General features: G+C 43.6%; 1 protein-coding gene across 2 annotated transcripts; it reads right to left on the bottom strand.

Annotated features, from left to right (window-relative positions):
- Positions 1-31,936: 31,936 nt before the first annotated feature.
- ZCCHC10 (zinc finger CCHC-type containing 10) lies at positions 31,937-118,943 on the bottom strand. Of its 2 annotated transcripts, none has more exons than XM_069244723.1 (4): positions 118,840-118,943; positions 76,060-76,221; positions 57,711-57,749; positions 31,937-36,693 (listed from the first exon to the last, which is right to left on the bottom strand). In XM_069244723.1, exons 1-4 carry the CDS (start codon positions 118,878-118,880, stop codon positions 36,423-36,425), a joined length of 513 nt encoding a protein of 170 aa, XP_069100824.1. In that variant the 5' UTR covers positions 118,881-118,943; the 3' UTR covers positions 31,937-36,422. The 2 variants fall into 2 exon arrangements, with proteins under 2 accessions (XP_069100824.1, XP_069100825.1); XM_069244724.1 differs by having other exon boundaries at positions 118,727-118,898.
- Positions 118,944-144,179: the final 25,236 nt, after the last annotated feature.

The raw sequence follows: 144,179 nt of genomic DNA, 5'->3' as shown, positions 1-144,179 counted from the left end.
GTGATACTTAAAGACACCCTGTCGACTGTCATCTGACACCAGTTTCTATTGTGTTCCTGGCCCCGGCAGCTCATCCTGCCCGTACCTGCTCTGGATACGTACAGCAAGTGGGCTGGGGCTCATCGTGGTGGCTACTAAGTGGTCACCTGCTCGAAGCTGGACACTTGATTGACTGCTCTGTGGGTCCGCCTGTCCGATAGGACTGGGGGGGACTGTGGGCATCTCCACAGGAGGCAAAGTACAGTGGGACTAATCTCTTGTCAGGAGACTACACATTAAATCAAACTTCCACAGGAGCAGATGCCTTTTACCCAACTCTCTCCAACAGATGCGTGCTCAGACTTTACTGATTATCTGAACACTGCATCCGCTTGGGGGAAAAGGTAATGGGAATAGAAAAAGAGAGACCACCTCCAAATCCAGTTCCAGCCTGTGTTTCCCACTTGAAGATAGGATATTCAGTTTGTGCTTCTGGAACCTGCACCTTTCTTCTTATTGGGATTTCTTTAAAGGAAGGACCTGCAGTCTGGTGATAAGAGCATAGAAAAGTACATTCCTACTGCACATTCAACTGTTCAGCCATTCACATTCACCCAATTCTATTGTTCTCCTAACCTGGATCTTTTGAGAGACTAGCCTCTCTCTAAGTTACATTAATATCTTCTTTTCTCCAGGAGTCAGAGGTATCCAACGTTCTTTGGAGAACAGTTCAAAGGTTCACAAATATACAATCTACTAATGTATATTACAGGAAACAAAAACTCCTTCTCAAGGTTCAGTTTTCTCAATCACAGTCTCTAGGAATCAGTCTGAGCACTGAGGTTTGTCTCCAAGACTGGCAAGTCTGCACAGTGAAAAGTTTTTGAATATATTTGTACATATATTTATTGGCAAGTCTGGAAATCATTCAAAAGGATCCCTTAATGCAGTTGCTTGAAGTTCTGCTAAGCCAAAACTAATTCTCCTCAGAAAGCCGATGGGCAGTTGTTGGAAGAAGGAGGAAATTCAGCTTCTCCAGAAGGGAAAAAGTAGCTGGTGCACACACCGTAACAAGTAAAATAATTAATTACTCAAAACTGGAAGAGCTCTCCGTGAAACGAAGCACCTCAGGAACACTGCTCATTCTCATCAGGATGACAGTTGAAGTGCACAGCTCCCAGAGAGAAACGCTGTAGGGAAGCTTCAGCACAAGACTAGGGTAGAAATACTAGAGGGCTGACCTCACAAAGATTTGCAGCCACCATCTTGAGTGGCAGTTAAGCCTGAAGAAGCTAGTTCTAAGAACAGCCTCCACAAGAGCCACCGGGAGTGAGGACGCCGCTGCAACCAACGTGGGTACAAGGAAAAGGGGAATCGTTTTGCTGAGGGAAGAACTTAACAACACTGGCAATTGTTTTCCTGACATCTCTGAAGTGAGCTGAGGGCCTCACCATTCAAAGGGCAATATGAGGCACAACGAACCTAACTCCTAACAGACAAGATGGATAAGTTCACAGCCCGGGTGACAGACACAGAAGGGTTGAGATGTGTGTGTGTGGGGGGGGCTCGCTCCAGAGCATTCGGGATGTTTGTGACACCTCTGCCATTCTGCAAGCTATTCGGGCCTCTAAGATGGCTCTGGAAACCAAGATTGGAGAGGTAGCCATCAACGCTGCATTCCTCCGTCAAGATCGCCTAAATATGTTCAATAGAGTCTCTAAGGCAGAAGGACACATCTCTGAACTTGAAGATACTGTTCGGTAACTCAAGTCCATAGTGTCACACCTCGTAGCAAATGTCCAGGGTGCTGGAGAAATTCACAGAGGATGCAGAGAGTTGGATGAGGAGAAGCAACCTCATACTGTTCAGTAGCACAAGACCACAGTGTCACGCCTCTCCGCAATGTCCACAGTGCTGGAGAAATGCGCAGAGTATGCAGAGAATTGGATAAGGTGAATCAATCTCCACTTTATGGGCTTTCCCGGGGATGTAGAAAGGTCCAGTCCTAAGAATGTCTTAGAGAAATGGACATCAATGTGGATGCACTCAAAGAAGCTCTCCACAAGTTTTATGATTGAAAGAGCCAACAGATTGTTGATGTGGAGGCCTCCCATGATCACTAAGATATTAAATTACAGAAATACAATCATCATGGGTGCATAGAACATATACATTCTCTCTTTCTAATCCACACACATCATGATTTTCCAGACTATTAGCACCAGGCCCAGCTGCAGCTCAAATCCTGTAAATACTCCTATATCTTCCAAACTCACAGTTATCTACAATTCCAGGGTCATATTCTTTGATGCCCTGGAGGCTGCTTGGGACTGGGCAACAGAGCAGAAATCTTTAAGACGCAATCCAGTCCCCCTCATGGGGTTCGATTGGCCCACAAGGTTGTGGTGGGGCAGAGCGACCTGTAACAGATCTCAATGACAAAAACAGTCACAAAAGCAACATGGATCAGCTTGCGGGTTGTCAAATTCCTCAGAGACAGAAAGAGAGCATCCAGAATCTGAACCACATCCCAGCCACAGTCCTAGAGGGAGATCACCGTCACCATGCACCCTGTGGCAATGGGAGGGCCCATTGTGATGACTACCTGAACATTAATTTCTGCTAAGTACTCAATTTCCTTGTATGCCACCAACAGCATATCCTTACTCAACACTATCACCAAGGCTGACAGGGTGGCTTTCAATGCTCCATATTTAGTTTTACTGTTTAATAGTTGGTGCAGGGGTGACAGATGCTTCTAGAGTGGCAGTGTGGTGAGGGGAGAAGGTTGGGGGAAGGAAGTATTACCAGTTGTTTTTTGACAGGTTGGTATATGACTCTTGTTTATATTTTGTGCTTACTATGTTTAGTTGCAATACTTCTCCAGGACCGACATGCATCATCTACATGTATTGTACGCACACATACCTGGCTTCACTTACTGAGAACTGGTTCTGGGCCCCGGTGCCTCTTGCGCACTGGCACATTCATATTAACTGCCACCATTTATGAGTTTATATCATGGAATGCTAACGGTCTAAATGACCATATGAAGGGGGGTGGTCCTTAGAATTACAAAACCCATACCCTATCTATTTTAATGGTACAAGAGGCCCACTTCTTGGGCGCCAAGTGTTCTTTCTTCACAGACTTGGATACAACAGGGTGAATCACTCTAGAGGGGCTGCAATCCTTCTACATAAAGACCTTTCACGTATAGGTCTAGCTGAGACCCACTTGAGAGGTAGGCCATCATTGAAGTATCCCTTGAGGGTTGCCATTACAACTTATTGAGTGTGTATATTCCACCCCAGCTTGCTAGGTTGACCCTCAAGGTGCTCAGAAAACTAATTCTTGCCCTAATTCTTGGCCTAACAAAGGGTCTTAGAATCATAGGGGGGGGGGGGGGTTAAAAACACAATTGTGCCCACCATGGACTCAACAGATCCCGAGGGATGGCTCATGGGGGGGTTAGTGGACTGGTGAACTGGGTTAATGGGCTGTTGCCTTGTGATGCCTTGCAAACATGGCACTCTGGGCCCCTGAGTACTCACACGTCAGTGGCCCACAAAATGCTGTCTCACACCGACCTTCTGTTGCTACCAGCTGCAAATATCCTGCAAACAACACCAGCTCAAATACTAGACTGCGTATCTTCAACCATTCCCTGATTACGCTTTGCTTTGGGTGCCCAAGTGGAGGCTGTCAACCAATATGGTGCCTCAATGCCTGGAGCCTGGAGCCTGGTAGACAAGAAATGCACGTTTCCTAGGGCAGGAATTGAAGGCTTATCTAGAATTAACCAAATAAACTGAAGATTCACCTGGCACAGTATGGATGGCTTAAAAGGTGGTCATGTAGGGAACTGGCAAGGCATATCTGAAGGGCAGGGAGCGTGAAACACAACAGATAGAATTTGTGCAGTGTTGCCTCGAGATTGACAGGGCCTGTCGTCAGCAACTCTATCTGAAGGGGGTGCACCACATTTTGCTGTCTTTCACAAGAATAGTTTATAAATGGGGAGAGGTCTGATAGCTGCTTTAATGGCTAGCCACTAAAGACTTGCCATCCAGACTCGTTCCCCAACTCAGAGACGGCTGGCTATTAGAAGCAGATGTCCACTGCCTTGAAAATTGCATCTGTCTTTACAGAGTACAACTGCAAGCTTTATGTGGCACGTGACCAGCCAGCCTGTGAGTGATCCGGAGGCCAGCTGTGTATGATAGGTTGGAGCTTGACCAGCCTCTCAGGCAGAGACAGAAAATACAACGAAGGAGATGAGTCCTGGCAAAACGCCGGGGACCAATGGCTACCCCACTGAATGCTACTTAAAGTTCAAATCAATTCTCCTACCTCTCCTTCTGGACGTGTAGCTGGAGGTGGTTAAGCCAGATCATTTTTCTGCCCCTTCTGGGTATTGTGACCATCAATTGTAGTTATTCAGAAACAAGGGTGCCAACCGGACTATTGTGCCTTCTATTGGACGATCCATCTTATAAATGCAGAGGTCAGACTTCATTCTAAGGTCCTTGTGAATAGGCTGATCCTGGTCCTGATGCATTTTGTTCATCAGGCTCATTGTGATTTTATTCCTCCTAGCAGCATGCGGCACTGCATATACATATCATGTTCATAGACTTTGAGAAGCCATTTGACTCCCTAAATTTGGGTTTCTTGGAGATGTGTAGCTGCAAATTAGTTTTGGACAGCAGTGCATGTCTTACATCCAGGTCCTAGAAGTGCATCCGTGGCCCAGGTTCGAGGGAATGGCATTCTTTGTGCCTCGTTCCCAATCTTCCAAGGCACCAAACAAGGATGCCCACTGCCCTCCTCTTATTTTCCCTAGCAATTAAACCATTTGCAGTGAGGACTAGATGCAGTGCCCAGGTGTGCGGATTTGACTGGGGTGCCAGGATGGAAGACAGAATCGCACTATACCCAGGTGATGTCCTCTAGCTCCATTCAAAGCCACCTGTCACACAGCCTCATCTGTTTCAAATGCTGGACCTGTATGGGGAGGCCTCTGGTCCCAAGGTTTAATTGGTCCAAGTCTATCTTGGTCCCACTGAAGGGAGACAGCGAAGATGTGAGCTGGCAATCATGCTTGCTGATCCGCAGGCTTAGTTTCCAGTAATCCTGGAACCCACCCTCACCTGGAGTCTCAATCTCAAGCCCCTAATGCTTCAAATGAAGACCGCTCTTTCCAGATTGTCCAAACTCCCACATAAAGTGCTGTGAAAGGTAGCCCTTTTCAAGATGATGGTTTTACCACAGTTCTCATACGTGTTCGAGAACTTCTCACTTATCTCCCAGTCATGGTTTTGGGTACTGCTTGCTAGCGTCCGCTCCTTTATTTGGGCCAACAAACCACCATGCATAGCTTTAGGTAAGTGTAATTAATCGACCTTTGATGGCAGGATGGCATTGGCAGATCTTCATCTCTACTCTTGTGCCTTGCAGTTGCTGGTGCTAAACCACTGGCTGTGTTAGGGGTAGCATGATCCTACCTTCTGAGTCGAGGTTGCCCTGATAGGAAAAGACAATATCTTGCTGATTTTATATGGTTCTACTCTACCAGACACCCTCCCTGAGATATCCAGAGTAGTATTGCTGGCATGTAGGTTGGTCCCATTTGGTCCATCTCAGGGCTAAAGAGTCACACTGGAAGCACCTCTATGGTGGAGTCACTGGCTTGAGAACAGTGCCCGACTTCTGGGTTTTGGTAATTGGGACCTAATTGGGATCTCAAATGTGGGAGACGTCTGGCAGGGTACTCATACAAAGTCTTTTCAGTACCTCTAAACTTAATTTAAGTTGCATCACACCCTTGAATATCATTGTCTCCTTCTCCGATGTACTTGAACACAGCCCACTGGAAACAAAGATCCTCATCAGTTCCTTAGGAAAGGCAGGATATCCTGGAATTATAAATCACAGACCTCTTTCTGGTACAGAAAGCAAAATGGGAGGAGTTCTGGGTCCCCTGAATGACAGTGACTGAAGGGATGCTTGCATTGCCCCACGGCTGCTTTCTATCTCACTGTGACTCTCTCACACAACTTAAATATTTACATTTACCCCGCACCTACATGCTTTCCTGCTTGACGGGAAAGGGATTTCTTCTATATCGTGTGGACATGCTCTATTATTGCAACATACTGGACAAGGATCTTTACTAACCTATCAGTAATACTGGATAGGCTGTTGGAACCCTTGCCCAGGGTGGAGCTGTGGGTATCATGGAGGATTTGGGAGGTGCGAAGGAAGATTGTACCCAAGTGGAAATTGTAACTATAATTACGAGAAGGGATGTTGGGAAACTCTGGAAATCTGCAATGCCTCCTCCCCTTGTGAAATGCCAGTCAGTCATGGATTGGTGCGCAAAACATTAGGACCCCATACGATCAATCAATCAGGATTTAAAAAGTGTGGCTAATCATCTGAGAGGGTATCCAGGTGCTTGCAGATCCTGGTGGCTTACTTGAACAACCGGGTCTTGAGGGCCATTTGGAATTCTGGAAGTGAGATGATGGTCCGGAGGTGTGTGGGGAGGCTGTTCCAGGTTTTTGCTTGGATGTGAAAGAAGGAGCGTCCTCCACGTCTGCTTCAGTAGATGCATGGAGTATGGGCAAGTGAAAGGGAGGCAGAGCATAGTCTTCTTGAATGTTGGTGGAAGTTCAGGCGGTGGTTAATGTACGCAGACCCTTGGTTGTGTTGAGCCTTGTGTGTGTGGGTCAGCAGCTTGAATTGGCATCTCTTCAGTATGGGGGGGCCAATGGATTTCCCTAAGGTGGGATGTGATGTGGGTTCGTTGGGGAAGGTCGAGGATGAGGACCCTATACATGTCACATGAAGCTGCCTCCAAAAGCATTGAAAAATGTGAGGGAAATGGTGGGATTATTTTTGAACTAGTAAAATCAATGTACACAGTTTGCTGTACTTTAACTGTTGAGTTCGTTACACTTAATGAAAAACCAATAGAATTAGTTTTTATTAATTAAAAAATATATATATCTGACATTTAATTTTTGTTATCTCTCCTGGGATAACTCTGTCCATAGCTATTTTCTACACAGAGGATTATGTGTGTTAAAGTACTGCTGGCTATATCTGGTGCAGGATGGTTTCTGTTAGGAAAATGATCACACTTATTTTGTTTTTCATGATCGTGGGTGGCAGATCTCCCTTACATACAGCTGGCTTTGCAATATAGTGATTTCTTTTGGGGCAAATGGGCATCAATTATATTTTTACATGGAAGACTGCTAACTGGCCGCTGACCCTATGTGCTTCACTAGTTCCTATTACAAAATGTGATATTTTTTTACATGGGATCATGGGTGTTAAATAGCCTTTAAAAATAAGTTGGCTTATTTAACCAATGTATTTTAGGAAAATGAGCACAGATATTTTCTACATGAAAGGTTATTAGTTAAGTAGCCCATGAAAATGTATTGCCGCCTTTTCTGCTGACTTCCATTACGAGTAGGAGCATGGCTATTATCTATGTTTAGGCGTGTTAAATGACCATTGAACATATCTGGCTTGTTTTTCACTGACGTGTTGAGAATATGCTCTTTTCTACACTGGGAATTATGAGAGTTAAGTGGCTATGTTTTCACCTGGAACTGCACTTCAGACATTTCCATTAAGAGAAAAAGAATGGGCCTATCTATTTTCCACTTAAGGGATTATTGTCTTTAAATAGCCATTGAGCATATTTGCCACTGTAATTTTCTCGTTTATGGTAGGGATTAGGTATAACTTTTCTAAATATAGACTATGAATTTTGACGGGCTGTCACGTACGCAGGGCACTACTTTTTTTGGTGTTAGAAAAATGTTTTTATTTATGTAAAGCGCTGCATGTCGCCTTTCGCTTACTTCAGATAGAAGTAAACAAATCTATCTTAATCACAGGACATTTAGAGACCAATCACACAGGCTAAGTGACCGTTTCTGACAGTCTTCAATCCAGACATCTGGATTAGTTACATTTGAGTTGTTCACGTTTTAGACGTTTCCTTGTAGTTAGATTCAGACTTAGGGTTCGGGCATTCCAGAGTCCAAATTCTTGTACACTCTGTGATCTCCCTCTTCGTTTAATCCTACTGAAGGATCGCAGGTTAATCAGATGGACAGACAACTAGCAAAAGTTTCTGGTCGGGGCAAAGGGATGTGGCAGTTTCGGGAGGTATGCATAAAATCTGAAATGTAATCCTAGAATCAACGGAAAGCCAATATATAGGTTTCGCACATTTTGGCTGCCAGATTCTGAAGTGTTTGGAGTCTGGCAAAGGGTGTATTGGGGTGATCAGAGTAGATCACACCACAGTAGTTGAGGCGCGTCAGAAAAACATTTCAAATCAGCTGATCTCGGTTCAGGGTGGCAAAGCAGGAGTTCTTTGAAACAAAATAAATCTGCCTGTTGACACTATTAAGCACACCATTGGCTTGGAGAGTAAAGGAGAGATCAGTGTCCTACTGGTGAATTCCTTACTTGGAAGCTGAAGAAGGGCTCCCAAAGTCTGTGGGCCCATCAAAAAAGCATTAATTTGTGCTCAGTATCGATTCTTTTGTACTGTTATTTTTGTCTTTACCACACTCATCCACCGGTTTCTTTCCATCATCCAGTAGAATACATGTTCAAGCATAAAGTGGTGGTGGGTTGCTCAGCAGGACCATTTTCAAAGCAGAAGTGGATTTGTTCGCCATCAGCATACATCTGTAAGTTTACTTGCTGCTGCTGCTCAAGTATATATCATTTTTATTTGAGTGTTATGTGGCTTCCAGCTATACCCTGCACTGCATTTCAGTGTTGTTTTCTTGGGAAAACGGACAGCTATTTTCTTTTCTTAAAAATTATTAAGGATCTTAAACATAAAATCACAGTACATAAGAATACAATTATACAGTTCACTGGTCAGTATCTCTCTTACAACAGGTTGTCATTATCAAGCACTCTCAAAAAATAGAAACAGAACCACGTCAACCGAAGTGGTGGAGGTTGTGGTTTTACAAAGAGCATAAGGGTATTTGATTGCAACTCTCCTAAGGAACATTCAAGTATACAAACAAGCACGTTGCAGCAAACCCATCAGAATAAATGCATACAATATGACAAAGGAAATGAATCAACATTACTCTACAATCAGTCAGTCTACAGACCCTCCAGCCAGTTCGAGGGAAATTGGATAAAAAGAACGAGTTACTTACCTTCGGTAACGACTTTTCTGGTGGATACATTAGCTACCTGTGGATTCCTCACCTAATGAATACTCCCATGGCACCAGCATTCGACGGAAATTTTGTTCCTAGTCTCTGCACGTCGACGAGGACGTCACTCTAGCCCACGCGACGCCGTCTGACGTCATACAGGCAATAAGAGGTCCTCGCCGACGTGCTGACGTCAGTACCAACATTTTTTACATGCATGAGAATAACAACCCAATGCAATGAAAGAGCAAGGCAACATCCCATAACATTGTAAAATACACAATATTGCAATAAAATGGCTGTAGATTTAATATAACTTTTTTTTTTTTTTTTAAACAAACAAATATATGCAAATCATGTATATACATAAAGATATATACATATAAATATATACAAGTATCCATATATACAACATCTATTGCAACCTTGAAGACCAAGAGGAGCGCACTCAAGGATCACTTTGTAAGACCAGAAAGGCAACGGGGAGGAGGGTGGGACCGTGAGGAATCCACAGGTAGCTAATGTATCCACCAGAAAAGTCGTTACCGAAGGTAAGTAACTCGTTCTTCTGATGGATACAACTACCTGTGGATTCCTCACCTAATGAATAGAGTCCCAAAGCAGTACCACTCCCGGTGGTGGGTGCCGAAATGATCAAACCAAGAAATCCTGCAGCACTGACCGTGCAAAATGGACGTCCCTTCTGACCTCAGAGTCCAAACAGTAATGTTTCGCAAAAGTGTGAAGGGACGACCAAGTTGCGGCCTTGCAGATGTCGACCACAGGAACACCCCTGGCCAAGGCCGAAGTGGCCGACTTAGCTCTGGTGGAATGAGCTCTAATGCCATCAGGAGGATCCTTCTTTGCCAAAGAGTAACAGATTTTAGTGCAAAGAACAACCCACCTGGAGAGTGTTCTCTTGTGGACTGCCTTTCCTCTCCTCTTGCCCACGTATCCGATGAACAGCTGATCCTCCAGCCTGAAGTCCTTGGTTCTATCAATGAAGAAGCTTAACGCCCTCTTTGGGTCCAAGCGATGTAGTCGCTCTTCCTCCTTTGAAGGATGAGGCGGAGGATAGAACGTGGACAAAGTAATCGTCTGGGCCAAATGGAAGGGTGAAACAACCTTCGGGAGGAAAGCAGCCTTGGTCCTCAACACCACCTTATCCCCATAAAAAGTTGTATAAGGGGGTTTTACCGATAAGGCTTGCAACTCACTCACTCTCCTTGCAGATGTTATAGCCACCAGGAAGACTGTTTTAATAACCAAATACCTTAAGGGGCAAGAATGCATAGGCTCAAAAGGGGACCCCATAAGGAAAGTGAGGACCAAGGACAAATCCCATTGAGGCATAACAAATGGTTAAGGAGGATATTTATTTAGAAGACCTTTCAAGAATCTGAGAACAATAGGGGATTTAAATAACGATGGTTGGTCTGGAAGACAAATGAAGGCTGACAAAGCCGACAAATAACCCTTAATGGTAGCCACTGCACAACCTTTCTGTGCTAGAGACAGAGCAAAACACAAAATGTCCGACAGATGAGCATGTAAGGGGTCAATCTGTCTCTCTCCACACCACATAACAAATTTAGACCACCTATTAGCGTAGATAGATTTAGTGGAGTGTCGCCTGGCCGCTAATATAACATCCACTACATCAGGCGGGAGAGAGAAGGAACTCAGGTTGCCCCGTTCAATCTCCAGGCATGTAGGTGTAGACTCTGGAGGTTGGGGTGTAAAACCTGCCCCTGCGACTGCGAGAGGAGGTCTGCCCTGAGAGGGAGACGGAGCGGAGGGCACAGCGAGAGTTGGAGAAGGTCGGAGTACCACACCCTCCTTGGCCAATCTGGAGCTATTAAGATGACTTGGGCCCGGTCTTGGCGAATCTTCCTCAACACTCGAGGAATCAAGGGTATGGGGGGAAACGCGTAAAGCAACTGGTCGCACCAGGTTATCAGAAACGCATCCCCCAATGCTCCCCGCACCGGATACTGGAGGCTGCAGAATAACGGACAATGTGCGTTCTCCTGAGTGGCAAACAGATCTACCCGAGGAAACCCCCACATCTGGAAGATTAAACGGACTTGATCTGGATGGAGACGCCACTCGTGGTCGGCCGAGAATTGGCGACTGAGACTGTCCGCACGTACATTCAAGACCCCGGCCAAATGATTTGCTACCAAGCAAATCTGATGGTCCTTTGCCCAGGACCATAGTCGAAGAGCTTCTCTGCAGAGAAGGTACGACCCTACTCCTCCCTGTTTGTTTATGTACCACATCGTGGTAGTATTGTCCGTCAGGACCTGTACCGACTGACCACGAAGGGAAGGGAGGAAGGCCTTGAGAGCCAGACGTACAGCCCGTAACTCTAACAGATTGATATGAAACATCTGTTCCTCTGGAGACCAAAGTCCTTTGATCGCCAGATCCCCCAGATGAGCTCCCCACCCTAGAGTGGAAGCATCCGTTATAACTGTGGCCACTGGTGGCGACTGCGCGAACGGCTTTCCTTGTGAAAGATTGTTGCTCGCAATCCACCACTTCAAGTCCACAGCAGCATCTCTGGAGATCTTGACCACACCTTCTAGATCTCCCTTGTGTTGAGACCACTGCCTTCGGAGGCACCACTGAAGAGCCCTCATGTGCCAGCGAGCATGCGTGACCAACAGTATGCAGGAGGCAAACAGACCGAGCAGACGAAGGACCTTGAGGACTGGAACTACCGCTCCATTTCGAAACATTGGAACCAATTCCTGAATATCTTGAACCCGCTGAGGCGGAGGAAAGGCTCGATTCAATGTTGTATCCAGTACTGCCCCTATGAACAGGAGGCGTTGAGAGGGCTCCAGGTGAGATTTGGGCACGTTCACCGAAAAGCCCATGTCGAACAACAACTGGGTTGTTGACTGCAGATGATACGACACAAGCTCCGGGGACTTGGCTTTGATCAACCAGTCGTCCAAGTAAGGGAATACTGCTATCCCCTTCCTTCTGAGCTCTGCCGCAACCACTGACATCACCTTCGTGAAGACTCGAGGTGCTGAAGTAAGACCAAACGGAAGGACCGCAAACTGATAGTGCTGCGACCCTACCACAAACCGGAGATACTTCCTGTGTGACTTGAGTATCGGAATATGAAAATAAGCATCCTGCAAGTCGACAGACACCATCCAATCTTCTTTGTTCAACGCCAAAAGCACCTGTGCTAGGGTCAGCATCTTGAACTTTTCCTGATTGAGGAACCAATTCAAGATCCTCAGATCCAGGATCGGTCTCAACCGACCATCCTTCTTGGGAATCAGGAAGTACCTTGAGTAACAACCTCGACCCCTTTCCTGCTCTGGGACCAACTCCACCGCACCCTTTGAAAGGAGGACTTGAACCTCCTGTTCTAGCAACAGGAGGTGTTCTTCTGAACAATAAGATGGGCGGGGCGGGATGGGGGGCGGAAACTCCCGAAAGGGAAGGGTGTAGCCTTTTTCCACAATACTGATAACCCAAGTGTCCGTTGTAATAGTCTCCCACTTGTGGAGAAAATGCCGTAATCTTTCCCCTACAGGAGAGGAGTGAGTGGGAAATGGTGGAAGCCTAAGGCTGCTTTCCCTGCTGCACCCCTCCAGAGGACGAGGCAGAGTGCTGTTGAGAGGCTCCTCTGGTGCGGGCCCTACCTCTCCCTCTAAATGATCTATAGGGGTGGTAAGAGGCGGGTTGCTGGAACCTCCCCCGAAAGGAAGAGGAGGAAGAGCCACGCCCAAATCCACAAAACCTCCTGAAAAACCTGGAAGAGGCAGAGGAAGAAGGAGCTTGCAGCCCTAACGATTTGGCTGTGGCCCTGCTCTCTTTAAATCGCTCAAAGGCCGAATCTGCCTTTGCCCCAAACAGTTTGTCCCCATCAAACGGGAGGTCTAATAGGGTCGACTGCACGTCCGCAGAAAACCCTGAATTACGGAGCCAGGCCTGTCTCCTCGCCACCACAGCCGTGCCCATCGCCCTAGCCACCGAGTCGGTTGTGTCCAGCCCAGACTGGATAATCTGGGTTGCGGCAGCCTGGGCGTCCTAGACAACATCCAAGAGTCCCTGGGGAAGCTCCGTAAACGAAGATGAAATATCATCCATAAGAGCATGGATATATCTCCCCAGAATGCAAGTTGCGTTGGTGGCCTTCAACGCCAAACTGCAAGACGAAAATATTTTCTTGGATTGAGCATCCAGTTTTTTGGAGTCCCTGTCTCCAGGTACCGTCGGGAAAGATCCAGGCGCTGATTTCTATGAACAGGAGGCTTGCACCACCAAGCTCTCCGGCGTAGGGTGTCTTGAAAGAAAGCCAGGGTCAGATGGTGCAGCCCGATATCTTCTGGCCACAGCCCTATGAACCGCCGAGGAAGATACAGGCTTCTTCCACACCTCTAACACCGGATCAAGCAAAGCCTCATTAAATGGCAAGAGAGGCTCCATTGCAGCAGAGGCCGGATGCAGCACCCCCGTCAATAAATTCTGCTTCGCCTCTGCCACCGGCAAAGGCAGGTCCAAAAAGTTAGCTGCCTTCCTCACCACCGCGTGAAAGGTAGCAGCCTCCTCCGTATACTCCCATGGAGATGAAAGGTCCCACTCAGGGGAAGTATCCAGCCCACTGGCCGTATCCAGACCATGCAGTCCATCACCAGAGTCCTCAACCTCTCCTTCCTCCAGGACTCGTTGGTACTCCTTCTCTTCCAAAAGACGGAGAGCACGCCTCCTCGAATGTAGTCTCTGCTCAATACGCGGAGTCGACATGGCCTCTGCCGAAGTCGAAGATCGGCGCCGATCTCCAGAAGCATCCGACGCCGCATCCGGCGCCACAGGCAGCTTCGGCGCCGATGAAGGAGCAGGACGAAGAGATCTTGGAGCCGATGGACCCACCGAAGTCACAGGACGAAATCCCGAAGTCGACGGGATGGAAACTTCCGGAGCCAATCCCTCTGAAGCCACCGGAGCGGCCACCGGAGCGGCCACCGGCGCCGAGCCCACATTCCCAAAAGGGAGAAAGGGCATAAAGGGTGCCGGCCGAAGAGGCGCAGGATCACCCAATGAAAAGGCCAAAGGCCCCGAAGGACCAGCCGGAGCACCTCCTGGAGCCATCTGCTGAAAGATAGTATACATCGCATTCAGAAATGCGGTACTATCGGCTCCAGGGGCGGGAAAAGCCGGATACTGAGGTGCCTGGATCGAAGGCGACCCCGACGCCGGAGACATCACAAGAGGCTGCCTCACCTCAACCACAGACGCTTGTCCAGGCGAAGTCAGTGACGCCGGAGAGGGCAACGGCGTCGATGGAAGCTGAGCCGAAGGCGACCTCGAACGAGTCTCCTTGCTGGAATGACGCCGTGAATCTCTACGGCGCCGGGAGTCTCGATGACGCCGATGAGACCTTGGCGAAGAAGACTTTTTGTGATGTTTTTCATTTCTCTTCAACTTCGCCAGGAATAGTTTAGCCTCACGTTCTTTGAGGGCCTTCGGATTCATGTGCTGACATGAATCGCAAGTCACGACGTCGTGGTCGGAGCTCAAACACCAGAGACAGTGCGAGTGAGGATCTGTAACGGACATCTTGCCCCACACTCTCGACAGGGCTTGAAACCCGACTTTCTCTGAGACATTCTTACCGCAGAGAAGAACTACGCAGCAGAAAATACACTGTAACTACTAAAGTAACAGTAGCTCCCTCGAAGATAACCGTTTCGAATGCACGGAAAAAGGGAACTGACGTCGGCACGTCGGCGAGGACCTCTTATTGCTTGTATGACGTCAGACGGCGTCGCATGGGCTAGAGTGACGTCCTTGTCGACGTGCAGAGACTAGGAAGAAGATTTCCGTCGAATGCTGGCACCATGGGAGTATTCATTAGGTGAGGAATCCACAGGTAGTTGTATCCATCAGAAGAGATGGTTACTTTATGATCAAAAACTGGTGGTTCCCTGATGCAGTGAAAAATATGGAGCTTGCTTTGCAGGTTGTAGAGAAATCTCACTTAAGAAGTCGTTTGCATATTTTACGTTAACCCATCTTTATGTAGTAGGGATTCTGCCATTTTCAATTTCACAAGGATGCAAACCTTTGCCACTGCTAAGGAAGTTTCAATCTATCTCCTGCAGTGGCCACTTAAAATGCTGCACCATGGCAGATCATACAGCAAAGCAAACAAAGAGACTAGCCGGAACATAAACACTAGTTAATACCATGGTGGCTCTATTGCTGATCAATAAATTCCAACTTGGGACAGATCCAGAGAACATGGTCAGAACTGCAGTCCAGGAGGTGGCATCTCCAGGGTAGTGATTCATGACTATGTCTGACCGAAAATAGGTGAGAGTGCATGCATTAGTCTTATAACACTTTAAGAAAGAGAATTTCAATCTTGTCTTCTATAGCCAGTTGTTATGCCTTATAAATCAATCTGTCCAGTCTTTTTCATCATAGGATTTGGATGATGCAGCCTGCCAGTGGAGGAGTAGAGCATCCTCAGTCAGCTTCAAGAACCACTCTGCCGTAAGTCCAATAGAGGCCAGATATCATGCCGCTGTGTTGTCCTAAATTTGCCCGATTAGAGAGGAAACCCAAACTGTATGTCATTTGAATAGATCACAAGTGTTTTCTTACCTGAATTGAAAATCATATTGCAGGTTTTGAAGGATTAGGTTACTTACACTGTAAGCATCTGTTTATTGCATGTAGGGCTGTAGAATTGCATGCTTTGCATACTCCTGCCATCTCGTGTTTGGCTCAGACGATTGCAACTTTCTTCTATCTTCAAAGAAGTCTTTCAAGTCAGACGGTCTCAGTGACTTCTACCTAAGTCTTCAAGGCGCATCGGCACTGACTCCATTGTTAGATTGTTTTTTGCCAACAGGCAGAAGGTAGGAATGAAGCATTGAGCTGAAAGGAATAGTGTTTATGAGAGAAAAAAGTATTAAGTGAAGAAAATCTTTAACACATACTAGCTTCACGGGGCACAACGGGAATGTGAATCTACACCACAACATGCAATGAACAGATGCTTACTGGGTAAGTAACAATCTGCTGGTATCATGTGTAGCTGTAGATACTCTTGCTCTGCGTAGCAAATAACACAGCACTCCTATCAGTGGTGGCTAGCCAGTCGACGGTGCAGAGGTCTGAAACAGATTCCTAAGGTCAGTCTGACCAACTTTAACTTGCTGATTAGTAAGAATATCCACACATTGTGTCTTGTAAAAGCGTGTGGAGTGGACCATGTGCTAGCATTACAAATGTCTTCTACAGGGATATATTTCCTAGTGAAGCCATAGTAGCATCTGGTTTGTGAGTGGAGCGTGTAATCGGGGGAAGGTAGTGTTCTTCAGGCTTTTGTGTAACAGGTTTGGATACACTTGACAATCCACCTGCCAATCCCGGACTTTGAAAAGCATGACCTCTGTGAGGTTCCTGCAAGGGCCACAAACAATTGTTGAGTTTTACGAAAAGATTTGGCGCTATCAATGTAATACCTAAGAGCACACACAAAATCAAGTCCGTAAAGTGCCCTTTCAGCTACCAGGTCCGGGTGCGGAAAGACGACTGGGGCCACAATGGTTTGGTGATGGTGAAACAGGAAGATCGCCTTGGGCAAGAATTTTGGATTGACTCTAAGATCCACACTGTCTAATGTACTTGAAAGAAAGGTCGCTGTAACATGAGAGCCTGTAGATCACGAATAGGACTGAGAGAAGTTTTGGCTACTAGAAAAACAACCTTTCAAAAGAGTAAAAGCAAAGGGCATGAATGCAGTGGCTCAAAGGGGGGCCCCTTACGTCTGGTGAGGACATTATTAAGATACCAGACTGGAGCTGGGGAACCCTTGGTGGAATGACATTTTTGAAAAGGGAGGAGTGTTTTCTGGCTTGCAAGTATGCAGCAATGGTGGCTAAATGTAGCCGAATTGATGTTTAAGTTAACCTCTGACTTTTGTAAATGTAAGAGGTAGCAAACAATGTGGGCGTAAGAACGTTATGTGGATTGGAGTGTAGTAATGATCAAAGCATTTCCACTTACTAGCATGGCAGATGCATGTAGTAGACCTAGGAGCTTCACAGAGTATGTCCATGCACTCTTGGGATAAATTAGGGAAACCAAACTCTAAGACCTCAGGATCTAAATTGCAAGGTTAAGCTGTCTGTGGTCCTGATGTCTGACTTTGCTGTGGTTTTGTGTTAGAAGGTCCTGTCTGTTGGGGAGCTTCTTGTGTGAGGCAATGGACATTCCCAGAAGGGTTAAGAACTATGGTTGACTGGCCCACATTGGAGCCACCAGAGTAAGAGTGGGAGAGGTTTGCTTGAGCTACTGGACCATGTAAGGAATCAGTGAGAGAGGAAGCAAAGATCCTTGACCAAACTTCACAGTGAAATTTGGGCATTTTGCATTTTTGAATGTGATGAACAGTTCAAAACTTGGGGTGCCCAATCTTTGGAAGTGAGGTAGTAAGAGTTGAGAGTGGAATTTCCACTCATGGACATTTTGGTGCATCCTGCTGAGCAGATCTGCAAAGAAGGAATCACTCCTGGAAGATACTCCGTCAGGAGATGAACATGGTGACGGATGGGCACCTCTGTACTCCTCCCACCACGGGATGTACTGCCCAAGAAGTCCTACCAAGTACAACTGCCATTTTAGTTCTTCGGCACAGTTGAGTGGCGTGGTGGGATTGTGCAGTGCCTGTCCATCACTGCTTCCAGCTGTGGTAGTGTTTTGTGTTTAACAGCCAAGAGTGAGCATGCATGGAGATCTCATTGTCGCCCACTCGCTTTCAGAAATCTAGATAAAGCAGCACAGTCAGACAGCGCAGCCGAGGGAGTAAAGAAAATCAGATTCATTATAATTGGCATCGCCCTGTCAGCGCAGAGACAGCAATAGTCCCTCCCATAGCTGAGGTTGCGAGATCTCGAAAGCTTTGGCCACCTCAGGTACAGTGGCATGAATTCGTCATTGCTGCATGTCAAGAATCCTGCAGATCTCTGTCATTTTACCATCAAAGGCCCGGCTTTATGGCAGGAAGTATCATTTGACATGATAGACATGGTTCTAACTGCATGGAGGCAGTAGACTTGCGGAAGAAAGGACCAGATCCTCTCTGCGTACTTTTTAAACTTGTTATAGTGGATGGATAACGTGCCATGAGGAAGGTACCTGACTGGCTGGTCACGTTGCACCGAAAAGGGCATCGGCACGCTCTCTGGCTGGACAAATTATCTGTTGTTTCTCTCTTTGGATCCTTCATAACATGTATTAAACAAGCCATCGGACTGAGTGGATTTATAGAGGGATGAAATTAGCACATCATAAAACAATCTTAGAAAGGCAATAAAAATCTGAATTAGTAGAATTGAAAACAGTTTAATGTAGAATATTACTTTTGTGCAATATTTATATCAATCGATGCTATTGTTTTCTTTTCAGGTGGGGGATCTTTGTTAGGCTTTGTAGTTTTTTTTATAGCTTTTAGCTAGTGAGTAGGATGGATGAATGCCGGTATGAGTGGTTTTCTTAGGGAGTATATATGCAGGTCCTATTTTCTATGAAAACGATGTATGATGAAATTGAATATATTTTTAAATATGTATAAACATTATATCTTTTACTCTTCCATATGTAACAGATGCTTGACACCTTAATAATCATTTGAGGGATTCCACTGTTGGAACCATGTTTGGAGGTGGGTTGTTTTCTTTTCTAAGCATGGTGATGGACGTCTCAAAGCCATATTCTCTTCGCTAGGGGCAATAGTGGACAGGAGTGAATGCCTCCTTACTTTTGTAGGTAGAACATGGAGGTCATGTCTTTCCGCATACGGACCACCTTCCTTGCCTTGAATCTATTGACGAAAAGCTTTGAGAGCTAGATGAATGGCTAACAGTTCCAAGTGGTTGATTTGGAGACCTCTTTCATGAGATGGCCAAAGACCTCAGGCTATCACGTCGTTGAGGTGGGCTCCCCAGCTAGAGATGCATCCATGGCAATACTCACTTGCAGGACTGGGTCTGCAAAGGGCCTTTCTTCCAACCGATTGTTGTTGTTCCACCATTGAAGATAGTGATGGATGCTGGCCCTTAGCAACACTAGATTGAGTGTCCGCTTGAGTGACATGCCTGAAGTGGAGGCATATACAGTCTGGCATGGGGCACTAGGGCAAGAATGAAGTCATCATTCCTAGGAGGCACATGATAATGCACGAAGTGGCTGAAAAAGAGGGAGAAGCTGCTGGAATGCTTGTACTCTTTGAGGGCTGGGAAAGGCTTTGCCTACTATAGAGTTGAGTACTGACTCTAGAAATGGTTGCATCTGAAGAGACTCCAAGTGTGGCTTGGTGGCATTGATGGTGAACCCTAGGTTGTACAACAGGAAGATTGGAGTCTAGGTGCGGGTTAAGCACTCTGTCTGCCTGAGCTCTTGATCAGCCAATTGTCAAGGTAGTGAGTTCCTCTGCTTCTGAGGGCAGCAGCTGCCGCTGCTAAACTTCAGGTAAAGACCCATGGCAATGTGGTGACTCAAATGGCACTACCTTGAACTGATAGTGCTGACCACTAACCATGAAGAAGAGGAATGATCGATAAGCTGGATGGATTGGGATGTGGAAGTAGGTGTTCTTTAGGTCTACTGTGGTCATGAAGTTGCCCTGCTGCAGAAAGGGGATGACATCCCGTAAGGTGCCCTTGTCAAAGTGTTTTACAGGATGTATCTGTTGAGAGGCCAGAGGCGGATGATGAATCCGGGGGGTCCATCCTTCTTGGGAATGAGGAAGCATAGTACGAAACGTCTTTTTCCTGGCATGGATGGGGCACTGGCTTTATGGCTTGAGTAGGAGCACATGCACTGCCTCTTGTAGCAGTGTAAGATGTTCTCCCGAGTGTGTGGGTGCAGGGTGGAATGCTAAGTGAGGCCGAAATTAGCTCTAAGAGTAGTTGTGCTCAATGATTGATATGACCCACAAATCTATGGCGAACTCTTCCCAGTGGGAAAGGATCATTGAAGTAATCCCACAACAAGTGTTTTGGTATGGGGGGTGGGGGGATGCAGGCTAAGCCAGTTTGTAGGTGGAGGCTCCCTTACTGAGGTGCCTTGCTCCTGCCCTTAGAGTTATTTCCTCTGAAGGAGCCCCATGTGTAACCTTCCTGCCCATGCTAGTACGTTGTGGGTGGATTTGGGGAGGTGGCTTTTTAGCCTCCTTTTGGCAGTCACCTCCTAAGGGAGTCCCTACCAGAGGAAACCTATAATGAGACCATCGTCTTAACTGTCTCTCTGTCTTTCTGATTCTTCTCATGAATGGTGTCAACCTGTGGTCTGAAGAGATTTTCTCCAGTGATACTCTGAGCCCAGAGTGGAGCCATAGAATGTCCAAAATGTTGACTTCCCCGACCGCTGTATCTAAAGCACACCTAATGGTCACATTAGAAATTAATTTACCTTCTTCCACAAGCCCCACCCCCCTTGTGATATTAACATGGGAGCTGCTGCTTGAGCTCCTCTATCTCCATCTATTGGGCTCTATCATATTTGTGAGGTCTACAGAGTTGGCGATGCACCAGTGTGCCAGAGTGGCCACTGTCTTCCCTGTGGGATCCAATTGCTTGATCTTATCAGGAGGCGAAGTGTTCCCAGTGGTATGGGCTTCTGCTCTCTTTGTAGCTGTAGTGACTATTAAAGAGGCTAGTGGGACATGACCCATAATGAATAGTGGGTCAGAGGGCACCAGTTTTTATTTTTTCTCAATGCTTAGTGTGACCACACAAGATTTAAGCAGGTCTTAAAATATTTCAGAGGAGGTTTGAACCATACTCTTGAGCATGGAGTGATATTAGACAGAGTGCTTAGTCTTCAAGAGCGTCTCTACTAAAAAGTAATTCTCCTCAGGGGGTAGCGTACATCTCAAACCTATGGTAGGCAGCCACGCGTTGGATGACACTGCAGTACACCTTGGGGTCATCTGGGAGGAAGGCCCTGACAGGGATACACTCTAGGACTAGTCCTGCCTGAGCTTTAACGTTGTAATACTCCCAGAGATCTTCATAGATCCTAGTGCAGACTGGGGCAAAGTCCTTTGCTTCGCTGGAATATAAGAGCTGCAGGTATCAGAGAAGGTCTGTGGGGACACCTAAGAAGAATGCATAAGTGGTAAACGTTGTGGTGTAAGAGGAGGAGTCATGTCTCTTGAGAGGTGAGATGGCCACAGCAGTGTCTGGTGGTCAGACTTCCTCTAAGACAAGCCTGCTTTTTGTGGGTAGTATACTCTGAGGCCATGATTCCTCCTGTGCAGGGGTGGATAATGATCCTCTTCTGCCAATCTTCCAGCTCCTGGTATAGCCTCTGAAGGATTGGATGTTCCTCTGTGCCAACAGCCAGGGATCTTAGGGGCCAGTGATGGTTTCGGCACAGACAGTGGTCGCTTCGGAGACTGTGATGGTTTTAACGACAGGGCCAACTTTGATAGCTTGATGCCAACCAAGGCCTTTTGGCTCAGGGGGTCTGTCCAGGGTCCAAACTCCTAGACGAGTCTTTACCTCATCTCTGAAGCCTTTGTTCGGTATCAACCAGTGGTCAGAGGCTGTGGTGCACTCAAGGGTGCCATCAGGGATAGCACAGGGCTCAATGCCCGTCACCCGGAGGAGCAATGCTCAGCTCCAGTGTGCAGCCATTTTAGAGGTTTTTGGAGGGTCTGAGGCATCAACAGTACTGTTACTAGGTGTGGTGCTGAAGCATGACCAGATTCGACCAAAGTGGATGGAGCATACTCGGGCAATAATTTTTCCTTCAAGATCTCCTTGCTGAACAACAGTTGTAGTGGCTCTTTTTGTCCTTTGGTGACAAGAAAAGATTTTAGATGGCTTGGAGGGTGGCACAGGGGTATTTGGACTGACATTGGGGGCATCTCTTGAAAGATGTCCATTCCATTACCTTGAATGAGTCTTCGTTCTCCGAAAGTTAGCTGGGAACATCTGGTGGTCCTCAGAGCCCAAAGGGCAGATAGGCCTGATCGGCCGAGAATGGCAGACCAGAGAAACTGAATCAACACAAATAGCAGACACACATGGAAGATGTTCTCACTACAGATGGAAGTCAACAGACTAAGGCCATGAGGGAATCGACAAACGTGTCAAGACTAGGAGCATTCGGAATCTTGCCCCAACTTGATGGTAGAGCAATCTTGTACAAATCCTAATATTTTGAGATCCCTATACACAACATTTGAATCCTTAATATAGACCCACTCACCAACAATTTATTTCCTCTGCAATGCACCTTTTTTGTCATCATACCACGGCTTAATACGCTAACCCCTTTCTAGCAAACTCTTCACAATGCAAATCTGTGTCTGGTTTCACACTGGACACATAACAGATTGTCTGAATTGTGTAATTAGTCCTCTCAAAACTCCACACACTGAGACATATGTAACGCTTTTTGGTGTGTTACAATGTACCGAATTGTTTCGCTCAAAGCTTTTTCAGGGCATTACTTGCTTTTATGGCATTCTGAGCAAACTACTTAACATGTTTTTGTCATACCTTCACCCAAACCGTTGGCTTGTCTTATGATGTACAAATGACATACTCTTCAGAAATGTATGCATTTAATTTGAGACTAACTGAACCCCACTGTCTGTGATTAAAACCTCAATCACCCCTTCACAGGCAAAAAATGTATTTCAGAAACTCTACCACAATTCTCATGTTTCCCTCCCATACTTTTGGTGGCCACACAGTTCAATGTCTGATCAAATAAAAGAAAAACATACTACTCTGAAACTAAGCTAAACAGTTAAAAGGGATGTAGGACTTTATGCACCTTAGTGGCACAATCTGCACAAGAATCTGATGAAAGGCAATTCCTCAAGGTAAAAGTTAAAATTTTGCACCACCCAAATACAAGCCAGGGTATTTTGCTATATGACTAAATAATGTCCCTCAACAAATGAGATGCTAATGTCACAACTCTTTCCTCTCCTCCCCCAACTTAGTGCCTGCCCTAAAGCTTTGAGAGTTGCATCTCATGTCAATATAGTTTTTTTTTTTTCTCATATCAAAAACTCCAAAACGTGAGCTTTTTACTGATCCCTGAAACTGGTCCTCTTATTTAACTAACGTCTTATTGGTTGAGTAAGAGCAGCATAATTTCTAATACATTTGGAATAGTACTCTGGCAAACCCTTAAACAGCCTAACCTAATCTTTGTGGTAATCTGTGCCTCAACTAATGTTTTTCCCAAATGCATCTTGAAACTAGTGCCGTAGCTGGAGATACTGTGGACCAAATAAACTATCTCTACATGAAATTTACATTCCGTTTCCAAAGTGTCAGATCACAGCACTTCAACCAATTCAATACCATCTTCAGTGTCTTGTCATGTTCCAACTTGCCCTTTGGTAAATCATACCGCTCTGGAAACCATGACTTGCTGACCACTCTACAAAACATTTAGCATAACTCTCTGAAAGTCTGCCAGATCTGACACCAGTCCAAACAACTTCCTCCTGAAACAATATGTCCCTAAAAGGATTACAAATGACCTTAGATGTTTGGATCTTTCACTCAGCAAAATGTTTTGATTCGCTGATGAGATTCATCACGCTGAAAAGCTGAGCAGTAGATAAAGTGGCCACAGCTTCAGCGATGTTAGGTAATGGCTGACTATCAAAATGCTCAGATTAAGGTCCCTCAATCGAACACATACAAATCTAGGTACCACCCTCCTTGGCCACCAAACCGCAGGAAATACCCATTCTGAAGTGTCAAGCTCGTCAATCATTCCCTGCATTAATATTCTAACCCACTCTTCCTTGAGTGGGGTTATTATGAGATTCAACACATTCCTGAAATTATGGACAGAAGGTTTACATTATTAGTAATTCCAAAGTATCACTAAAAATGTCTGGACTCTTTATCGATATGTCCATGTGGTGGACACCTATGGAGTTACACCTTATACTGGGTCCAGGCAACCCTTGTTAGATAGTGGTACAGTGTATGGATAGCCAAGTCCCTTCCCTCTAGTGGTAGCTGTGGTGAGCAGCCAAGATTTATCCAGGAGTGTGAAGCACTGGCAATATCATAGCAGTTACATGTTAACTTATCACACATGAAAGGAACCACACAGAGGTGCAAAAATAAAGGTACTTTATTATAGGCACACCAAACTAGATTACTACAGGTAAACCCCCTTTTGGAGGCAAGTACACACAGGTAAGTATTGGGGAATAGCATAAAATAGCAAGGGCCCTACTGGGGGTGGGGGCATAAGCTAAAAAAGTGGAATGTGAGAATGGGCCCCCACCAGAGGATATTGAAAAGTTAGCCAAGGGCTGGGAGAGAGTGGAACTCTAAGAGGTAAGTATAAAGAGGAGAGGTAAGTTACCTGGTAGTCCCACAGGCAAACACAGGCACTTGTAAATGAAATATTGCAAAAGCAGGACCAGGCTGGTGGCACTAAACAGTGGATTGCGAAAGAGGAAGACCTGCAAAAGAAGGGGACAGAGTCCAGTCCACGCAGGAGTGTCCAGGTGGGGCAGGAGGCAATGCCCACCCATCTGTGGGTGAAAATCTGGGTCGACGGTGGAGAATGAAGTCCAGCTGTAGTGCCCAATAGCTGCAGAGGAGTCCATGACGTCACCTAGAAGCTTTCCCTCATCGGTTGCCGGATTCCAGACAGGTCAGTGGTCAGGAGAACTACCAGCAAATGCAACTGGAGCTGTTGGAGATTTGCAGAGCTGAAGAGGACCAGCAAGGTCCCCTCCTATTGGTATGGTTAAGCCCCCCCCCCACACACTTTTTGCCTGATGTCAGTGTGCTTAGACTGTTTTCACTGGGATCCTGCTAACCAGGAACCCAGGGATTATGCTCTCTCCAATTTTAGTTGCTTTGGTACTGCTTACACTCCATAACTGGAATACTGATGTACCCGTTAGTCCCTGGTATATGCTACCTAGGTACCCAGGGCACTGGTACACCAGGGGACCTCCATTGGCTGCAGCATGTATTATGCAACCTGTGGAAGCCCATGCAAACGTTGTCTGCAGACCTACCATTTCCAGCCTGTGTGAAATGGTGCATGCACCCTTTCACTGCTGGTCACTTCCCCAGGTCACTGTAAGTCACCCTTATGGTAGACCCTTTCAGTCCAAAGGGCAAGAGCAGAGGTGCCCTATGAACTCCAGTTCGAATTCCCTGGACTTCATAAGTGCAGGAAAGCCATTTTAGTTATGTACTGGGCACATTGCTGGGTGAATTATTTGCAAATAGGTAATTACTGAATAGAGAAACTTGGGCTGAGCAGTACCACCTGGATCGATTAGATAACCGCATAGTGAAGTACCGGCATTGGGCAAATTCAGGACACATTCTGGAGTCAGCAAACCTAGCGAACACCACTCTTGAACCAACTGTGTTTTACAATAGCAAAGAAAGGGATTTCAGGATTATACAACCACATTAACAATCCACAAATCAGCCACAACACAGCTACATGGTTTTCTGGCAAATACATTTGAACCTTACAAATTGATGATGTTTGGTCTAAAAATCTTGGTGTGGGATGCCTAAACACCTGTTTGCATGCATTATAAAATATTGACTATGTGGTACTTTACTTCATTCTGTTTAAAAACAATGTTTGGCAGGTCAGATACATGTTGGAGTGGACATGGTAAGTAGGGTATCATGGTTCATATCTGGTGGGCCTGACCCATATTCAGTTGTACTGGACAGAAACTCTATCTCGCTTTGATTCTATCACAGAAGTGGACCTCCAGCTTGACCCTACAACTTTATTATATGGGGACCCTGCAGAGGATATAATTTACTCCTCATGACTAGTTGAATTAACTACACCCTTGCAGCTAAACTTTCTTTAGCACTTTAGGAAAAAGCCATTAAGTCCACACCTACTTATGTGGTGGGTACAAATATAGAACCTTTTTTGCAATGGAGAAGGTGTCAGCCATAGCTACTGGCAAATGTCATAAGTGTGAAAAGACTTGGTTATTATTTTAAATGTATATGAAACGGGCATTTTTTAAATATGAGTGCAAAGACTTGTATGCCTGATGTTGGCCATCCCACCACCTCATGCGATAGACTCTCCTCAATTAAAAGCTTCCTAGATCCTAAAGTTATATGAGGACATTAAGTTCAAGGTTTCTTTGCCTTTTTGCCTTCTTTGCAGACTGGACCAGTAATTGCTAAATAGTACACAAACAATATTTTTGTACAATGACTTACAATGTTACTGCCAGCTTACATTTCAACCAAACTTGTAAAGCAAAAAATGGTGGCTTGACTATGATTAAAAATGTAAATAAAGGTGTTTTAAAAAGTGCCCATTATTACCTTGTGTCCTTGGCAGCAGCATTACTCAAAGAACCTTTATATTCTTACAAACGACTAAAGTCACTGCTAGTTTAATTTATTTCGATAAAAACTACAACATTATAAAACATGTATGGGTCACTCAAAATTTCTCTACCCTTCCTTTGTAGTACCCAATGGTGTCAAAAGGCTCACCAACACTGAAAAAAAGAACATTACTGATTGGCTAGTGAAAAAATCTACTCTTAATATTACTTTTAAAGAGGGAATTTCTCAGACGAGAATCAGCTGGGATTCTCACGGGCAAAACCGAAATACTACAACTATTAGATGGTAGATTTCAATTACAACTACCTATTCATCTTTATGGCATAGTAAAATTAAAGTTGTCGATAATAATATGAATTGACATACTAGATGAATGCTGGTAAACTTGCTGGTGTGATGGCATAGTAAAATTAAAGTTGTCGATAATAATATGAATTGACATACTAGATGAATTCTGGTAAACTTGCTGGTGTGAGATCTTTCAGATGCACAGAAATGCACTGTGACCGGTAAGTAAAATAAATCAAGATAATTGTTAGGGTCTTGTAACAATTTCTTTATTTGTCTTATGTTTCTTAGGAGGTTCCTTATTCTTTACAATCCTTCAAGGTTCTTTCTGTACTTCTTCCTCCAGATAGAGATGATTCCGGGCTCCTGAATGACGTCCAGATCGGAAGAGAGAAGAAAAAAAAGGTAATGAGGCCTTTAGTAGGTAAGTATGGGGTATTCCTATTTCTTTCTCCATTCTGATTCTGTCCCTTTAAGGAAGTCTTTCTCTTTCTTTCTTTCTTTCTTTAATCCTTTCCCTTTATTTAAGTGTGCATAGATTAGTTCCTCTCTAGTGTCGTCCAAACAGTAACTCAAATGGACTATGTCCAGTGGACGATTGGATATGTGTTCGTATAGCATACAACACCAAAGGCAAATTCTTATCCCAGTCCCTCCCAGTTTCATTGATGGCTTTCCATAACAAATTTTTGATTATTTTATTGTAGCGTTCTACAAGACCATCAAGTTGTGGATGATAAACTGAGGTTTGTATTTGCTGGATGCCTAGGGTTTTACAGATTTCAGTCTTTAAACGTGACATAAAAGAGTACCCTGATCTGTCAGAATTTCTTTGGAAAACCAACACGGGAGAAATATTCAATCATTGCTTGAGCTACACTTCTGGTTGTCATGCTATTCAGAGGTATGGCTTCAGGATATCGGGTGGCGTAATCGGCCACGACTAAAATATATCAGTGTCCTTTGGATGATGCTAACAGAGGGCCCTCCAAATCCATTCCCACTCGTGAGAATGGGGTCTCTATGATAGGTAAAGGGAGGAGAGGAACCTTGCGTTCTGTTGAAGGGTTTAAGAGTTGACATTTAGAACATTGTTGACAATGTTTTCGGATGCCCCCGTATACTCCGGGCCAATAAAATGGTCTCAATATATATTCCTCCATCTTTTCTCGACCTAGGTGTCCTTCCCCAGTCTCCCCATGTGCTAAATGTAAAACCTGAGTGTGGAAGTCCTTGAGAACTAACAATTGTGTTTTTTTTCTCATTTCCTTGTTGGGTGACAACTTGATACAACTCATTTTTTATCAGTAAATAAGGACCTACTGTATGTCTAGTTTCCGTGAGGGCAGTGTGCCATGCCTGTTTAATGGTAGGGTCATCTCACTGGCACTGTCTGAATTCTCCTGCCACAGAGAATACAGTCTGGATAGGGGAAGTTATCTTCCCTTCTGTATCCTCACGTCTTGTGATATATCTCTTTCTGTACTGGCTTCTGGGACTTGGTTAATTACTTCTTAGATGAAGTTCCTTTGATTGCTTCATTAGAGAATGGGGCTTCAGTCCACCAGGCCTCTACATTGTTGATAGGTTTAAAGCCGTCTAGAAGATCCTGAAATGCCACATAATCAGTCCCTAGAATAAGTTCCTCTACTAAGTCAGGGATTAGCCATACAACAACTTGCTCTTCTTCTCCCCTCTACTTCACCTGTAGGACTGCCACTGGATAGGTCTTTCTATCTTCTTGTACATGTGATTACGACATTCTCCCTTCAAACACTGTTCTGGACGTACATATTTTTGGATTATTACACTTTGACTACAGCCAGAGTGCACCAAGTTTCGTCTTATTTGTTGATTCACCATTAGGTTTGTGGTATACCTGGTAGTAGTATGTCCCAACCATAACACCCGTCCCTTGGCCATCCCGATCTCCATTGGTTCTCCCTGGTTCCGTTTCTGTGAGCAATATGTCCCCCACTCCACACAGTGATAACATTGTGGTGAGGTCATGGGCTCCTTTATCGGAGCTCGGAAAGGATAACCTTTGTTCATACTAGAACCTGGCGGATGTTTTCCAGCGGATGGTTGAGGAGGGGGTTTAGGAGTTTGTGGGAGTGTATGAGTTGTATTACCCCTGAATTAAGGAACCCTTTGATAAGCACTAGCCGATCGGTTATGCACATTGGGATGTTGTCGAACCCAATTGCGTGCGGACATTGGTAGGGCTTCTAAATATTGTTCCAATACTGTGGCCTGGAACAACTCATCTTTGGTAGCTTCGGTACGAGTCAACCATCTACATGCTTCATGTTGAACCCGCTAATAGAGAGTCCTTGGGTTCTCAGCACTTATCGACTTAGTGCGTCGAAACCGTACTCTATAGCTTTCCTGATCTATCCCTATCCGTTCCAAGATAGCCTTTTTAATGTCCAAATAAGGGGTGATCCCACCCAGGTTTACTGCTTGATAAGCTGCCTGTAAGGGACCAGTAAATAGGGGGAGGCAACATACTGACCCCAACGTTCTTGGGGCCAATTAGCCAAACTGGCCACCCCCCTCAAAATCTGTAAAGAACGCATCCGGGTCCTCACCTTCCTGATATTTCTGTAACAGGGTACTAGGGACTATAGGGTGTACTCTAGTAGTCGCTATTGTATCTGTGAGCTTTCCTATAGCGGATTCATGTACAAGTTGATTGTTAGCTATAATTGTGGCCTGGCTTTTTAATGCAGTCTGTAATGCATCCCGATCTTCTTTTAGCTGTTCTTCCCAGCCTAGTTGTAGGTGTCTCTGGCCCTCTACAAGTTGGGCTATCATGTCCAACAGACTAGGTTGTTCCTCCATTTTACTTTCCTGTCTTCTTTTTCTATTATCCCACTTCTGACACCACTGTGACAGGTAAGTAAAATACATCAGGATAATTGTTATGGTCTTGTAACAATTTCTTTATTTGTCTTGTGTTTCTTAGGAGGTTCCTTATCCTTTACAATCCTTCAAGGTTCTTTCTGTGCTTCGTCTTCCAGATAGAGATGATTCCGGGTTCCTGAATGACATCCAGATCAGGGGAGGGGAGGGAGAGATAATGAGGCCTTTAGTAGGTAGGTATGGGGGATTTCTATTTCTTTCTCTATTCGAATCCTGTCCCTTTAAGCAAGACTCTCTTTCTTTCTTTAATCCTTTTCCTTTCTTTCAAGTGTGCATAGATTAGTTCCTCTCTTTCTTTTTCCTAATATTATGGTGCAGCGTGTATTAATTCTTTCACTGTATTTCCTTCACCCCGAGCTCTCGGGCTTATGTTGGTGCTCCGTTCACTTTTCTTTTCAAGGACTGATTTGTGCCCATTACATCTCTGCCCCTTCCCCTCCCCCTCCCCCTCCCCCTCCCAGGTCTCCTTCCCATTGATACACAAAGTCTCCTTCCCCTGCCGGTCCCCATACCTGGTTGAGCCACGCTCCTCCTGGAACATGGCTGGCCTTCTCATCTGTATCTCTCCCTCTTGGATTCCTTTCGCCAACGTGTCCTCTGCCTCAGCTCCGGTTGTATACGGCAGTTTCTCCTCCGTCTCCACTTGAACGCACGTCTTCTTCGCTCACCCTTTTTCTTTGTTACTTCCTGCGTCTCTATTCCTAATACGTCACTCCCATCAGGCTGTGTGGGCTGGAAATTGTTTCCAGCCACATGAGAAGTGCCCCCGGGGTACTTCGCACTCGTCTCCGGCTTTGGTGCTCCGTCACATACACCCAAATACAATTACCATCATTAAAAAAAAAAAACATTGAGATTTCTCAACAGCACCACTGATTAGCTTTTCTTAATAAGATAGCAGATAAAATCACTGTCCTAAGGAAAGTGCCTATGAAAGAACGTCACTTCTTAAAATCTAAATTGATCTGAAGAGGCCAGACGTAAACCTCTTAAAAGACTAAAAAGGACTAGCTTAAGAAGTTAACCACCATTGCTCACAAATGTGTTGTGATTACTTTTTATACCTAAAAATCATTCACAAGTCTGCACTGATGCTTTCTTGTTGTGTTTACATATTATTTATCACAAAAGGACATAGTTATTGTCATAATTTTGCCGGTAGCAGATCAATTATTTTTTTCAGTTGATCAAATTATTGTTTTTTGGAGGACAAATTATGAACCTTTATTGTTGTTTCAATACTTTTTGTGCAAAGCGGCCCATTTGCCCCACCAACATTGTAGGGATATCCATGGTTTCAAATGTAATAACTATTTAAAAACAGCAGAAGGTTTTGAAGCAGTGGAGTGTGGAAAGAAACAAAGTATGTATTCACCTCAGGACTTTAGGTTAGCAAATAGAAGCTAATATTTCAAAAAGACAATTTTAAACTGCTGGTTTTGCAATGAGTTTGGTGTATCTCACCAGGAGACAGAAGGCCAGCCAGTGGACTGAAACAACTGAATGCCTTTCTATTCTAAAACATGTATAAATGAGGACTCAAACCACAGGTCTAGTAATTCATTATACCCCTTGACCCCTCTAGAAGAATGTAAATCCTATCTGATACCTGCTGGAATACACATCATTCACAAATAAATTGTGAAAACAGACCCCTCTGGAAAAAGTTCAGTCCTGAACTAAATGGTGTTTTCAAAATGAAGAGGTATTTGAAACTGGACTAGTCAAACCTTTTTTTTTTTGGAATGGAAATAAGGCAAGGCTGTCACTGTGCAATGACAATCTATTCACGCTTCACCTGCTGACGACGGCCTTCTAGACTAAATAGAGCCTTTTAACATGACCCAGTGGATATTCGGTATGTTACACATGCAGATGCAACAATTTAATGATGACCAACTCTAGAAGCAAGAATTCAAATGGGAACCAATTGGTGAAGAAGCTCAACTTATTTCTCAAAACAATCAAATTGCAGCAAACCTCAATTATATGGCTATAAATACTGTGGTGACAGATTAATATTGTGCACCAACGATCACGATGGAATGATGTAGATAATAAACACCACCTGCTTGAATACCAAAAGTATCCTGAAATTATTTAAGTGCATTCTCAATTAGTTAAGCATAGCAGTCAGTGTTTAATAATTTATTAAGGTTTTTTTTTTTGGGGGGGGGGGATGGTACATTCTTTAGCACTAGTTAAAGCAATTCTTTATTTACAATCTTGCAAAGGTTTAACATAGAAATGAATAGATAAATACTTAAATGCAGACTCACAACATATATACACTTCAATGTGTGTGTATGTATATACATATTTATCAAACACTGTTGAGAGTGCGCATTCAGTTTGGAAGTTCTTCTACAAGTTACTCTTCTTTAATACAAAATATGAAAAATAGCTCCATATGAACAGTTTTGAAATCAATACTAAATTCATTTTAAAGCAAGGTGTTTACTTATTATTAAAACTCAACTCAAGTCTTTCTAATTCTCTCCATCAAGCACTAAAGCCAAGGGGGAGAATGGTATACAAAAGACTTGAGGGAAATTCTTGTAAAGAACTCATTATGAGAGCAATGTATCTAATTTCTAAACATATCAAAATAATGTTTTTCTACTCATCTTAAAAAACGGGTCTTCAAGAATCTGCTATACAATACAGACCTATTTTTCAATACATATGCTGAGCACCACTAAAATACCCAAATATGCCTCAGCGTTCTGTGGAGAATAACGTATGCACCAATTTCTGTGTGCACAGGCTCTTTACAATTCTTAATAAATCAATCTAAAAATATGTTAAAAATAATTATTTTTTGACCACCTTTGTTCAAGATAAAAAATGATTCTGTGTAAGCTTCTTCCTCTATATACATGTTGTGTTCAACACAGGTGAATCGTATTCCCAAAACATAAGCATGTGGCAAATATTTTATATTTCCTCAAAGAAGCTCAAGCAAAGCCCCAGTTCAAAGTAAAAACAAATCACTCACTATTTAAGTGAAAAAGCTGAATTGGAACGTAAAATATGGAAATATCTACTAGATGTGAATTTGCAACATAGAAAAATGAAAATGTGATAAACTCCTTCAGTACAATGTCCATGATGTTGGAAGCATCATAAGGGGTCAAAACAACAAAGATTCACAAAACCCTATGAGAAACATTGCAGGAAATACTACTTAAATCATTAATGAAACGAAAAAGCCACAAAATGGGAAAAAAGTATAATGTTATTAGCAAGGAGTGAACTGTAAGTCTGTGAAAGAGAATTAATATCAAATGAAGAATTCTAAACAGTTATTCATACAAGAATGAAAAATGGATCCCCAACCAAAATACTGTATAGCTTAGTATTGCCCAAAATAAAATAGGACAAATCTAAACTATTTCACCCTTAACAAAAACAAATAAACAATTGTACTGTAGCCCTGGTACAACTTACAAACAGCCAGTGATTGTAGACATGTCTTTTGAGACATTTTATATCTGAATACAGCCTCTAAGAATGTATAGGCAATTAGATGGAATTACTATAATTTTGTGTGAAGAAAAAAGTAGTGGCAGCAAATTAGACATCTATTAGCAAGTGTGATGAGAAAAATACTGGCCAGGTGTCTCCGATACAAGGTCCAAGAGTGAAAATATTAATTCAGGATACCAAGCTTGCTAAGGAAACATATCTATTCAGATCAAATGGTATATTCCTCAACTTGTTAAATATATAAAGCCCAAAACAATTGTAGGTATGTTATATTCATACAGCCTCTCTATTTCATAAGCATGCTATTCAAGGAAAAATATTCTCAGTTTACAAAGGATATGGGAAGTCTTTGATAACACCCGGGCTACAGTCAAACTGATATGAATGTTAATATTTGTAAATCAATATGCTTGAAGAAAAAGCTTTTTCAACATTTACACTTTAGAATCGTTTACAGCTTTACAAAGTATAAATTCATAAAGGATTAGACAGGAAAGATTTGAAATTTTACTAAAATAAACAGCAACTGGAAACGGATCTGTAGATTTGGTTACCAAACAAAATAACTATCTTGAAATGACAGAGGGGATTTGTGTGTGTTTGTTTATATGAGTTCTTTTTTTTTTTTTTTATTTAAACAAACTAACTATTTAGAATGATCAATTTAGAAGAATGAGACTTTAGGAAAACCTTGACCCAACTTGGAGCCCACTTGGAGCTCTACTAGGAAACACAAGGGGTTTACTGATTTTAGATGTCAAAGGCTCCACAAGGTTAATGTAAACACTAATAAAAAATAAAACTGAAATGGACTATTGACCATAGCTGCACTCAATAATCTGACATCATAAAACAGACCTGGACCAAAATGTAATGTGTTGAACTATAGACATTCTGTATATTTTAAACACCAGCGTGAGTAAACTAAAAGCCAGCACTTCTGTATGAACTTTTAAAGGACGTAAGAAGTAACATTCATTTGCTTGTCTTATAAACCTACATACAAAGAACACAGGGCCTCATCATGAGTTTGGCGGTACCACCACAGGACTGCTAAATGCAGAGAGAGGATGTCACCATAGCAGTGATGCCCCTCAAGCATATTACAATGTATCTGCCGAGCTGACTGGTGGGAGCATTATAATATGAGGCCCAGCAGAAACAGTGCTACGATTTCGGCTCCCTTAAGGGAGCCAAGGCAAATATTATTGTACTCCAGCAGCCTCAGAATCCACACTGTTTGCAAAGCAGACAGTGTGCATTTCTAAGGTGCTAGGCAGGGGAGCCCCATGGTGGAGTCTCCACCATGGAAAGGCTGGCAGAATGCGGAGTTGTAATCAGCCAGGGCGGTGTGGAGTTCAGCGCTGCTCTGGCTGAGTACAACTCAGGCCACCATCACTACATCGGGAACCATGTTCCTGGCAGGTCCATCAGCCAGGGTTGTAATGTGGAGGTCAGACTGCCTGGAGTGTGGTTGTCAGACTGTCACTGCAAGTGTGGCGGGCCTCGGACCGCCATACTCTTAATGAGGGCCATAGTTTGGTTTAAAAAAAAAAAAAACATATATATATATATATATATATATATATATATATATATAGATAGATATATATATATAAAATTTAAAAATGCTTTCTACAAATATGAGTTAATAACTGAAGATCTTCAAAATGTTCAGTATTTTACAGCACCAGAGAACGGGATTTATGAATTGATGTTATTGATAATGTGAAACTGAATAGGAATATTGACTATCAAAAGTCCACAAATTCATTTTAGTACTTCAGACAGACCTCTTTTAAATAGTATTTCCATATTGTTTTTGAACATTTACACAATATAAATACAAAGCATATACTGAGTTCATCAAAAACATAGTTTTTGAAGCACTCGATTTCACAAGAAATCGCAAAAACTCGTAACCTTGACAATTTGCTTTATAAACAAAGCAAGTGAGATTTAAAAGATACGTACACAAAAATATGCTCTCCCTGGCTAAATAAATCTAATACAAGGAACAATGGCTCCTACATGTTTCTATATCATTTGTAAAGCAAGAAACAACAGTGGCTTGTCACTTAGGTGGTGTAGTTAGAACAGAAATATCTGCATGAAAAAACTGCCAATCTCAATCATACATAATATGAATGAAATTCATGACCTGTTACAAATATGAAGGCTTGTAAGTGCTGGGCTACAAAAGGGACAAACATCAACAAGGCTTATATGTTACATAAATACATGCACCCACAATGAGGGCAATAACCAATTTGGTGACAGAGCCTGTCAGTTTTGAGTATCAGGTGACCGATATGCTAGCCAAGGTCTTTAAGATACTTTATCAATAAATGGACATCTGCAATGTAACCTACCTGTCATATGTACTTGTGTTGCCATACTGTTGAGGATTATGTCAAAACACATCATTCATAGTATCCACGTTGGCAGCGCCATTTGTTAGTATGTTTGAAGTTTTGAAAAGGCATAGAATTGGAACTTACTTTTACAGGCAGAAGATGTTTACCTTTGTGACAGGAACACATTCTCAATGTATGTTCTACAAGAGGCTGGCACAGAGAGCAAAGCACATCCACAAGATGAACCTTGTCACTCTGCAAAGAGTACAAATACCATATTTACACTGAAGAATTTTCAATCAAATACATTATATTGTGTTTCAAAATATCAAAACACCTTGATGAAAAGAATTATCACTCACAGACCATGTATGCAGCTCTGACATTTAAATGCCTTTGGGACAAAGGCACGTTAGAGTGTAAACCGCATAAAGGATTCTGACTGGCAGCCAAGAATATAAACTACTAATCTCAATGAGTTAAGAGGATTACCAAGACAGAAAATAAGGTTGATGTCTAAAGCTTGTAGCAACATTTGAAGAGTAGGAAACTTAAGTACCAACAAGATCACTGAGCCTCATCTTGTAATCACAAACCTCGAAAAATTAAGTACAATTCTGAAGTGGTGTTCCTTTTAATCAGACTAACAAACATAGTAACCCAGTAGAGTTTGCCACTGTGTTCTTATTATTGTCCTTTACAAATCATTCCCAAGTTCGCCATATCAGATATCAGTTCTTCTAAAAATAAAAAAAGTGTTAGATGTCAAATATTTATTTTTTCTTCTTTCTTGGCGGCTCTTCATCTGAACTACTGTCACTGCTAGTGCTTGTGCTACTGCTGGAGGAGCTTGAATCTGTCTCAGAATCAGAGGAAGAGGTGGAGCTGCTCGAGGATGGTGATGAGGAAGAGCTTGAAGAGTCCTCATCACTGTCACTGTCTTCAGAAGATGTGGAGCTTGAAGAATCTTCGCTCTCTGATGAGCAATCGCTACCTGTGCTGGCAGTGATACTGCTGCTGCTCGAACTGGTGACACTCTTCGACCTTTTAAGAAATGACAAAGATTGATAAAAAAAAATGCTGTGCTTTTCATCTGTAAGTCATTTGCTTGCTTACACCGCTTTGAAAACTGATTTATAGCATAACCCATCAAATATAATTAATTTATAACAATTGTATTGTATAAACAGAAGTCTGTTATATTAACTGGTGTGTGTACACTGTGCAATCACATACCACCCATCTCCCCCTCCTCCAGCCTCTCTTCCTACAATCCCCTTCTTGCCCCTTATTTCCCCAATCTCACTCCTTTTCTGTTGCAAAGACACAATATCTTTAAGAAAACAAACAGTAAAGGAACGCATCAATAAAAGGCTGCAGGATACCAACAAAAAGGTTGCCCTTGCCCGTCAAAGGTACCAAGAGAAAAGCAGTTAAACAAGTTTAAGCAATAATACCGAAGATGGGTGAATATTTCCAGGTAGGTACTGACCGGGGCCCAAAGAAAAGCCTTCTACACTGGATAATATTGTGGTTTGCTATTTGATTATGAGATCTAAGAATTTATTACCAACAAATTCTCATAAAAATCGAAAGTGCCAATATTCTGTATCAATGTCACAAAAAAGTGAATTATCATTGGGTACCACATAGTGGGAGTTGAGAGTTGTCGAAATTACAGTATTTCTCAAACAGCAGATTACAACAAATGACAAAATATAGGTTCAAACTGACTTCTTAGATCTGGCTTGATAACAGCTATCTGTTGGACCAGTTACCAACTCTTCAAATAGACATGGTGTGTGTTTGGGTGTATTTACAGGAGTACTAACCTTTCATCTCATGCGACTGACTGTTTGGTGCATCGTTTCACCTCCTACGGAGGTCTTGCTTTGCAGTGTATTAGAAGCCATTTTAAATGACAAAAGTGCACTGAATCACCACTCAAATTCTATATAGAAAGCAATCATTGTTTTTTTTTTTTTTCATTGCAGTAGGCATTTTTAACTATTACAATCGAAACACAAAACATACAACATTTGTTATTTCTTACAGCATATTTGAATCTTAGTGTTTCAAAACTAAGGACGGTTGTTTTTTTGTTTCTGAAGCTACAAGTAGCTAAATTAATTAATGAAAAATGTCCCCACCAATGCCAAACAACACCTTTCCACAGACACATTATCTGCTGTGTTGCTTCACACTGTCTACATTATAGGAATATTTTGGAAGGAAGAGAAGACCTTTTTCTAGTAGTACATTCTGGGAAGGATAGAATATTATTTGAAGATAGACTTCAGATTTGTAATTATTAGATTTGTGCCAGGTGTCTCAATAGAGGAGGCATTTTGGAAAGATTGAATTTCTTCTAAATACATACTCTATTCCATTTTAGTCACTGTGCTTGGTTTAAGTTACGAAACTACAATATTAATTGAATACAAAGAGTATTTCGTAAAACACAAACTTTGATCATTTTGCAAAAGGCTTTGCTTGCATGGCTGCCTCATAGAAATAACAATTTGTTATTTGAAAACACAATCCCGCACTCATCAAAAATGATTTATTTTCTTTGTAAGCCAAAAGAAAAAAGCTCACTTTCTTCTCCAAATCCAATTTCTTAGTAAATTGCACCAGCCACAGTGCTTTTTGCATCGTTATTTTGTATTTTAAAGTATGGTGTTGAGTTTGGGTTCAACTAAATAAAGCAATTAATGAATCATCACTTGATCATTTTGCAGCATCTACATATCAGTAATTTATCCGGGCTGATGATGGTGGAAAAGAAAAGTGTTTTAATTTTCCCAATTTGTAGTATATTAAGAACATAAAATGGAGATACTGCTTAAAAAATAAAATAATCTGAAAACATAACTTCCTCCAATAAGTGCTTATTTTACCAAAAACCAGACACTGACTAAATGAGCATCTGGGATTATCAGTATTCAGTGAATGACCTACATGGTAGGTTTTCAAAAACAAGCATTTGCAATGCAATGGGCCTCGCATTCGCTCAAGTTAAAGCTATTAGGGTTGTAAACTCCTAACAGGACTTTTCTTGCCACATTAATTGAAAATGACAAGTAAAACAGTTTCACATAAGCGAGCCGACGGCCGCTATGAGAATGAGCGGGAAGGAGACACACAAAAGGAAATAGAAGTTTGCTTACATTCAAGAATGCAATTATCCAAGTAAAAGGGTTGATGTTCAAGGCAGTAATCAAACTGCCCCAAGGAGGGACAAACAAAGCATTTACCAACAATAACAAAGGATTTTTGAAGGGCAATCCCAAGAATGGGCAATAGTGATGGGCATGAGGTTGGCGTGGTTAAAAGCCAAAATATATAACAACACATCGGAAATGTAGCGCTTGCACGCTGCTATGCTCAACCGAACAAGGACAACACTAAAGCATTTCCCAGTTTCAAATGTTTCTACAGATGCAACTGGTGGCAGTATGAACAAAAATGATTTCATTTTACAATCCACTTGACACCAAAGGATTTTAAAAATGGTTTTACAGAAAAATGGGTTCATGTGTTGTACTTAGTCTGTGAGCTAGGTCAGTATATTAGTTCTACGTTAGAATTCTGGGATCTTCAAAGACAGATTCTATGCATAGCCATTAGTGGGCTATGTCTGTAGGGAGTCGCTCGTTTCTGAGCTACTGGAAATGAGGCACACTGGTATACATTGGATGATTAGCAGACAATCAAAATACAGCATTTAAGTAATGTATGGCTGGCTGCTTTACAATTTTTAGAACCTGCCGTGAAATGGCCAAATGTGATCCATTTGCTTTCAGACTGTCACAAGATAAAGGATAACCAGTTCATTTGAAACCTTTTACTCTCCTGATGAACCATGGAAGCCTAAAATAAGTGGTTAACACAATGGCTCATAATAATCCATTTGAGCAGCCAAAAATATACAGTAGGCGTCTTTGTTAGCTTTGCCATAACATTATAAGTGTGAAAACACTACAAATAATTGAACTGGTTTAATAAACTTGTATAGCAACCTGATGGAAGCCGTGGCACCTAGCTATTTCAAATCCTGTGCTAAGTTGGGACATACAAGAGGATGTGTCTCAGATAAATAATCGGCTTCTTTCTACTATCAACCAAATAGCTCTGGTCAGATCGAAAGCATCCTTTAGGTCTTGTCCTTCAATCCCTTGGTTTTCTGTTGACTTGCTGCCAGAAACAAAATAAATCTAAGAGGCTGGTGCCTAGAGACCCTCACGGGTGAGGGTCTGATTTCAGTAGGCCATCAGAAAGAGTCCCAAGCAAAGGATTTCCGTCAGAGGATCACTACTTCAGTTTTGTTTATGTTCAGTTTAAGGCAGTTGGTTTTCATCCATGTGGCTACCACGGTTAAGTAGGATGCCTAAAAGGGAGAGTAACATTCTGTGTTGCCTGCCTAGGGCAGTACGCTGATGTTGTAGGATCTGATGTGGTCTGCTCACGTGGATTTTTAATAGATTAGGACTAAGGGAATAACCTTGTGGGACTCCACATGAAGTTCTTTGCTTTTAATGCAGTGTCGGGTTGAGTTTTTGCATTCTGCTTGTGAGGAGCTAATCCAGTTGAGGGCTGGTTCCTGTATGCCGGACTGGTGCAGTCTTCTAATCATGGAAGACCAATTTGAAAGCCGTGGAGAGGTGAAGTAGTATAAGGGCCGCTGTATCTCCACGATCTATGAAATTCCTGTTGTCATCTGTTGCTGCGATAAGGAGTCTTGGTGCTTTGATTTGCTCAGAAACCTGATTGCGTGTTGTCTAGGATGCCTTGAGATAGTAAGAGATTGCTTGCTTATGGCTTTTTCCATCACTTTGACTGATATAGTAGAAGGGAGATCTGGCGGTAGTTTGCTTAATATGTGGGGTCTGCTAAAGGTTTCTTTAGCAGTGTGTTGACCATCAGGTGTTTTAAGGTATTAAGGAACATCTCTGAAGTGATGGAAGTGTTCATGATGCAGGTGAGGACTTCACAGATAGGGGCGGCTCCCATATTTTAGATGTGGTATGTGGCAGAAGGCAGGAGGTACCCTGGAGAGGATGGTTCTCATGATGCTGGCTGCTTCCTCTGTGGTGGAAGTTTCCAAATCGGTCAGAGGAGTTCCTTGGGTGTTAGTGAGTAGGCTGAAGGCAAGAGAGTAATGGCTCCATTGGGGGTCAAAGGTGTTTATATGGCTATGATTTTGATGCTGAATAATTCTGAGAGGCTGTTGTATAGTTTCTGCAATGGGGTGATGCAGTTGGTGGTAGCAGCTGAAGAAGTTAAGTCCTTAAAGGTCTCAAAGATTTATTTTCTGCTTCTTGAGCAGTTGTCTCTGAACTCTGTTAGGCCTTTATTTGAGTTGTTGCTAGTAGTGTCTGAGGGTTGTTTTACATGTTATTTTCTTCTTTTCTAGGTGGTTTGTTCTCCACTTGCTTGCTGTGTTTTGATGTGTGGAGTTCCTCCGTGTACCAGCTGGCCTGCTTCCAGTTTCTTCTCTGTGCGCTGAGTTTCTGGGGTGCCAGGGAGTCTGCACTTTATGATCCAGTCATCTAGGAGCTTGATGTTGCTGTTGAGGGCGTTGATGAAGGCTGATTGATTGAGGCATAGTCCTGGATGCTGTTTGTAGGAAGTTGGCTCTGTATATACTATCTCAAAGTGAGAGATAGTGTGCACAGAGTCCAAGGGTTCCCCTTAGAGGTTGATAGTGGCAAAATTAGATAATACTAATGCTCTATTTTGTGGTAGTGCAGTAGGCTTATCAGAGGGTAGTGTTAAGCATTTGTTGTACACACAGAGGCAATAAATGAGGAACACACACTCAAAGACTTCCTCCAGGCCAATAGTTTTTATATAGAAAAATATATTTTCTTACTTTTACAACCATTCAAGATTTGCGGTAAATACATAAAATGCAAGTTACTTCACACAGGTAAGTATAAAACTTTGATTTAAAACAGTACTACAAAGTTTTGGTCGACTCAGGGTGTCCACGTTGTTAGAGTCCCCTGGAAGTCCCCTCTGCGGTGTTGGTTGTCCTGGGCTCCAGCTGGGGGCGTCAGGTGCAGTGTGTGAAGACTCACACTTCTGGCAGGAAGTGGAATCTCTTTAAAAGTTGCTTTAAAGTAGCAAAGTTGTTGCACTTTCTGAACAGTGCCGCTGTTCTCGGGAGTTTCTTGGTCCTTTAGGTGCAGGGCAGTCCTCTGAGTCCTCAGAGGTCACTGGTCCCGTCGGATGTGTCACTATGCAGGTTGAGTCTGGAGGCAGGCCGGTAGGGCTTGGGCCAAGTCGGCTGGTGTGTCGTCTCTGCAGGGCTTTCAGGTCAGCAGTCTTTCTTTCTTCAGGTTGCAGGAATCTGATTTCCTGGGTTCAGGGTCACCCCTAAATATTAAATGTAGGGGTTTATTTAGGTCAATGGGGCAGTAGCCAAGAAATAAAAATTGCCTTTGTATCTACAGAAACACTGCACCAACTCTAAACATTCAGTGGCCTCTTACCGCTTTGGTGATGGTCAAATTGCCAACTTCAAACTTCAGGGGCATGCTGTCAGTAGGAAGTCATGGTGGTTAGCATGTAGAAACGTGAGGCAACAACTGTTCAGTCTCCAGGCATGACAAACTTCTCAGATTGGAAAGTATCACACTCAATTTTCAGCATAATACAATGTTCTCGGTGGACAACAATAAGGCCTCACTAGTATGTTCATAGGCAAGGAACATATAGGTATACATCCTCATTTCGGGGGAGGTGGAGGTCTTAGGGACAGATTTGAGTCAGGTTCCGCAGTTTAGTACTTGTCAACAGCTTGTGTTGGTCACTTAATTCTTGCTTTTATGCATTTGGCCTTTCTCTTACTTCGGCACCTCTTGTCATATTTTTGCCTCATTTTCCTCTGTGGAATACTTTTCAAGGTTTTTATTTTTTCTTTGGACTGGTTTCTCTTCTCTGTAAAACAGTTATTGATTCTTGCTGGGATTTAATAGGAGACTGTCTCTTTTGGCTCCTTGTCACTGTGCATACTAGGTGAGGTGAGTGTACCACTGTTTCTTTAATTCATACTCAATACTGCAATTCAAGGTATTTGTAGACGTAACTGTAAATATTCCATTTTGGAAACCTTATTTACATATATAACGTACTTTATGTGCCACATGTTCTAATCGAATTGTGAGAAGTCAATAGAAATGTTATGATTTGGGAATGGGAATTAACAGAGAGGAATGAAAGACAGGATAACAGATCGACCTGTGAAAGATGTAGTTCAGAATTGTCCTACATGATTCAGAGATAGGCAGAAATTCAATGAGCAGGAATTTTGCAAGTTGCAGGATGATGTCTAAATAAATCTGTTTGCCGGGGGATTGTGGAAGGGAGAATACCATATGCACAGATGTAATACCCACATGGCAAGGAAAACGGAACGCAGTATCACACTGCCCCAGTGTGACTAAAGACTGCCTTTTCGTTCCTCACCAGCCTTAGTCTTGACAATGTGTGGGCTCATAGGAGATGTTCCACATGCTTGGGCTGAAGTGTACTTTCCATGGGACACAACTAAACTACATTCCAAACTGTACTTTTGCCATCTCATAAGGTTAGAGACTTTGGGGGTACAGGTCTTTTTGACAGTCCCTTTAATCTGGATTTCAGTGAGCCTCTATGCACTAGCAAAGAGACTATTGCCACCTAAAGGACTCTCATATAGCGCAGTCTCCCTGCACCCACTGCTAGGCCAGGAGAAGCTGTGTGGCTGCGCCATACTCTAAAAGAGGAGGTTGTACTAACCAGTGTGAGGAGGGAAGCAGTGTTCCGATCAAGAAGGCAAAAAGCAATGCCTAGTTTGTTTCCAAAATGTCTATTATAATTAAGGAAGCAAGTCATGAAACCAAAGCTTAACCTAAACTGAATATAGGGGTTAGCACTTTCTCTTGTTCAGAGACAAGTAATTTTGTTCAATAAATTCAATGTCCAATGAGAGTTCAAATGTTACCAACCCAATAATCCACAGTTACACAGTAAAATAGTTCACTAGAGTGCAGAAAACCTCGGGCTCTTTTCCAAGTAGTATCCTAGTGCTTTATTTTTTGAGGACATGTGGGGAGATCTTTATTTTGAAGATAGCTGGAATACAGTTTGGTTAGTGCAGAAGTCTGAAACAATAACAGAGAAGTTGGATATATCCTTGGCATCACCTCAGGAAAACTACTTTCTAAGAAAGATTCTGGAATAGCTTTATGCATTGGTTGCACGAAGGAGCAGTCAGCTTGGACAAAAAAATAATTATCATGGAGGCAATGTCCTTCTAAGAAAGAGAAGAAAATCTTTTTGAGGTCTTCTAAAATCATTAATAAATGGGATAAATGGGATCAAGAAGAAAGAAGATTGCTAATGCTGTTATAAAGTGTTGTGATATGGCAGAATAAATATGCTGTACAGAACTTCAAACCACCTGTGAAATCCTGATGTAATAATGTTGACGTGGAAGACTTCAGGCTGCAAACTTTTGAAATGTTGAACATTTCTGGGCATAAAATGCGTGTTTGGCAAAAAACAAACCATTGCCTTGACACTAAAAAATATTTCTATGCGACGTATCCTTTTTTTTGTTTTACACAGAGAAAGAAAATGTGGTGACTGTAGCAGGGAGGAACCTCTGTGGATGGGCCCTCATCTTACATTAAGTGCCAGTCAATCAGCAATCCCTGTTCTAAATCGGGTGGGTGGGTGGTGAGGGAGAAGAGTATGGCATTACAGAAGAACCACATATCCACAGCGCTTCTGTAGTTCTGCCCAAATATAAATGACCACCATAGTGTGTTCTTGTATCTGATTAGAGAAAGTCATCAGGACGTTCCTGCAGGTAACTCATTTTTACACACTAAAGAAAGCCCTACTGGCTAAACAATGGCGTGTGTAGATCTTCTTACACACTGTATCGAAAAAAGTGGCTATTTAGGTGGCCACTGGGAACCTTGTATGGTCTAACCATGCATGAAAGGACCCCAATGAGGTATCTCTACAGGAGTACAGTCAGTTGAACAGAGAGAAGCCTTGCATTCTGAATTTGCAGATGCCAAAATGTAAAGACCTCACTTTAGCCCAGAGGAAGTCAAACCCCATATCAGGATAGATTATAGAATTGGTGGGACTGGCCATGCTGAACAAAGGACAGTGCAAGCAGCATCCACGTGAATGCATATACACTTTCTATATGGTGCACCATAATTTCCATTCTAGAACAGAATATATTTTTGTTAGTCCGGATAGTTATGGGAGGTACACTAAAGCCACATACCTTGCCAGACTCTATATGGCATTTTTTTATGTCAGTGTATGCATGGTCATAACCCCAGTATATCACTGGAGACTTCAAAAGGAGGGCCTGTAATACCAAGGTTTTCAGGCATGTTTGCACAAAAAAAAAAAAAACATTTTCACTGCTAATTGAAGGATGAAAACATACTCCCAAATAAAAGGGAAGGTATACATGTGATAAGGGTTTGGTTTAAGAACATGTATGAGGTCAAGCATGAGTTGGGAAAGAACTGTGCGGAAACTAGGGTTAAAATAAAAAAACCTTGACAGGGAAGATCAACACGACTAGAACAACTGGAGGAAATGGTAAGCGATAAGAGGAGAGAGGGTAAGAGTTAGGACTCCATGGATAAATTGTCAACGCATAGTTAAGATCCTGGGGAAGGTTATATGGGATACTCTGATTGCTTTTGAAGAAAGAATTTTTCCAGATGACAATGCTGTGTATTATGAATGACCAAAGACCGAACAACTATACACAAGTGGGCCTTTCGAGGAATTCTGCAAGAACCCTGGGCATCTGCTCATTCAACATCATCAGACACAGGACATCCAGACAAATCTAAGTGCCAAGCATGTCCCTAAACCAACTTTGTATTACAGAGGGGTGTTTCAGGCTCCACTCAAGTTAGTTTACACTCTATTAGTGTCCCAAATCCAACTGCTTGTGGTTTGTAAACAAGATGCTTCAACTGTTCTTCACTTGGCTGGCAAATGTGGATTTTTGGAGGAAGCAACGTTCTGTTAAACTGATGATGATGATGCTCTGTTCAGAATTATGTAGGAGGGAGCAAGCCTTAGATCTTTTGGACAGACGATAACCTGATCACTGAATTTATATTGACGATAAATGTTTACTCCAAAAGGAGTAATGTTTACAATTGCTAGACGGACAATAGTAACACTATAACCATCTCATCCCTCCTTTCTTTCTTGAATCACCTCAAATATGTGTTGAAAAGTGCCTCAAGGAGTATCAAGTCATAACAAGGGGGATTCAGCCAAAGTGCATTAGGCAATTGTTGGTTTCTATTTTGGGAATATTTGGGACATATTTATTCTTACCTCTGGCCACATGGGCAATGCAAGAGGCAGGCTTTGTTTTCACATGCTTTTGTGTTTGCTTGCTCAGGGGGCTATGGCCTCTAAGGTATTAACGGTTGGATGTTACCAGGAGGATATTATGAAATCAGCACTACAGAATTCACCTTCAGGACATTCTATTTTAAACAGGTGGTGGAAATGGTCTAGGTGTTTGTCAGCACGTTTTGGAATTTCTATAACTCTTGAAATGGATACAAAACAGAATGTAACATTAACTGTATGGAATAACAGAATCATAAGATTAATTTAAGGACACAGATGCAAAGATTTTCCCAACCATGTCTAGCAGAAGCCCAGTAGAAGCCCACAGATGAGCTAGCGATGTATTCTTTGGTAGGGATGGAATACTGTTTTCACAAGAGATGTTTGAACGTTTATCTTTGTATGTATAAACCCCTTCGCTGCCAGGCCTTTTCCCCTCTGGTGCCAGGCCTTTTTTTGGCTATTTGGGGCAGTTCGCACTTAGGCCCTCATAACTTTTTGTCCACATAAGCTACCCTCTCCAATATTGCGTCCTTTTTTCCAACATCCTAGGGATTCTAGAGGTACCCAAAGTTTGTGGATTCCCCTGAAGGAGACCAAGAAACAAAAAATACAGCTAAAATTTAGTTTATAAAAAAAAAATGGGAAAAAAAGACTGCAGAAGGCGGCTTGTGTTTTTTTTCCTTTGAAAATGGCATCAACAAAGGACTTGCGGTGCTAAAATCACCATCTTTCCAGCTTTCAGGAACAGGCAGACTTGAATCAGAAAACCCAATTTTTCAACACAATTACGGCATTTTACTGGGACATACCACATTTTTACTATTTTTTGTGCCTTCGGCCTCCTTCCAGTTAGGGACAGTAATGGGTTTGAAACCAATTCTGATCCCCGAATACTAAACAGTTCAGAAAAGTAGACAAAATTCTGAATTCAGCAAGGGGTAATTTGTGTAGATCTTACAAGGGTTTCCTACAGAAAATAACAGCTGAAATAAAGAAATATTGAAATTGAGGTGAAAAAAAAACAGCAATTTTTCTCCACTTTTTACTCTGTAACTTTGTCTTGCGATGTCAGATTTTTTAAAGCAATATACCGTTACGCCTGCTGGACTCTTCTGGTTGCGGGGATATATAGGGCTTGTAGGTTCATCAAGAACCCTAGGTAACCAGAGCCAAAAAATGAGCTGCTCCCTGCAATGGGTTTTCATTCTATACTGGGTATTCAACAATTTATTTGGTGACATATAAAGACTGGAAAATAGGTATGAAGAAAACCTTTGTAATTCCAAAATGGGAAGGCGTCGAGAATCAGTGGTTATTTGCACCTCTCTGAATTCCGGGGTGCCCATACTAGCATGTGAATTACAGGGCATTTCTACACACTGTCTTACATTTGGAAGGAAAAAATGTAGAGAAAGACAAGGGTCATTAACATTTGTTTTGCTATTCTGTGTTCCCCCAAGTCTCCCGATAAAAATGGTACCTCACTTGCGTGGGTAGGCCTAATGCTCGCAACAGGAAACGCAACATGGACATCACATTTTTACATTGAAATCTGACGTGTTTTTTGTAAAGTGCCTAGCTGTAGATTTTGGCCTCTAGTCAGGTGGCACCTAGGGAAAACTACCAAACCTGTGCATTTTTTAAAACTAGACCCCTAGGGGAATCAAGGATGGGGTTATTTGTGGGGCTTTCACCAGGTTCTGTCACCCAGAATCCTTTGTAAACCTCAAAAGTTGGCCAAAAAACCACTTTATCCTAACGTTTTGGTGACAGAAAGTTCTGGCAGGTGAGGAGCCACAAATTTCCTTCCACCCAGCGTTCCCCCAAGTCTCCAGATAAAAATGGTACCTCACTTGTGTGAGTAGGCCTAGTGCTCGCAACAGGAAATGCTCCAAAATACAACATAGACACATCACATTTTTACAAAGAAAACAGAGCTGTTTTTTGCTAAGTGCCAAGCTGTGGATTTTGGCCTCTAGCTCAGAGAAACCTGCCAAAACTGTGCATTTTTGAAAACTAGACACATAGGGGAATCCAAGATGGTGACTTGTGGGGCTCTCACCAGGTTATGTTACCCAGAATCCTTTGCAAACCTCAAAATTTGGCCAAAAATACACTTTTTCCTCACATTTCGGTGACAGAAAGTTCTGGAATCTGAGAGGAGCACAAATTTCCTTCCACCCAGCCTTCCCCCTAGTCTCCCGATAAAAAGTCTACCTCATTTGTGTGGGTAGCCCAAGTGCCCGCGAAAGGAAATGCCCCAAAATACTATGTGGGCACATCAAAATTATCAAAGTTGGAGGTTTGCAGGGCATTGTGGGTAAGGAAATGGTGCAGGTGCATGTGAAGAACACCACCCTGGACCTTTTCAGATGGGTCTAGGTCAGATCGGCCTAATAAAAATAAATGAAAGGGGTCACTCCCCACATATATACATGGAAAATGTCACTTACCCAGTGTACATCTGTTCGTGGCATTAGTCGCTGCAGATTCACATGCTGTGCACATCCCGCCATCTGGTGTTGGGCTCGGAGTGTTACAAGTTGTTTTTCTTTGAAGAAGTCTTTTCGAGTCACGAGACCGAGGGACTCCTCCCATTTCGACTCCATTGCGCATGGGTGTCGACTCCATCTTAGATTGTTTTCCCCGCAGAGGGTGAGGTAGGAGTTGTGTATGCTAGTAATAGTGCCCATGCAATGGAGTGAATGTGTATGTACATAATGAAGTTTAAAGTAATATATTTACAAATGTTTAAGATCTACTTCTAAACGGCTACAGGCTCCCGGGGAGGCGGGTGGGCGCATGTGAATCTGCAGCGACTAATGCCACGAACAGATGTACACTGGGTAAGTGACATTTTCCGTTCAATGGCATGTGTAGCTGCAGATACACATGCTGTGCATAGACTAGTAAGCAGTTATCTCCCCAAAAGCGGTGGTTCAGCCTGTAGGAGTTGAAGTAGTTTGAAATAATGTTCTTAGTACAGCTTGACCTACTGTTGCTTGTTGTGCAGTTAACACATCTACACAGTAGTGCTTGGTAAATGTATGAGGCGTAGACCATGTTGCTGCCTTACATATTTTGTTCATTGGAATATTAACTAGAAAGGCCATGGTAGCACCTTTCTTTCTGGTTGAGTGTGCCTTTGGTGTAATAGGCAGTTGTCTTTTAGCTTTAAGATAGCAGGTTTGAATGCACTTAACTATCCATCTAGCAATGCCTTGTTTTGAAATTGGATTTCCTGTATGAGGTTTTTGAAAGGCAATAAATAGTTGTTTTGTCTTTCGAATTAGTTTTGTTCTGTCAATGTAGTACATTAGTGCTCTTTTGACGTCTAATGTATGTAGTGCTCTTTCAGCTACAGAATCTGGCTGTGGGAAGAACACTGGTAATTCTACCGTTTGATTCAAGTGGAACGGTGAGATTACTTTTGGTAAAAATTTAGGATTTGTCCGTAGAACCACTTTATTTTTGTGTATTTGAATAAATGGTTCTTGAATGGTAAATGCTTGAATTTCACTCACTCTTCTTAGAGATGTGATGGCAATTAAATATGCAACTTTCCACGTTAAGTATTGCATTTCACAGGAGTGCATGGGCTCAAAAGGTGGACCCATGAGTCGTGTTAAGACAATGTTGAGGTTCCATGAAGGAACTGGTGGTATTCTTGGTGGTATAATTCTCTTTAGGCCTTCCATAAACGCTTTTATGACTGGTATCCTAAATAATGAAGTTGAGTGCGTAATTTGCAGATAAGCTGAAATTGCAGTAAGATGTATTTTAATGGAAGAGAAAGCTAGTTTTGATTTTTGCAAATGTAGTAAGTATCCTACTATATCTTTTGCAGATGCGTGTAAAGGTTGAATTTGATTATTATGGCAGTAATAAACAAATCTTTTCCACTTATTTGCATAGCAGTGTCTAGTGGTAGGTTTCCTAGCTTGTCTTATGACCTCCATACATTCTTGTCTGAGGTTTAAGTGTCCGAATTCTAGGATTTCAGGAGCCAAATTGCTAGATTCAGCGATGCTGGGTTTGGATGTCTGATCTGTTGTTTGTGTTGTGTTAACAGATCTGGTCTGTTTGGTAGTTTGACATGAGGTACTACTGAGAGGTCTAGTAGTGTTGTGTACCAAGGTTGTCTTGCCCATGTTGGTGCTATTAGTATGAGTTTGAGTTTGTTTTGACTCAATTTGTTTGCCAGATATGGAAGGAGTGGGAGAGGGGGAAAAGTGTAAGCAAATATCCCTGACCAGCTCATCCATAACGCATTGCCCTGAGACTGATCTTGTGGGTACCTGGATGCGAAGTTTTGGCATTTTGAGTTTTCTTTTGTTGCAAATAGATCTATTTGTGGTGTTCCCCACATTTGGAATTAAGTGTTTAGTATTTGGGGGTGAATCTCCCATTCGTGGATCTGTTGGTGATCCCGAGAGAGATTGTCTGCTAACTGGTTCTGAATTCCTGGAATAAATTGTGCTATTAGGTGAATGTGGTTGTGAATCGCCCAATGCCATATTTTCTGTGTTAGGAGACACAACTGTGTCGAGTGTGTGCCTCCCTGTTTGTTTAGGTAATACATTGTTGTCATGTTGTCTGTTTTGACAAGAATGCGTTTGTGTCTTATTATGGGTTGAAATGCTTTGAGCGCTAGAAATACCGCTAACAGTTCTAGGTGATTTATGTGAAACTGTTTTTGCTGTATGTCCCATTGTCCTTGGATGCTGTGTTGATTGAGGTGTGCTCCCCACCCTATCATGGATGCATCTGTTATTACGTATTGTGGCACTGGGTCTTGGAAAGGCCGCCCTTGGTTTAAATTTATACTGTTCCACCATTGAAGCGAGATGTATGTTTGGCGGTCTATCAACACCAGATCTAGAAGCTGACCCTGTGCTTGTGACCATTGTGATGCTAGGCACTGTTGTAAGGGCCGCATGTGCAACCTTGCGTTCGGGACAATGGCTATGCATGAAGACATCATGCCTAGTAGTTTCATCACCAGTTTGACTTGTATCTTTTGATTTGGATACATGGTCTGTATCACATTGTGAAATGTGTGAACTCTTTGTGGACTTGGAGTGGCAATCCCTTTTGCTGTGTTGATTGTTGCTCCTAAGTATTGCTGTGTTTGATACGGCAGAAGGTGTGACTTTGTGTAATTGATTGAGAAACCTAGTTTGTGGAGGATTTCTATGACATATTTTGTGTGTTGTGAACACTGTCTTAGCGTGTTGGTTTTGATTAACCAATCGTCTAGGTACGGGAACACATGTATTTGCTGACTTCTGATATGTGCAGCAACTACTGCTAGGCATTTTGTAAAAACTCTTGGTGCAGTTGTTATTCCGAATGGCAACACTTTGAATTGGTAATGTATCCCTTGGAATACAAACCTTAGGTACTTTCTGTGTGAAGGATGTATTGGTATATGGAAATATGCATCCTTTAGGTCTAGTGTTGTCATGTAGTATTGTTGTTTGAGCAGTGGGATTACGTCTTGTAATGTAACCACGTGAAAGTGATCTGATTTGATGTAGGTATTTCATATTCTGAGATCTAGTATAGGTCTCAGACTTTTGTCTTTTTTGGGTATTAGAAAGTACAGGGAGTAAACTCCTGTGTTTTTTTGTTGTTTTAGTACTAACTCTATTGCTTCTTATTGTAGCAATGCCTGAACTTCTAGTCCTAGAAGATCTATATGTTGTTTTGACATATTGTGTGTTTTCGGTGGGATGTTTGGAGGGAATTTGAGAAATTCTATGCAATAACCATGCTGGATAATTGCTAAGACCCAAGTGTCTGTTGTTATTTCCTCCCAATGTTTGTAAAACTTGGTTAGTCTCCCCCCCACAGGTGTTATGTGTTGGGGATTTGTGACCCTGAAGTCACTGCTTGTTTGGAGGAGTTTTGGGACTTTGGAACTTTCCTCTACTCCTTTGAAATTGTCCCCCTCTATATTGTCCTAAAACCTCCCGCTGATACTGGCTCTGGTAAGTGGGCTTTGTTTGTGAGGTTGTGGCTTCTGTGGTTTGCCCTTGAACCCCCATCGAAATTGTGTCTTTCGAAATGTGCCTCTGCTCTGTGGGGAGTAGAGTGCGCCCATGGCTTTGGCCGTGTCAGTGTCTTTCTTAAGTTTTTCGATTGCCGTGTCCACCTCCGGCCCAAACAACTGCTGTCCGTTGAATGGCATATTCAGCACAGCTTGCTGTATCTCTGGTTTAAATCCTGATGTACGCAGCCATGCATGTCTCCTTATTGTTACAGCTGTGTTGGACAGTTCTAGCAGCTGTGTCTGCAGCATCCATTGCTGACCGTATCTGATTATTGGAGATACCCTGTCCTTCTTCTACTACTTGCTGCGCTCTTTTTTGGAACTCCTTGGGTAAATGTTCAATAAGGTGTTGCATCTCATCCCAATGGGCCCTATCATATCTGGCTAGCAAAGCTTGGGAATTTGCAATACGCCACTGGTTTGCCGCCTGTGCCGCCACCCTTTTGCCTGCAGCATCGAATTTTCGACTTTCTTTATCTGGAGGTGGTGCATCTCCTGAAGTATGAGAGTTGGCTCTTTTGCGCGCTGCTCCCACTACAACAGAGTCTGGGTTTAGCTGTTGTGTAATGTACACTGGGTCTGTTGGTGGTGGTCTATATTTTTTATCTACTCTTGGAGTAATGGCTCTCCCTTTAACAGGCTCCTCAAACACTTGTTTGGAGTGTTTTAGCATTCCGGGTAGCATAGGAAGACTCTGATATTGGCTGTGTGTGGACGACAGTGTATTAAAAAGAAAGTCGTCTTCAATGGGCTCTGAATGAAGGCTGACATTATGAAATGCAGCTGCTCTTGACACCACCTGTGCGTAGCCCGTACTATCCTCTGGTGGCGATGGTTTAGCTGGATAGCAGTCTGGACTATTATCTGACACTGGTGCGTCATAAAGGTCCCATGCGTCAGGGTCATCTTGACTCATTCCTGTATGAGTTGGTGATTGCATCATTGGTGGAGTGGCTACCGGTGATGGTTGCGGAGAGTGATGTGGGGATGGTGGCGGTGTTACTTGTTTAGCCACCTTTGCGTGTGGCTGTTTGTCCTTGTCTTGGAAGGCAAGCTTGTGTTTCATTTTGACTGGAGGAAGAGTGCTGATCTTCCCTGTATCTTTTTGAATAAAGAGCCGTCTTTGTGTGTGATCTGGCTCTATTGCCTGTAATTCCTGTCCAAATCTATGTGTCTTCATTTGTGTGGACAGTCCTTGTTCCTCAGTGTAGGAACTTGTTTTCGGTTCCGAGGCTGCATATTTCGGTACCGAAACCTTTTCAGCTGCTTTTTTCGGCTCCGACAAAACCTTTTTTACTTTCGGCGTCGTGCTCTCTCGGTGCCAACCCGTTTCGGTGCCGAATCTTCTCAGAGCCACTATCTCGGGCCCGAGATTGCTGTGTGCCGGTATCTCGACCGGAGTCGGATGACTTCGACACCAGCTCGCCCTTTTTCGGTGCCGATGAACGGTCACCTACTTTTCGGGTTAAGCCATGGCCTGTTGGCAGTGGCGTCCCCTGGGCTTTAGCGCTTTTCTCGTGAGTTCTTGGTTTCAGTGTCTTACTCACGGTTTTCGGCGTTTCCTCGGGATCGATCTCTTCAGAGTCTGACTCCGGTGTGGAGAATGTTTCTTCCTCCTCCTCGAAACGCTCTTGTCCTGTCGGCGCCGACGCCATTTGCAGTCTTCTTGCTCTTCGGTCCCTGAGTGTCTTCCTGGACCGAAACGCTTGACAGGCCTCACAAGTATCCTCCTTGTGTTCTGGTAACAAACACAAGTTACAGACCAGATGTTGATCTGTATATGGATACTTGTTATGGCATTTTGGACAGAAGCGGAATGGGGTCCGTTCCATCAGCCTTGAAGAGACACGTGGCCGGGCCGACTAGGCCCCGACGGGGATGGAAGAAAACCCCGAAGGGCCACCGGAGGTCTTCTAAATTCGGTGTCGATCTGTTGTAACTAACCCGATACCGAACGCAAACAATACCGACGTTTTTTCCGAGATTCTAACTAACTTTCCGACCCGAAACACGGAGCGAAAAGGAACACGTCCGAACCCGATGGCGGAAAAAAAACAATCTAAGATGGAGTCGACGCCCATGCGCAATGGAGTCGAAATGGGAGGAGTCCCTCGGTCTCGTGACTCGAAAAGACTTCTTTGAAGAAAAACAACTTGTAACACTCCGAGCCCAACACCAGATGGCGGGATGTGCACAGCATGTGTATCTGCAGCTACACATGCCATCGAACACATATATATATATATATATATATATATATATATATATATATATATATATATATATATATATGTATGTATAAAAAATAATAAAAATACAAGAAATGCTGAGAAAGAGATCACAGGAAAGGCCTTTCCTTTCCTTTGATGCCTTTCTCAGCCCCTCCATGTGATCGGAGGAGAAATGCAAAAGCATTTCTCCTCCGATCGGCGCTGGAAGCTGAGCTTCCAGTGCAGTGGGGCAGGCCTCTGATGAGGTCAGCACGTCATCAGACGTCACGGGGATAATGGGGGGGGGGAGGGGTGCAAGGGGAAGAGATTCCCCTTCCATCCCTGCCCAGAGGCGGGGGTGACATGGAAGATTTCACACAGTGTGGCTCTTTCGGGCAGAACCAGAATAACAGTGGGATGTGGCGACAGAAGAATCTCTACATAAAACGTTGTGCAAGGAAATAAAGAATTGTGTTTATCTTGTGTGTTGGTCTGTTTGAATTAGGTCATGTGACATTACTTCTGCTGCTCATGGGAAATTTAGTTTGCTGTTGGTCATTTTATACGGAACATGCCATAAAAATACATGAAATAGAAATAAAATAAGTACATAAGCATTGCTTGTGTATCCTTAATAGAATCCTAATTTCCAGCACGAGCTAGGACTTTCATGCCTTTCTACCATATCCCTCTCACTAAATCTTCTTTCTGTACCCCTCCTCTATGTTTCTCTGAACCTTTTAAGCCTTTCAAGTTGGCTTACCAATAATTTTCTACCTTATCTCACCACCTCGTCTCTTTTAAGCAGACTCCTCTACCTTACCTCTGCCACACTCATTTCTTGCTACCTCTCTTTTAAAAAAAAAAAAATTGAACATTACTTGCTGTCTGATACCTCTTTTTCTCTAGTTCAAACTGGGCTCTTGTTCTGTCTTTATGCATCTCCTTACCTCACCTGTCCCTAAATTCAACTCCTACCTCTCCACTCCATCACATCGTTTTACCTATCCCGCTCTTGTTACCTCTGTATCAACTTCACCTTTTTCTCTGCCTCACTTCTTTTCTTTCTACACCTCATATTTCCACACTCCACTCCCCTCTACTATTGTCTCAGCCTTGCAGCTCTATTTACCAGACAATACCCTGTATACATAATGTATCACTTTGCCCTCTCTCTACCTCACCCCTCACTCTAATGGGCACCTTTTCATACTTCTTTCACTACCTCACTTCTCTACCGGTCTGCCTCACTTCTTAACTTACCTCTTTCTTTAGCCCTCTCCAGTGTAGCTGCCCTCTGATCTACTTAGCCTTCTATCGCTTGCTCCCTGTCCTTCATTCTAAACCCTTACTTATTGCTATGCCTCTTTCTATGCCACCTCTTCCTCTTTTTTGCACGCCCTACGTTTCATTATTGCAACTGCACCACTCTCTTAACCTTACATCTCCTCCAACATCATCAATATAACTATCTTCTTTCTCACTCTACTTCACATTTCTACCATTACTAATCGGTTAGCCTTTCTGTGCCTTTCTTTCCTACCACATCATGTGTATATTATTCAGAAGAAAAGATCACTTTAAAGCCAGAGAGTTATACACATAAAATGGGAAGAGGAAGAACAAGCCTGGGAAGAGAAATGAGAAAATTACCAGATTTTTCTTGATGGAATGGTGAAAATTCAGGAAGTAGTAGTTTGGTATTTCCTGTTACTGCAAGCATGCTAGATATGAAAGGGGAACTAATTGCGGATTACAAATATCCACCAATTAAATTTACAATCACAGAGCTCAACGGGAGTGTATCATTCATTTTATGCGCTAGTCACTAAACAACAATCAAGTCATTCTTACTCTTTTTTTTTACAATGGAAGGTGCAGGCTTAATAGATAATAAGCTTCACAGATTATTTCTGTAATGCAGACTCAATATTTTAAGTTAAAGGACTCAAAGAAATAGCTTTAACAATGTTCTTTCAAATATTTGATTTGCTACTATTGTGCTAGAAAATGTTCGAGAGATTGGGCGTTTAGCTGTTTTTACATGTTCCAGTTTCCGAAAGTTTAACATATAATTGAGTATTGTTTGGCACAATGAGGGTTTGAGTTAGCTGAAAATGGGTAATTAATTTAAAGTGGTTTTGAACACAGGGCCCCAAAATATGTTTTCGCTTGGGGCCAAAAAATATCAAATAAAAAAATTACTTTAGATGGCACTGCCAGAGATACACTTTGTAGCATTCATAACGGATTACAACATCCATCCTAGCATGCAACTAGTAGGAAACAGAATGGCTTGTCTCTTTGTTAATGAGTCGGGCATTTTATCCAAATTGGAGGATTCCAAATGCACCCTAACCCATGCTTTTGTATATGCCCTGCACAATAGATTTCTGTGTCTATGGTTCTCTTCGTAGAACCAAATGAAGAATTGCTTCAGAAAGAAGAGTGAAGTCCCCGGAATGAAGATGGCGCAGACGTATAACAAAACAGAAAATACATTTTGCAATCCACCATCTGTTACCTTGGGCTCATATTTTCTTCATGCATTTTGGAAAATATTTTGTCCTTGTTCAATGTACTGGTGATAAATTGAACCACCTCTAATTTGTGCCGCTTGTACTCTTGACAATACAGTGATAATGCCCTTAAGCTGGATAACTCAAACTATCCTTTCGCCCAGTCAAACTAAAAGTTCAAGTTCGATTTGCTATGCACCAGAAAACCGCCACAAAGCAAGGACACCATCTGACAAAAGTACTCTCAAAATCAAGAGGCAAGCCCCCACCCCTATTTTCCAAAAATGACTTCAGGTCTGGAACACCCTCTGATCCCTTTGTACTGCACTCAATTACATACCTACTACACACACAGGATTCAACTCTCCCACGCAACCAATGGACAACTGAAAAACACTCACTCCTGTTGACATGCAATTGTTTTCACTTCAACTTGCAACAGAATCTGTCCTGGTGTCTTAATTGATAGAACATGATATGAATGGCCTTTAACTGCATTTAAAATGGAATAAATCATACTTGCAAATAGGGCAAGTACGGAACATCTTTTTAAACTGTGCCAACATCTATCATTAATTCACAATTCAAAAGCACAGATACTAAGTAAGGAAGTAAGTAAAAAAAAATATACCACTGATTGACAACAGAAAATATCATACGGACGATACATGAAGCCACCGTAAAGAAGAGAAGTGTGTCTAATATCTGTGGTGGGACACAGAAGACCGTTTGGAAGGTGAGTACCAGCTTTTCTTTATGCATGACCTGTAAAAAGGAATTGAGGCTTGTGTCTATTTTATAGTCTCTAACCTAAAATAACTAATGTTAAAAACTAAAGCAGAGATAAATGCCCTACTTTCCTTTTTACCATACCTTTTTTTCTGTTTTTTTTCCGTCGTGTTCTCTCCAATGCTGGTGAGGGAAAAAATAAACAAAAATGATAAATGGCATGAAAAACCTGTTGCAAATTGCTCAGAGTACCACAATTTCAAATCAATTGAGAAACTAGATGTGTATAATGAGACATTTTTCACCCTAAATTGTATTGTACAATCAGAAACGTAAAACAAACGCTTTGCAAACACACTTATAACATTGGATGTTTTGATACATACAAAATCCAAGCCCTGGTGGGATGGCGTTTGCTTCCAAAAGTGACGGGCTGAATTATCACTAATTCTACAAACAAGAAGCTAAATCATCAGCAAATGCTTTCCATAATGTCATTATGATCCATTATTCATTTAGATAGTGAATTCATAAAGCCTTCGGAGTAGCTCCAACTTGCTATATACTACAAATAATTATTCCAAAATAATCGGGGAGAAAGGGCTGACAAGAAGATTAAATAAGGAAATTACAGTTTAAAAAAATACGTTTATGGTAGTTTGGCTCGGCTGTCAATGAGAGTGTACAAGTCCGTCACACAGACCTTTAAAGAATGCATGGTTGGCTTCATGCATCGGCGTAGAAAGCTAGCTATTTATATAGTGTACCTATGTAGGAGTACACTATGCATATAGCACAGGCAACACTTATTGGTTGATAGAGGCTTAAAGTAATAATCGTAAATGCTCTCTTGTGGTAAAGTTGGACGAGCGGTTTAGCCTTATCAGAGGGCAGTACTAAGCATTTGTTTAACACACAGAATTAAAACACGAGAAACACACTCAAGAAGAAACTCAAGCTCAACTCTAGAGAAAACACTAGAAATCTTCAAAATAAGATAATTACTGTTGCAGTACTGTTGTAGAGTTTTGTTCCCAGTGAAGTAAGAAAAACACTCCAATGTGCTTTTATGTGGTAATGACTTTCAAATGGATAAAGTACATTTATTGCATAAGTGTATTTGCAGAAGTATCTTGGGAGCCTCTAAGTTGTAGGGTGCTTAGGGGGAAAGGTCACAAGAAACACCAGCAGTTCAGTTTTACCAGTCTTGGGGAGTCTGGGGGCAGAGGTGCTGGACGGGTTGGGTGCCTCGTGCTCTTAACGGTTGGCGAAGGGATGCAGGGGTGGTCACAATGCTTGGATAGACCTGCAGAGGAGGAAGAAAAACAGACTGTTGTGCCACTCTCGTGGACAGCCTAGTCCATTCCGTTGTCTATTGGGTGCAGGTCCTTGTTTTGCGGCAGTGGTGTCTAGCTCAGACACAAACAAGTCTTGATGCTTGCAACTGCTCTGTTACCTCGGGTATTGGAGCAGGGTGGCTTCTGGTGGGCTTTGTGTCTCCAAACTTCCTAAGGAGATGGATCTGTCCTCCCGGAGGACGGTGACCTCCTTCTGCGTTGGTAGACTTGGTGGATTGGTGGAACGGACGTCACGGTTGGTGCCTGCAGGTTGGAAAGAAGTGGCTCCTCCACTCCAAGGGAAAGGCTGGCTGGTTTACAAAGTACTGGCATCCCTCTGAGGCTTTTGGGAGATGCACTGCTGCAGGACGAGTTGGTTCGGGCGATTGTCGGGACAGCAGCAGGTAGACAGGGTTTAGCACCAAAAGTCCAGACTGGTCCTCAGTTCTTGCGCTAGGAGGCTCTTCTTTCACCTGCTTCTTCACTCAAATCTCTGATCCTGGTTTCAGGGGCCCATCTACTTACTGTATTTAGGGGTGTGGCAACTCCCAGATTCAGGAAAGCCAGGGTCGCATATCACAGGCAGGAAGGACTTTGAAGTTCCTGGCCTTGGTATGCAGATTCAGCAACCCTTTTGCTAGAGGAAGTGATAACACCTTCCTCCGGAGCAGGCATAGTTTCTGGCTTCGAAGAGCACGGACTCTCACCTCCACGGGGTCAGAAACCTCTCTGTGGTGGCAGGCTGGTTGATACTAGTCAGCCAGCACTCTAAGGATCGGTTAGGTTTCAGGTGGGACCTCTAAGGTACCCTCTGGGTGCATGTCATAATAAACCCAAATACTGGCATCAGAAAGGTGTTTGATATCAAACACCACAGGTTTAAATGAAGCCATCATGTAGCTGGAGAACTCGTAGTGATGAGTGTCCAGTACATACCTTAATATGGCTTCCCTGTTCACTTGTAACATCTAGTAAACATGCTCATGCAGATATATACTCACATCAAATATAATGCACCCTGCCTGAGGGCTCTAATGCCTGCTATAGGGGTGACTTACATGTATTAGATGCAGTGATTTGGGATATGGCACACAATGATTGAGCCAGGTTGTATTTTCACTCATGGCTTACACCAAGACATGCAATCTGCAATGGCAAGCTGTGTGCAGTTTGTAAGAGGGTCCCTTAGGGTAGCACAATACATGCTGCAGCTCATAGGGACCCTCTCTAGCATCTAGACCCTGGGAACCAGTTATACAATTTACTAGGGACTTAAGAACGGTACTAAAGTGTCTGCAAACTGTAAACAATTAAACCTTTTTTACACTGGCACTGGGGACCTAGATAGCAGGAATGTAGTGCATCTTCAGTCGAAAATTCTTGTTACCAGTGGCAAAAAGATGGGGTGGCCATGTTAAAAGGGGCACTTTCCTACAGTCAGAATGTGCTTTCAAACCATTTTCCTGGCAGGCACCCCATTATGTCAAAAGTGACAGAAGTTCTGAGCCAGAAGGTTAAGCTAACAATTATTTCACTGTTTGGTGCCTACTAGTCATAAACCAAGCTACCGCTCTGTAAAGAAAAGGGTTTTCTCCAGCACTGGTATTTTTTCCATTTGAATGCTGATTAGGTATTTCCAATGTGATGCTGGGACTCTCCCAATAGAAGAATATGAAACAGGTTAGATGTTCAAATAAAAGCACAAAGCTGCATTTTCCTACAGTTCATTGAGCTCACTTATAGCCAGTACTCACTGTTCCACAGTGACCCCAAGCTCTAGTATGCGTTCAGATTCAAATTCTGTCCATGTTCAATGCAACCTTGTAGCACCAAAATAGAAATAAACAACTTTGCGGCCGTCAGGAGGAACAAGGGTACATTTCTAATAGCTACCAATATTGGAGAACCAGCTGTAAAGATTGTTAACATATTCTTCTACAGCGTGTTATCTTGTATAGATTTACAGGCTATTTAAATAGAATAGCAAGGAACCTGGAAAGCACGCTTAGAGTTTCACCATGAGAGAAAATGGTTCTTCTGTAATACATGTCCCTTTGTGACAGAAACCACATAGCCGGGCCTATTCTTGTAGCGAGATACTGCCACCTCATGCAATATTATAGATTTAGTCCTGAATTGTTCTGCCCCCGAGGGTAAAACAAACTGCTTACGTGGTTCATTTAGCATCAGCTGTATGCCATTATGTGAGTATCAGGTGCAGAACCAATTCCATTTCAGATCACACACAGTGTTGGTAGATCCATCCCATCCCTGCACAAATCAAAATGTCTAAGGTCTAGGTTTGCAAGCCAAAGGTTGAGAAGGATAAGTTACTTACCTGTAAATCCTAGTTCTCTTCCAGGGGTATCCTCATCAAAGTCATAAACATTGAATATTCCCGCCCTTGTGCGGGGACCCCGGAGCATATATAAAATATACACATATTATACATGTGTAACAAACAGTCATGCAGGCTATCATGTTAAAAACAGGCTAAAATGCTTTATTTCTATGAAGTTTTTTTTTTTTTTTTTTTTTTATATTCAAGACTACAATAGAGCATAAATATGTACCCAAGCTCCTAAAACTAGGCTTAGGGAAGTAAGCAGTAGCAAACTCTAGAGAAAAAATAGAAAAAACTGCATTGAAAAACAATGAGGCATTCTTAGCCAATAGGCTGCATGCAGGTTAACACAGGAGAACCATAAAAACGTTGGCACCGTGCCTTTAAGACCCTGAGCACCTCCAGTATCCCACCATGCCTCAGGGGTGAAGGAAAGGTGACAGTTGGTTCACAGTTAGGTCAGTTCTTTTTACGGTGACAATTTGTATAACTGATTGAAAACACAGTCTGTCCTGCACTTCTAGGAGACGTGCGTCCGGGGAGGATGGTGGGTTGTTTATGACTTTGATGAGGATACCCCTGAAAGAGAACTAGGATTTACAGGTAAGTAACTTATCCTTCTCTTCCAGGGGATCCTCATCAATAGTCATAAACATTGAATAGATTAGCAAGCCCATCCCTAAACTCAGCGGACTGTCCGATAGAAGTGCAGGAATAGATATGTCTTACGCAAACAGATTTCTTAGAGAGGCCTGCCCCACTTGGGCATCCGCTCTTGCATCTGAGTCTAAACAGTAATGTCTTGTAAACGTATGGACAGACTTCCATGTAGCAGCCTTACAAATCTCAGATATCGGAACATTGTTAAGGAGAGCAGCAGTAGCCGCTTTTCCCCTTGTGGAATGCGCTCTAGGCCGCGCTAGTAATTGTTTATTAGCTAGCTGGTAAGTATTAACAATACAAGAAACTATCCATCTTGATATTGCTCGCTTAGATGCTGCCTCTCCTGTCCTTAAATGACCATAGTTTACAAACAAGCGGTTAGAGTGTCTAATCGATTTTGTCTTGTCCAGATAAAATTTCAGCACTCTTTTCAAGTCTAATGAGTGCAATGCTTTCTCTGCCGGAGTCTCCGGATTGGGAAAGAACGTCGGTAAAGATATGGTCTGATTGATGTGGAATTCTGACACCACCTTCGGAAGGAAAGATGGGTGAGTTCGTAGAACCACTCTATTGTCATGAAAAACCGTGTACGGTTCTTTTGAAGACAAGGCCTGGATTTCACTGACCCTCCTCGCTGAAGTAATGGCCACTAGAAAAGCCGTCTTCCACGTAAGGTGTTGTAAAGAGGCCTTATGTATAGGCTCGAAAGGAGGGCCCATAAGTTTTGCCAGGACTATGTTCAGTTCCCATGGAGGAGAAGGTCTCCGAATTGGCGGAAAAACTTTCTTCAAACCTTCTAAGAAATCCTTGACTACAGGTTTTGCAAGAAGGATTCTTGAGAAGGCAACTTGCGATAGGCTGTAATAGCAGACAAATGTACCTTAATAGATGATACCTGCAGACCGGACTTCGCTAGATGAAGCAAATAGGACAGTATGACATCCTCCTGCGCCCGTATGGGATTATGACCTTGCTGACAGCACCATATGTAGAATCTCTTCCACTTAAAAGCGTAAGAACGCCGCATGGAAGGCCGTTTGGACTCTTTCAAGATGTTCATGCACTCCTGCGAGAGCCCTAGGTGCCCATACTGCAGGAATTCAGGAGCCATGCTGTTAAGCTCAGAGAGGGTAGGTTGGGATGTAGAATCCTGCCCTCCATTCTGCTCAGAAGATCCGGTCTGCACGGCAGCCTCCTGTGAGGTTTTTCCGACAGGTTGAGGAGATCCGTGTACCAGAATTGTCGGGTCCATTGTGGCGCTATAAGAATCATTCTGGTCCTGGATCTGTAAAGTTTGCTGATCACTGCCGGAATGAGGGGAATCGGCGGAAAAGCGTAGAGAAATATCCCTGACCAGTCGATCAACAGGGCATTCCCTCGAGATCCCAGACGGTAGAACCTGGATGCGAAGTCTGGGCATTTCTTGTTTACTTCGTCTGCGAAGAGATCCAGTTGAGGCCGACCCCATTGCGCGAAGATGTATTCTGCGACTTCGCCGCGTAGGACCCAATCGTGAACATCCTCCAGGTGTCGGCTCAGAAAGTCTGCTTCCACGTTTTGCTGACCTGGCAGGTGAACTGCTGTAATTGACATTCCTCTGGCCAGGAGCCAATGCCATATCGCTTGGGAATCTCGCGATAGGGGTAGGGACCTCGTTCCCCCTTGTTTGTTCAAGTAATACATTGTGGTTGTATTGTCCGTCTGTATCAAGAGAGTTTTCCCCTGAATTAGCGGTATGAAAGACTTGAGAGCCAGATGGACCGCTCTGAGTTCTAGCAGATTGATGTGGTACTGCTTTTCCTTGTCTGACCACAGACCCTGCGCTTGAAAAGGACCCAGATGAGCCCCCCATCCCTGAAGAGACGCATCCGTTACTAGGGTGTCGGATGGAAGCACCTGGTGAAACGGAGCACCCACTGACAGGTGAGGTCTGTGCATCCACCATCTCAATGACTGAAGTGCTACCGCCGGTAGCTGCACCGTGTCCTCCCAGCGACCTGTTCTTTGGCTCCAGTTGGTCTCCAATGCCTCTTGGAGGGGTCTCATGTGGAGTCTGGCATTTGGGACAATAAAAATGCACGATGCCATGGAGCCCAGCAGCGATGTCACCTGACGTGCCGTAGGTGCGTTGGCTCTCAACAGGTCCTGGCACTTCCTGTCTATTGAGAATAGTCGTTCCTCCGAAGGATACACTTTTTGGAGTTCTGTGTTTATGATAGCTCCTAGGTAGTGAAGATTCTGTGTTGGAATCAAGGTTGACTTCTGGTAATTGACCTGAAGACCTAGAGCTTCGCAAACTCCTAGTACAATGTCTCGATGGCTTCTCGCCTGCTCCGGAGAAGAAGCCTTCAGTAGCCAGTCGTCTAGGTATGGATATATGTATATCCTTTGTCTTCGAAGATGCGCCGCCACCACTGCCATACATTTCGAGAAAACTCTTGGGGCAGATTTCAGGCCAAAGGGTAGAACTCTGAACTGGTAATGCTGTAACGCTACTCGGAAGCGCAGGAATTTGATGTTTGGGAGCTATTGGGATGTGAAAGTACGCATCCTGCAGGTCGATGGAGCACATCCAGTCTCCCTGATGCAGTTGAGGGAAAATCTGGTGAAGCGCTAGCATTCTGAACTTCTGCTTCCTTATGTATTTGTTCAGCAGCCGTAGGTCCAGAATTGGCCTGAAAACGCCCTCTCGACCCTTCTTCGCCACCAGAAAGTAACGGGAGTAGACCCCCTGTCCTCTGTGTGCAGGCGGAACCTTTTCTATGGCATTCTTTTTTAGGAGGGCGAGAGCCTCCTTGCGTAGCAAGCTGAGATGAGATGGATTGTCTTTGGTTGGTGGCAAGCGTGGTGGAGGCTGTTTGAAAAGAAGAGAATAGCCATGTTCGACAATCTTGAGCACCCATTTGTCTCTTGTGATAGAGCGCCACTCGTGAAGATAAGCCGTAATACTTCCCCCCCACCGGAGTGGTGTACAGTGTCGAGGGAAGCGAGATTTCATTGCTTGGTGGGTGCTTTCGGAGCGGACTGTTGAGGTCTACTTGACCCTCGCTCCCTTGTGTTTCTCCGTTGAAAAAGAGGGCGACCCTGTCGTTGCTGTGACCTTTGCGACCAATGAGGGGTTTGAACCCTCTGCTGGAAAGGGCGCCTGTCATACGGCCTGTACCTCCGCCTGAAATCTTTCTTTCTTTCGAGGCCCACCGCCCTCATGGTATCCACCTCGGTCTTCATGCGGGCCATCTCTTCGTCTGCATGGGCACCGAATAGAGAGTTCCCGGCAAATGGGAGATTCAGGATGCGTTGTTGTGCTTCCTGTTTCAAACCAGTGAGCCTCAGCCAGGAAGATCTCCTTGCACAGATACCATGCGCGTACCCATGAGCAGCCAAATCCGCCCCATCTGCTGCCGCGCTGATAATCTGGTTGGATACCAGGCATCCTTCTTGTAGTATCTCCTGGAAATCTTGTCTGTCCTCTCTGGGCAATTTTTCTGTAAATCTACTGAGGGAGTCCCACAGAGAACGATCATACCTGCCCAGGAGCGCAGACGCACTGGAGACCTTCATAGCCGAAGCCGCCGTCCCGCATATCTTTCTCCCCAGAGAGTCTAGATGCCTGCTCTCTTTATCCGGGGGTACCGTGGATGAAGATGCCACCGAGTGGGTCTTTCGGGCGGCAGCTATTATAACCGAGTCCGGTGGCGGATCCTTCCTGAGGAACAAAGGGTCCTGTTCTGGAGCCTTGTATTTATTGAGAATCCTAGCCGGGGCAGACTTAAGCGAGGCTGGGGCCAGAAAAGTGTCCATGGTTGGCTGCAACAAACCAGGCACTAGAGGCAGCAACTTTTTCGACGCTGATCTCTGTTGTAGAGTCTCAAAGATGACCGATGAGGAGGTAGATGGTTCTGGAACCTCTATGTTGAGTTTTTGCGCTCCTCTTAGCAGCACCTCATTGAATGTGGTAATGTCATCCACCGGTGAGACTCTAGCAGGTGGTGAATCTGTTAGGGTGGGTGAGTAACGCCCCACAGATGAACCTGATGAAGACCAAGAGGGTGATCTTCTTCTTGACCGAGACCTGGATCTTCGTTGAGAGCGAGACCTGCTGCGAGACGCTGTAGCAGAGCGTCTAGGCCTTGCAGTCGGTTGGCGAGGAGCAGAACGAGCCCGTTCTGCCCTGGCTGTTGGTGATGGCGTTCTTGGCAGGGAGGCAGTAGGTGAATACATTCGCGAATATTGCGAATCTGGGGAGGCCGCTGGTCTGTTGAGGCTCTCCAGCCATCTCGGAGATAGATTGATGGGCGAGACATGCCCAGATGATGCCGCTCTTGACCGAGAAGAGTCGCTCGGTATGGAGACCACTGGAGATGGCACCTTGTCTGGCGTGGGGCGATGTTCTGCTCCCTGTGGGGCCGGTAAAACCTGAGTCGACGTCGATGGTTGTTTCGACGTCGAAGGGAGCCCAGCCGGCTGCTATTGCCTCAACGTTGAGTGCCTCGACGCAGAGTGCCTCGACGCAGAGTGCCTCGACGTCGAACGGCGACCCTTGGACCTCGACCTGCTCGCCGTCGTGTGCCTCGACGTGGAGCGATGGGAGGTCGACGGTGGATGTCTCTCGTGCCGTCGTGGTGATTTCGACGTCGTGTGTCCTGACGCCGGGGGCGCACAGCCTTTGGCGGCGACCGGACACGCCGGCGATGGCTCGACGTCGATCGGCAGGCTGCCGTCGACGGAGACCTGCCCCTGCGCTGATGTTCCCTCGATGCCGTTTCCTTCGACGTCTGGTGTGTCGCCGTCGACCTATACCGGTGAGACAGTGGTAGCGACGACGTCGACGGTGAACAAACAGGTACTTTCCTACCTGCTGACGTCGACCGGGCCATTCTCTCCTGAGAATGGCCTTCTGGCTGCATGGGAAGTGAGGAGGACGATGTTCTTTGCCTCTCCTGAAGCCCATGTAGCCGGATCTTCTCTCTGTCTTTCAGAGTCCTCCTAGACATGTTCTTGCAGTACTTACAAGTGTCAGGGCAGTGACTCTGAGGCAGGCACACTATGCACAGAGAGTGGGGATCTGACTGGGCCTTCTTCTTCCCACAAGCAGGGCATTTGACAAAAAGTGAAGGCATTTTTCTGTCAGAAAAAACCTGCCTAGCTCAGACAAAGATGTTATTTGTCGAGTGAAAAGTGAAAAAACGCTTTTTTAAAGAATTTTTCTGAGAAAAACTCAGAAAAACTGAGAGCTCAATGCTCCAGGATCCTCTCAGAAGAAGCCGGAAAAAAGAACTGACCTAACTGTGAACCAACTGTCACCTTTCCTTCACCCCTGAGGCATGGTGGGATACTGGAGGTGCTCAGGGTCTTAAAGGCACGGTGCCAAAGTTTTTATGTTTCTCCTGTGTTAACCTGCATGCAGCCTATTGGCTAAGAATGCTTCATTGTTTTTCAATGCAGTTTTTTCTATTTTTTCTCTAGAGTTTGCTACTGCTTACTTCCCTAAGCCTAGTTTTAGGAGCTTGGGTACATATTTATGCTCTATTGTAGTCTTTAATATAAAAAAATAAACAAAAATAAAAAAAAACTTCATAGAAATAAAGCATTTTTGACTGTTTTTAACATGATAGCCTGCATGACTGTTTGTTACACATGTATAATATGTGTATATTTTATATATGCTCCGGGGTCCCCGCACAAGGGCGGGAATATTCAATGTTTATGACTATTGATGAGGATCCCCTGGAAGAGAAGCTTGGTCATGATGCAAAATCCCATCCACATCCCTGTTCGGGTGACAAGCAGTCAATGGCGTTGAGGGCACTCTAATATGTAGTGCAGTTTGAGTAATCAGGCTTGCTTCACCCAATTCGGGGCCGCCGGTATCATTTGCCAACTGCACTCCAACAGTCTTCGCACCAACCACTGGAGCAGAGGAACTGGCAGGCATGCATAGATGAAACCCCTTTTCCAATCCACAGAGGATACACCCTGAAACTGTTTCGCCTTGCGGGAAGTACCTGAGATGCCCTGAAAGCTGAACAGGTCATCCGTTACCCTTTGGTCCAGCTCTCTGATTCAGACCCCTATCTGCTGTATCAGTCTTTACTGTTTTTTTTTTATGCCTGGCAGATGTCTTGGCATCAGGTAATACTGAGTTTGGCAGATCAAGCCCAGATGTCATGCACTTCCTTGCACAAGGTCAGTAAGCAGGTACTGCTTTGTTTTAGGATGTAAATCATTTTAGTTAGTTTGTCATAATTGGCGTTGCCTTTCCTGTGAGACACACCTGAAATACACTCAGGGTATATTTGACTGCCTCACCTTGATGTGCAGCTTTTTTTTTTTTTCCAAGTCCAGAACCTAAAACCCTTGTCAAGAGGGAGCTAAGGTGCGCTCCCCATACTTCCAAGAAGGCATCCGTGCCCTCTTTGATCACTGGATGTGGAGGATGTAAAAGAAAGTGTTCTTCGGACTATGGCGACTGATCCACCAGTCTAGGATGCCTTCATTCTGTTAGTAGCCTGCATTCTGGTCTTGCCAGTTCCCGGTCACCTGCAGCTACTGCAGGTCGAGCACTTAATCAAAGGTCCTCATTCTAACCCTGCACAACACTAACATGATGATGCAGGATGCTCCAAGACCCCAAATGGCCATGAACATTCTGGCAGTCACTGCAGTAGACTACCCCAAGGATAGAAGAGGGTGCAGTTTGAGAGCTTTCTATTTTTCACCAATGGCATCCTGGAGCAAAGCTTCAGACACCTCTGTACTACCTCTTATCTTTGTCAGCGATAGTACTTTTAAGAGTCTACAAACCAGGTTTCCAGGTAAGTGAAGATACCCATTTAGATGAGCCACTACGATTCCAGGCACAAGGTCAAGACTTTAAGGTCAGGCTTCAGTTCGGAAGGCAAAACCTTGTAGTGGCAGTGCCCTATAGTCACTAGGACCCTGAGGAAACTCTGGTGCATTTTTTGGCTGATGGATATTAAAGTAGGTTTCCTCTAGGTCAAACAATGTCATCTGCATCAGAGCGAAGCAACTAGGGATCAGCTCTGCTAGCATTCCATTATGGACAACTGCTCTCAGAGGATCCGGTTTACTAAATGCAGGTTTATGAAGAACCGTAGACCTAAGTTCTTCTTCTGTACCAAAAAGTACTTGGAGTAGTTCCTCTAATGTCCGGTACTGGTTCAATAACATATGTGGTGAGGAGTCTCTGACATTTCCTTTCCTGCTGAACAGGCAGTCTCCTCAAATCTTTGTGTTACTCATGGGAGAAGGGTTGTGGGGCTGTCCCAGCTCGTAGCCAAACATCAAAATGTTAACCAGCTGTCTGATCAAGGAAAGGGAGTGCCGCATGCAGAGCTTGTGGCCAATGCCCACCGCTTAGCCTAGTGGGCCCAACTGCTGTTCCTGGAACATCATTTCTACCACTGGGCAGAACCACACATTTATGAACTCCCTCTGCTAAAACCGTGGTGCTCTCAAGCCTTGTCGGTCCTTCTGCGGGTACTGGTGTTGACAGCCATATGGCAGAGCAGAGAAGAACTGTTGCTGAAACTGGGGAGAGGGAAACCTCAAACTGTGTGACTCTGAACCTTGCTTAAAAAAATGAAACTGTCCCCATAGTTGTAACTATTTGTGCGTTGACCTTGATGGCCTACAGTGCCCCATTTAATTTGTTGCCAAAGAGTGTCTGGACAAGGAAGGGCATGCCTAGCACATTGATCCATAACTTCAACTCAGAAACCTGTAAGCCTTCACAGTAAATGTCCAAGAGACATGCCAGAACCCTGTGCCTAATGTTTTTAAGACATGCTCTTATTATGTATTTGGAGGCGTACCTACCACTGCTAGTGTATTTCAGGCCTCTTCCCGTCTGTTGTCCAGCAGGATTGGGAGCAGTTTTATCTTCTTCTCAGTTGGTCCGTTCTACTAAGTGAGTAGCATTACAGTACTGTCCATATGTATGATGAAGAATGCAGTCTCAAACGTTTAAACGTTAAAGGCCTAAGCCCAGGTCCTTGATGTGCTTCCTGGTTTTCTCCACGGAAACTGAAAGAACTGCGGCGAGGTTTAACGAATGGTAGCGTGATGACACCTACAGCGGAGAATGGCTTTTGGAATGGGCCCTAGGAAAGTGGAAGCAGAGTCCAGAACTATATATTTTTTTATGTAGTTTGACGGTACTGCAGATATACAGGTCAGGTTCTTGTTGACGGCTCTTTTCTTTCAGAGGTGGCCCACTATAGGCAGGGTAATGATATTTTTTAGAATTCCAATTACAGCAATAAGAGGAAGTCTAGTTCTTTAACCTTGTACTGGGCAGCTGGGAATACTAGGATGACACTATTCCCATCACAAGCATGTAGTATGCTGTGCCTTTGTGTGGCTATGAGGACTAAGACGAGGGGGTGGGGGCACATACTGATCCCACAGGCCAGGCTTCACTCATTCTGGTCTTCCTCAATTATATTGTAACCAGGAAGGGATGAAACATGCTCTGAACCCTACTGCTTCCTGTATTCCTCTTGAAAGGGATTGTCCAGGTACTTCTTTGAGGGGGGATATCTTTCCTTACTGTTGTTCTATGGCTTTACTATTGCATGGCAGGAGATGCTACCTTGTGATCTTTAAGGACCTGCTGCAATGAAATGATACATACTTCAGATGTTCTCTCTTGTGATGGATGCCACTCTTTCGAGAGGAGATTCTATGGGTTTCCTTCTATTTTCTATCCTCCCTGCCTCTGCTCAGCATTTTGGCCTTGTCCTGTGCACTTGATCAACATTTTCAGCTATGAATATCCAAGTGGACCTACCCACACTCACACCTCCAACACTCACTTTTATTTTCTGTATCATCTTAAGAGTTGTCTCTCTTGTAACAGTAGAAACATGCTACGAATAAAGGACATTCCTTTTTCATGTTCCATTACACAACACATAACTTAAATGGGTACAGGGACCACCGGGGTATGCCCAGGCACCAATTTCTCATTAAATGAGCCACTTGGTGCATGGAAATAGATTATGCATTTGCACGCAAGATCTGAAGAGAGGTGCTTAAAATAGGGAACACTGCATGGCAAGGAGATATATGTAAAAGTAGACTCAGTCAGCTGTTGAAAAGTGTACTTCTGCAGGGCCCTTGTTTAATAACATAAGTTCAATATTTTCTTGCAGGGGAAATCTTCGCTAGACACAGGGTAGTGATCAAATTTCATGTGGATCTATAAAAGATCTAATGCTGGAGATCTATTAGTAAGATATACTTACAGAAGCCAAGGAAACCAATAACAGTTTGCAAAGAAGGTTAGACACTCAATTTCTGGCACTCTGCAATCTCTTTCACTGGTCTTTAGGTATGTCAAAAAAGTGTGCTGTCACAATCAATGAATGTTTGCAAGAACAGTAATAACGGTCACACCACTAGAAAAACATAAAATTTACTTTTTTGCTTTAACATTCCCATATGGATAACCCATGGCAGCACTAAATGAGATCCCTCTACCGGTGTGACTGCTGCTTCCTCACAGCCACAACTACATGTGGTTGAATGTACCAGTTGTTGGATACAGTTGCTGGTTCAAAAGGAGGCTACACCATCACCAGTGTTAGGTAGGTAGATGGATGCTGAGATTAGTTCTAGTAGGAACTATATAGTTCACTGCCACAATCCCTCCTCTTTACCATTGGTACCCTCTATACTCTACTAGTTATTAGCCAACCAACAGGGAGCAGGGGTTGGCCTTACCATGCAAAAGTGACAACTCAAAGCAGCACCTTGCCAACTGCAGGTGTGTTGTCTCAATGGCTCAAGGTTGAGGTTGGCACTGTGACTGTTATTTTAGCGTTCAATGCTGAAGTAGGGGCAGTCCACAACCCTTTCTGCTTTATATAGTTTGATAGGACCTACTGACAGGCTACTCACTCACTCAAAAGAAAACATATGAGCAGTAGGTCAAACCAGCAGCCTTCAGATTAAGGTTTCAGAGTTCAGGAAAGCCTTTCATTCTGCAACTGCGATGGTGAGGTGGACTATAGCTTATGGATATTTTATTCTTGCAGGCTCATACATGAAGTCCTTTTGGGCAGTGACTTTGGGCATTTCAGGGTTTGAGGTCCAGGTTTTTTTTATGGTCTCAGTACGGGCTTGACATTTACCAGCCATTCCTCTTGGGAATTAATGTTTGAGCATTCACAGTGGGCAAGTGTGGTGGGTCAGTGCACTTTCCTTAAGAGCCACTTTTGTAATTTCACATGCAATCAGGCCACAGACTTCAACGTCTGCAAAACTTTAATGAGCTTTGTACTCTCAGATGTGCCATATATAGATAATTTTTTTTATCTTTAGTACCAGTTGGGCAGGTGGATAATAGGTTTCCATTTACTGACTAAGATCCTGGAGAGCTGGAGTAGATGAAAACAACAGAGAAGAATCCCGGGGTCTGGAAGTGTAGGCCCTTGCTACAAAGACTCTTACAATACAATCTTTCCATAGGGTGAAGCCATTGTAGGACAATCATGACAAGTGCAAGGTGTTTGTTGCACTGCAAATCAAAAAAAGACCAAGTTGTGAAGCTCGTGGGTCTTTGGAACTTTAATGGGAGCATGAACACTTAGTAGAAGAGACTGATAATTGTGGCTACTAACACTATAGCGGGTGTAAAAGGTTTTTTGGTGGTTGTCTTAAGTAAAATGCGAAGGGAGTGGTTGTTGTTTAATAGGACAGTCAAGCTACACATCTTCTGAACTGGAGTTTGAAGTGACCTTAAAAGAACTCTGAGGGCTAAATATGTTCGTGGAGCCTACCATATTTGCAAATAATGGAATATTGCACACTAGAGTACGGGCAAAATCAACTAAACAAAAAAGTGACAGTTTTATCCTTTTGCAGCCCCTTGGAAAAATGTATCCCACGAATAGTAGTACCTATGCATTATTAGGACCTATTCAGAGGTTATAACATATATCATGCATGGGTGTCTGTACCCAGACAGAAGTTGTGATCCATGGGGTAGCTGCACAGAAAGCTGACTAGGGCACATTAATGCCCAGAAAGTGTGGCTAGGATTCCATATTACAACCACACCAAAAAAGATGATCAATTCACTGATGATACCACTTTCTAACTAAAAGCGAATTACCTCCAAAAGAGTATTCTGAAAAACATGATAATTTGAATGTGGGTGAAGATCTCCCACCGCCACAACTTTCTTTCAAAAAAGCAACAGAGCAAGATGCCTTGTCCATGCAAAACCTTGTGAAAATCAAAACGTATACATACTATGCACATTGGTACACAAGGATCAGTACGGTTTTATCCATGGGAGAAGTGCTACATACAACATACGCAAGCCGGGGAACAGAAATCGAAAGTGCAAAGCACATCATCTTGATGTACGCCGACGATATGGTGGTGAACCTACGGAAACTGCATGTCTCAATGCAGCTGCTGAGGACTGAACTAGAGAAGTTTGGCGATGTTACAGGACTTTGCATTAACTGCACTAAGTAATTTGCTCTTTGGTCGATTACTGAAAATCTCCATGGTTGATTCACTAAGCATAGGACTACGCTGGGATATGGAACAGTTTAGATGCCTGGGGCTAATAGTGTTCCTCATAAGAAGGAGATGCAATATGCGAGCAATATGGGTAGGGTACTAGCAGGCTTGTAGAAAATCTATAGCCTACTGGAATACGCTCCCATGTTGCTGGCAAGATGGGTTGCAATAGCAAAGACGATGGTGTTGCTAAGCTTTCTGCATCATCTCCAGAATAGACTTAAAGATTTCAAGAGCCACCTTTAGAAAGCGCGAGTCAATGTGTATATCGTTAGTAAATGTAGCAAAGTAGCACTGAATGCCCTAAAGTTGGATAGAGAATAGGTGGGGTCTGGAACTTCCTGACTTAGTTTTAAATAAAGTTGTGATGCATACACCAGCATGCCATAAGATGGGTACACAACAGCTGACTGGGAGAAACGTGCAATAGCAAAGACGATGGTGTTGCTAAGCTTTCTGCATCATCTCCAGAATAGACTTAAAGATTTCAAGAGCCACCTTTAGAAAGCGCGAGTCAATGTGTATATCGTTAGTAAATGTAGCAAAGTAGCACTGAATGCCCTAAAGTTGGATAGAGAATAGGTGGGGTCTGGAACTTCCTGACTTAGTTTTAAATAAAGTTGTGATGCATACACCAGCATGCCATAAGATGGGTACACAACAGCTGACTGGGAGAAACGACTGCTAAATGGGTGCTATGGCAACAATGCACAACAAATGGTGCTGATGATGGGAAGGGGAGTACCCCTACAACTCCCTATGTATTACAAATCATGGCAAAGCTATGCGGAGACGGAATGCGTAGGGTGCAGGGGTGCTTCCCCTTCACTAGTACGTTGGAGCTGAAATAGCTACAGCCATTTGTCAAGATAGCACCAGACAGGATTGTGATACCCTGGCAGACGAGACAGGGAGGGAAAGAGCTGTACAACAATGGGAGATTTAGTCCCATGAGATAAGCACACAACACTTGCAGAGGTGCAGGACCAGTTTGGGGTGGGACTAGGACATTTTTTTACAATATGCAAGGCTGGCCAGAACAGTGAGGGAAACATGGCTAGGTTTTCGCCACTGTTGCCCCTTCTTACTCCCATAGAGTGGAAGTGGGCTTGTGAGCACATAATTCAGCTTGCATATTGTAACTTCCTACACCAAGCCTACTTTACTCCTTTAAAACTAGCCAGAATCTACCTGACTGGATCCTCTGTCTGCCCCAGGAGCAGACAGGAATGGGCAGCGATGACCAGAGAGCTGATGGGAGGCACCGAAGGGGAGGAAGAGGAGGCAGATGACCCCGTGCATGAATAAAAGCTGAAATGTGTGTAGGTATCATGAAAGTCCATGTTTACAACATGAAATGCTGTAAATAGTCCAGCGAATTTGGTTATGTTAAATGTAAAAAGGATAAATAAAAAAGTTTAACATTTTTTTTTTTTAAAGGCATCTTCCTGTAAGGGATAGGTTAGCACATGTTCAAGTGTTGGGTTGAGTCTGCAATAAATTAAGCTTCAACTACAAATAGATGTGGGATTGGTCATACCAGGAATGAATTTGTAGTCTATGAAGAGCTCTAGAATGTGGTCCCCAGAAAGAATAGGTTGCATTTCAAATTTACAGAAGTGCACATAGTCTAGGTTTTTACAAAATACCAGGGCACAAACACTGGCATGATCATCTGATCAGAAGATGAATTTGTCCAGAAATAATGACAAACAAAGATGTACTGTGGGAGGTTGTACTTATTGTCCAGATTGGTGAGGTTCTTTTGGTTGAAGGTATAAAGAAGCTTGTGAATTGGTAATTTAGTAGAACCAGATTGATGACTTAACAAGAATTGTGACATTTCAATACAAGATATTCTAATCATACTCCATTGCCTGCACCCCAATTAGTCTTCATGCTACGTATTCGTATGGGACAAGATGTGAGGAGAACTGAGGACTAGGACTGGGAGAAGAGTGAGTATTCAGCAATCAAATTTATGCTACACAATGACTGTCTCACCCGGTCTTCTCATTTAACTTCTCACTCATCTTGCCACTTTGCCCCAAATAAACTAGATATCTGTGAGCACACTGAAGTGCTTCACATTTTATGTTTTACGTTCCCCCCTTGACCCAGTACCCTTACATAAGGATCTCTATACCTATTCACCATGATCCAACTATTTATTGCATATAATTTGGCCCATAAGTTTGCCCAGTAACACCTTTTAATACTTATTTTTATGAATGTCGTAGCACCTGTGAAGAGAGCAGCAGAATCTTTGCACTTTAAACTTCTCTGATCTCATGTGTGTTTTCCCCCCAGTGAGCTCGATACCTTAGGTCCATTGCAAGTAACTCCACCTTTACACTGCTGTCTTAACAGAGCACAAGATTCTATTAGACGGGAAACATCCTAAAGTGTATTTTGACCATACTAGAGAGTTGCTACTGCCCCTTCACTGGCCTACACTGAGGTGCACTCTAGTGGTAGATCACTTTATCTGCAGGAGCAGGTTTGAAAGTTAAAGTTTTCTTGCAATTAGCAAGCAGTTTTTTTTCCCACATAAAGACCACACTTATGGTTATTAGTCAGCTTTCTTTACCTTTGCTGCAGTACCAATCTCGCCTCTTTCTCTTTGAGTGTTTTTTTCAGTTCTGTAGTTCTTGAAGGTCTGTAAAGATATTTTCTTTTCCCGGTACATTCATAAGACCAGTGTCCCATTTCCAAACACTTTTGGCATCGAACATGCTGCTTGTTTGCTTCTCTACAAAGAAAACGCACAGTGATATTTAGAGCACTATTTTCAGGTTCAAAGATCCTACGAACTCTTACCAAGATCTCTCTACAAACAAGTGGGAGATATAATAATAGATTATACAGCTAAATGAAAGAAATGCATCTAGCCAACTTACGCACAGAAATAGAAATGTGTACACACAATAGAAAAATGATTTAGCTGCATCAAAACAGAATCCACACAGCACTGTAAAGCTCGACAAAAACAGTTACATCCTCCGGTGCAAGCGGACACACTCATTTTACTTTCCATTGCTCATTCAGTCATTACTTCCATGGGTGTCAATCTCAATACAAGCAGAATCAGAAACTGGTGTGGGTACAATTAACCGATCTGGCAAATTATCAAATGTCCTTAAAAAAAAAAAAGATAAGGTAATTTGAGCAATGGATATGTAAAGACGAAATGGTGTATCATCACACGTGACAAATGTTTTAGGAGGCGATGCTTTCCTCTGCATAACAGGGGCCTAACAGCAAAGGCAGGTTGTGAGAAATTGGGTTGTTGGTTGACTGGGGTGTGAGCCCTGGTCAAGCAACTGCAACAATCCCTTGCAAGATGAACTGAAAAAAGTCACTAAAAACTTACCTGTGCTTAACCCTGGGTAGTTTGGCACAGTCAGGCTTCACTTAGGGGCAATGTGTAAAGTATTTATGCAGCCCACATACAGAAACAGAGTGAAAACACAACAGAAGAAAAATCCCAAACCAGTTTACAAAACTAGAGTACATTTGAATACATTATTTAACACAAAAACAAAAAAAATATTATCAGTACATCCAGAGTTGTGATATTTTAAAATTTTAAGGTTCAAAATTGCACCTAGAAGATGAAAGCACCAACCGCGGAAATCTAGTCACCTTTAGCACAGCAACCAAGGGTCCAGGAGTGTATGGAGACCTCTTGGGGATTTCATGACTCACTAAGGATGGGTCCAGGTGTGGGTTCAAGATAGTGGGAGCCCGTTATGTCCCTGTGGCTCTGAACAAGGGTCCAGAAAACTAGCCCTTGGAGTTACTTCTGAAAGTCCTGGGTGCAGGTGTAGATATAGAATGCATAGCAGGTCCCAGCAGCAGGCAGCCCTGAGAGTTATTCCACAGAACCAGTAGTGAAGTGAAGAGAAGGTCATCACAGCCCTATTTTTAAACCCTGGTTGCCCTGCTCCGAGATGGTGGGAGAAGTCTCCAAAAAGATTATTTATAGTTCTGTGAAGCAATGTTGAGTGCCACAAGCAGACAGTCATTGTTATGGTAAGATAAATTAAAAAAGGTGAAGATGGAATGTTGTTGCACTTGATCCTCATAACATTTTAAAAGACCATTCTCTCATTTTAGTTAGTATGTCCATCATTAACAAGAGCAGTGTAGCATTTTAAAGGGAACTGTTGTACCTTCTGACTATTCACTTTGTACAAGGTCTTCAAAGATCAACAATTAGAGGGCATTGATGAGGTGCTGAGAAATGATTCTTGACTAAGTGGGGACTATGACCTGTTATTGGGAGGCTGTGGTTCACGACGGTGGCAGAGGCTGTGAATTCTTAGAAGTCACCAATGAAGACTGTTCAACATAAAACTGGTACACCGTATATGTTAAGTACTGCAGTCATAAACAGACAACATTTACTGTGTTGTTTCATTGGTTTATTCGATCAAATTATACATATTTTAGTCTGCCTTAATGCAAACATTGTGTCATACTCAATGTTAGTACAATCCCAACCAAAAATAAGACACCTTCCTATTCACTAGCTTCACCAATATTTTGATACAATAATGCACAAGACTGATTATCTGAGAAATAGTTCTCATCAAATGCACTAGCAAAGTAGCCCTCCTTTGTGGTTTGCTATAATCACACACACCACCCCATCCAAGAAGAGAGCCTAGTTTTTTTTTTTATCATAATCTAGAAAAGCTGTTAGAGTAGGAGTTTTGTTCTGATTATTCCAGGGAAAATGTGATGTCTTGCATAAACATATTATTGCAATTCCCTAGCAAGGAAGCAAATGTTAATGTTTTAATGTGGTTCTACAATGCTTAGGCTGCTGAATACACTTGAAAATAAGCAATTACTATGCATTAACATTTTGCAGCCATCGTTCTTTAAGTCAAATTGCAATGTAGCACGTCATGCACAAAATACACCCAGAGTTAATCCAAATACTAGTTGGTCAAATTACTAATAACATCATCAGTAGGTCTTTGGCAAATATTATTATTGTATCTTATGGTTCAACTAACTCGAAAGCATAACCACACTTCATGGAACAGTCAGGCCAGAAACAAGAATCTAAGTAACTCAGACTATTTGCTTTGCCATAGTCCGTCAAAAGGCTCTGCGATGTCCAATAAGGCCAGGAACAGCTTTATTAAAAAAGTAAAGTCTCCTGGGGAAAGGCAGGGGCAGTGGAGCCTATATTGTATCCCACCAATGAATCCGCCATCTGCAACTAAGCTATGCCATGACTAATTTGAGATGAGGAAAGAAAAACGTATCGCAATAAAGTATTCCAATGAACTTCAGCTAATATGCTGTACATTTTCTGAACATGAACATCTGTAACTCACCTGTCAAAGGCTTTAGATTTCAGCTGTGAAAACACTTTATAATTCTCTCATCTATTATTTCTTTAAAGTTTTAGATGGCTAAAATTAATACAGCACACTGTTCTTCAATTGTGAACTATAATTGAAGTTGCATATTTAAAAAAAATTCTAACAGTTGAGCAGCATAGCTTTGTACAGGTGCTTACACATGTCTCACAAACATTTGTTTATCCCAGGTGTTTTCCATTTGGATGTTGTTCATTCGATAATTAATCGCTGAACGCGTTTTCCAATTCAACGTCTGATTTTCATGTTCTTTGAGGCAACTCAAAAGTAATTTATTACAGATCTCAAGTTTTCATCTACAGACAGAAAGACCATCATCTTTGCCAAACTGTACCATGAAACAAAACAATTCTTTTACTTGGGTTTTTTGAACTTGAATGGAGTTGAGGAAACAGGCCGTTTTTTCCCCCTCAATTCCTTCATCTGCTCTTTCCTCAATTATTTTATGTTACATCCATCTGTATAACGCATTGTTACCATGTATTTTTCTAGGGAAGGTTTTGGAATATGGGCATCAGTTATGACTGCAAAATTCTCATTGACTGGTGTCAAATTAGACGTTGAACTTGGTTGTTTTTATAACATTTACAGGAATGTAGTATTGGATAGCGGTGGCCAAAGTTAGTAACAGTAATGTACTATTTAGCAAGGGATTATAATGGATAGTGGCAGGCTAGATACTGTTGTGGGTTTGTATGAAGTACCAGATCCACTTGAAGACTTTAGCATATGCAACAGTGACTTTATCATCATGCCCATCGTATGTCTCAAGCGGCAAAGAACCCATCTGTCTGAATCGAAGGTTTGTTCTAATACTGACTCTATAAAATCATTTGCAGTTGCGAGTGGTTGCCCTCTGTGGGACTATTACCACTAGGAAGGAATACAGATTAGATTGACTCAATATTTTGGAGATTTCATGCCTGTTGACCAGTGCACAAATCCCTTTTCCGTCATCTAGGTCACGTATCCCTTTTAAATCAATTGAATCTTCTAAATAAAGAGAGAACAGTAAGCAACAATCCAAGGTAAAGCAACAATGCATTATCGACATACATAACTAGGACAGCTTTTCTGTTCGCTGCTGGCCACATTGTCCTTTTCTTGCCTCGGTATACTTGTATTCCACTCAAACAACATTTTGGTGACCGTAATTACATGTTTTTGAATTAAAATCTATCAGTCAGTGCTTCGGGGTTGGCCTTAAACTGTAAATGAACTACTGTATAACGCTGTTCCTTTCATAACTTATCTGGGTATTATTAAATGGTGATTGTTCTGAAGTAGCACACTGTTATTATTTCATCTAAGAAGGCTTTACATGGTTGTTATTCTTTTTGCAATCTCATCTCCGCCATTACTCACATCAAATTTTATTGGACAATACATGGCTCCTGATCTGCAGTTGTGCTCATACTGCATTTGGGAACACCATACAAGAATGAAGGGTGATACCCTGAAACCGGTCCAAGGATGCTAGTTTCCGGTCGGGGAGGACCTGGTCTGGCAGTTCGGGCTGGACTGTTCTCATGGGGAACAGGGTCAAAACTGATTTGCATATGGCAAGGTCCAAACATGGAGATCAAAAGAACGATGGATTAAACCGAATCTGTGAATGGGGGTGAGTGAGTGAAAAGTTTCAACACTCTGCCCATCATCCTTTTGTGTTGCTAAAGCTTCCTATTGTTATGCACTCAATGTTACTGGCCATTGTACAAGTGGGAGGATTTTACACAGCCATAGTACTGGTGTCTGAAATATATATTTTAATGTCAGATCGAGAGGCTTATACCTACTGACTATGCTTATGGAGCGTTCACTTCCATTAGGCTAGGCCTCAATTACCGACTTTACCCCAATGTAAGACTATTTTACCATTTGGGCCATTTCTTCTTTGGAAACATTGTAATCTGTGCCGTTATTCCACTTATTAAGATTATGAGTCAGCCTTTCACTGTTGAACTTCTAGTGTATCTTTTCTGGCTCTGTATCTTTTTGCTTCTGGCAGCTGTGTTTGCACTTGTGGGCTTCCCTCAGCCATCTCCAAAAAGGTTGCTGCAGTCCCCTTCAATGCCTTCATTACCTTTGATTTTTGAAGACCCAAACTACATGCTCCTGACACTGGTTTAACAGAACTCTAAACCCATTGCGTCATAGCACAATCCCAGTGCATGATCAGGTTTAGTGATCCGAGTAGCAGTGGATCGCCTTTTGGATAGAAATAAAGGTTATCTTCCGCACTATTTAAGAAATTGCCTAAGACATTAAAGAAAAAGCCTGTCCCTTCTGCCCTTTCCCTACGAATCACGGATATTAATGGAATACATTTCTTTGCTGTCTGAACTGTAATATTAAGCTTGCATGGCCTACAATATTCCCATAACTCAACTGAGCATCTAACAAGACAAATTAGACAGACTAGAATTGAAACAACTCTACCACAGACAATAAAATCAGTTATTTTCAGGCTATCAATAGCAACCACCGTTCAACACTAGACTCTACTATAATTCACATTGTCTTATAAGACAGTCCTGGAACCTTCATGCACAACCCATCACTGAAGCCATATATTGGGAACAAATTAGCACCATTACTGCACATCCCAATGTCTGTATGTATATGTAAGATACATTTTAGGAAACCAACACCGCTCGGTAGCCGAAACTGCTCAGTCAAGGACAATCGTACAACTCGGAGGACTAAAATAAACTGCAAAGTCTGTTGCTACAGGCCCCCATTCATTTAACAGACTCCATAATTCCCTGCAGAAACAGATACATTATTCTTCTACTACTAAACACAAACTCATCACTAAACAATTACTTTGAACAAAATGGTAATATCTGTGTCATTCCTACATTCACCCACTTACACACTGGCAATAAAGCAGACACACAAACTCAGCATGCACATACAAGATACATCAAAAGAATAAAACTAGAACAAGCATTGGCATAGCCAACAGGTCTCTATTTTGGGACCTTATGAGTGTTTAGTCAGAGCTATTGGCTTTGCCAATGTATTTAAGCCATGTTGCAGTCTTGTGGCAGGTGTGCAGCATGTTGCAAAGTTATATTTAAAAAGTGTTATAAACATTTGTGTTACCTTATATATAATAAGATTTTATGTATAACTGAATGACCCTATTAAAAAAATTAACATAAAAAGTGGTTTTGACTATATAGAAGTAAAAGTGATTATTGCTTTAAAGTAACCAAGGCCAAAATGCAACTTCACAAGCAAAATAAAATGTTACTACAGCGGAATACCGCAAACACTTTCATATTAAACCAATCAGTGGCAAGAATTTAATTAATAAGGACAGTTGCTGCATGACAACCCTGCTTTTCTGCTGGAGGTGTTAATTGACCCAGCAGAGCCCACAGAGCCTCCAGCAGAGGCCTGAGGAATGTTTGCATTTTACAGCCCCTTTAATAAAAACGGCTGGGGAAGGCATTCTTCTGAGCTATGAAGAGGTGGGGCATAAAGACACGTCAGAGGGCAAATTAGGAAGCAAGATGATTTTAAGTTTAGTATGTACATGTGTCACCTAAAATCACGAATGGAAAACAAACTTTACACTAGAAGTGTATATTAATGTGAAAGTGTGTGTACAGGCGGGTAGCTGTGCATGCAGGAATGTGTGACTGAGAGGGTTTTGGTACTACAAAAAACATGCTCAACAAGACAAGTTCCACGAGAAGCAAAAAATCATTACCATACAAAGGACCCTCAGCTCGGTTGGATCACATTTATAATTTACAGGCATCCCAACCTTACCTGCAGTCAGTTCCGCAATGTCCTTTTCTAGTAGGCTAGTGTGTGTTCTCCAAGCCAAACAAAAGGTCCTAGCTGCTTTCTGAAGGAGTACACGTGGTCAGTAAGATAGCAATCATCCAATAAAGGGTATGCAGTTACGAGACCCTTTTTAGGGTCGAGACTGCGTCCCATATCGCTAACGAGGCGCTTTAGGTATTAGAAAAGGGCTCGGAGCCACGTCGACGTCACGCTATTGTCTTTCATTGGCAAGTTGGCTTGCCTGTTAGAATCCGCTTCTATTGATTAGTGGAAGGTACGCCTTTTCCGGTGGTTAGCCCTCCTCGAGCGCAGCGCCCAAGTGCAGAAAACATGCGAGGGTCACTGGGTTTGTGGACTACTTTTTCTCTATTTTCGCAGCGTGATCTCGCTGGGCAGAAGTCGAGCTCCTCGCATACTATCGACCGTGTTACACAGTTAATTGCACTTTTGCCAGTTACGTTCATAATTGCACTTTTGTCGATAGGTATTATTACATATGAACTGTAGCAGCGCGATCACGCAGTTTTTTCATTTAATGCAAGAAAAATCCGATTGGGAGTTTAGAACTGTGAACAGCTGTAACTCAGACAAATGCGAGACCCTAGTGCACTGCAAATGCTTGTTTGAAAAGGCAGACAAACTACCTACGATTATACTCGGGGCGTTGTGGTAATTTTACAGTTCCTCCCTGCGGCCCTGTCAACCTCTGAATCCAGGGAGGCTCTATTCGGCCATGCGGAGACAGGCATGACAAGTATGTTTTTTTTAAATTGAGGATGTAATCTGTATTAGTAGCACCAACACGCCAGGAAGTATCTCTCAATAAGGTAAGAACAAGTGTTGTCCAAATGTTAGCAGTGCTAGCAAAGTGTGTGTTCGGCCAGTGACACGGGACGGTGGCGATGCGTTTCTACCAGACAACACGTGGTCAGTCAAGAAACAATGTGCCCCGCACAAGTAATACTGGCGCATATATAGCTTTGCTGAGTCCCACGCTGGATAAACAAAGCGATGTGCCACCATAGTCACAATGTCCAGCAAACGAAAAGTTTGGGCGCTCCCTCTTAGGGATTTACAGTACACTCCTGGCACAGGAAAGATAAATAACAAGCACGGCAAACAAAGCGGCTGCAAAGCTTTCATCAAGCCGCGCACGAAGTAAACAAAACACAAACACTTAACACGAGCAGAGGCAGGGGTGATGCAATGCGTCTTTATCAAACAACATTTACATTTGAGTTGGGCTTTTCACAAGTAGTGAGGCAGCACAACCAGTTTACCTATATTCACTGCCAACAGCTAGAAGACACACTAAAATACATAAACAGAGAAGCTCAGTTTCTTGACTGAGAGGTCATTGGGTGGTAGCCATATTCAATAAAGTAGGGGCTTTTCTTAATTTGATGTGCGGTGTTGTTTCATGGCAGTGCAGCTCTGTGTCCTATGTGTACTGCATTTCGGAGCAGGGCACTCGTTACTGTGGTTACCGGTGTACTAGGAAGTCTTTGTATAGCGCACTGCCCCCGAGTTCATGGTGCATTTTGGTACAAGGAGGTGTCCTCTGCGTCCTGTCCTGTACTTATTTATACTGTTCCTCTAAAGTACCTAATAACATCTAGAATTGACTGATTCCTTGATTTTCCCTCAGTACACCTCTTACAATGTATTTTACATCCTAGCCCACAAAGAAAACATTATAAAAAATGTCAACATTTTTGTAACTATAGAAGAGTTCATTTTCAGGCCTGTGTATTTTGTTGTGTATTTCAGTTTTTTGTTATCTGATTTGCACTTGGGCTGTGTGAAAACAGTATCTTGTGCTATGCAGGATGCATGAAGCACATAGAACTGGATGCTTGGCCATACTTATATGGCTGTAAGACGCTGGGCTGACAGGTTAATGGCAGAGTAGAAGCACCTCTTGGCAAGGCTAGTATATTTCTAATAGCACAGCATCAGCACTTCTCTGCAAAGCTCATTGGGTTTAACACTTATCAGCACGGCTCTCAATAGACTTTATCAGCAGTGCTGCTCTAAATGTAATAGGCCAGAGTAAGAAGACCATTTCTTGGCTTATGTACTTTTCATGGAAACTGCTTGCCCTTCTGAAGCAGTCTGAAATATTTACAGAACAACACCAAGAAACCCCTCTGGTTCTCTGACACCCTCAAAGAATCAAAGAAAACTTGTCGCGCACTTGAGAAAGCCTGGCGCAAGGACCGCACCGCTGACAACATGACCGCCCTCAAGAACGCTACCCGCGAACACCACCACCTGATCCGCGCTGCCAAAAGGAATTTTTTCACCAACAGACTGGACAAAAACAGCCACAACAGCAGAGAACTCTTCAGCATCGTCAAGTTCTCCAACCCCAGCGCCAACGCCAACGCCGTCACGCCCTCACAGGATCTATGCGAATCCCTCGCCACGTTCTTCCATCGCAAGATCAGCAACCTCCACGACAGCTTCGGACACCAGACCCAACCAAACACCACAGAACACACATCCCCGACCATCACCCTCAACAACTGGACCCACATCAGCACGGAAGAAACCAAATCCATCATGAACTCTATCCACTCCGGCGCCCCTTCGGACCCCTGCCCGCACTTCATCTTTAACAAAGCCGACGACATCATCGCCCCGCACCTCCAGACCATCATCAACTCTTGTTTTTCTTCTGCTACCTTCCCCGAATGCTGGAAACACGCCGAAGTCAACGCCCTACTAAAGAAACCTACGGCTGACCCGAGCGACCTGAAAAACTTCCGCCCCATCTCCCTTCTGCCTTTCCCAGCCAAAGTAATAGAGAAGACCGTCAACAAACAGCTGACCACCTTCCTGGAAGACAACAACCTGCTCGACCCCTCACAGACCGGATTCCGAACCAACCACAGCACTGAAACCGGCCTCATCTCAGTCACAGACGACATCAGAACCCTGATGGACAACGGTGAAACAGTTGCCCTCATTCTTCTCTACCTCTCGGCTGCCTTTGACACCGTCTGTCACCGCACCCTAATCACCCGCCTCTGCTCCACCGGGATCCAAGACCAGGCCCTGGACTGGATCGCCTCCTTCCTCGCAAACCGCTCCCAAAGAGTCTACCTCCCTCCGTTTCGCTCAGAACCCACTGAGATCATCTGCGGCGTACCTCAAGGCTCATCACTCAGCCCGACACTCTTCAATGTCTACATGAGCCCCCTCGCCAACATCGTACGCAAGCACGACATCATCATCACCTCCTACGCCGACGACACCCAACTTATACTCTCCCTCACCAAGGACCCCGCCAGCGCCAAGACCAATCTACAAGAGGGTATGAAGGACGTCGCAGATTGGATGAGGCTCAGCCGCCTAAAGCTGAACTCTGAAAAAACTGAAGTCCTCATCCTCGGCAACACCCCGTCCACCTGGGACGACTCCTGGTGGCCCACGGCCCTCGGCACCGCACCGACCCCCGCAGACCACGCCCGCAACCTCGGCTTCATCTTGGACCTTCTTCTCACCATGACCAAGCAAGTCAACGCCGTGTCCTCCGCCTGCTTCCTCACCCTCCGCATGCTCCGCAAGATCTTCCGCTGGATCCCCGCCGACACCAGAAAAACCGTGACCCACGCCCTCGTCACGAGCCGCCTGGACTACGGCAACACCCTCTACGCCGGGACCACAGCCAAACTCCAAAATCGCCTACAACGCATTCAAAACGCCTCGGCCCGCCTCATCCTCGACGTACCCCGCAGCAGCCACATCTCCGCACACCTGAGACACCTGCATTGGCTCCCAGTCAGCAAAAGGATCACCTTCCGACTTCTCACCCACGCACACAAAGCCCTCCACGACAAGGGACCGGAATACCTCGACAGACGCCTCAACTTCTACGTCCCCACCCGCCCCCTCCGCTCCTCTGGCCTCGCACTCGCCGCCGTCCCTCGCATCCGACGCTCCACGGCGGGTGGGAGATCTTTCTCCTTCCTGGCGGCCAAGACCTGGAACTCCCTCCCCACCAGCCTCAGGACCACCCAGGACCACTCCGCTTTCCGGAGACTCCTAAAGACCTGGCTGTTCGAGCAGCGATAACCACCCCCTTTGTCCCTAGCGCCTTGAGACCCGCACGGGTGAGTAGCGCGCTTTATAAATGCTAATGATTTGATTTGATTTGATTTGACATTTGGCAGAAGAAGCATTTTTCTGTGTGGCTGCTTGACTTTTTTATAGGCTCGTACCGACCTTTCTCAAAAGTGGGGGGCAGACCGCAGCAGTGCAATCAGAGACTTCCCATCCCACCTGCAGAAGCAACAGAAACAAGTAGTACGCAGCAGTAGTCCACCAAATGCAGACAAGTGGAAGGCTACAAGTCCTGGGGGCGTGCTCCACGGAAAGGAACAAACAAGGAAAAGGTGGGACAAATGGGAACAAATACACACTTGGAAGCAAGGCTTTTTTAAGGGCACTAAAAGGAACAAAATGGAGAACTGGAGGACTACCCACCAGCCAAAACACTAATGCAGACTCAATTTCAAGTTGGTGTGCTAACCCACTGCCCCATGAAGTATGCTGGAAGCAGAATGTGAATAACATTCAGACAGAAGAGGATGACCCAAGAACCTCTATATATGTAGAGTTGTTAGACCTGTCACCCATAGAGTGGTCTTCCCCCAAACCTTCTTTCTCTCTCATCATCCTTCTTTTGAGATATATTTTTGTTGGTCTTAGGATTGTGCACTTTACCACTTCTAACCAGTGCTAAAGTACTTGTGCTCGCTTCTCTATAACATGATTAAATTGACTTACACCCAACTGGAATATTTAATTTACTTTTAAATCCCTTGTGGTAAACCATATACCCAGGGCCTATAAATTAAGTGCTGCCAGTGTACCTGCAGTACTTATTGTGCCACCCACTCAAGTGTCATCTTAACACATGACCCAGACATGCCACTGCATTCTCAATGCAGTTTTAAACAGCCATGTCGACTTGGCATTAAAGCCTCATTGACAGGAATTAAAATCCTCTTTTATTATATATTAGTCACCCCTAAGATAGGTCCTAGGCAGCCCATAGGGCAGAGTGCTGTGTAATTAAAAAACAGTCCACGTACCTTTACGTCTTACATGTCTTAGTATTGAAAAACTCCTAAATTTGTTTTTCACTACTGTGAGTGCTACCCCTCTCATAGAATAACATGGGTGATTCCTTATTACATTTAATAGGCTGTAATTTCCAATTGGGAGCACACAGATATTTCGTGTTTGGTTTCTTTTGATTTGTAATGAAAACCCCTATTTAATAGTAAAGTCGGGATTACGATTATAATTTTGAAAATGACACTTTAGAAAGTTGGCATCTTTCTGCCCGTGGCTCTTTCGTGCCTGTAGCCTGCCTGGAGTCACATGAGTGGGTAACTGACAGTCAGACATTGTGAATTCCTTCTAGACAGTAACAAAATAGACTACTCACAGGATGGAGGCAAAGAGCTGAGTCCAGTCCCACTTACAACTGAGTAGGGAGTTGTAGGAAGTTGGCTCTGTATGCACTATTTCAAAGTAAGGAATAGTATGCACAGAGTCCAAGGGCTCCCCTTAGAGGTAAGATAGTGGCAAAAAGAGATAATACTAATGCTCTATTTTGTGGTAGTGTGGTCGAGAAGTAGGCTTATCAAAGGAGTAGTCTTAAGCATTTGTTGTACATACACACAGGCAATAAATGAGGAACACACACTCAGAGACAATTCCAGGCCAATAGGTTTTTGTATAGAAAAATATATTTTCTTAGTTTATTTTAAGAACCACAGGTTCAAATTCTACATGTAATACTTTGCATGAAAGGTATTGCAGGTAAGTACTTTAGGAACTTTGAATAATCACAATAGCATATATACTTTTCAAATAAAACACATATAGCTATTTTAAAACTAGACACTTATTGCAATTTTTACAGTTCCTAGGGGGAGTAGGAGTTTGTTAGTTCTTGCAGGTAAGTAAACCACCTACGGGGTTCAAATTTGGGTCCAAGGTAGCCCACCGTTGGGGGTTCAGAGCAACCCCAAAGTTACCACACCAGCAGCTCACGGCCGCTCAGGTGCAGAGGTCAAAGTGGTGCCCAAAACGCATAGGCTTCAATGGAGAAGGGGGTGCCCCGGTTCCAGTCTGCCAGCAGGTAAGTACCCGCGTCTTCGGAGGGCAGACCAGGGGGCTTTTGTAGGGCACCGGGGGGGGACACAAGTTAGCACAGAAAGTACACCCTCAGCAGCACGGGGCGGCCGGGTGCAGTGTGCAAACACACGTCGGGTTTTCAATAGGAATCAATGGGAGACCAAGGGGTCTCTTCAGCGATGCAGGCAAGCAAGGGGGGGGGGGGCTCCTCGGGGTAGCCACCACCTGGGCAAGGGAGAGGGCCTCCTGGGTGTCACTCCTGCACTGGAGTTCCGATCCTTCAGGTCCTGGGGGCTGCGGGTGCAGGGTCTTTTCCAGGCATCGGGATCTGGGAGTCAGGCAGTCGCGGTCAGGGGGAGCCTCGGGATTCCCTCTGCAGGCGTCGCTGTGGGGGCTCAGGGGGGACAACTCTGGCTACTCACGGTCTCGTAGTCGCCGGGCAGTCCTCCCTGAAGTGTTTGTTCTCCACAAGTCGGGCCGGGGGCGTTGGGTGCAGAGTTGCAAGTCTCACGCTTCTGGCGGGAAATGCAGTTGTCTTGAAGTTGCTTCTTTGGAAACAAAGTTGCAGTCTTGGGTGAACAGGGCCGCTGTTCTCGGGAGTTTCTTGGTCCTTTTAGAGCAGGGCAGTCCTCTGAGGATTCAGAGGTCGCTGGTCCTGGGGAAAGCGTCGCTGGAGCAATTTTCTTCCAAAGGGGGGGGGGGGAAGACAGGCCGGTAGAGTTGGGGCCAAAGCAGTTGGTGTCTCCGTCTTCTCTGCAGGGTTTTTCAGCTCAGCAGTCCTCTTCTTCTTAGGTTGCAGGAATCTGAGTTCCTAGGTTTAGGGGAGCTCCTAAATACAGAATTTAGGGGTGTGTTTAGGTCAGGGAGGGCAGTAGCCAATGGCTACTAGCCCTGAGGGTGGCTACACCCTCTTTGTGCCTCCTCCCAAGGGGAGGGGGTCACATTCCTATCCCTATTGGGGGGATCCTCCATCTGCAAGATGGAGGATTCCTAAAAGTCAGAGTCACTTCAGCTCAGGTTGCCTTAGGGGCTGTCCTGACTGGTCAGTGACTCCTCCTTGTTTTTCTCATTATCTCCTCCGGCCTTGCCGCCAAAAGTGGGGCCGTGGCCGGAGGGGGCGGGCAACTCCACTAGCTGGAATGCCCTGTGGTGCTGGAACAAAGGGGGTGAGCCTTTGAGGCTCACCGCCAGGTGTTACAGCTCCTGCAAGGCGGAGGTGATAAGCACCTCCACCCAGTGCAGGCTGTGTTACTAGCCACAGAGTGACAAAGGCACTCTCCCCATGTGGCCAGCAACATGTCTCGAGTGTGGCAGGCTGCTAAAACCAGTCAGCCTACACAGGTAGTTGGTTAAGGTTACAGGGGGCACCTCTAAGGTGCCCTCTGGGGTGTATTTTACAATAAAATGTACACTGGCATCAGTGTGCATTTATTGTGCTGAGAAGTTTGATACCAAACTTCCCAGTTTTCAGTGTAGCCATTATGGTGCTGTAGAGTTCGTGTTTGACAGACTCTCAGACCATATACTCTTATGGCTACCCTGCACTTACAATGTCTAAGGTTTTGCTTAGACACTGTAGCGGCACAGCGCTCATGCACTGGTACCCTCACCTATGGTATAGTGCACCCTGCCTTAGGGCTGTAAGGCCTGCTAGAGGGGTGGCTTATCTATACTGCATAGGCAGTGTGAGGTTGGCATGGCACCCTGAGGGGAGTGCCATGTCGACTTACTCGTTTTGTCCTCACCAGCACACACAAGCTGGCAAGCAGTGTGTCTGTGCTGAGTGAGGGGTCCCCAGGGTGGCATAAGATATGCTGCAGCCCTTAGAGACCTTCCCTGGCATCAGGGCCCTTGGTACCAGGGGTACCAGTTACAAGGGGTACCAGTTACAAGGGACTTACCTGGATGCCAGGGTGTGCCAATTGTGTAAACAAAAGTACAGGTTAGGGAAAGAACACTGGTGCTGGGGCCTGGTTAGCAGGCCTCAGCACACTTTCAAATCAAAACATAGCATCAGCAAAGGCAAAAAGTCAGGGGGTAACCATGCCAAGGAGGCATTTCCTTACAGGAGTGCTCTGCCTTCATACAAAGGACCTGCTGTCTTCACATTGTCATTGGAGCCAGGACAGAGGAGTCAGGAAATTCCATGCACTTCAGATCCACTGTCTAGAAGCTTCTCTCACCTTCCAGAGGCAGGGCACCAGAGTGTAGAAATAGGGTCTCAGACACCAACTCTTCAGGACACTTCTGGACCTGTGGCTACTCTGCCAGGAAGGAAGGCTGCTGCTCTGCTGGAAGACTGTCACTCAGCTGGACTGAAGGACTGAAGGACTGATGCCCTGCTATCCTCTTGCCTGGGTAAGAAGGACTGGAACTGCATCTTTTGAACCCAGGATCCTGAAGTGACAACAAACTGGCCTCCTTACTACATCCTCTAGGAAAACAAATCTCCAACAGCAAACCCAGTACCGGGACTACTCCATCTGCGAGTCCATCTTGCCAAGTGGCATCTCCCCAGTCCAGAACACTTGAAAGGAAGCCTGAAGGTGCTCCGTCAGCCCATCTGTGGACCCATCAGGACCGACACACTGCCTCTGCTGCGGGGTGCAAACAAGAACAGAACTGATGCATCGTGTCTGCTATGAGTGTCCTCCCAACAAAAAGGATCCTGCATTGACCCTGCAGCTGCATCGGAACTGCCGCCTGTGCAAAACATTTCTGACAAAGGTCGTTGCATTTCTTGTCGGCGGCAGCCTCTATGACGCAGGTTTTCGCATCGCCGCTTCACTGCTCCTCACAACCGACACTTTGCCTCAACTGCGTGGCACATACTTGATGCAGGACTTCACCTCCTTGACATTTCCCCGGGGGCCAGATATCCACAGTGGGCGCTTTGGGCTTTTGTGTTATTTTCGCTCAAATCTTTAAAAATACACAATCCTGGTTCAACTGATTATGTTTTTGTTAATTACTCTATTCTAAATTGGTTTGGCATTTTGTGTTGTATTTTCACTTTATTACTGTTTGTCTGCTGCATAAATACTTTAAAAACTTTGCCTCTATGTCAAGCCTGACTGTTTTGGTGCCAAGATACCCAGGGCAGGTTAATTTGGTGCCTTTTTGTGGTTCACCCTGGAAGAGACTGTGGCTGTTGCTTGACCAGGGTCCACATCCCGGTCAACCTACAACCCATTTTCACACAAGAGGTTTTTTTTTTTTTTTTTTTTATTACGAAGGCTGATCGACAACTACATTTTTCAGTACCTACTAAGATGGTCTAGCAAGGATTATCACAGTGCAAGTTGTCTATCCCAGAGGTGTCAGAGGAAGAACCCAAAATTCTTGCTTACTACACTATTCTTTGAGATTCCATGCAACAAAATCCCTATATACAGGCATTATTCTTACGTCCCATGTCCTTGTCCCAGTCATTAATTTTGAGGTAAACTCCACATCAATCAGGGAAAAAAAAAACAAGAGGTGGTGTGTAAACCCTACCCACCTTAGCACAGTAAAAACACCCCTTTTACCCATATCACTTCCTGTTTTTTATTCTTGCCAACTAGGACGAGAACAGAAACATGGACCCCCTGCTGAGCATGGGTCTTGGATTACTTCCGTTCTCCTCCTGCTATGCAGCTTACTGGAAGTTTCCCTGTTCCTGTTAGCAGTCTGCACTGGAGATTTTTGCACACATACAAGTCTGGTGGCTAGGGCATGCGAAGTTGAGTGTATTCCATGCATGTGCATGTCAATGTCCTTCGTACATGCGTGAGATTTATACTCTGCAAATGTGCTTTTGGAAGTTAATTTCAAGTGCGGTCGCACCAGTTTTTATATTTGAAGCACTGGATGCAAGCCCTTTGGCTGGGCTGCACAATTCCATACCAAGAAGTTTTGAGGGAGCTGGTGTGAAAAGAACGAGACAAAAATGTCAAACTGGAGTAAGTTGTCCATAATTTTCAAAGCTCTCTTAACCTTTCTGGTGGGACATTCTAAATCACCATGTGTTGTTCAGAACAGACAACTCAACAACAGTATCATACAGGAACAGGCATGGGAAAACAAAGTCTGCCTTTCCCAAACTGATGGTCTTTGACATTGGAGTCCGAGCAGAGAAACGTCTGCTTTCCCTGAATTCAACTCACAATGGGGTTGTGGGTTGGGAGATGGGGAAGGGGAGGGACAATACAGCAGCAGACAAACTAAGCAGGGTTTTAAACTATGTCCACCTCTTGTCTGGTATTTTCCAGATATGCCAGGCCAGGGAGCAGTTTCTGGATATGTTTGCCTCCAGAGAAGACATTTGACGTCCAAGGTTCTTCTTCGATATCATGATCCAGAAGCATGGGTGTAGATGCACTGTCCCAACCTTGGCCTCCTCAGCTCCTACATGCATTCCCACCTACTCCTGTCCAGAGAGAGAATGTGGAAATAGTCCTGTTCTAGCCAAGACACTCTTGGATTCTTCACCTGAAGGGCCTGGCTGTTCTTCCTCCCCGAAAAATTTAGTTGTCCCCCTTCCCTCTCAAAAGTGGAGGAGGGATTTACATCTAGACTGGCTCTATCAGTCTAGAGATTGAGAGGATTGGGCTTCGGGGAAGAGGGATTCCTAAACACTTAGCGGAGATTCTTCAGGGTTCTAGATGCCCATCTTCACAAAGTCCTACTCTAAGCAATGGGAAAATGTTAAAGTATGGTGTGCTTCTAATTTCATTTCAAGACCGGAGGCTACCATTATGGATACACATCTTTGAATGCCACTCAGCAGCACCTTCAAAGAACACTAAGCAACAATCCAGAACTATAACACATTAGTCCACCTTTTAGAACACTCTTCCGCTTTTAACTGCTGCTCTCTGAAGAGATAGGTACCTTCAGTGTATATATTTTTTAAAGTTCAATATAATGTCATTTTATTTGTATTACAAATTTTGAAATGATTGAGGTTATAAATGAGCAGTTTCATTGAGCTAATTTATAGAGACTTTATCTCTATATTGTTTACACTAAGGTGTGAGTTTAACTTTTATAGGTTTGTAAACTTCAATAAGGAAAAGTAAGTTAAGAATGGTCCAATTATCTTAAATATGGGGTTTATTTATAAAAACTAATCTTGTCACGCTTGAGGTCACATGAACATAAATTTATTAATACAAAAATATGCGCAGGCCTACCGTTTTTGTTGCCTTACCTACAGCGAGTTTCGGAGGCACAACCCGGATTCAGCATGTTACACACATCAGTGTGCACTGTGCAGCACAAGCTCTAGAGAAGTGCAAGCGGGTTTTCTGTTATGAAGGCTAGCCGATTACGTGCCTCAACATGTACTGTGTAGCACGAGCTCCAGAGACACGCAAGCTGGTTTTCAGTTGTGGGGACTAGCTGCTTGCACATAAAGAAAGAATAAAGTATGTAGTGTCACGTGAGCAGTCTTGCAAGTTTTGCCCACCATTCTAGGCTGGGCAAGATTCATAGAAATTTATAGGAAGTACGCTAGCACATCGGTTTTAAAAATTAACGATATTAAAAAGAAACTGAGTTTATTCTATTAGACTGTTTTTGTCAAGGGAGTTATTTGAGGAATAGTGTAACTGTAGGCTAATAACATTATATGAGGTTTTATTTAGAATACATAGTAAGAAAAGTAAATAGAGATAAAACATAAGATAGCTTGTAGGTGATAGTTAAGAATAATTTGATTAATATAGATAGGTTGGAAAGTTAAGATTAGATTAGTTTGGTAAAGGTTTGTTATGGAATCAGATCAGGGTAGTGGTGACTGATGCAGTAATGAATGAAGAAGCTGTGAGGGGATTAATATAAACTGTGGATAGCATTTAAAAAATAAAAAAAGGCAAGAAATCGAATCTAATGAGACGTTTTATTCATTGCCTGAAGAGGAAGAGCACAGAAATGTAAAAGGAGGTAAGAAAATGAGGAAAACTAAGCATTTGGACCACATTAATATGTTAAAAAAGGGAAGGATGGTTTAAATACCATAAAGAGAAGCGGTGTCCTCTGCTACTCGCATTTTGTGTTCTGACCAGCACACAAAGGAAAGGTCTCCCTAGCGGCACAAATGAGGAAAAGAACTGGCAGGCCGTTATGGGCCATTCTCCTCTTAACAGACGAGCAAATGGAGTTTGATGAGTACATATTAGACTTACAAGAAGATGATGAATTTTATGAAGAATTTGAGAATTATGTGGAAGGATGTTCATTTGAAGTTTTGAAAGACCCTTTTTAGGAGCAGAGATGTTTTCGTCTTATAATATTAGGCATCGACAAAGTGGAGACTGGTGGCCCATGGAACGTGTAGGTAATTTCATTAAAGAATAGATAAGTAAATCTCTGGATAAGGAAGTAAGACGAGCGATAAGAACAGAATGATCTAGGCTGAAGAAAAGGTGTGAAACACACCTAATTTGGACCCCGAGTTGATGAATTTTTTTATTTAGATTAGGTAGGGATGCTGGGAAGGCCCTTGAACGATCTCGAAAAATCTGCCAGGAAAAGGTTTCAGATCAGATGGGCCCTTTAGCAAGAATGTTAGACATTGCTGAGGATGGTTATGTCAATGAGACAAATGTCGATCTGGAGTTACTAAAGAGATAGTGCCAGATGGCTGTAGTTCCATTAGCTAATGCAAACACAGGATTACTTGCAGACAGAATGAAGGCTATCCTAATGAAACTGAGCCCTAATTTGGGAGGTATGGCACAGAAATAACAGAGTGAAGATGGAAAAGGCTTACATTTTGGAAAAGGGCTAGTTAAGAGCATTGGGAAACATGTAGCCACTTTCACAGCCATAGATGAGGCGCAAGGAAATAGGAGAAAGGTATTTGGAGGCAGTGTTTTTGGAAGGGCAGTAGAAGGGGACATACTGCTGGCCGAGGAATCCAATGTTCCCATTACTGTAAGCAATGTAGAGGAATAGGATTTCAAACCTCTTTGGGATTCTACCCAAGTCGTAGAAGAGCTGGAAGATCAGTAAGAGGAAGGATTTCGTGGAGAAGAGGCCAACATTTTTCAGGAGCACAAGGTGAGTACGTGGATTAATTTGGATTCTTTCCAAAAAGAAGTGTGGGGGTCTTATTTGACACTTAAAAAGAGAATGGAAAAAATGAACACAAGATTCCTGGGTTCTATGAACTATTCAAAGATTTGTAATAGAGTTTGTGGAATTACACCATCATAGAAGGGAACCAAAAAAATCAAAAGTGGGGAAAAGAACAAAGGAATGTAGTGGATACAGAGATAAAAGTATTTTATTCAAAAAGGAGTAATAAGACAAATAGAGTAATCAGTAAAGTGGGTTGTGAGCCCAATTTATTTGGTGCAGAAAAAAGAGAAAGGATGGAGGCCAGTGATAAATCCAAGAGACTTCAGCAGATTTTTAATATACAGAGATTCCAAATAGAGGATATCCATTGTCTAAGAGACTTACTGTTAAAAAATCGTTGGCTAGTAAAAAACTGGATCTAAAAGATGCATACTTCTCCATTCCTATGGAGAAAAAGAGTCAGGTTTTTTGCAGTTCCGTTGGAGGAACAATCTGTATCAGTTTCAATGTCTTCCATTTAGGCTTTCATTGGTAAAGTGGGGTTTCATGAAAGTAAAGAGAGTAGTGGTGGCATATTTACAAGAGAGAGGAATTTGAAAGACTCATATCTGGATGATATTTTTTATCGTGTCTCAGGACAAAGAGGATTTCCAGAAAGATTTAGTGCAGGTGAACGATTTGGATGTTGGAAAGTTTAGGTTTCTTGAGAAAGAGAAATCTGTGTTGGAACCTTCACAGAAGTTGGAGTTTTTATGTTTCCAGGTGGATACATAAGAAGTTATGTTACAGCCCCCAGGGAAAAAGATAAAATTGATAAGAATGAGAAAATTCATGTGCTGAGAAGGGAATTGTAAAATTTGAGAGATCTGGCTCGGATAATAGCGTTGTTATCTTCCATACAAGCAATATTTCCAGGTCCTCTGCATTATCGTGCTTTACAAAGATTGAAAGGGGATGCCTTGAGGAAAGGTCTTTGGTATGGAGACAAGGTATGTCTGAATGGAGAGGTGAAGGAGAAGTTACATTGGTAGTAAACAATATGCAGCTTCTGAATGGGCGTGCAATTTTTGTATGTGTTCCTGATTATGCGTTAGAGACACATGCAAGTCAAATAGGAGGTATGTGGACGAGGAGGAAAGATTACGACACAAACTGTCTGGAGTTGACGGCTGGGTTGTATGCTCTGAAGAGTTTCAGAGGGATTTCGCAAGGGCAGTCAGTGTTGACAAAGATGGACACTTTAGCAGCAGCTGCTGATATCAACAGATTAGGGTGGAGCAGATCCCATGGTCTATCAGATTTAGCTAAATTATTTTGGTGTTTTTATCTAGAGCACAAGATCACTGTGAAGGCAGAAAGTTTCCCTGGGGAGTGAACTGGTCAGCAGACTAGAATTCAACATTTGAAGGAATTCAGCAATTGGAAATTTTTTCAGAAATGTTCTTGGAAGCTAGAGGTTTTGGGTCCTTTTGTTTGGGAGCATGTTGACTTGTCAGAAAGATTTATTTCAGCTGGATGCCAAACCCAAAGGCGTCATGGCCGGGTTCTTTTCAACAAGTTTGCAATCCATCCTTAAAAGCCTATTGGCTGTAATAAAGGCATTTCACAATAACTAAGCTGGTCCTCTATTGCAATTTTTTATAACAGATGAGATATACAGCATTTGCCAAATGAACTAATCAAACAAATAGCCTCCATCATTGGCTTGTTCCCATAACTGAGGCCTCCTGTTGTGCACCTAACCACACAATGTTTAGGCACATGGTCATAAAATTAGAAATATGTACATAATTGCAGTTGCCAAACAATATACAACACCTCTGAAAAGAGATTTACATGAATCAAATTATAATAACCAGCACCAAAACACTCGCCAACTATGGCAATCTATAAGATTGCAAAATATCTGTCTACATCCTTTGTCACAATGTGATGATAGTCCACCCTTAAGGCTTGTTTTTAACAGACACTTTTCATAATAAACCCCTCGGGCATAGAGCCATTGTAATAGCTTTTCATAATAAACTTATCAGACCTGTCCTCTACTCAGACACTTCTGCACAAGTACGAGTCAACAGTATTATCTCATGCCTGTTTGAAACTCAGTAGAGAGATCAGACTAGGCTGCCCACTGTCCCAGACCCATTTGACCCTGGCAGTAGAACTCCTAATTTGTTTGATTTGCTTCAGTGCGCAAATTTTGGGTGTTGATGGGAAGAAGGAGCAGAAGACAAGATACCTCTATACACTGACGACGTATCGTTTTTTTAGATCAATCCTCATTTATGAAGGCTTCGTCGAATTCAAACTCTAGACCAGTGGTCTTCAAACTTTATAGTGCTGTGACCCTCCTACATTTTTACCAATTATTCTATTAAATTGGCAACGTTTAAATGTCTAGACTTATTTAAACTTTGCAGTTATATTCTGTTACTGTTTGAAAAATGCAACACATTATTACAAACATACTATTCGGTTCCAGCAGGCCTTACTAACATGTAAAAGGATCCACAGTGTGATTATTGGGAGTGGTCGGGGTTTTCTGGAGATTATTTGCAGTCCCTTCCCTTTTGACACACACATGCAGCTTGGATATAAAATGAAAAAACATGTTAGTGTTGGCCCATTACAGAGCAGTTTACTGCTGCTTATTTTGTTTCTACTTAAAAAACAAAGCCCTGTCATCAGCATAATCTTTCTTTTGGCCGCATCCTGGAGCCCCGCCTGCGATCACTTGAGGCCCACCCCCCAGTTCAAACACCCTTGCTCTAGATGTACATGAAAAAACCTTTGGGCTCAAATTCAACTGGAATAACTCCTTGCTGGTCCCACTTGAAGGGGATCAATAGACTATAAATTGACAGAATTCTCTCTAAGTAAGACACTTGAGCTTCCAGTACCTTGGTATCTGCATTGCACTGGAACACATTGTGTGGAGCCGTGACCTCTCCTCCTTTTGGACTAAAATGAAAACAGATGTCCAGGGATGGACCAAACTCCCACTTCATGTTCTAGTGAGGGTGGCCCTTTTAAAAAAAAAAAAAACAGTCCTCCCGAAATTCCTTTACGTCCTGCAGAGCTTTCCTTCGCTGATCCCAAGTAAATGGTTTAAGAAAAAAAAAAAACACACACACACACACACACACATAAATCGCTCCTCTATTCGAGCGGGTCACAATCCCTGCATCATATTCTATGAATGTTGACGGTCTTATCAAGGAATGAGGGTGGCTGATTCGTACCTCTACTACGGGACAATGATTGGCTATGTGAAGAGTGGGATGACCCAGACTTCCAGACGGAACTGTCCCTGCTGGGCATTGCCAATATCATTGGCTTTCTCCATAGCTGATCCATACCACAACAACTTCCTGAGGTGACTAAAATAGTATTCCTAAACTGGTACTAGGCGTTACATTTACCAGGATGAAACCAAACACTGGTGCAAAAGATTCTGCTTTGGCAGGGAAGATGGTTTGGACATAGTCCCCAAATGGAAGGATTCAGCAAATAGGACATAACCAAACTTACAAACCTAGAGATGTATAGCAAGGGTCGCATTGTTATGTAAACAGATGTTACTGCATTTTTCTAGAATACAAACAATACCTGTCTGGGCATCTTATAATCTTAAAATGTGCAGTTGCAAAGAGAAAACATTACAATAATATAGTAGACCGCTCCAGTCGAGAAACAACAAACCTCCCACTCATATTCCACCCATTCTACTACCCATCAGATTAAGTACAGTAGTCGACTCCAACAGCCTGCTGCCATAGTCAATACCGACTAGGTCTAGCTCTCCCCATCCCCAGTTGCTGAAAGGGGAGAATGATCTGTGGTATTAGGGTCATGCTCACAAAGACAACTGATAAGCTGGGCCCATGCATGGGCTGCGTCAGGGGAGCCAAAACCTCTTCTCACTTCTCGATGCAATATCATACTTTCATAGCCCACCCATTGGAGTAGGTCCGCCCTCCATTTCGATCACCTAAGACTCCAAGCGGCCTTCCAGTACAAGGTAAACTCCCTATTTGCAAGGACCAAAGCCACATCTACAAATCTAGTAGTAACCTTGCAGCGAGCGGGTAGCCCTGTGGAATCCATCCAGGAGGCAAGCTACAGGGGTAAAGGGTATTTCCCTGTGGGTAACATCATTAACACAATCCACCACATCTTGCTAGTATTCGGACACAGAGGGCAGGACCATACCATATGTAACAATTTGGCACCCTGTTATCTACATCTAGGGAACACCACCTCTGCCACTCTAAAGAGATTAATAATCCTACCAGGGGTGTGGTAAGCCCTATGCAGAAAACAGAAGTTAATCAGTTTAAATCTAGCATTCATAGATACTGTGTAAGTGTGGGACAGGATCTAAGGTCACGCAGATTCAGTAATGGTGTGTGCTAGGCCCTCCTCCCATTTTTCTAGCAGAACTGTTTCAGGGGAGTGGTGATGCCCAGTAGCAAGGGTCATATATGAAATCATTCCAGGAACTTCAAGCCAACTTTGACCTAACTAAAATGGAAATTTAAAAGCACTTACAGCTCTGCCATCTCTCAGCAAACACCAAATCATGCTGCTGAAACTTACAAAACAATCCACTGGAAGCCAAAGTCCTGCTAGTACTATTGGGGAAGAGAGAAATATTGCAGATATACCACTCCTTAGTCATCAATGCCCCTAACATATTTTAAATTCTCAAAGAGAAATGGGAGGGATAGTTTTCCTGCCTTGGCGACTGGCAGGAGAGAAACCAAGACAGCCCCTCCAGAAATTACTCTCTCATACCAGCTGAGACTTGTTCAATTGAATTACTCACATCCTGCATATTTCACACCTTGACAGCTGTGGCAAGCAGTAGGATTTCTGCCTGCTCCTACTACTGATGAACAGGTACAAATGCTGACTGATTTTTTTTCTACTTGGTCTGGGAATGCCCTACAAAAATTGCGAAATACTGGCTAGCAAATGGAAGTGTATTGGCCAAAGTCCTAGAGAAACCAACAGAATTATCACCTACACTGGACTGTGGGGAATTATGGATGACCAGGGAGGTCCCCCAAAGGGAACGGGCTTTGGTTTGAATAGCTAAAATCATTCCAAGAACAGATCTTACATGCAAATGGAAATCCCAAGACACCTTTAAGTGTTAGAGTGCCGTACAGAATTGGACTGTTGTATGAAAAATGAGAAACCTATCTGTAGAGCTATAAACAGCCCTCATAAACATTCTAAGAGTTGGGGACAATGTTAGTAATATTAGAGTGATGGGGGAATACTGTAATGTATAGCAAGGGAATGTCTGAGTGAATATACAGGGCAACAAAGGATAAAATCAATAAAGCTGATTAAAAAACAAAAATAAAAATACATACCAGACCTGTGACAACAAATTTCCCCAGAGAGACCTAGAGCGCTCATTGTTCGCTTGTCACCAACGTAGACAAACAGAATTCTGCATAAGCTTGCCCACAAGGCAACTTTCAAGCATACAGTTAGAAAATTCTAAATACACACAATTAGAGTTGTCAAAATAGCATTTAACTCCTTTGGAGATGGGTGATTATCGAACTGCAAATCGTCGGTGTGCCAGGCTTGCCAAAAGCGGAAACCAACAATGAAAACTTTGCCTTCACAATACAATAGTCAGGCCTACAGCATTTGTCATAGAATGTACATATTTAAAAGATTAGGCCTGGCATAACTTTTTCATTGAACCAGTCGGGTTATTCTATTTATTACTGGCTTCTCAACATATCAAGTCAGTCATACAGTTTTCCGCAGAAGCTTTCCTACCACACAAATATTGGTATACAATTACAAATATGTACAAAATTACATTTGGCAAATAATATATAACTCTTCGTAAAATAGCATAACAAGGATTCACATGTTGCAAACCTTCTTCCCAAGGGTGTGCCACAGGGGGTAACAAACACCAACAGCCTTACCTATTGTGGTAATCTGTGAGATTGCCTATAATAAATGATCCATGTATAAAGCTTTAATGCAGTGCAATGGCAATCTAACCTTAAAGGCATATTAGCTTTAACAAATGCTTTTGACACTAAATAAGTTAAGCCTACTGCCTTAGTCAAAACGTTTCATAATAAACATATCAAGCCTATAGCCTTCATCAATGGCATGTCACCGTGAGCAACTCAGTCCTGCTGTACTGACGGGTTTGTATTCCTACAAAGCAAAGGGAGCAACATAAGCACTATTTTTTCTACAGAAGCACCCAACTTTTGCACAAACAAAATCTGTACTCATGAAAATCAACATTGGGTGAAGAAAAGCCCCTCTCGCAGAACCGCTTGTCTGGCAACAGCAGCGCTATTCTAACAATATGCAAGGTCGGAGATAAAAAGGGAGGTGTTGTGCAAATACCACTATTGAGTGTCCTAGAAAAAGCACAAATGTTTCTGTGACAGGCTATACGGTATAAACCAGACTGAAACGGCATAACGTAGTAAGTAAATAGAGTTTTATTGTGTTAATGTCTTTTCTTATCTCTTATTTTCTTTTCTATAGGTATTCACAAGTGGTAAGTATCTGTAAAGTCTATTGTTTCGAATGCTTCTCTTTCTTAATCTTGTCGTTCTTCTTCCTTTTCCTTCCTCAGGTCAGCGTCCTCTGGAACCGCGAGTGGCTCCCGGAAGAATACCGGCAAGAAAACAGAAAAAAACCCACGGTAAGTAATTGGGTTATTTCCTGGGGTTTATCGGTTAAGCAGGAAGAGGGGAGGGCAAGTGGGATATAGAGAAAGAGAGTGCGCCACCCGTGCACCATGCAAAAACCAACGTGATGTTGTCTAATAAACGAACAGTGCTCCCAGGCTTGAGGGGACAGTCAGGCTCCCTTCTTAGGTAGAGGCCTTCCCTTCCTTTCCCCCTCCCTCTTCCTCCCTCTCGTTCCTCCCAGCTCCCTTCCCCTGTGGGTTTTCCTTTATTCTTCTGTCTGTTCCTCCGAAAAGGAACCGTACCTTGGCAAGCCACGACCCTCTGGGGTCGTGGCTGGCTTGTGGGCTCCTCGTCTCCGACGCTGCGTGTGGGAAATTCCCCCTCTCTGCTCCGTTGTCTCCGTATCCGTCTTCTGGTCTCGGCGTGGTTTGCTCCTGGCCGCCGTCACTCGTCTCCGTGGTCCGTTCTCCCAGTGTCTGTATCCTCTGCTCCTTTCTGCCATTCGCCGTCTCTGTTGTCCGCTCCTCCTTTTCTTCTGTGTCGGTCCGGAAGGCGTTGTGCGTTTCCCTGGAAACAGGGAAACGCTCCCAGGACGCCGCGGCCGTTCCTATGGGAACGGTTAAACGCGGAACTGACGTGTCGGGGCTCTCCGACACGTCACAGGCTGCTCCATCGTGTGGCGTGATCGTGGGCACCCGATCACACCCCCCCTCCCAAGAACGATCCGGTTCGAGGATTGAGGAAGAGGTGGGAAATCGCGATAAGTAATCCGCAGGGCCTTGTTGGGAGCCTGGAATATAGCGGACCTGGAAGGAAAAAGGCTGGAGTTCAAGGAACCAGCGTAGGATCCTAGAATTGGAATCTTTGTGAGAGGCTAGCCAAGTAAGAGGAGCATGATCCGTATAGAGAACAAAAGGCCTGCCTAAAAGGTAATACTGCAGATTTTCTATCGCCCACTTAATGGCTAAACACTCCTTCTCAATGATGGGGTAATGACATTCCCGGGGAAGCAGTTTCCTACTAATAAATACAATCGGGTGATCCCTCCCGTCCAGATCAGGCTGGGCAAGCACCCCCCCCAGTCCCACATTGGAAGCATCAGTATACAGAGGAAAGGGCTTAGAGAAATCAGGTCATTGCAAAACAGGTTCCGTTGTAAGAATGGATCGCAAATGATCAAAACTAGCCCTCTGAACCCCAGAAAAAGGTGCCAACTTGGTAGGATGATGCTTAGATAACAAATCTGTAAGAGGGGCTGCGATAGTGGAGTAGGCAGGTATGAATCTACGGTAGTAACCCACTAAACCCAGGAAAGTACGTAGATCTTTATTTGTTTTTGGGGTGGGGGCGTTACTAATGGCTTCGACCTTTGAAATTTGGGGCTGTAGTGTCCCGTTGCCGATGGTATAGCCCAAGTATGATATGTCCGTTTTCCCTAATGTACACTTCTTTGGATTAGCGGTCAGTCCTGCCGCTGCCAGAGTGTCCAAGATTTGACGTAGATGGTCTAGATGCTCTAGCCAGGTGTCGCTGAAAATAACGACATCGTCCAGATAAGCAGCTGAGAAGTTATGGAAGGGTTTCAGTAATCGATCCATTAATCTTTGAAATGTGGCCGGGGCACCATGGAGACCAAAAGGTAATACCGTGAATTGATAAAGGCCAGATTGAGTAGAAAAGGCTGTTTTCTCTTTGTCTTCGGGGAAAAGGGGAATCTGCCAATACCCTTTTGTGAGGTCTAGTGTAGACATATACTTAGCCCTTCCTATCTTCTCCAGGACATCATCCACTCGGGGAATAGGGTAAGTGTCAAACAAGGATATCGAGTTGAGTTTTCGAAAGTCTATACAAAATCAGACTGACCCGTCGGGTTTGGGAACCAGAACCACTGGAGAGCACCAGGGGCTAACGGAGGGTTCAATTACCCCTAAGTTTAACATTTTGCTTATTTCCTCCTCTATGAGGTGCTTCCTTGCCTCAGGGACCCGATATGGTCGTAGCCAGATAGTTTGTCCTGGAGGTGTTCTAATTTGGTGATAAATCAAGGATGTTCTTCCCGGTATGTCGGAGAAGACTTGGGTATATTGGCGTAACAAGGTATACAATTGCTGCTTCTCTGCCATAGACAGGGAAGTGTTGATACAGGGTATGTCTCTTGTTGTGGTCCTTCACCCGGAACAATTCGATATCTAATTCCTTGCAGGGAGATATAAAGCGACCAATCTCAACGGTTTCAGGACCCTCATCTACGGGTTCCCATTTTTTTAGGAGATTCACATGATAGATTTGGGTTTTCCTCTGGTTGATACTGAGTTCTATGAGGTATGTAACCGGGGAGACAGCTCCAATCACCTTATAGGGCCCTTGCCATCTAGCCAATAGTTTCTGTTCCGATGTTGGCCTCATAATCAGGACTTGATCGTTCGGGAGAAATGTATGCAACTTACTCCCCTTATCATAATAATGCTTTTGAGTCTCTTGTGCTTTTTCCAGATGTTGTCGTACATCTTCCCAAAGGTCCTGTAAATGTGCTTTCAGTTTTTTTACATATTCTAACAGGGGTCGTCCTTCTTCTTCCTCATCTTCTTCTCAGGACTCAACGGCCATATCCAATAGAGAACGGGGTTGTCTGCCAAACACCAGTTCGAATGGGCTGTGGCCCGTTGAAGCCTGTTCGTGGGTTCTAATGGTGTAAAGAGCTAGGGGCAGTTTCAGGTCCCAATCCCTCCCTGTTTCATCGACAATTTTTTTTAACAGTGATTTAATGGTCCTGTTATAGCGCTCTACTAGGCCGTCTGTCTGGGGATGATAGACTGCCGTTTTGATTTGTGTAATTCCTAATACCTTACATATTTGTTTCATTAAGTTGGACATGAATGGCGTACCCTGGTCAGTAAGTATTTCGCGGGGAAACCCGGTCCGTGTAAATACCGTTATCATGGCCTGTGCTACTGTTTTAGTGGTTATGCTTGACAGAGGAAGGGCCTCGGGGTAGCGGGTAGCATAGTCTACGATAACCAAGATATAGGTATGGCCTTTAGAGGAAGGAAGTAGGGGCCCGATTAAGTCCATCCCCACCCTGCTAAAGGGGATATCAATGATGGGAAGGGGCATGAGAGGAGCTTTCCGGGGTCGACCTGGGTCGGTAAGCTGACATCTGGAGCATTGCAAACAATATTTTCTAATGTGGGCAAAAACACCGGGCCAGTAGAATTTCCTGAGGAGGTATTCCTCTGTTTTCTCCCTGCCAAAATGACCCCCTACTGGCTGATTATGGGCTAGGAAGAGTACCTGATCCCTATAGAACTCGGGGACTACTAATTGACGCTTGCGTTCTCCTGCTCGTGTAGTGCTTACTCTATAGAGAAGGTTTCTTTGTACCAGGAAATAGGGACCCACCTCATCGGTTTCCTCATTTTTGGCAGCTCTCCAGGCATGAACTAGAGTGGGGTCTGCTCTCTGACGTTGACGGAAACTGATCGGAGCGCTACAGGTTTCTGCTATAACCCTTATGGGTAGATTATTATCTTGGCCTGACCTAAACTTGAATTTTTCGTCTCTTTTCTCGCGATGGGACAGTTTCCTGCGGTATGGGGGACACTCAATGTTACTATCACAGAAGGGAGCCTCGTTCAGCCATTCGGGTTTTTCCTTCTGGGTCTGGACCTCATGTAAGAGTTGTTGGAAATGTACATAGTCAGTGCCTATAATACATTCTTCGATCAGTTGGCCCATTATACCCATAGGAAGCAAGTCTCGGTGCTTATCCCACTCTAACTCTACGGTACTAAGAGGGTATTGTTCCTTGTCGCCGTGTATACAACAGATGGTTACCCATCTGTTGGTATTCTTGTCAACCGGCTCTACCAGATCTTGTCGTATAACGGACTGACTACAGCCTGAGTCTATAAGGGCAGAGAGAGGACGCCCATTGATGTTTATACAGTGTTTAAATTTGGTGTCTCCCCCTCCTGTACACAAGACTCGGCGTCGGGTCACTCCTATCTCCATCGGCTCAACTCCCTTGGTTTTCCTGGGGCATGTCCGGGCTATATGTCCCCACTCTTCACAGTTGAAACATTGAGGTCCTTGCATAGGAGGTGCCTCCCCATGTCTGCGTTGGAAAGATTCCTCTAAAGGAAATCGTGGAATGGGTTTTGTAGGTGGAGGAAGTGTCTTCACGTTAAGTTGTGGTTGTAATGTTCTCCCATCGGTGGACCTGTGATATGCACATGCTAAGTCGATGGCTAGCTCGGTGTCTACCTTAGGATGCTGCCTTATCCAGTTTTTAGTACTGGAAGGGAGGGACTCCAAGTATTGTTTGAGGATGACCGTTTTTATTATATCTTCTCTGCTAGTCCCTATCGGCCCCAGCCACTTCAGTGCCAGATCTTGGACCCTAAAATAGAAGGTGCGGGGGTCCTCATTGTTTCCCCATTTTACTTTCCGGAATTTTACTCTGTAGTATTCAGTATCGTTACCCACCCGTTCTAAAATGCTCCTTTTAATGTCCTGGTATGTGGTGGTGCCCCCGGGATTGCCCGCCTGGTAAGCTGTCTGCATAAATCCCGTGAGTAGAGGAGCGATATATTGCCCCCATCTATCTTCCGGCCATTGAGCAGAGGACGCTACCCTTTCAAAATTAGTGAAGAATGAGTCCGGGTCTTCACCCTCCTGATATTTTTGTAGGACCGAACTGGGGACATTCGGGTGTACCTTACTGGAGGCTATTGTCTCGGTTAAATTTTTCATCGCGGTTTCATGTACAAGTTGATTGTTCGCCAGGATAGTGGCTTGGCTTTTCAAAGCAGACTGCAGGGCCTCCCTATCCTCTTTGGCTTCACGTTGGTGAGCTTCCCACACCAACTGTAAATGGCGTTGGCCTTCGGACAATTGTTTGATCATGTCTTCCAAAGAAGGAGATTCGCTCATTGTCTATACCGTTTCTTAGCCTTTCAGGGGAAATTTATCCCACTTCTGACACCACTGTGACAGGCTATACGGTATAAACCAGACTGAAACGGCGTAACGTAGTAAGTAAATAGAGTTTTATTGTGTTAATGTCTTTTCTTATCTCTTATTTTCTTTTCTATAGGTATTCACAAGTGGTAAGTATCTGTAAAGTCTATTGTTTCGAATGCTTCTCTTTCCTAATCTTGTCGTTCTTCTTCCTTTTCCTTCCTCAGGTCAGCGTCCTCTGGAAACGCGAGTGGCTCCCGGAAGAATACCGGCAAGAAAACAGAAAAAAACCCATGGTAAGTAATTGGGTTATTTCCTGGGGTTTATCGGTTAAGCAGGAAGAGGGGACGGCAAGTGGGATATAGAGAAAGAGAGTGCGCCACCCGTGCACCATGCAAAAACCAACGTGGTGTTGTCTTATAAACAAACAGTGCTCCCAGGCTTGAGGGGACAGTCAGGCTCCCTTCTTAGGTAGAGGCCTTCCCTTCCTTTCCCCCTCCCTCTTCCTCCCTCTCGTTCCTCCTAGCTCCCTTCCCCTGTGGGTTTTCCTTTATTCTTCTGTCTGTTCCTCCGAAAAGGAACCGTACCTTGGCAAGCCACGACCCTCCGGGGTCGTGGCTGGCTTGTGGGCTCCTCGCCTCCGACGCTGCGTGTGGGAAATTCCCCCTCTCTGCTCCGTTGTCTCCATATCCGTCTTCTGGTCTCGGCGTGGTTTGCTCCTGGCCGCCGTCACTCGTCTCCGTGGTCCGTTCTCCCAGTGTCTGTATCCTCTGCTCCTTTCCGCCATTCGCCGTCTCTGTTGTCCGCTCCTCCTTTTCTTCTGTGTCGGTCCGGAAGGCGTTGTGCCTTTCCCTGGAAACAGGGAAACGCCCCCAGGACGCCTCGGCCGTTCCTATGGGAACGGTTAAATGCGGAACTGACGTGTCGGGGCTCTCCGACACGTCACAGGCTGCTCCATCGTGTGGCGTGATCGTGGGCACCCGATCACAGTTTCCTACCTAACAAACCAACTAAATGCATCAAAACTGATACGTAAGTAAAATATGTGTTGTTTGTTGCCAGTAAGATGGCATGTGTGCTAATATTGACAAGGTTGGTGCACCCTAATACTTTTGTTGTCCTTATAGGCACGAACGTGTCATTTTGGAGTTACCTGGCTACTCTCTTGTGGGTGCCAAATTGCTGGGGGCTCTGATCCTCTTTTAAGAGGTTTTATGAGTTCAGTTTTTCCTTTTAATTTGCCTTAAATATTACTTTACCAGTACTGCGCTCTTCTCTGGGGAGCAAGTGATCAGAGTAAGAGGCTGATGGACCCCTGTTTGTTTTTTGCTTTCACCTATCCGTTTTTCATCGTCTTCGCGCTGCAATGAGCCTGAGTCAGGACATGCCCCTCTCTATGATAGGCTACATAATGACCAACGGAGTGCATCCACGCAGTGGGCGCCCCGCTTGCATGCCAAACGGAAGCCCATCTGTGCCTGTCCGCACCTACTGCCCGTCCCTCTGGCAGTTTGGCTCTGCAAATATGGCCAGGTAAGTCATATTCTAGAGTAGAACTACTACCCCTTAATTTATCAGGAAATATCACGGGATGCTCCCAGTTAAATCCCATGTCTTATATAAATTCCACTCACACACTCTGCCAGTTTTGTAATTGTAAGCTCATTAAAAAAAAACTTAGAAGCTGCTGTCAGACCTGATAATCCAACACAGGATATGTCAGGAATTGACACGACGCCAAGGCTTAAAATTTTCTGCTGTCCTGAATAACTTTAGGTCCTTGGTCAATCATAATTTTGAGTTTCTTGATCTTTTAGACTTATGCTAGTTTGATTTAGCCTGTATCATAGAAACCTGGGCAGACCCTGTGTCGGGATATCCCATCTACAGATTAGATAGACCTCACACAAAAGGCAGGGGACTAGCCATCATATACAGAGATTCCATGGTTTCTCACCAGCCCCATCTATGGATTCTGAGGAGCTTTATTTTAAAATAGAATAGATCACAGGGATGTAAATTACGAAATCATGATCCTTTCCAAAGGACCTCCCACCCGTCCACTCACCCACCCACACACATTAAATCTCTACTAAAAGTGCATGTATCTCATGCTTGGCACAATATTAAGGCTCCTGAACTTTATTCTCTTCTGTAAATCTCACTGCCTGATCCCATTAATGATTTAGAGCTACTCGGCATAGCTAAAATCAGTAGTCAATACTCGTGCACTCCCTAAAACGAGGACCGTTGAGTGAAGGAAACCTTCAGCACCCTGGTTTAATGAAAATCTTGGATCCCTTAAGCAAGGATGTTGTAGACAGGAATGGCTATAGAGAAAGGACTACAAAGCCCTAGAAAAAGAAAAATACAAATGTAGCATCGCACAGTACAAGAACCAGTCTTTGAAAGCAAAGTCAACGTATTACACAAAGCAAATCGAATTGGCTAAAAACTCCCCCAAATAACTTTTTCAGAGTGTCACCAAGCTTAGTTCCACACCCACTAGTGAGTCGGCAGGATATAGTCAGTTGTTCTGTAACTCACTCGCCAACTTTTTTCTCAAGAAAGTGGAGGACATAGTTAACAAATTTGCCACAAGTAATTCAAGCCGTCACCCCAGGAACAGCAGCACAGCAATGGATCCGGCAGAACTGCATTTTGTGGAATTTGCACTGCTCATCACAAAGCAGGTAAAACAGGCCATTCTTACTACCAGGTTTGGCTCCAGCAACAATCCCTACCCACCTGTAGTTGTTCAATTGGCACCAGATACGGTTGCCACTTTCTTGACCACTATTTTTAATCTTATGTTTAGTCTAATCCTTGGAAATCAGTACCAATTCTTCCCCCGTTAATAAAAGTGAACCGTAATCCTTTAGATCCCAACAACTATCGGCCCATCTCATGTCTTACTTTCCCAGATAAAATTGCCGAATGGGCCATGAATCAGCAACTTGAATCCTTCATCGAGAGTAACCACTTACAGGTGACTTCCAATTTGGCTACAAAAGCTGACACAGCCGCGAAGCGGCGCCTATTGTGGCCAATGAAGAAATCAGATCGACTTTAGATAAGGGCGATAGAGCACCCCTTATATTACTTGATCTGTCTGCAGCCTTTGATACTGTCAATCACGACCTTTTGGCTGACTGGTCATACAAGCATGGGGTCGAAGGTACAGCTCTGCCTTTTCTTTGCTCCTTTCTCTCAGAGCACATTCAAAAGGTCACTCTGGGGGATTTCACCTCTGATGCGTTTTTTCTGCCTTGCGGGGGTCCTCGGGGCACTTCATTGAGCCCAACCCTCTTTAATCTTTTTGTTACACCTCATAAGAATTTAATTAAGCATTCTGAGTTTTTAGTTGGTTTCCTATGCAGAGGACACCCAGATTGATGTCTCTTTCCAACAGCAATCAGAACTCAAGGCTTTCCTGAACTGCATGTTTGCAGTCAGCAATTGGATGAATGACAAGCTGTATGAAGTTGAACCCTTCAAAGATGAAAGTTCTTCTACTGGGTAATAATGCTGCTTTTTGGACCCGCTCCTCGTGGATGCAAGATCTTGGAGCTCTCCCTACTCCTGCAAATAAGGTAAAAAATCTGTGTTATAAAGAAGGAGAAATAACCTTTAAAAGTCAAGCAAATTATATTATCTCCTCTTCCTTTTATGTGCTTAAAATCATAAAGAAGATTGTCCATTTCATTCCATCTGACCAACAGTAGATTGTTGTCTCAGTGTTGATCTTGGCCAGGTTAGATTACTATAATGGCCAAGATCAGAATCTGCAAAAAAAAAAAAAAAAACTTTGCTTAATAAGTTGCAAATTTTACACAATTCTGCAGCCCGAATGCTGTTTGATATTCCCAGATCACAGGTGGCTGTCTTTGCACGTAATAAACTACACTGGCTTCCTGTTAAGCAATTCATCTCCTTTAAGGCGCTACATATTACATTTAAGGACAAGCATGGATGTGGCCCTGCCTATCAGCGGCAAAGGTTCAAATGGTACACTCCCAGTATAACGATTCACTCTTGCTCTGCTAACAACCTTACTGTTCCGCCTTTTAAGCAATCGTCCTTGGGTGGTAGAAGCTTTGTTAGGTGTACAGCTTTTCAGTAGAACGTCCTTCCTATGAAACTGAAAGCTGCTACCTCATTATTAGCGTTTAGAATAATGCTAAAACCTTGGTTATTCAGCTTTTAATCGGTTCCAGTTAAGGGTTTTTGGCCAGCTTTCGTTGTACCTGGCACACCTCTTTGTTCACTTGTAGCGCCAAGACGCCTCTGGGCCTTCAATGCACTCTACAAGTCTTATCAAAAGGAATGCAATACTAAATGTAGGTAAAGTCCCACTCAAGAAGTTCTTGAAGTTATCAAATTAGAAATTTATTTCATTGTTGTACAGACGTTTTGATTCCAAAAGTTCAAAGAGTCACTTATTTTCAAAGCAAAAGCAATATCCAAAATGATGACAAGGGAAGAGAAGATCAGCCAACACGTGTTTCGCCCCCTCTGGCTATATAAGCCGGGGCTTTCTCAAGGCTGAAAAAGAAGAGAAAAATCAAATTCTCTAATAGCGTTAATCAGGTATAACAGAAAGAAAACAGATACCATCAACCACCACCAAATGGTGAGCCAAAAAACGAATCCCGTGCGAAGTAGTTTCTGATGTGGTGTTCCAGAATTGGAAAAATTCCTGAGCCCAAACGTGAAAGAAGTTAGTAGGTGATTAGAGTGGAATTCGAGGCTTGACTGTTCCATAAGAGTCAAGAAAAAGAACAATAGAAAGTCAAGGGCCAGGCGTGCTGCAAAATCTATGATGTATCAGAATGTGTGATGTTAGGGAAGAAGAAGGTCTGTGATTACTGCGAAAATATTAAAACCAGGCGGTAACCTAAGGGTCACTCAGCTAGTATCATAATCACTCTAATTTGAGAAGAGATTTCCGAAAGAAGATTTGAATCAGTAAAAATATTAACATACTGTGGAGGATAAGGCAAACATTTAAAATTTGGATACTGAATTAGTCATGTTCTGTAAGGAAACAGAGTCAAACTTTAAAAATAATATAGAACAAACTATGGGGGTTATTCTAACTTTGGAGGAGTGTTAATCCGTCCCAAAAGTGACGGTAAAGTGACGGATATACCACCAGCCGTATTACGAGTTCCATAGGATATAATGGACTCGTAATACGGCTGGTGGTAAATCCGTCACTTTTGGGACAGATTAACACCTCCTCCAAAGTTAGAATAACCCCCTATGTGTAACGATAGTAACAAATGTGGTATTTATAAAATAAATTTCTAACTGAGAAGGACTTGCAAATTGTATTAGGCCGTTAAGACAAACATTCGATATTCACGAAAGTTATAAGTCAGAGAGACCACCTTTTGAAAGTTAAGTGTATTGAGAAAAAATAAAGGAAAACTAATGTTAAAAACTAGATAAAGTGAGCGAAATCTCCGTGTATTAATGAAACGTATGCATGTACCATCCTCACCTTTAGAGTACACGGGAACCGGAACGCCGCATGTAAGTGGCAAAAATCAGGGAACCGAGACGGGCGCATGAAGTGTCGGATTCACATATAAAATACCTGTGAGTGGGGGAATAGTCCCATCACGTCGTTGTGTTTGGAATAAAAACAAACGACGGACTAACCGGTCCTAAGGGTGACGAGCGCCATCTTGGTGAGCAGAAAAGATGAGCAGAAAAGGACTGCGATGGGGGCAAAATTTGCTCCACCCTACGCCTGTATCCTGATGGGAGCTGTGGAAAACTATTGGCTCTGGTCAGACCGTTGGGAACATTTTATCACACACATTATCTTTTGGGGACGATATATTGATGATATCCCGCTCATTTTGCAAGGCTCAGAGGTCCATCTTCAGTTTATTCAGTCCCTAAAACCAAACCCTTGGGAGATAGAGGTAACTTACCAAATTTCCAATTCTTCAATTGAGTATCTAGATCTATTGATCTTTGTTGAAGATAATAAACTCCAGACCAAGTTTTTTCGCAAAACGACATCTGCAAACTCAATTCTTCATGCCACCAGTTGTCATTCATCTAGCACTATTTGGAACATACCTAAAGGCGAATTCAGGCGAGACAGACTTAATTGCACTAATATCTCTGACTATGATAAAACGTCTTTTGAAAGGACCATGAGACTTACATCCAGGGGCTATAATAGGACCTCCTTAAATACCATCAGAAATGAAGTGAGAAGTATGGATCGGCACTCCCTGCTGAACAAACCCAAACAAACCAACAAGAACACATCTGTTCGCTTTATTACAGCCTTTCATAATGGTCACAAACATATTCGAAAATCACTAAGTAAATACTGGTTCTTACTTTTGAACAACTCTTCTATTAACCAATATATCACTAACCACCCTCAAGTAGGCTTTAGGCGGGCACCTAACCTTCGTAATAAACTTTGCCCCTCATTTTTTCAACGAAGGCCCTCTACTACCTTTCTACCATTTAAACCAAAAGGTTTTCACACCTGAAGCAAATGCTCTGTATGTAAATTGGGTCTTTCTAAATCTACATCGGTCAACATCAACAACTGTACTCACCGGATCACTGACTTCATTAACTGTGCTAGTACTCATGTTGTTTATGCTATCTGGTGCTCTTGCAATCTAACTTATATTGGCAGTACGATCCGTCCTTTAAAAACCAGAATCCAGGAACACTTTTGGAACATACAAAAGTCTGATACTCAAGCACCAAAGGTTGAACACGTTATTAACTGTCAACAACATCAACGCACTTTTACTTTCAGTGGCCTACGACGCATTACACCCTCTCCAAGAGGTGGCAACACATTATTGCGACTACGCCAAGAAGAAAGCCGCCTAATTATTAAATATGATACAGTTAATAATGGCCTCAACAAAGATCACGAATTGCATTTTTGGTTAATGTAAACAACAAAAGGTTTTCTGCTTTATCTTCTTTCGCTTTTCAGGAACTGGAATTTGAAATGTGTTGATATTTGCCAAGCCTTATCTTAGGCGTTTCTTTTGAGATACATATGTTAGAGTTTTGTATTGTTTTGTTGTACTTTTGCGACATTGTTGCTCTCTATTGCTTTTTACTAGCTAATTGTTCTCTTATAGGGTCCTTCTATCGTAATTCAATACATGTTTACAAAAATTTGGCCTTTCTTCTCTCTTCTTAGTCTTCCTGTCATGAATTCTACCTCTCCCTACTTTCTCTTTACTGAGTGCTCTATTAACTTTCACCTATGTTTTTTACCGAGCACCAGACTATTATATAATGGCATTGTTTGGTCCCCAAAGATGGCGGATTTTTTGTCTTGATGATTTACTTTGCCACTGAAAGATAGCACCTGCTTTTCTCCTTTCTTTTCTGCTCACCAAGATGGCTCTCGTCACCCTCAGGACCGGTTAGTCCGTCGTTTGTTTTTATTCCAAACACAACGACGTGATAGGACTATTCCCCCACTCACAGGTATTTTAAACGTGAATCCGACGCTTCACGCGGCCGTCTCGGTTCCCTTATTTTTGCCGCTTACATGCGGCGTTCCGGTTTCCGTGTACTCTAAAGGTGAGGATGGTAGTGTTGCTGTTACATGCATACGTTTCATTAATACATGGAGATTTCGCTCACTTTATCTAGTTTTTAACATTAGTTTTCCTTTATTTTTTCTCAATACACTTCACTTTCAAAAGGTAGTCTCTCTGACTTATAACTTTCGTGAATATCGAATGTTTGTCTTAACGGCCTAATACAATTTGCAAGTCCTTCTCAGTTAGTAATTTATTTATTAATACCACATTTGTTACACATAGTTTGTTCTATATTATTTTTAAAGTTTGACTCTGTTTCCTTACAGAACATGACTAATTCAGTATCCAAATTTTAAATGTTTGCCTTATCCTCCACGGTATGTTTGCTAACACCTTAATATTTTTACTGATACAAATCTTCTTTCGGAAATCTCTTCTCAAATTAGAGTGATTATGATACTAGCTGAGTGACCCTTAGGTTACCGCCTGGTTTTAATATTTTCGCTGTAATCACAGACCTTCTTCTTCCCTAACATCACAGATTCTGACACATCATAGATGTTGCAGCACGCCTGGCCCTTGACTCTCTATTGTTCTTTTTCTTGACTCTTATGGACCAGTCAAGCCTCGAATTCCACCCTAATCACCTACTAACTTCTTTCACGTTTGGGCTCAGGAATTTTTCTAATTCTGGAGCACCACATCAGAAACTACTTCGCACGGGATTCGTTTTTTCGCTCACCATTTGGTGGTGGTTGATGGTATCTGTTTTCTTTCCGTTATACCTGATTAACGCTATTAGAGAATTTGATTTTTCTCGTCTTTTTCAGCCTTGAGAAAGCTCCGGCTTATATAGCCAGAGGGGGCGAAACACGTATTGGCTGATCTTCTCTTCCCTTGTCATCATTTTGGATATTGCTTTTGCTTTGAAAATAAGTGACTCTTTGAACTTTTGGAATCAAATCGTCTGTACAACAATGAAATAAATTTCTAATTTGATAACTTCACGAACTTCTTGAGTGGGACTTTACCTACATTTAGTATTGCATACCCTTTCTAGAGGACGTGGGTCCCTGTCCTCTGGTCAAGTCCCCCACTTCATGAACAAGGTATTTTTACAGGAGAATAGTGACTTTGGACCCTCTCCAGTTTTGGAGCTTCGTTTTCATTTTTCTTATCAAAAGGAAAGCTGCTCACACCATTGTCTTCTATATGCCTAGCCATTCAATTCTTGTTGACAATAATGGTTGAATGGATCACTATAAATGTGTCCATATTTCAGAAACTGATGTGTCAACAATGTGCACCATACTCAGTCTCCTAATAATGAATAAGATTTAAAGACCCATTCCTTTTTGTCCAAACTAGGAGCTATAAAATGTATTTAGTTTGAAGGTCATGTTGATTGTTCAAAGGTAGCATGATTTTATTTTAAATATTTCACAAGTGTGAAAGCAGACAGGTGACACTAAGGGTGAATTTGAAGTAATGTAGTTAACTGTTAACCGGCAAGGGCGGTCTGAACTTAGTTTGATTGCAATGGTCTTCTAATGTTTAGCAAACATCATACTGGCATAAGAAACCAACATATTAAAAACACAAGTATTGGCCAAACACCCATGTCAGTATTTTGGCGTTGTTAATGCTTAGTTCGTTTTTTTTCATAATTTCTGTAAAACGTTATTACTGTGGGGGCTGCTGGGCCCGCGCCAAGATAATCATATAAAAATATATTACTGGCTGAAAGTAAATCTCCTTTGGTCAAAGGAAAAAAAAAGCACACAGTGCCATTGTGTCCCTGGCACCGAAAAGAACTACTTTGTGTGCTGGTGTGCGCCATCTGAAAGACCAGAATGCCTTCATGTACAGGGAAACTAGCCAATGCCTGAAGTGGGCTGACCCACGGCACCATGCTGTAGTCAGCAGAATAAAAATGTGAGTGATACAACAGAAGACCAGTGGATGAAGATAGGCTGAAAGCTCATAGGTGAATATTATTTATATATTTTAGTAAATGTTAAAGGCCTTGGCTAATGCCCGTGAGAGTTTCCAATTTGCCTTAGCGCTAACTTAATCATTGCTGCCAACTTACTTGCTAATGTTCACTATAGTACCGTGGTGAACTGCCTCTGACGGATAAAGCCTCACACTCACGATTGGCTTTTGAGAATTCCCAAGTACTTCGATCAGTTCCACAAAATGTACTTTTTTAAAAATCATTTTGAAGGTTGGATGTTCTGTGCACGCAAGATAATATTAATAATAATAAAGAGGAAACATTACCCTTCAAACGATGCAAAATCATTTTTGAAAATGTTGATCCTATGTACACAAACAAACGGCACAAATATTCTATAAAGCACATTTGCAATGATGGGAAGCAGACACAAAGTGACACACCAGTGCCCCCACAAACTATCTGAAATTACAAATGTATATAATTTTCAATTTCAATGAAGTAAGTCAGAGCTCAAATATATGAAAACAAATCCAGGGGCCTGGAGTTGCCTATTTCGGAGTACAGAAGTCACACAGCCTAACAATTTGAACTCTACTGCATATGTATTTACTGTACGCCACATTTCAATAAAATATTAATTTTCTTTCTAGACTGAGCTCGGAAAGCACTCTTTTTGAGGAATTACCCCTTCGGAGCTGGATGCAGTGATGATGAAATACTGACCAGTTCGGAGGTTTCAGGATAAATACACTGCAGTGCCAATGTACAGTTTACAATGGCGAAAAGACTGTATCAATTGAATACTTTGCGAGTGTAGAGAGTACAGCTGGAGTCCGGCACTACCGGGATCCTCTAACCGAACGGCACTGTGTGATGGATAGTAAATGGCCTACAAAGGTCCACAGCAGGAACACTGCAAATGACTGCTCAGAATTCTGGACTCAGTATGAAGGAACTAACTACACCAGGCAAAAAAAACAGGATCATAAACACATAACTGGCATCGACAAAGTCAATCTGTCTAGCGCCGTTTTAGTGGTTGTTCAGCCCTCGTCAAAAAAAAAAATACAGAAACTTTTTCGGGTCTAAAAATGGCACACACTGGCCAGTAGTTTCTGGCCCTAAGTGGAACTACTGTGTGTGACGGAGGCAATGGATCTTGTGAAAGACCAGAATGCAACCGCTACAGCAGTGAAGTTAGGCAATGGCTATGGTGGGATTATCCATATTCCCACGATGTATGTTGTAGTGGGCGAAAGAAAACGTGAAAGGCATAAAAATATGCATTATTAGTGCTGGCTAAAGGACCCGATGAGTACCCGTATTAAGCATATAATTTTAGTAAAATTAAAAGGTTTTGGCTATCGCCAGATCTATAGCGGAATCAAAAATGTACGAATCGTGCTCCCGAATGAGTGTTCTACGTTAAGGAAGGTAAGAGTGATTGATAGCGGGTGTGGGGAAAGAGAAGCAAACTAAGAACGGGATGCGTTAGTTCTTTATTTGGCACCAGGGGCACAAGCCAACAAGCGACTAGACGACGGGCCGCTGTGTAATCCACCATGAGCAATTTCCTTGATCCTTTCTGGCCTCACATTTAAATAGCCACTGAGTAACCCGATGCACTCTACCCCAGCAGGTAACCCAGATCATTTCCCTCTTCATATACCTTTTTGGACAGTCGTGGCATCAGCTGTTATCCTTCCTATATTCCAGGGCTCCGTACCCCTCCCAGAGCTGAGTGCCCGTAGCAGCCCCGCCTCCCCGATCTCCTTCACTTACGCTTGTCTCCGAGCTATGAGACGATGCATGGGAGTAGCCATCTTGAATCCGCCCGGAAACGGTCCGGATAGCTCACTCGACCCAGCTGCATTCTGGGAAAGATATCTGAGTGCCATAGAGAAGACCAAGACAGGGTAGAGCGTAGTTTTGATGGAAGACGTGGCTTATTCAGGATTGCCGTTATGTGAAGGTGGCTTATTCTGGGCTGAGCACTGTAGACCCGAAAGCAAATGCTCTCTGTAAAACAGTTTCAAGCAGTGCTTGAAATGGAAAAATTAAAGTGCAGGTACTCTGTGGCAGAGTACCTGCTTGATTCCTAGAAGTGCCGGTACTCTCCAATTAAAAGTATTACGTTTTTCCTGAGATGTGCCGGTACTCTCCCTCTCAAAATAAAAAAGTGCCGGTACTCAGTACCGGACAGTACCGGCCCATTTAAGGCACTGGTTTCAAGAGTATGTGAGTCTGGATTGGAAGAAAGACCGCACAGTCATACCTGTTAAGGGCCCTCATGCCATGTGTGAAACCTTGTGGCTGTACTTTTTTTCAGATCGATGCCGTGAGACAGCATAGCCGTCTCTTACATAAGACGTATTTGAAACATGTTGATACAACATGACAAATGAAGCAACTCTATTGTTTCCCTTGGCTTTTTGTTTTGTCACTCTTATTTCTATGCTTTCTGTTTAATTGTTTTAGCCGCCCATCTAGTCTATTTCTTTCCTGTGGCACATCGCCTGTTAACCATCTTTCTTATTCGCTCCTTTTATTCTTCCACAGAGTTTCTGCTTTTCTGTAACTTTCCCCCCCATAACCAATCCATGAGAGTTCATGCTTTTCACCATTAACTACCGCACTTGTCCCACTCCAGTAGTTTGCATCATAATAACAATGACCCACCTGTGGCGTTCTGCTCCAAAACAAACGAGGTGATGTGCAATTTACGGGTGGATACAACTTGGCCGCTTTATTGACATGGACAGATGTGTAATTGCCTGTAAGCATGCATCAAGTTCTGCTGATTCTGTGAACTTCAGTTTTACTGTTAATCAAATAACAACTCTGACAATACAATCACAGTCATTTTCCTGAAGCCATACATTTACAATGAAATACGAAACCAAAAATGCAGAGCTAGCAGTGACGGTTCTGTTCGGCCTTAGAGTCCTGGCCTCTATTTGTTATGTCTCTTTGACCAAAACTGCTGTCGGCAATCCCACGTTTCTTTTTTTGGAGAGGGCTCAGTCCATATTGTTCATTTTACCACGTTTCTCTAAGGGGGTAGCATCAAGTTCTTTGGATTAGGCCCAACTCGCTACCTGGTGTGTAACTATGCCCCAGTCATCGTACCTGCCGGGTCTGGGCTGCGAGTGCCGTGTTCCGCTTACTCCCCTTAGCTGGCCTCATTTCACCCTGCCGTAAGGCATCCCCAGGTGTGTGGCCTTCCATTTGCACACCACCTTACTAGATGTGGTTACCATCCATTTTGGTAAAACCTCCTTTCATTTCCGCTTGCCCCTTCCGTCTGTCCGGCATTACGACTGTATGCTTTTGTCTGGGTGGGAGGGTGGTATTTTCTTCCCGCTCGTCAGCGCGGCGTCCTCGTCCATCCGTTAACTTTACCCCAGACAATGGTGCGCTCCTTAAATGCAAAGCCCCTGAAGAAGTTTCCTCGCTTTCTAATTGGGGGGTTTGAATGATTCAACCCCCACTCATTGGTCCTTGGTCTTCCACACCTTTTCCCCCAACCAAGGTGCATCAGGGGGTAGGGGTGCCGCTGGCGCGCCCTGCCCTAAACCGGTTTTACCACTCTGTCCTTTCCGGGTCCAAGGCGGCCGTTACGGCGCCGGCCCTTTATGCCCCCTATGGGGGCAGCCTTTGCAATTCTCTTTGTTTTGCCACTTATCAGAGAACATTTCTTTTCACTTTTCTTTTCTACAGCTTCCCTTCCCATTGCTGTTCCCTACACTTTCGGTTTTATACAGCATCGTCATTTAGACTGATCTCCTGTGGGCTTTAATGCCACGTTGCGTTCTTAAGTGTGTTGCTTCTCCTGCCTCCACTTCGGAGTATCTCTGATTGCTTCCCTCCCTGTTCCATGGGTATTGCTTCCCCTCATCTGTGCCCTCCATTTTGTTTTCCTCTTCTGTACATCCTTGTGTTGATTCTGCATGCTCTCCGTGTTTCCCCCCTCTATTCTAAGTTTGCTCCCCCAACCTCCAGGTTGCTTCAGCCACCTCCGTTCTTCCCCATGGCATGCTTTCCCACTGGCATTCTATCCCACTACTCTCTCATGTTATCCTATTTTTTTTGTTTACCGATCGCTCTTGACTCAGTAGACAAAAAGAAAAATCCTTGCGTCATTTTGTTGTCACATGCATGCTTGGTGCCGCATAGGCCTTTTTTTTAATTAAAAGGCACCAGGGATGCTCTGCATTGCTGAAAAGTTGGCAAAGCCATTGGGTCTCAAAGGCAGACTATTAGCGTTGTAAGTGCATGTTATGGCAGTTGTGTTCAGGGACTTGTAGATTCTACTTAAAAACGAGCACAAACAGATTTGGTGGCTAAACAGCCTAGACTGATCAAGGGAAGTGTCACACGTGACAGTGGGCCTTTTAGCAGCTGTGGTACATGGCTGAAATCGAATACCAGTCAATCTATTTGAGGGACAATACCATGTGGAATGTAATCCATCCATTTTCTAATGAAAAATTGATTTCCAAACATGTATGATGCCAACTGTCAGAATTTACACGAGACCCGCCCATTTTTTTGGCAACACACAGCATCTTTCTCCTACTTGAAACTTGCTTTAGTTGATGGTAACATTGATTTCTCAAATTTTTTTCTAAGCCTCCCTCTTAGATGATTCCATATATTGGCAAGCTTGTTTATTTTCCTGACAGGCTTACCTTGATAGAACGTGTAATATACCTGAGATGCTCAACTGGGCTCAAGCGAAGCACATTTGATGTCTAGAGGGCCACGCTACTAAAACACGTCATACTGTTAGTAAATGAAGGTCATGCAATATAAAGTTACCATCTGACAGCAGGTAATCGTTAGCAAAATTTTTCAGCCCTGTGCTTTTCTTTAACAACAAACTTTATGCTGGGAGTTTTAATTCTGTTCATTTCAATTGAGCTAATTGCCCTAACACACTTTAAACAATTATTATAAAACTAAAAGCCCAGGGATGGAGGCACCTGGTAATGTATAAAGAAGATAGTCCACTTGACTAAAAATTAGTAGCATTTAACGCATGGAGGAGGATGACACTAATTGTAGGAAAGTACCACCTTGCCTGGCATGTCACCCCCATATTTCACTGTATTTATCTTCTTTTAGTCTATGTGTCAATGGGACCCTGCCAGGCAGGGCCCCAGTGCTCATAAGTATGTGCCCTGTATGTGTTCCCTGTGTGATGCCTAACTGTCTCACTGAGGCTCTGCTAACCAGAACCTCAGTGGTTATGCTCTCTCTGCTTTCCAAATTTGTCACTAACAGGCTAGTGACTAAATTGACCAATTCAGATTGGCATACTGGTACACCCATATAATTCCCTTGTATATGGTACTGAGGTACCCAGGGTATTGGGGTTCCAGGAGATCCCTATGGGCTGCAGCATTTCTTTTGCCACCCATAGGGAGCTCTGACAATTCTTACACAGGCCTGCTACTGCAGCCTGCGTGAAATAACGTCCACATTATTTCACAGCCATTTACCACTGCACATAATTAACTTATAAGTCACCTATATGTCTAACCTACACCTGGTGAAGGTTGGGTGCAAAGTTGCTTAGTGTGTGGGCACCCTGGCACTAGCCAAGGTGCCCCCACATCATTCAGGGCAAATTCCCCGGCTTTGTGAGTGCGGGGACACCATTACACGCATGCACTATACATAGGTCAATACCTATGTATAGCATCACAATGGTAACTCCGAACATGGCCATGTAACATGTCTAAGATCATGGAATTGTCACCCCAATACCATTCTGGTATTGGGGGTGACAATTCCATGATCCCCCGGGTCTCTAGCACAGAACCCGGGTACTGCCAAACTGCCTTTCCGGGGTCTCCACTGCAGCTGCTGCTGCTGCCAACCCGTCAGACAGGTATCTGCCCTCCTGGGTTCCAGGCAGCCATGGCCCAGGAAGGCAGAACAAAGGATTTCCTCTGAGAGAGGGTGTTACACCCTCTCCCTTTGGGAATAGGTGTGAAGGGCTGGGGAGGAGTAGCCCCCCCCCAGCCTCTGGAAATGCTTTGATGGGCACAGATGGTGCCCATCTCTGCATAAGCCAGTCTACACCGGTTCAGGGATCCCCCAGCCCTGCTCTGGCGCGAAACTGGACAAAGGAAAGGGGAGTGACCACTCCCCTGACCAGTACCTCCCAGGGGAGGTGCCGAGAGCTCCTCCAGTGTGTCCCAGACCTCTGCCATCTTGGAAACAGAGGTGTTGGGGGCACACTGGACTACTCTGAGTGGCCAGTGCCAGCATGTGACGTCAGAGGCTCCTTCTGATAGGCCCTTACCTCTCTTGGTAGCCAATCCTCCTTCCTTGGTAGCCAAACCTCCTTTTCTGGCTATTTAGGGTGTCTGCTTTGGGGAATTCTTCAGATAACGAATGCAAGAGCTCACCAGAGTTCCTCTGCATCTCCCTCTTCACCTTCTACCAAGGATCGACCGCTGACTGCTCCAGGATGCCTGCAAAACCGCAACAAAGTAGCAAGACGACTACCAGCAACATTGTAGCGCCTAATCCTGGCGGCTTTCTCTACTGTTTCCTGGTGATGCATGCTCTGAGGGTAGCCTGCCTTTACCCTGCGCCAGAAGCCCCGAAGAAATCTCCAGTGAGTTGACGGAATCTTCCCCCTGCTAACGCAGGCACCAAAAGACTGCAACACTGGTCCTCTGGGTCCCCTCTCATCCCGACGAGCGTGGTCCCTGGAACACAGCAACTCTGTCCAAGTAACTCACACAGTCCAGTGACTCTTCAGTCCAAGTTTGTTGGAGGTAAGTCCTTGCCTTCCCATGCTAGACTGCAAAGCTGTGTACCTCGTGATTTGCAGCTGCTCCGGCTCCTGTGCACTCTTCCAGGATTTCCTTCGTGCACAGCCAAGCCTGGGTCACCAGCACTCCGGCCTGCAGTGCACAACCTTCTGAGTTGTCCTCTGGCGTCGTGGGACTCCCTCTTGTGATTTCGCATGGACTCCGGTTCACTTTTCTTCTAAGTGCCTGTTGGGGTACTTCTGCAGGTGCTGCCTGCTTCTGTGAGGGCTCTCTGAGTTGCTGAGCGCCCCCTCTGTCTCCTCCTCCAAGTGGCGACATCCTGGTCCCTCTTGGGCCACAGCAGCACCCAAAAACCTCTACCGCGACTCTTGCCGCTAGCAAGGCTTGTTTGCGGTCTATCTCAGTGGGAACACCTCTGCAAGCTTCATCGCGACGTGGGACATTAGTCTTCCTTAGGAGAAGTCCCTAGTCCTCTTCTTTCTTGCAGAACTCCAAGCTTCTTCCAACCGGTGGCAGCTTCTTTGCATCTTCAGCTGGCATTTCCTGGGCTCCTGCCCACTCTCGACACTGTCACGACTATTGGACTTGGTCCCCTTGTCTTACAGGTACTCAGGTCCGGAAATCCACTGTTGTTGCATTGCTGGTGTTTGTTCTTCCTGCAGAATCCCCCTATCACGACTTCTGTGCTCTCTGGGGGGGTAGTAGGTGTACTTTACTCCTACTTTTCAGGTTCTTGGGGTGGGGTATTTTTCTAACCCTCACTGTTTTCTTACAGTCCCAGCGACCCTCTACAAGCTCACATAGGTTTGGGGTCCATTCGTGGTTCGCATTCCACTTTTGGAGTATATGGTTTGTGTTGCCCCTATACCTATTTGCTCCTATTGTAATCTATTGTAATTCTACACTGTTTGCATTACTTTTCTTGCTCTTACTTACCTAATTTTGGTTTGTGTACATATAACTTGTGTATATATCTTATCTTCTTACTGAGGATACTCACTGAGATAATTTTGGCATATTGTCATAAAAATAAAGTACCTTTATTTTTAGGAACTCTGTGTATTGTGTTTTCTTATGATATTGTGCATATGATACAAGTGGTATAGTTGGAGCTTTACATGTGTCCTAGTTCAGCCTAAGCTGCTTTGCCATAGCTACCTTCTATCAGTCTAAGCTGCTAGAAACACCTCTTCTACACTGATAAGGGATAACTGGACTTGGCACAAGGTGTAAGTACCTCTGGTACCCACTACAAGCCAGGCCAGCCTCCTACATTGGTGGCAGCGGTGGGATAAGTACTTGTAACTACTTACCAATTTGTCATTGTGTACGTTTCATAAGAGAATCGCATACTAAACAGTTCAGTGTGTGTACACTTAACCAAAAAGTTTTGCTTTTCTTCTCTCAAACTTTTTACAAAGTTCTGAAAAGTTTCCTAAAAGTTCTCTAAAAGTTAGAAAAAGTTTTTTTTCTCTGTTCTTTAAAAAGTTCTGAAACTTTTTCTTCCTTCTCACTATCTCTAAACCTTTTGCTATCATGTCTGTGGTAGATTCAGCTCTTAAAACTGTCAATACAACTTATGATAATTTGAATTACAAGAGCGTAAGGAGTCTTTGCTTAGATAGAGGTTTAGTGATAGGAAAGAACCCTACAAAAGAGTTTCTGTTTAACATGCTTATTGTAAATGATGAGCCCCAAGCAGGCCCATCAGATGAGAGGTTAATGTTCCCATTCTGACTCAGGAGAACACCTTGAGGAAGGAGGGGAGGGTTCTGAACAGGATCTGCCCCCTAGCAGGGCACCCAGTAATGTTGGTAGTAATGGAGGTTCCCATCACAGTGGGGCATCCTTTATTCCTAGAGGCCAAGTTACCAGGGTCCAGACAGTTAGGGACAGATCACCCTCTGTAGTGTCCAACATGTCTTCTGTGTCAAAGCATTCCCAACCCACCCACCACTAACTTGTTAGAAAGGGAACTCAAAAAGTTGAGGGTTGAAGAGACCAGACTGAAGCTTAAACAGCAACAGCTGGCCTTAGTTAGGGAATCCCTAGACCTTGAGAAGGAAAGACAGAGGTTGGAGTTTGGACCCCAGGGTGGCAGCGGCAGTATTACTGATAGTAATCCTGTTAGAGAGCATGATTCCAGGAATCTGCACAAGATAGTCCCCCCTTACAAGGAGGGGGATGACATCAACAAGTGGTTTGCTGCACTTGAGAGGGCATGTATGGTACAGGGGGTCCCTCAAAGGCAGTGGGCTGCTATTTTGTGGCTATCTTTCACTGGAAAGGGTAGGGATAGGCTCCTTACACTTAGAGAAAGTGAAGCTAACAATTTTGCAGTTTTGAAGGATGCATTCTTGGATGGATTTGGCTTAACCTCTGAACAATACAGGATTAAGTTCAGAGACACCAGAAAAGAGTCCTCTCAAGACTGGACAGACTTTGTGGACTATTTAGTGAAGGCCTTGGAGGGGTGGTTACATGGCAATAAGGTATCTGACTATGAAAGCCTGTATAATCTTATTCTGAGAGAGCATATTCTGAATAACTGTGTGTCTGACTTGTTACACCAATATCTAGTGGACTCGGATCTGACCTCTCCCCAAGAATTGGGAAAGAAGGCAGACAAGTGGGTCAGAACAAGAGTGAACAGAAAAATTCATACAGGGGGTGACAAGGACGGCAAGAAGAAGGATGGTAAGTCTTCTGACAAGGGTGGGGACAAAAGTAAAACTGAGTCTTCATCAGGCCCACAAAAATCCTCTGGTGGGGCTGGTGGGTGCAAATCCTCTTCCAATAATCAACCTAAAAAGCCTTGGTGTTATTTGCGTAAAGTCAAAGGCCATTGGGCAACTGATTCCAGTTCTCCAAAGAAAAACACCAAACCTCCCACTACCACAACTCCTGCTTCAAATTCTAGTGCCCCTAGTAATAGCAGTGGTGGTGGGAGCAAACCTACAAATAGCCAATCCAAGGGTGTAGCTGGGCTCACTATTGGCAATGTAGTTGGGGTTGGTCTTGTTAGGGAGACCACAGAGGCTGTTTTAGTCTCTGAAGGTGCCATTGATTTGGCCAGCGTGGTTGCTTGTCCCCTTAATATGGATAAGTACAAGCAACTTCCCCTAATAAATGGTGTTGAGGTTCAGGCCTACAGGGACACAGGTGCCAGTGTTACTATGGTCATAGAGAAACTGGTCCACCCTGGACAGCACCTACTTGGTCAGCAGTACCAAGTGACAGACGCTCATAACAACACTCTTAGCCACCCCATGGCTGCTGTGAATCTCAACTGGGCGGGGGGGTAACTGGTCCAAAGAAAGTTGTGGTTGCCTCAGATTTACCTGTAGACTGTCTACTAAGGAACGATTTAGAGACATCAGCTTGGGCAGAAGTGGAGTTGGAGGCCCATGCAGCAATGCTGGGCATTCCTGGGCATATTTTTGCTTTGACAAGGGCTCAGGCCAAAAAGCGAAAAGGACAGGGTAACTTGGATCCTGGAACAATGGACCAAGTGCTCCCTAAAGCTAGGGGTAGTAAGGGTGAATCCCTACCCACTACCCCTCCCTCTACAGATGATTCTCCTTCTGAGGAAGAAGAATATCCTCCCTGTGCAGAACCTTCACCAGATGAGCTGGCAGCAGACACTGCTGAGCTTTTGGGTGGAGGGGGGCCTGCCAGGGAAGAGCTGAATGTGGCACAGCAAACCTGGCCCACATTAGAGGGTCTCAGACAGCAAGCTGTCAAACAGCAAAATGGGGATGTCAGTGACTCACATAGAGTTTACAGGGAGGATAACCCCTTGTACACTGAGGCAAGGGAGCCAAAACCTGGGGCAGCCAGGAGATTGGTCATTCCCCTGCAGTACAGAGAGTTCCTCCTAACTCTTGCACATGACATTCCTTTGGCTGGGCATTTGGGCCAGATCAAAACATGGGAGTTACTTGTCCCCCTGTTTCACTGGCCTAGGATGTCAGAGGACACTAAAGAATTTTGAAAGTCTTGTGTGACCTGCTAAGCCAGTGGCAAGACTAGTGGCACTCCAAAGGCTCCCCTTATTCTACTACCTGTGGTTGTGGTGCCCTTTGAAAGGGTAGGGGGGTTGACATAGTTGGCCCCCTTGACGCTCCTACTGCTTCAGACAATAGGTTTATCTTGGTGGTTGTGGACCATGCCACAAGATATCCTGAAGCAATTCCTCTAAGGACCACTACAGCTCCTGCAGTGGCAAAGGCCCTTCTGGGAATCTTTTCCAGGGTGGGGTTCCCTAAAGAGGTTGTATCAGACAGGGGTAGCAACTTCATGTCTGCATACTTGAAAGCAATGTGGAAGGAGTGTGGTGTTACCTACAAGTTCACCACTCCTTATCACCCACAGATTAATGGACTGGTAGAGAGGTTTAATAAAACTCTAAAAGGTATGATAATGGGACTCCCTGAAAAACTCAGGAGGAGATGGGATGTCCTGTTACCTTGCCTCCTTTTTGCTTACAGGGAGGTACCCCAAAAAGGAGTGGGCTTCAGCCCCTTTGAACTCCTCTTTGGACACCCTGTAAGAGGTCCACTAACTCTTGTAAAGGAGGTTTGGGAACAGCCTTTAAAAACTCCCAAACAGGACATAGTGGACTATGTACTTGGCCTAGGATCCAGAATGGTTGAGTACATGAAAAAGGCCAGTAAAAACCTTCAGGCCAGCCAGGAGCTTCAAAAGCAACGGCATGACCAGAAGGCTGTTCTGATCCAGTACCAAACAGGACAGAAGGTGTGGGTATTGGAGCCTGTGGCCCCAAGAGCACTCCAGGACAAATGGAGTGGACCCCATCTAATTGTTGAGAAAAAGGGTGAGGTTACCTATTTGGTAGACCTGGGCACTGCCAGGAGTCCCCTTAGGGTGATTCATGTCAACCGCCTAAAACCCTACTATGACAGGGCTGATCTCACCCTGCTCATGGCAACAGATGAGGGACAGGAGGAAGAGAGTGACCCTCTCCCTGATCTCTTTTCCACCACGGAAACAGATGCTTTAGTGGAGGGAGTAGTTTTGGCAGATTGTCTGACTGCAGAACCGAAAGACAACTGCATAAATCTCCTTGGACAATTTTCTGACCTTCTTTCAATTGTGCCAGGTACAACATCCTGGTGTGAACACACAATTGATACCTTTATTTTTAGGAACTCTGTGTATTGTGTTTTCTTATGATATTGTGCATATGATACAAGTGGTATAGTTGGAGCTTTACATGTGTCCTAGTTCAGCCTAAGCTGCTTTGCCATAGCTACCTTCTATCAGTCTAAGCTGCTAGAACCACCTCTTCTACACTAATAAGGGATAACTGGACCTGGCACAAGGTGTAGTACCTCTGGTACCCACTACAAGCCAGGCCAGCTCCCTAAACTAATGCCAAATTAAGTGCTTGTAATGTTTAGAAAATAGTCATACAGTTACCAAACGGGAGAAATTTAGCGTTGAGAAAAGATTCATTTCAAATAGGGGAAACAAAAGGATTAGTTTTGAGTTTGTCAAATTGGGTGAAAACCGTGTTTTTCATACATGACAGTAGTCACAATTTCTGAACCAAAAATTACTACATTTCAGCTTTCTCCAACTTAGAAAAACCTTTACTTCAGTGCAGACTACTATAGAAATTGTTTATCTCCAATTGTTTTCTAAATCTCCCTATTCTATGATTCCCAAGAGTTGGCATGTTTGTTTTTTGCTAGATTTGACATTTCAAGTCAGGTGGCAATTTCTTGGTAACACCTGGGTTATATGGCACACACTCTTCCAAGGTGTACTTCAAGGAAATTGTCTTGGGGGAATAGATTCTTTGATGGTTCCCTTTTGGGAAAATTTACATTCAAAACAGTAAGTCTGAGTTAGTTATGGTGACAATCTATAGGCCTGCTTGGTGCACTGGGAAAAGTTATGCCTAGTTGTGGAGATCTCACTATTCATTGTAGCATCTCCTTTAAGGAACCTAGAATGTGATGAGGTAGTAAGATGAGGTGAGGAATAGAATGATGGGGAGAGAAGAGGATCTGGAGGAGGAGAAAGAGGAGCTGTGTCTGTATTTGCTGAAGGTGTTGTGACTTCCTAATTATAATAAAGAAAACTTGGAAAAGGAGAAGTCTGTGGAGTGGAACTTTACATTGGCGATGAGAGCCTGTGCAGGAGACAGGTTGAAGAACACCTTCACTCCTGGATTATATGAACAGTTGTGAATACTGATCTTCGAGGGACCGTAGACGGAAGGTACTCAGAACAATAATATTTAACATTATCCGCCTGCATTAGAATTACTTTTCAACTTTCAACTTTTAAATTACTGTTGCGTTAACAATTGTTAACATGCAAACCCTTTTCAAATCCTTATTCCGTTGAAATGGACTGTGCGCGCGTTGCTACACGTCAATTGATTTATTGGCAACAAGCTGCTTCGCGCTGAGAAGCCTATCTGGTGTGCCACGCGCTGATTCATTCAAAAGAAAACACACAAGGGCGGTGCGCGCGTTACACGCGTTTATTAATTTAAAAAGAAAAATAGCGTGTTGATTTCTTGGCAACACGCTGCCTCGCGCTGAAAGGACTCTCCGTGTGTACCACGTGCCGAATTTCTAAATGGTTGTTGTCAGTTTTGAGCTACAACTTTACGGTGGAATTTGTGAAGGGTAGTAAGAATGTTATGGCGGACTATTTGTCTAGAGCGCCTGTGAACGATGGTGAGTTACAGGAAGAGGAGTCAAAAGATGTGGTGAGCACTATTTTAGGAGAGATGGCAATAACGACACAAGAATGGGAACAGACAGAAGTGAGTGACCCCACTATGCAAGTTGTGAAGGAAAGAGTAGTTAATGGTTGGAGGAATGGTGATGAGCAGGATTGTGATTTGATAAGGTATTTTAGAGTTAGGGATCAACTAAGTGTAGTCAATGGGAGGTTACTAAGAAGGGACCAACTTGTTCCACCTGTTAGTATACGTAAACACATTATTGAGATTACTCATCAAGGACATCTGGGCAGGGGAACAATGAAAAGGAAGGTGAGGCAAACATTTTGGTGGCCTGAGATGGACAAACAGGTGGAAGAAGCTGTAAAACATTGTGTAGCATGTGCCAACAGTGACAAGACCAAGGTGTTAAGGCATGTACCGCTGGCTCCTGTAAAATTCCCTAATGGTCCATGGGAAAAACTGGCTGTAGATTTCATTGGACCTATATCCAGTCTGGGAGTGGGGTGTAAATATATTCTGGTGTTAGTGGATTATCACTCTAAATGGTTAATTACTAAGGTAGTTGGACATGTGAGAACTTCCGTAGTAATAGCGTTCTTTGAGGAGGTATTTATGGAAGAGGGCATACCAAAATACATTGTGTCCGATAATGGGGTGCAATTTATATCATCCGAGATGACTGATTATTTACGAAGAGTTGGGATCACACATGAGAGGGTAGCACTTTTCCATCCGCAAGCCAATGGTCTGGTGGAGAGGGTAAATCGATTGATAATGGAAAACATACAGTTATCCTTGGCGAATCAACTTCCATGGAAAAAAGAGTTGAGGAAAATGATGTGGACCTATCGAACGACTCCCCATTGGATAACGGGAGTGTCACCTTTTGTATCGTTAAAAGGAAGGGAACCTGGTGTGCTAGAGTGTCCGGTGTGGTTGAAGATCAATAAGAAAGTGGTGGTTGACAGAGAGTCAATAAGGGCAAAGGTTGAGAAAATGCAGGAAAAGTGTGCCACATACTACAACAGGAGGATGTGTGTGAAATCTAGCATCATACGAAGAGGAGATTGGGTGGCAGTAAAGAAGAAAGGTATTATTCTTAAAGGAGAAAGAAAATGTTATCCTCCTCAATGAGTGTTGAATGTAAGGAAAAATGTGGTGGTTTTAGAAAATGGATCTACATGGGACTTGGGGAATGTTTGCAAACTTAATCGCTAAAATTTTCATGGTGCTCTACATTGTTGTACATAGTTGATTATATTGTTTTCATTGTTCTCTTTTTGATTTATTTGTTTTTATAATGAAGTGGGGGAGGTGTGTGGAGATCTCACTATTCATTGTAGCATCTCCTTTAAGGAACCTAGAATGTGATGAGGTAGTAAGATGAGGTGAGGAATAGAATGATGGGGAGAGAAGAGGATCTGGAGGAGGAGAAAGAGGAGCTGTGTCTGTATCTGCTGAAGGTGTTGTGACTTCCTAATTATAATAAAGAAAACCTGGAAAAGGAGAAGTCTGTGGAGTGGAACTTTACACTAGTGCCATTTGTCTGATCTACGTTTTATGAAAAACATTGTCAATGCCTAGTTTATTGATGGATTCACCGTGCTGCTGAACTACCAGACAAAGCATTTAATCTGATTAAATCAGGGCCGCAGATCCTTAACTTTAACATAGGACCACACCAACAATTTTAAAAAGGACTTTAAACACTGGGGTAATTTTCATGGAACAATCCAAGATCTTCCTGAAGCCATTAGATGGCAAAGTAAAAAAGTGGTATTATTAACAACACACAAGGGCTACATGAGATGGAAGGTGAATCGGTATAGTTTTATTGTTAACACGACTAGGATGTGTCTGAGTATAATTAAATAGGGGTGCTTCCTACTTCAATATTCTGTCCTGATGATGACCTGCCTGAATTAATTTCTTTGATTGGAGTCGAAACGTCAACATTGTATTTGAAATTGTGGATTGACTTTGAAAATTCAGCAGACTCAGAGTACCTATGGTTATAGGTTCTTATTTGAGAACTGATACTTTTATCCACAGTTTGGTTTTAGTTTTCATGTAAATAGCAATGCAACATTTATACTAACACACAATCCACTCACACTGCGCCATTTTACAGGAGCACCTCGATTACTTTACTTTAAATTGTTGAATTTAAGTTTCCAATAAATGTGATATATTACTCACAAACCTCATCGGTACAAAAAGTTCTTTATGGTACAACCACTGTCATGGAGGTTAATTCATATCCTTTCCCCAGAGGGACCAAAACATTTTTTGATATATTATTGAGAAAAGCATTTGTTAAAGCCAGCAGACTTTTACCAGTATTTTGTTATCACACTGTACTACAGACTATGGACTAGTATTTCGCTACATGTAATTTCATATATGGCCGTAGTGGCTATGATTTTGGTGTCAGACAGCCATTCTGACAAACCCTGGGGGTTTTCTCTATGATGATTCTTAGTAGAGCCTATTGGGAGGGTATGCATATTGTTTTGCAAACTATATTTTTCTACATAGTTGTAATTTTATAACTATGGATTATCGTTGCCAGTCTCAATGCTCTAAAGAGGACCTGTGTCGGTTGTGATATCAAGCCAGGGTTATATTCTATAAGTATCATCTTTTTATCATGAAATGTTATGAAAAAGCCAATAACAACAACAACAAGCTTTATTCGGCCCATTGACCTTCAAAGCAGCACAATACCATAAATAATCTCAATTAAATACAATTAAGTACAATCATCAATGATCTAATATAAAAACGTTAATACATATTAATAAAATCAAGTTACACATAAAAACGTCATCTGGATCAACTTCATGGGTCCTTGTTTTTTAAGAGACAGCGACGTATGTGCCACGCTGCCACTAAAAACCTGCTAACTGCGAGAATAAGGTCACTTGAACTATGACTTTTTAGGAACCTTATAGCAAAAGTACGATTATTTAATCCCATATCTCGGCAGATCTTGCGGATTCATTTTGACCATGGGATAAAATAAGCAGGACAAAAAAACATAAAATGTTCAACGGTTTCTGGGGCGCCTTCACAGATAGGAGATATATCAGAAGGAGTGGACAGCTCCCAACTGCTAGTTAAGGACAACAATGGTAAGGTTCCAAACCGAAATCTTGCATACAGGCCCTTACTCTGCAAATCTGGAATGATATCTAAATATGGTTCACACTGCGGGAGCCATTTAAACAATATAAAGATTCGTCAGGCGGCCACGTGATTTACAATTTATATAACTGTTCCCTACATAGGACCAGTAAACTGATTTTAAAACATTTTTATGGCTCCTCTCTAAATTGTGAAAGTTATTCCAATAATCGCCCAGACCCAACAAGAGAAACCAGTGGGACACGTGTCTAATCCATAAAATTGTGGCAACATTCTGGCTTTTTAGTTAGTCGAGTAGTGAGACCGTATATATGTCCAATTCAGGGGTAGTCCATTACTTTATCCAGTATAAAAGAGGTCTTAAGACAACTATGTCAGCTACTCGATTTAACACCAGATCAAAAAAGGGGGGGATCAAGGGTGTACTGCGGGGGCATGCAATTAGAGCCCTCGCAACATTGTTTTCGCCCACTGATATCTTACTGCAGTTGCAAAATCCCCATACTTCCGCCCCGTACAGTGCTGCACCCTGTGCTTTAGCTATATAGATTGTGATTGCAGGGATACTGCTTTTGTGGTAGAGCTTTGATAAAAACGCAGTATAGACGCAGCTCTATTTTGTAACAGCCCCGCACTCTTCATAATCTGATTTTCCCAGGATAATTTACTGTTAGCCTAACACCCAAATAATCTATAGAGCTAACCTTATTCAAAAGTCCATCAATTTGGTCTTGCTGCTATTTACCTCCAACCCATGTTCTTTACAAAATAAATTAAATCTATCAACAAGAATTTGCAGCCCTGTAACCAGGCGCCTGTCGCCAAGGTTACACAACAAAGCCCCGAAGCCAATGGCCCATACTCAGGGGGCCCGGCAGCGAGAGGCACTAACCCGGAAGTGGAGTCTGATACAGATATCCGGGAGCGCGACACAAAAGGAGAGGAGGAGAGACGAGGGAGGGCACGCATAGGAGAGACAGGAGGAGCGGAGCCTGGAGAGCGAGTGAGCTGTCCGAGTGCTGGATCAAGGGCCGCGGGAGGAGTCACGGAGGAAGACGGAGAAACCGACAACGAGGATGCCGAGAAACCAAGGGATATTGCTCAACGCCACCACGTCCCTGGAGGGGCGTGGCTCTCACAGGTACGGGCGTACCTTATTGTGAAAGTCCTACCCGAGTGGATGGGGGTAGATAAAAAGAGAGAGAAAGGGAGCGAGAAACCAGGATGGGACCGGGAGGAGGAAAGCTAAAAAGGAGTGTTTAAATACCCTAACAGCACGTAAGGAGGGGGTGAAGTAAACCACCCTCCTACCATATAAACGAGAAACGGAGAGAGAAAGAGAGAAATTTAGGACCACGGGACGGGTGAAACACGATAAACCAAATTGCTCCCCACACCTACCCATACCCTTCACTCACCTCCCTACTAACCTATAGATATATATATATATATATATATATATATATATATATATATATATGTATATATATATATATATATATATATATATATATATATATCAAAACCCAAACGTCTACACTTACCTGGTTTTTCTTTCCTTTTTTCTTTTGGGAAACGTCACCTTCCTTTTGAGGCTGGGATCACGAAGAACACCTGGAATCCTTAGGGAAAGGACAGAGAAATTATCATCTTCCTGATTAAACGAGAAGAAGGCAATACCAGAGACATTGGTCAAGAAGAAACCCGAACAGCGTATATAATTCCCCTAACCCATATCACAATAAAAGAAAAAAAGAGTGTTACCACAGAATTAGGTGTCTCCATAGTTCTTTACAAACCTGTTTCAAACGAGAACCCATTACAAGCCCCCTTGGTGTCTTTGAAATGAGAAGTGAATTGTCTGCAAAAAGGAGAATGGGGATTTTTTGTGCGTTCAAAGAAGGGGTATCATTCTGTCATGTGATTAAATCCTTCACCACCTCATTGATAAAGATGGTAAATAATAGAGGGGCCAACACGCAACCTTGGTGAACTCCCCTTTTGATTGGGATTTTTTCAGTCAGCTCGCCTTGCTTGCCCCATCTCACTTGTGCGTAAGTATTTTCATGAAGTCGCTTTAGCAAAAGTAATATATCGGCTGGAACCCCCAATTTTCCTAACACTTCCCACAATTTAGCTCTAGGGATCAGGTCAAAGGCAGATCGTAAATCTATAAATGCTACATATAAGCACTGTTTAGAGAGGACAACATGTTTCCAATACAGAACAGCCAGCCTAAAGACTTGATCCACCATGCTTGTTTTCAACCGAAAACCGGCCTGAAGTGGGGAAAGAATCTGGTGATCTTCAACCCAGCTAGTTACCCTCTGTAGAAGTTGTTTAGCAAAAATCTTTTGTAAGATGTCAATGAGGCTAATTGGTCTATAGTTGGTGGGAAGATTTGCATTGCCTTTTTTGTAAATTGGAATAATTTCAGCCCCTTTCCATGTGTCAGGAATTTGCCCCCCTGCAGCTATACTATTTGAGATTGCATTTATATACCAGGACCATATATTTGGTTCTGATTTATAAAGATCTCCTGGCAGCAATCCGGCCCAGGTGCTTTGCCGGGTTTTAAAGAATTAATAGCGTCAAGAGTTTAATCCATGGAGAAGAAAATACAATCATCGGTGGAGTGGGCACCCCGCCAGATAAAGGCAAACTAGAAATGAAGTTTGGCCTTGCTATTCGGGATTAACCTTCATCGAGTACCATCAAATCAGCTCGGAGAGCATAAAGGCTAGAAAATGTTTCCACCCAGCTTTCAGGTTGTATATGATTATCAGGAGAATTCCTGCCACCATTTTGTCTTTTAGTCAAGAGTTCCCAAAAGTACTTATTGTTATTTGATCTTGAGGCATCTAATAATTCCTGCCACAAATGGTCCTCCCACAGCCTTTTTGCTTGTGTTATGGTGTCTTTGTATATACGTCTGGCTTGTTGGACCTCCCCCTGGGGGCCTGAGATAACTGCTGCTTTTAACCCAGACTTTGCCCTTGAGCAGCTCTCATCAAACCATCCCTTACGGACCACTTTCCCTCTAATGGGCCTTGGCCCTCCCTTTTTGCAAAGAAAGAAACTTTGCAGTTGTTTTGCCAAACTGTCATGTATGTGGAGAATTGGGATGTTATCAACAGCCTGATCCTCATACACCACTAAATTATCTAATAAAACTTGGTAGATTCCCTCTTAGCAAATGGGGATGGACATCATTTTGGGCCAGGCAACCTTGGTAAAACTGTTATTCCAGCATGGTAGTGGAACCACTGTGCGTAAGTTATTTAGTGTCCTCCCAAACATCTCCCCGGACAGAGTGAGAAGCAATGGAAAATTATCACTCTTGCATCTCACTTCCACTCTCATATCCCTCAAGTGAGGCCACAACCTAAAATCCACAAGAAAGTAATCAATAGTACTTGTAGACATACCCCGTTTGAAAGTCAATGCAGTGTTTAAGTTAGAGGGTGTTCTACCATTGCAGGCCCTAAGACCATGTTTTAAACATAAAGGGGGTTATTCTAACTTTGGAGGAGTGTTAATCCGTCCCAAAAGTGACGGTAAAGTGACGGATATACCACCAGCCGTATTACGAGTTCCATAGGATATAATGGACTCGTAATACGGCTGGTGGTAAATCCGTCACTTTTCCGTCACTTTTGGGACGGATTAACACCTCCTCCAAAGTTAGAATAACCCCCAATGTGACCAATTGTGAGGCCACTCAGGAACGTGAGGAGAACCGAGTGCTGGTTAACTGTGATATCCTCCATAGCTCATCTTCTTCATCGGTTAAACCACTGAGCAAGGAGGAGGGTTCAAAGGTGCAGTTCATGTCGCCAGCAATAATTAAAAAAGTGGAAGGTTGGAGACTGACCAAAAAATCGGACAATAAAACCAAAGTCTGGGACTCAGAGCCTCGAGAAACAGATCGAATGTAAACATTAACAATAGCAATTGTAAAATCCTATTTAAACTTAATTTGTGCACCCATCAAATCATCGGAGTCAATGTCCAGTGGCAGAAAGTCACATTGCAGTTTCGTATTTAAAAGTAACAACAACCCACCTTTGGCACGCCCCGTCCCTTTTCTGGAGGTAGGGCAGGAACACAAAATGAAAGTAATACATCTATATTATTGGCACCCTCTGCCCAAGTTTCCTGGAACAGGCAGATATCTGTATCTTTAATAAAAGTAACCCATTCTGGATCGGCCAATTTCTTATCAAGACCGGCTATATTCTAAGACATTAAAGACAATGTACATTTATCTGGGTCAATTTCAAGGGTCGAACTTCCTAGATCCCTCATATCCATAACGTTACCACAAGTGTCCAACAACGACACCCTATCGCTCTCCTTAATATGTAGCGCTTCAGGACTAGTCACCATACAAGCTGCCAAATCGGTGGCCAGTCACACAGTATCAGGTGGCAAACAGGGATTAATAGTTACTGTAGATGTAGCACCTTCCCAGGGACAATTTAGACCACTGGGGCCTATATTTTGACAGGGATCAAGTGGGTTCAAAGTAAGCCTTATCCCCCATCTACTCGATACCTTGTTCGAACGGGTACGGGTGTCAAAGTCCATAAGTTGAGTCACCAGGGTCTTGTCTGCAAGATGAATGGAGATTTTATCAAAATTAGTATCTGGAATGCAGCTTCTAGCTACTTCTAATATGTCCGGACGAATAACAGAAAGACAATACCGACGGGAGCGCAACCAGTATATTACCTTATTGGTTAAAGAATCATGACTCTCGACTAATCCTGGTGGCAATTTTGGAACATCAGCCAAATAAATAATGTTATCTCCATCTCCCATGCCCAGGTCCTGCACCTTGATATCTATGCCACCAGTGTCTTTACAGCAGGGGTTTTTGCTTTTATGAGGAGGTTCAGATGTCCTAATTGGAGGCAAAGGAAGTCTGCCTTCCTGGCCAACTATTTCTGGGGGATTATCTCCCCTGGCCCTTCCGCTGTCAACATCAGGGTGGACAGAGTTACTTGTCCAAATCCCTTGGCGATCTCTACGTCTAAGTGTACTGTCGGTGGCTCCTCTATGTCTCAGGTCGTCTTTAGTGTGATTGGAGTAGTAACCCTCTCTACCTGTTGAGGACAATTTCTCACATTCAGAGGATGCCTTGACCCCCCTTGTCACAGACCCCGTTGATGGATTAACCCGACTCGGGCTTTGCTTTCCCTTGCCTCCCCACTAGCCCCTTGGCATTTACATCCACATTGGTACAAGGATTTTTCCTTCTTTAATCTTGTTAGCACTAGAACAAGATCCCTGACTTCATCCACTTTCTGGAGGACTGAAGCCAGGGTAATACTGCTGTCTTGTGGCTCAAGACCTTTCAAATCATGCAGGGAGTTAGGTAGACTGGCAACCGGGAGTATCTGATCCAGGCGAAGAGTGAAACATGCCCGTAGACATCGGCAGGTCCCCTTTTTCTAGCAAAGGCTCAAAACGGTTTGTACATGGTAATGATGGTAATAATGGGCCACCTTGATCACCGGGCTCAGCGGAAAAAAAGATGGCATAGCTGCCTCAGGGCCCTTCCGGGATGCTAAGGGACAGGGTAAACTACAGGATGGGGACAGCGTAGGTGCTGCAGCAGAGTGCCCGTGGATATGCAGCCCCTCACTTCCATCAGTCTCTGATAAAATATCAGGAGATAGTCTTTTTCCCCTTTTATTAAATATTTCTGGAATTTTCCTGTCCCTGGAAGAATCCTTCTTAGGGAGCCTCGGCCCCATTGGATGAGAACTTGAATGAGAAATTAATATAGACTCCACCTCCTCGAAGAGGAGGTCGATTGCATCAAATGAATTGGGCCCGCTCAAGGAGACTGAATTCGAGGATTTGCCTGAGCGTTTCTTTGCTTTCTTGGTTCCCTTGGCTGGAGCCGATATATCTGCGGCCTTTTTTTCCCCATATTACACAAACAGTCACAGAAAGTCGCAGGGCCACAAAGTGCAAATTGTGCAATTTCCTTACTACCTTACTTGCGTTTTGTGTCCTTCTACAGCCAAGATGGTCGGCCCTACGCGACCTCTTCTGAGCGATGACGGGCGAAGACGGGCCTGTCTTGGCCCAATCTTCGCCCGGGCACACGCCCACGCACATCCCGCGACGCATGGGCGCAGGGAAGTTTATTTGTAGCCTGGGGGATGTAGTCCCAATCCGGGCCGGCGTTCACAATTTGCTAAGCGTCCCGCGACGCCCGGGTGCAGGAAAGTTTATATGAGCCTGGGGGATGTAGTCCCACCCCGGGCCGGCATTCACAAGTTGCTAAGCATCCAGAAAAGCCAATAGACATCAGTCATTTGGAAAACATGTGTTAAAGGCAATAGGCTTATAAGGATAAGGATGGATAGGTATTTTGTCACAAGAAAAATTGGAGAGGAGAGGGGTTGTATATTGTTTGTCTCATCTCAATTTTATATACATTAGCAATTTTATAACCATGCATGATATTTGCCAGTTTATGTGCACTTCAGTAGGCTCATGTTAGTTACAGTGTCAAGTTAATGGTAAAGGCTATAGGCAGGGTCACTAGAATTATGTGATTTTGTGCTTGGGGTGTTTTCTGCATAATTATGGATTAGTCGAATTTGCCGCATGATCAATCATGTGCATATTTTAACAAAAAATAATCTTTCTAGCTAACACGGACAAAAAGTTACTAATCTGGCAGCAACGAGTGTTTCTGCTCAATGGAAAGCCATTCACACATATTGGCTAGTCACTTTTAAACTGCTTGTTGCTATGTTTGGGTGTTAATATGGAACTAATGTTGTGAAACCTCTGTCCAGACTGTATTACGTGTGTACAGATGACAAAAAAATAAAGAAATACTATAAATAAATGAGCTACCTTATGCTGCGTAGTTTGCGTTGTGCTGTCGCACAATAACTATTTTTCTAGCTTATGCAATAAGAATTTTCAATTCTATTTAGGACATAGAGGCAAAGATTATGCTTCTCCCTGTTTACTGCATAAAATGAACATCAGTAAATTACAATTATACAAAAGAAAAACTACATAGTTCAAGAACCTTAAGTCCATCACTTGTCTCATGCTCTAATCACTGACAACCTAGTCCTCTAAGTACAGGAACCTCCACTTTATAATAATTTTTCTTTGAAATGCAGCTGAAATTGTAAAGTCAAGAATAACACCATCAAACTGTATCCAGACCGAAACCAAGAGGTAGAACCATCAAGCCCTCTCACCCGGAGAGGTTGTAACCGCAAGACCTCCAAAGGACACCGTCTTCATTAACAACCAGAATGAGCCATCCTTCACAAAGGGCAACAACACCTGCTCTGTATACCAACTTCATGTGGGAGTTATTCCTCTTCAGATGTGTTTCTGATCGTTTCCTGTGAAATCAGGAAATTAAGCTATAAAAACCATTCCATCCATCATTATACACATAGAAATATCACTAACAACAAGAAACCCAAAGGCAAAAGATTTTGTGTGCCAAAAATGGAAACGTCTATACCGGCCTCTGATAGAAGCCACCATATCCATTTTGCTAAAGTAGCAGATGCCACAGATTTGAAAGGTTTTTGCAATGCAATGAGTACCTTTCTTCTTGGGTCGACTTGAAATTATCTTGTGTCAACTTCATAAGCTTTAAGGTATTGTACTACACATAACATCGCATTATTGGGAAAAGCCAGATAAGGCACTATTCTGGTGTTAGATTTAGTACTTCTGGAAATAGAAAAGGAAACCCCGACCGGGGAGAAAATACTGCTAGACGGATCAAGAGCTTAGATAGGAGATAAAACACAACAACATAGTCAGTTTGGCTGAAACATGAATATCTTGCTTGAGGGAACTTACACATTCTTATACCTCTCATTAGCTTGTAAAGCACAGGATGTTCTCTGACAGGTTTCACATCTATTCGGAGATTCTCTGTGGAAATTTATGACCTGTAGCTTTTAACAGACCGAACAGATCTCAGACCTAGTGGGATTGGTATTCCGTTTGTCACACCATTGAACACACCGCTGCCAGCCAAATCATATCACTTGTGGGTACCTGAAACCAATGCTTGATTGAATTGTTACACAAAGAAGTTTGATGAGAAATACTTGGCACCTACCACACTCAACTGGAGAGGTTGTAACCTACCACACTATCAACGTTAGTTGACACAAGAGTACTAACAAGTGAAGTGGCCCCAGCAACAGGTTTAGGCAAAAGGGAATCAAGAAAGGCATGTTGCAACGCAATTCTAGAGCCATAGCGAACCACTGTTGAGCTTTACATATTAAAGTCACCAGAATGATCTCTGCTTTATGACAAAATACTTGAGACACAACTCTGGGGATCATGCTGAACGAAGGAAACGCATATCACAGATGGAGAGACCAGTTGTAGAGGAAAGCATCTGTTTCTGTTGCATCCGGTTCACGGACACCAACTGAAGAGCAGGGGAATCTTTTGATTGATGCAAGAGGTAAACAGATCGATTGAGCATGGTCTCCACTTGCGATTGTCACCGAAGAAATTCTTCGGGTGAAATCTGCAATCACTGAAATCTCAGAGGTAACACAAGTGCCTATCCACCAGCTAGTTCTTCCGCCTGAGAAGATTTTCCACTATGACCAAGATCCACTGTTGAAGGCAAAAGTGCCAAAAGTCCTCAGAAATCTCCACCAACAGACAAGATCTCATCCCGCCAAGTTTGTTGACATAGCTATATGCTGAGATGTTGTCCATCCCCAGCAATAAGCAATAACACGTCTGCCATGAGGAAAAGCTCTTGATTCTTGATGACAAATGAAACCACTAGGAGTTTTAGGCAGTTGATTTTAAGTTGAGGCTCGATCCCTGACCACCGGCCTCCTGTGGCAAGGGACCCACATCTGTCTCCCCATCCCCATCTGCTGGCATCCAATTCCAGAACGATATCCCAGGAACTGCCAAATATCACCTTGCCATTCCATGCATCCATGTGTTTGAGCCACCCTGTCATTTCAGTTTTTGCCTCCTCCTGAGAGGTGAACCTGGTCCGCTTAGGACAGGCCCTTCTGAAGATGTTGTATTTTGAATCTTTAGAGAGTCCAGTAGTGAAGGGGCATGGGAAATATGGCCTGGATGAACGAGTTACTTACCTTCGGTAACGACTTTTCTGGTGGATACATTAGCTACCTGTGGATTCCTCACCTGATGAATACTCCCATGGCGCCAGCATTTGACGGAAATCTTCTTACTAGTCTCTGCACGTCGACGAGGACGTCACTCTAGCCCACGCGACGCCGTCTGACGTCATACAGGCAATAAGAAGTCCTCGCCGACGTGCCGATGACAGTACCAACATTTTTTACGTGCATGAGAATAATAATAATAACCCAATGCAATGAAAGAGCAAAGCAACATCTCTTAATATTGTAAATCACACAACATTGCAATAAAATAGCTGTAGATTTAATATAACCTTTTTTTTTTTTTTTTTTAAACAAATAAATATATTTATACATACGAATCATGTATATACCCAATATATATATAGATTTATATATAAATATACACATATATACAAATATCATACATGCAAAATGTATTGCAACTTTGAAGACCAAAAGGAGCACACTCAAGGATTGCTTGGAGAGACCAAAAAGGCAACGGGGAGGCGGGTGGGACCGTGAGGAATCCACAGGTAGCTAATGTATCCACCAGAAAAGTCGTTACCGAAGGTAAGTAACTCGTTCTTCTGATGGATACAACTACCTGTGGATTCCTCACCTGATGAATAGAGTCCCAAAGCAGTACCACGCCCGGCGGTGGGTGCCTAAATGGTCAAACCAAGAAATCCTACAGCACTGACCGTGCAAAATGACCGTCCCTTCTGACCTCAGAGTCCAAACAGTAATGTTTCACAAAAGTGTGAAGGGACGACCAAGTTGCGGCCTTGCAGATGTCAACCACAGGAACACCCCTGGCCAAGGCCGAAGAGGCCGACTTAGCTCTGGTGGAGTGAGCTCTAATGCCCTCAGGCGGATCCTTCTTTGCCAAAGAGTAACAGATTTTAATGCAAAGAACAACCCACCTGGAGAGTGTTCTCTTGTGGACTGCCTTTCCTCTCCTCTTGCCCACGTATCCGACAAACAGCTGATCCTCCAGCCTGATATCCTTCATTCTGTCGATATAGAAGCTCAACGCCCTTTTTGGGTCCAGGCGATGTAGTCTTTCTTCCTCCTTTGAAGGATGAGGCGGAGGATAAAACGTGGACAAAGTGATTGTCTGAGCCAAATGGAAGGGTGAAACAACCTTCGGAAGGAAAGCAGCCTTGGTCCTCAACACCACCTTATCCCCATAAAACGTTATATAAGGGGGTTTAACCGATAAGGCCTGCAACTCACTCACTCTCCTTGCAGATGTTATAGCTACCAGGAATACTGTTTTAATAACCAAATACCTTAAGGGGC

Source organism: Pleurodeles waltl, chromosome 7, assembly GCF_031143425.1.
Source record: "Pleurodeles waltl isolate 20211129_DDA chromosome 7, aPleWal1.hap1.20221129, whole genome shotgun sequence".
NCBI lineage: Eukaryota > Metazoa > Chordata > Amphibia > Caudata > Salamandridae > Pleurodeles > Pleurodeles waltl.
Note: the sequence above shows the minus strand (reverse complement) of the source record. Positions and strands in the feature narration are given on the sequence as shown.

Bases quoted from the DNA above. Each gene is read 5' to 3' on its own strand.
- ZCCHC10 (XM_069244723.1), bottom strand. From the start codon at position 118,880: ATGGCTACTCCCATGCATCGTCTCATAGCTCGGAGACAAGC. The intron at 57,750-76,059 runs GTAAAGAAAGCT...TTCCCTCACCAG, and splicing joins AGATTGGTACTGCAGCAAAG to CATTGGAGAGAACACGACGG. The intron at 36,694-57,710 runs GTATGGTAAAAA...ATTTCTTAAAAG, and splicing joins GAAAAAAAACAGAAAAAAAG to GTCGAAGAGTGTCACCAGTT.